Raw genomic sequence first — 144,179 nt, 5'->3', positions numbered from 1 at the left:
TTTTTTTTTTAAATCTCTCAGCGTGAAGATTATAAAATTTTTCATAATTCGGAAATCCGAATACAATAGATATACATGTTTTCAAGTTACATGAAGTTACTTCCTTTTTCCAGTCTATATTTATTTATGTCTATGAATATAAAATTCCATCAACATCCCCTCTCCCCCAAAATAAAATTAAAACAAGATTACAAAGAGAGTTTGTGTTACACAAACTCAGAGGCGGCCCCCGTCGAAGTCGGATCCCTGTCGGATCTGCATATTCGCAAATAATATTCAAGAGGTGATTTAATTTTGATGTAAAATGTTTTACACGTTTCGGATGTTCCTTCAGAGTTGAAGATAATTACTTCCTAGTCCAAACCTCCAGCAGGACGACGGGGGATGGGAGCGGGCAGGGTTTGAACCCTGGGCCATCCATAAATCTGAACGACAGTCCAGCGCGCAAACCGCACGACCAGGCAGCCATCCGATGGTCAAAAGTAATAATGTTTCAAAGATTCATTTGCCGTAAATTTAAATTTAAATTTAATAAAAAAATAGTAGATTAGTTTTAGTATATTAAAACATTACAATATTGATCAAAACGTTTGGAAATGAAAATCTACACTTTTTTTTTACACTTTAAGTTTAGAAATTGAAATTCTACATCTTAATCTAGTCTATTTTAGTCTAAACTAGATCTAGAAATTCTAGATCTAGACTCTAAAATAATTTTAATTAGAATATAAATCCAGATCTAGATATACTGTAATAAAAATCTAGATCTAGTTTAAAAAATCTAGATTAGATCTAAATCAAGATATCATTCCTTTTTTAAACGCGAGTCACATAACGAGGCTTAATAAACATTACTATACCGAGTTCTTTTTTCATTTCATTTGAAGAATTAATTCCATATAACGTCAGAGGAAAAAAAAAACACTACGTCACACGGCCTAGCAAGAATAAAAATCGCCTTCATCTATAAGAGCCATTTATCGAGTGTTCATAGACTTTGGTGCACCGAGTGCGTTCTTTAAGCATTTCATTTAAAGAATTCATTCCATATGACGTCAAAGGAAAAAAAACACTACGTCACACGGCCTAGCTAGAATAAAAATCGCCTTCATCATTACGAGCCTTTTATCGAGTGTTCATAGACATTGGTGCACCGAGTGCGTTCTTTTAGCATTTCATTTAAAGAATTCATTCCATATGACGTCAAAGGAAAAAAAAAACACTACGTCACAAGGCCTAGCTAGACTAAAAATCACCTTTATCAACACGAGCCATTTCTCGAGTGTTCATAGACATTGGTGCACCGAGTGCGTTCTTTTAGCATTTCATTTAAAGAATTCATTCCATGTGACGTCAAAGGAAAAAAAAACACTACGTCACACGGCTTAGTTAGACTAAAATATGTTTTCATTAATACAAGCAATTTTTTCGAGGGTTAATAGACATTGGTGCACCGAGTGCGTTCTTTTAACATTACATTTAAAGAGTCCTTTCATATGACGTCAAAGAAAAAAAATTCCATTACCTCACAATAGGCTAGTACCGGTACCATAAAAAAAATGTCTTTATTTACACAAGATATTTAACGAGGGTTCATAGACATTGGTGCACTGAGTTCTAATAAATATTATTTAAAAAGGATCAAAGCCACATTGTTTTTGCGTTTTGTCTGTCAGTCGGTCTGTCCGTTATCTTTATATAAAAAAAAACAACTAAAAGTTATTAAAAATTGATTAACCTTTATTTTACGTTTCAAAACATCGCAATAATTTTTAGGTATGAACACAATTGAAAAGTTTATATAATAGATTGTTCCGGATGTTTGTATAAATAGTAAAAGAAAAAGAGAATTTCAGATAAATGTAATACCGTTAATTAAATTTTTTGGATGGTCTCGTATAAAAATTAGATGTACTACAGCCACGTGGAGAGATTTTCATACCTTACTTTGGTGTTTGGATTCTGTTTTCCTTAAAAATCGGAACATAATATTAACGATAATTAGATTTTTTAATGTTTTAGGTAGAAAGTTAAATGTACTGTAAGAGAGTAGTGAGTTAAAATATTTTTCATAAAAATCCGTAAAAACATTATTTCGTAAATGAGAAGATTATTTGTTTATTAATTAGAAGAGGGAGTTCAAACGATTATTTGGCGTTAGTAGATTTTTAAATAAATTCGGAATTTTCTGGCGACGATTTGTAAGAAACAAAATCCGGAACTTTCTTTATCGATTACAAAACTTCTATGTTATGTTTTACAAGAAAATTAAATGTCTAAAAAGTAATTTTCAGTAATCAATGCTAGTAAATTACTTTTTTTAAAAGCCTTATGCGATTTCAAACAATCATTAGGCATAATTCATGTTTTATAAAACAATATCCGGAACATTTTTACAATTAATGAAATATAAGTCAGTATAGAGATTATGATTTAGCATTAATATGCTATTTACATAAAAAACGGAACAACATATTATTGATAATGTGTATTTGCAACGTTTAAGCATGGAAATTGAATGTAATATAAGTTAGAAGAGCAAACAAACATTTGTTGGCGTTGATTAGTTTTGCACAAAAAAATCCGGAACAATCAATTTTAGATACTTAAAACTATTGAGCTGTTATGGCAGGAACATTAAAGGGTAAATCAGATTTTCAATAGCTTTTAGAGTTCTAGTTTTTTAAATCTAATCGTGACGGACAGACCGACCAACAGACAAAACGCACAAAAATAAGCTTCTTTTATTCGGATGGGGGCACTAAACAAAAAATAAATAAAAACCGGTTTTTTTTTAAAAGTTTAAGGAATTGGTTTAGCACCTGATCATGTTGCGACGTTACGCTACTGCACGAAAATCGCTGCATAAAAAGTCCATTTAAAAAAATGTGCGTGATATTTACATACAAAGTGCATTATTAGCCTTTATAAACAAACAGAAATGTTTTCTTTTAATTTTAGCAGCTAGTTGACCAGAAAAAACGTCTTTAACTATTATTTGTATTTGTTGTAAACATTTCCTGTACATTTTAAAAATATATTTGACTTAGTGATACTGAAAATACACAAAAATTGTCCATCTTTGTTAGCATATTGTAACATTGCCTCCCTTACATTTACGTAATTGTTTTAGAATTGGTGTATTTTTATGAAAAAATTGCTTGCATAATTAATTTTATAAATTAAACGGTTTGCTTTTAGAAAACCAAAAGTAGCCGTTGCACCTAAACTTTTCAAGCCGGATTTAATGATGAAATAATATTTTTCATATCTCTTCTAGTTTTCGAGATCTGAGTGTGACAGACGGACAGACGGACATTTTGCACAAACCTAATAGCGGCTTTTTCCCCTTACGGGGGCCGCTAAAAAAGAAAGTTGAAAAAAAAATATACCGAAAAAAAAAATACAATCAAATTGACTAAACTATTTACAACCGCAAATATGTTTCAAATTAAATAACTACAATCAGATCAACAAAACTATTTCCAACAGTTAGCATATACAGTTCTTAAAACATAGTCTCCATATCTTGACGGTTTCTGGAGAGTGGCCCTAGGTCGCAGAGAGCGCTGGTGAGTGTTTTCGGCGTTGGGCGGACTGTTAGTACACTCATTCTCTGCGTCTGGGAAAATGTCAGTGCAATTACTTTATCTGGAGAAAAGTCTATGTTGTTAGTGGTGTCAGGTCGTAGGTGTCTTCTATTTCTTTGATACTTGAAACCATTGTCCCCTTCTATAATGTAGACACGTTCGTTCACCTTCCGACATACTCTGCCTTGTCTCCAGGTAGTATCGTTTGGCGATTGATAGAAGACTTTCTGTCCGACGTTTATAAGCTTCATGTCACGAGCTGTTTTGTTGTAGTGTTTTCTGACACTTTGCTGTCGCTTCTCCCGTTTGGACGTGGCTTCTCGCTGTGACTTTCTTGCAGGATGCTCTCTTCTTGGCAATATCGTTCTTGTTGCCCTTCCAAAGAGAATCTGAGCCGGACTTAAGTTGGTATCTTGCCTGGGTGTATTTCTAAACTCTAATAGGGCTTCATAGGCATCTGATTTACTTTCTTTGGATTTTTTCATCAGATTCTTTAATATTTTCACTGCTGCCTCTGCCTTGCCGTTTGACTGATGGTGTCCTGGTGAAGATTTTAAATGGTGGACACCCCATGCTTTCATAAATGCGGTGAATTCAGCAGATGAAAACTGAGGTCCAAAATCACTGATGCACACTTTGGGGACCCCATATCTGGCAAACAAATTTTTTAGTTTTCTTATAACAACTTGACTTGTTGTTGTGTGCAAATGTTCTACTTCAATAAAATTTGAATAGTCAACTATGGCAAGGTATTGTTGGTCAAATATTTGGAACAAATCAATTCCAAATTTGTCCCAGGGATTTGAACCCTCATTATGCTGTATTAAGCTTTCTTTCTGGTTTGCAGGTTTACTTTGCTGACAAGGTTGGCATGCATTAGCTATTTCTTTTATTCTTGCCGCTATTCCCGGCCAGAAAACTGCGTCCCTTGCTCTTCTCATCGTGGCATCATACCCTAAATGTGCTGCATGTAGTTTGGTTTCAACTTCTTTTCTCAATGCTCTTGGGATAATTATTCTCTCCCCTTTCATTAGAAGGCCATCCTCATAGGTCAGTACATCTGCAAGTGACCAATACTGTTTAAGTTCTGGTACAATATGATGCTTGTCTGGCCAACCGTTCAGTATGTACTGTTTCAACATCTGCATCTCATTGTCTACTTTGACTGCATCTTTAACTTTATCTAACATTATATCTGGGAGGGCCAGTCCTACAGTGTTAATAGAAGTGTCAGGAAAATCTTCCTGTTCTGGCAAAGGGTTTCTGCTTAGCGTGTCAGCGATCTGTAATCTGTTTCCTTTGGTATACTGGTACTGAACATCGTATCGGTACAAGCGCATCATTAAACTTTGAAGCCTTTTAGGTGCACAACTGAGGGGTTTATTGAGTATATTTTCCAATGGTTTATGATCATTCTGTATTATTATTGTTCTGCCGTACGTGTACTGGTCAAATTTTTCTAGAGCTACTACTACAGCCAAGAGTTCCTTTTCGATTTGAGCCCACTTTTTCTGAGGCTCTGTGAGTGATCTTGATGTGTATGCTGTGGGTTTGTCATCTTGTAGTAGTACAGCTCCTAGGCCATTTTGACTGCTGTCCGCCTGAATAGTTACTTTCTTCTCCGGGTCGAAATAACTTAGGGTTCCATGATTGGATATCTTCTGTTTGACACTATTAAATGCTTTCTCACAGTCATTCGACCACACGAATAGCTTGTGTTTCTTAGTCAGTTCTGTTATTGGTTGTAGGTCTGCTGAAAGACCTGGGATGAATCTTGATAGATATTGTATCATTCCACAAAATCTACGAACCGATGTAATGTCTTAAGGGGTTTTGAGATTTGTTATGGCTCTCACCTTGTGTGGGTCTGGTTTTATTCCTGACTGGGAAATAATGTGTCCCAGAAACACAATTTCTGACTTTCGGAATGCTGATTTCTTTTCATTTAGTCTGATGTTTTTTTCCTTGAGCCTATTGAGTAATTTTGATAGGTTTTTCTCATGATTTTTGCGAGCCTCTTCTACTGTGTCCCCCTTTCCAATTACCATTATATCATCCACCACGTTAAAACATCCTGTTAGTCCCTCCAACGCATCATTCAAATGTCTTTGAAAGACTTCCGAGCTTACTTTGAGACCAAAAGGAAGTCTATTCCATTTGTATCTACCGAATGGGGTCGCCATTGCAGTGAGACCTGATGAGTCCGGGTCTAGTTTGATATGCCAAAAAGCTTCCTGAATGTCGACTTTGCTAAATATCTTGGCGTTACCCATTTCAGCCAAAATGTCTTCTAGTGTTGTTAGGTTGTAGTGCTCCCTCAGTAGTGCCTTGTTCAAGGGTTGAGGATCAATGCAGATTCTGATTTCTCTACCAATGCCATTTGACTAACCCACTCTGTGGGCTCAGTTTTTCTTTCCAGAATTCCTCGTTGAACTAATGAGTTTAGTTCGGCTCTGACTTTCTCTTTTAATGCTATAGGAATTCTTCTACATGGTAAGACTTTGGGCTTCACTGTTTTGTTTACTTTCAATGTAGCCACGCCCAAGTCACCGAGTGCATCAAGGTTTTTATGTTTGCTTCCTGTGGCTTCCACTTTGGCAATAAATCGGTCTTCATTAATGTGAATGAGTTCCATCTTCCTCAGTGTTGATAATCCTAGCAGGCATGTTAGATCATTTGGTACTACCACATACTCAACATTGAATTTCTCATTGGTCTTTAGATTGGTGGTTACCAACGTAGCTTTTCCTTTAGGCTCCATTACCGTCTAATTCCACATAGTTAACCTTTGGGACGTCGCAATTCCCCGTCGTCTTGTGTGTGGTCTTGGCTAGGATGTAATACCTTTCAATTCTAAATGAACATTCAAAACATGTAAATGGTACAAGTTTTGATCCTTACCTGAGACTATGATTTCGACATGCTAACCAAAAATTTAATCAATTTTTTTGTCTCTATTGTTTCATGTTTTCTTCTGGCAATATACCCCCCCCACACACACACACACATACACACACACAATACATTGTTAATGATAAACAATAACAAACTATAAGCACAGGTCCATCGGCCAAAAATATCTTGTTCTTGACATAAAAAATACGTTTGCTCGCAAACACACGTACAAAACATGTCTTTAAAGAAATAATCAAATGAAAGTTTCTACAGCATTACGAGCAAAAATACCCCGCGTCAAAACGGCTGCACCAAAACGATCTCTGCGCCAAAATTGCTGAGCCAAAACGTCCTGCTTCATTAGAAGTAATAATGAGCAATTTAAGTGATGTGAGACACCCTGGTCTTCGTTTCATTGATCAGACACTGCAGTACTACATAGACTGGGTCCAGGCGGCTGAAATCGTTCACACTGTTGTAATAATTACCTTCCTCGTGTACCCAAGGCTCCGCCCTCCCAGACTGACCACCACCGCACCAGCTGACTTGTCTAACTAGCCAGCCGGTCAATTACAGCTTCGTGCGTGCACAAAATGAATATCCACTCCAGCACGTTCTTACAATATCCTATTGCCTCCTCTCCAACCCTTTTATTTTATACCTCACGATCCTCCCTCCCTCCCAGTCCGCAATATCCGGCAGTTAATTGGAATCAGGCTGGCTAAGAGGAGAGTAACACCTTTGGAAAACAACCATTGACTTTTGTGGGCGCAGATCGTCCCCCCCCCCCCCCCATATTATTTCTCTACAACTGTCCTGATAACTTAGTCTTCGTTTGTTTTCTGTCTTTCTCTTATTCTGCCCATTTCTAATACACCCCCGCTGCATTTATTTATCAGATTACGTGCTTTTGACAAGAATGAATGTACCACTACTAGTGCGTACTACTTATAGTCTTGTTAAAATTCCTTTGACGATGTAATATTTGTATAGTTAAGATAGAATATTAGTTCATGCCAAAAAAAAAAAATCTGATAAAGTTAAAAATATATTTCTGGGTGAGTACTCTGAGAGAAATACCTTTAACACCAACTAAATTTTTTCCATGTCTTTATTGGCTTCAAGAAAGCTTTCGACAGAGTCAGGCATAGGGCACTTTGGGCTACAGTGTAAACGTACCATGTAAATCAAAACATAATAAAAGTAATCTATAACCTCTACAAGCAGACCACTAGTGCGGTGTAGTTTAACAACAACATTGGAGATTGGTCTTAAACCACAGTTAGGGTGAGACAAGGCTGTCTACTTGCGAAGGATTTATAAGTATAGGCGGAAGAACAATTCCTAACTAGCGCTCTGTGGATGACATAGATAAGTCTGGGAGGGACAGAAGAAGAATTAGGTGACTTGGTGGTAGGCATCGACAAGACGTCCACAGCATACAGTATGCAAATCAATGCCGAAAAAACACAAATATTGACCGATTGTCAACAGGACTATAAAAGGGACATCAGTATTCGTGGAGAAAAGCTGACAAGTATCAATAGTTTCGAATATCTCGGAGCTTTCAGAACCAGACCTGAACTACTGTCCAGAATTGCACAGTCCACAGCAGCACTTGCAAAGCTCAAAACAATCTGTAACGACAAATCCATTGCCCTCGACACTAAAATCAGATTGATGCGCTCCCTGCTAAGGCAAAATTCTTATTTACTTGTGAATCTTGGACGCTGACTGCAAATCTCAAGAAGAGAATCCTAGCAATGGGGCTAAGCTGCTACAGAGAGAATATAGGTATCACTTACAGAAACCTCATCACGAATGAAGAGATTATAAAATGGATTAATTTAGCAATTGGACCCCACTTTATATATTTAGTAATAGTATATTACTATTATTAGTATTAAGCCTATAGTTTTTGTAATATATTATTTTGTTTGGTATCTCGAACAAGGGAATGAAATGGTAATTAACTGAAGTGGTGGTATAAGCTGAATTAGTTCACTTAATACAGGGGTTCTCAGCCTCTAGGTCGCGAACCTTCTGGGGGACGAATGACGATTTGCGATAGGTCGAAAAGACCATCGAAAAATTGTTTTTTTTTTGGGGGGGGGGGGCTAATGTCATCGAAAGTTGTTTTTTTTTTTAATTTTGTGTGTGTCTAACGTGCTGTAACAAACAATATTTGTTTATAGTCAAAATACATTTATGTTTAGTGTATCCTAGGTTTGAAAAATTATTTCAGATTATATTATAAAACAAATTATGAAACGATCGTCAAGTATCAATAAAATAGAAAGTGGGAATAACAAAGCTAGATCTAAGAACACTGACATATCGTCACGGGATAGGAAGGACACTTTTAGTGAATGTGTCGTCATTGAACGTAAACGTGATTTTTAGTGGTAGTCAATTCTTTCTTTTTTTTTCTAATTTATAATTGTGATTCGAAAATATTTGTTGCGGACCACATCTTCGTTGTTGCAGTATACTTCTTCAACAACCGAAATTACTGTCCATTAAATGCGTCGTTACGCCATAGCGGGATGAAACATTTCTATGGAGATGATCTAATCACGTAGTGAAAAAAATTTAACCCTAGCTAAATCCCATTTACTTAAGCCAATGAACAAAAAAGATTTTATGGCTGGGGGTCGCCGTCTAGTTTAAAATTGTATTTGGGGGTCGCGGAGCTTGAAAGGTTGAGAACCGCTGTCTTAATAGGTCATGGTCTGAGTCTTAGTGAAGATAATATGGCCTTTTAAAGCACAACATTTATTATATAAAGAAGGGCACAATCCACGTCGTCAAGGCTCACTACTGACCACTGGCAGATCCAGAACTTTGGAGTGGGGGGGGGGCGATTTTTTTTCCAAACCCTGACCCTAACGCCCAGTAAACCCTAAACCTATGCATGAACGTGCGTACAGCATATATATATATATATATATATATATATATATATATATATATATATATATATATATATATATATATATATATATATATATATATAAATATATATATAAAAATTCGATACATGAGAATAAAATAAAACTGCTTCTCAATCTTCGGCGAAAAAAAACAGAAAAAAACCCAGTCATGTTGAGGCCTGTCTCTTGCAACTTGGGGGCCTGGGAGAGCGCTGTAAGCTTCCTCAGTGGGGTTCGGGTCGAAGCCCCAACACCCAAAATCGTTTTCTTGCATTTTTCACTGCAGAAACGCATTCTCCTGACATCTACAGCTAATTATTTATCAGTGGGGTTCGGGGCGAAGCATCGACGCCAAAAGCGTTTTCTTGCACTTTTCACGGCTGAAACGCATTCTCCTGACAACTACAGCTAATTATTCATTCTATTATAAAGGACCTTTTGAATAATGTGGAAAAATATTCTAATACATTGCAAATACAACCGATTTGTTCTTTGAAAAGATAAGATACCCCACATATTTAGATTAAGGCTTTGAGGATCGCCGCCGAAAAAGAAATTCGATTAATAATATTCAATAAAATTTAAGCATAAATTGTGAGTTATAGTCCTAAATTTATTTAATTAGAAAAATATGAGATAGAGTAAAGGTCGGAAAAAGTCGACTAGGAAAAGATTATCTGGCTTTTGAACTCATCTCAACCGTGACTGTTATATTGCAAAATTTCGTTTGAATTATAACTTTTCCAAAGCAAAGTCTTTCTTAAAATAGTTATGATAAATTCATGTGAAATTACACAAACTCTCTTTGGAAAGGGGAAGGGCGGTAAAATGAAAACGATTAATACTCGCTCCTTTTTATAATTCCTGCTAATGATTGCATTTTGCATTAAAGAATAGGGGTTGGGCGACTCGATGTTAAGAATTTACTTTATAGCATATATAAATTATATTAGTGACAAATTTTTTAAATTTTGTAATTTCTTATATAATACAAAAAGAAAAAGTATTGGTTTGTCAGATAGGGGGGAAGGTGATTGTATGTATCGCACTTCCACTTGTTTATATTATATACATATTCGACTAATTTTGTTCAAATACTATGATTTCTCCATAAAAGTAGGACTATCCAGGCTCTCTGCAAACTGCACCATACACCACCAACTTAAAGAACTTGACAAGTCAGGGCTCCAAAATAACGTAACACTTTAATAGTTGAATAAATAACAGCCAATACTGTACAATTGGCAGCACGTAGAACAGTACAAATAGCTCTGCAATAACAAATATCTCTCCGATAACACCGTATCAAGTCTTGCACTGGCCTCTCCGTCTCGTTCCGGGCTTGCACTGGGTTCAACAGTTCGGGACTGACTTCACACACTTGGGCTCGTTGTGTCGGAATCGATTACAGACCAAGATCAAGATGCCGTTCGTCTCAACTGTACTTGACAGTACTCCGCACTGAACCGTCGTAATGCTCCGTACAGAACCACACCGTTGAACTGTGCTGTAGTCGACCGTGTTCTGAACTCCTGTCGTGAACCCGCTTTCTGAACCGTCTTGACTGCGACACCCCCGCTCTTTATATAGGGTCCCTACTGGCCTTCTAGAACCGGACAGAACGCCGCTCAACGTTTCAAGGTGGTCAGATGACTACAACTCTCGTGACGCTACTGAGCTCTGTTCACGACGGCGATTCTTCCCGAACCCTCTTGTTGACACTCGTCTCGGCCGATCGTCGTAACTCGTCACGGTTGACCGCTCGTCTAGCGCTGGCCTGGGGCGATTTGCGTCGGCTGACTACACTCACACCATTACCCCCATCTGTGCCACCACCAGGTTTATAACATATTTAATTGATTCTGTTAGTAAGCTGTGATTTCTGTTAATAAATTGGACGGATCCCCCCACTTGAAAGTTTATGGTGGGGGGGGGGCGGATTGATGCCATCGCCCCCTCCCGACCTTACCAAATCGGCCAAAATACTAGAAAGGGGGGATTGCGAAATAATCTATAAATAGGTTGAAATATAAATAATTAGATATTTAGTATAATAGTATATAATTAGTTTATTTTATTAACATAAGTAATAAATTCGTATACAAATTGTGTGAATTCTATACTAAAATTCGTCCGCCCCCCCTTCGGGGGGGGGGGGGGGGTCTGCCGAGTGGGGGGGGGGGGCGATCGCCCCTACCGCCTCCCCCCCCCCCCCCCTGGATCCGCCAGTGCTACTGACAGTCTCTTCGTCTCTCGTCCGTTATTCGCTCTAACCTACTCCGTTCTCACATTTTAATGTACTGTTACGTCACTAAGGAAATACCCAATGAAACCCATCTTCTGCGTGTCTTACTATAGTGTCATTACAATATCAAAGCCATTGACAATGTAAATTCTTTAAATGTACACACCAAAACCTACATCAAATATCGATTCATAATGCTAAAAGCGAGAAACAAAAAAACATTTCAAGAAACCAAGGGACAGTGGAAAAACTGACATTGAATGATCAACTGATGCCAGCTTAGGTCTCGGATCTTATACAAAGCTTAACGTCATTGTATCGAACTCGCCAAAAACAAACAAAAAAGTGTTTTCATGACGAAACGTCACTGGCCAAAGACTAAACTTAAGACAGCCCATCAGATGTTAAGAAGAGGTCAGTGCTTCAATCCTCTGAATAGAGCACTCGAAGGCCATCTGTATCCTTCCGAAAAGCTTCTTTTTAGATACCCATTCAAGAAAAGATCTAGTCAATCATAGAGATCAAAGCTAATCCTCCTAGACCACCAGTCAGTAATAATCAATAAATCGTGTACATTTAGTATTAGGCTTTGGTATCTTCTTTGTCTTATTGCAAACATGACATTGCTTTATTATTACACACTATCTTATCTTATCAAATACAGACGTTCCGTCCAAATGATATTAGAGAAGAATGAGCACGTCTTTGTATTTATTCTAGCTTATGGAATAAGAATGTATTGATATCTTTTTGTCTTTCTGTCTAGTTTATAAGTTTGTGTTTTTGTGTTTGTTAATAATGACATATGACCAAAAGCCTTTAATTGTTTCCCCACTGTATATCAGGTATCGATGAGAGTTGTTTAAACTTAGGAGCGTCCAATAAAATCTGTTCAAACGTTCTGTCTGCATCGGTCCAGAAGCCAAGAGCCTTACCATTCAGTTAAAACATTCCTATATAAGATTGAACGTTCATCAGCCTACACTTTGTTTTTACATTCTTTCAGCCTTCTAATTCAATAAGGAGAATAAAAGAGAAAGCGATACTAAGAAATGTGGTGCGAACAGGGCCGGCCTTAGGCCACTGCAACCTATGCGGTCGCAGTGGGCCCCGCATTTTCATAGGCCCCGAGCTAATTCTAGGTGTAAATAAAAACATTAAAACGTTATATAACAGGGTTTCGGAGGTTTAATGATATTCCAGGAACTCCTGGAAAACTCCTGTAATTGCAAAATATACGAAAAAGTCCTGGAAATCTCCTGAAATTATTGAAATCTCCTGAGAATTATTGACATTTTAGGATGCCAATCCTATGCGCGATAAAAAAAAAATGGCATTGCCAGCTTTCAATTAATAAAAATGTTTTGCAAAGACGAATGTATTTTCTAATACAAAATCTTTATTTTGACATTATGCTATCCCTACCCAGACTGGGCCCGCGCAATCTGTTTCGCATAGGGCCCCGCAATTGTTAGGTCCGGCCCTGGGTGGCAATATAATGGAGCTTAAAGAAAACTTCAGACAATGAAAAGAGGAACATCGGGAGGGACTTTGAAATGAAGGCACCAACTAAACAATGTCAAGGACGCTGTCTAGAAAGATTCCTGTTACCAACTAAGTAGAACAAGTGAAAGAGGTTAAAGGTCGACTCAGCAGTGCTTCTATGGTTCTCGAGACATACTGCTTATCAATGCTTCGATGCTTTGTACATCTGATTGGTATGGTGTGTGTATGTGTGTGTGTATGTTTATATGGTGACGGTGGGAAGAGTTTGGCGATTGGTACTGAATGATGCAACATAGGTGGCATTGTCGTCACTTGGCCTTAGTTAGGGGAGACGACTCCAGAACGTAAGATAGAAAGGTTGTGTTATTGTAGTGAACTAGATTTTGTTAAGAAATATTATTACTAAAGTCCACGACTCCACTATTTCATTTGATCACAAGGTGATTTTTCTATATTATAAATAAAGTCTATTTAGCTTGTTCAGAAAAGGAAATTTTTCAAGTTATTTGAAGTTGTATTAGTTAAGATACATATTGCCTACATCGGTTTAGTTGTCTATCAGCAGTTTGGGGCTAGAAGTCAAACACCGATACATCAAAAAGTGTTATTTATAAAAAAAATTCATATAGAAGAAAAAAAAAACTTCATTTTTAAACTATTGTTTTCGAAACAAATCAACAAAAGAAATCACTAAAATAAATTATCTTAGTTCATCAATGTTATAACAGTTTAACATATTGTTTTTAATGAGTTACATTGGAAACCACTAAAATGGCAAATCACTACTTTTTAATTTTTTTCAAGTGCACTATGGCCAGCTTTAAATGATCCATTACTGGTCTTAGAGCGCAAAGGTACACTTGATAATTGCAGAGACAGGACAATGTCCTCATCACATCCATTGATCCCGGGCTAAATAAACATTTCCCGAATCTGGTTTTAATCTGACTTCCGGTCGTAAATCTTTGCCGACGTTTAATTTCCAAAAGTGTTGAGAACTCAATTTGATGATGGATTAAATTGAAGCCACTAAGCTTAAAGGCTAAACAAACTGATGATTTATATATATATGTATATACTTTTTTTTTTGGAGTGGAGTTCGTAGCATTGCAAGTATCAACTCTAAAAAATTGTTCAACATGTTCACAGCAATGTCGTCCTTTCAAAACAGAATGGGCAAATGAAATTTATCTCCCTTGTGTATGGTAACCAGTATTTGTAGGTGTCACTAATCCATTTATCAACTGGCCAGTGGAGAAAAGGGGGGGGGTAGAGGTCAGTCTACTTTAGTCTACAACTAAAAAGTCAGTTATTTACAGTTTATCAAAAACTACGACTTAATCAGAGAACCTTTGGGTTACGGCTGGTTTAGGGATGGGTTAGGGTTAGGTTAGGGCTGGGACCTGGGTTAGGGCTGGGACCTGGGTTAGGGCTGGGTTAGGGCTGGGACCTGGGTTAGGGCTGGGACCTGGTTAGGGCTGGGTTAGGGCTGGGACCTGGGTTAGGACTGGGACCTGGGTTAGGGCTGGTTTAGGGCTGGGACCTGGGTTAGGGCTGGGACCTGGGTTAGGGCGGGGACCTGGGTTAGGGCTGGGACCTGGTTTAGGGCTGAACTATTAACCGTTTAATAATTTATATACGTTTCTTTGTTATTTTAATTAGTCAAGAGCAGGTAATTGTGTAAAGAAATTGTTGAAAGATTGTTCCCCATACTTAGTAAAGCAACACACTTTTAGAAAAATTAATTGTATTTTATTATTACTAAGCTTTTATCAACCCACTCTTTCTGTCTGGGTGAAATCTTGTACACGTTATTTTTTCCTCTGCCCATCAATTTGAAAGATTGTACAATTTATCATTGACGACGAGAATAGAATTAATGAAAAAAAATATTTATCAAATTACCAATTAGTCATAATTAAATAATTTTGTTTATATAGAAAAGCTAAAGGGTAGATATGCCTTGTCTAGAGAATGAGAATGGACAAAGAAAAATAACTTCTACTTTTATATAAGTACTTTGATAGCTCAGTGGCTAGCAAGTCTTACGGGCGTTATGGAGAGTACAAGCGACCGTTCATTGTGTGGACCTCAACATCCGCGTACAGTTTGTTAACGGAAACGGGTAAACTGACAATATATCTTTATCTCCCTCTCTCTCTCTCTCTCTCTCTCTCTCTTTAAGATACCTAGCCTATAGAACTCACCATGGCTCATCTGACCTAAGTGAAACACTAAATCTGTATAGAAGAGACCATACTAACAAAATACCAGCCAAAGTACATAGGTCCTCATTAATGTTTCTCTGATTTAACAACAACGCATAATTTGTCTCAAGTTCTACTCGGTGTCTCATAGCTGGTCTTGTTTCTCTGATTTAACAATACATAATTTGTCTCAAAGTTCTTCTCGGTGTCACGTATTTTCTCATATCTCTCTGATTTAACAAGACATAATGTGTCTTAAAGTTTTGTCGCCTCTACTCGATGCCACACAGTTTCTCATGTCTCTCTGATTTAACAACAACACATAATGTGTCTCAAAGTTCTTTGATTTTGTTTTCTTGTGCAAATATTCCTTCCCCTGTGTCCACCAGGAAAACATCTTTATTCCAACTTAATTTAGTTTCAGCCGTGTCGGGTGAATCCTTCACTGGTCTAGCCTTGGGGCTGGACAAATGCCACATAAGGAAGGCACATTACCGGAATATGCATTGCAAATCTCATGGGTCCTCGGGTACACTCCGCGGCTCCCTAATAGCGTTGCCCGGTTGCAAAGGTCATTCCACGAATGTCTCCCACGGCCCTTGTGTGGCGGGAGCAGCAGAAATTTTGCATAAAATTTTTTTTTTGTTTGTGGGTGAGGAGGAAAGGGAGCTAAGTGTGGCGGTGGAGGGGAGACTTAAAGGGAGGGAGATGTCAACATTTTGTGTTTTTGTGAAAAAAAAAACCAAAACACTTTCACATTTTGTCTTGGCTCGTGTTATTGGTTTTATATCTTTTTTTTTTTTTTTATATTCACTTCAAATATTTGGGTAAGCAAACAAGGTAAAGCTTCTTATTATATTGAGAGAGATTCACACTTAACAAGACCCACCCCCAAAGAAAAAAAGGAAACTTTTTCCCAAGCGCATATTAATGTAGTAATCTAGTCTCTAGACTGGTCTTATTAATTAGGAATTATTATTATTGATCTTTGTCTTCGAAAATTAATAAGCTTATTGATTATATTATCACCCGAGGATAAAAAAGCCGTCTTTAGTATACAATAGTTACAACCCTGTATGAATCTTCACATATTGATGTTTCCAATAATTAAGTAGGGAAAAAAGGGTTTTCAAACCTCTGTAAACTCTGGGATTTAATACTTTTGAATAATCTTTAACGGTTGTCTTTTTAAAAATAATTGTATCTTTTAAGTAAATTTTTAAAAAGCTAAAAAAGATATAATTTGATGATCACTAAATGCCTATTGATTTTAAAAAATCAGATTAAATATCGATTTTTAAAAAAATGTGGTTGCCACCCTTTGATACATGGACGAGTTATCAATAGATTATTGTCACGTGCTTCGAAAATCCTTGGTGACATGACACGAGATTAGATGAAAATTGAAGAAATTTTCAAATTAATTAAATTATCAGCAGTGGGATTAAAGCAACAAGAAAAAAAATAATGAATCGAATACCAACACGAAAAACAATGTGTGTGTGTGTGTGTGTGTGTGTCTATGTTTCTTAATATAATGGACTCATTATAAATTAGTTTTTTTTATATAAACTTTTTTGATCATTTTAATTGGTGAGTTTGAGGATGACATTATAAATTACAAATTTATGCATACAAAAGTCTTGTCTCTTATGTCATCTAGGCGCCATGGATGCGATTAATTTAAGCGCCCTTTTTGAATTATTACTACCCAACTTTCTACTATAAAATATCTTTCGTAGCCTCCTTACGTTTTGGCGTCTTGAGCCGTTGCTCGTATCGCAGGGGCCACTGCAGGGCCATTCAGGTGTCTATATATTTATTGTTTTTTTTAATAAAGCTTATTTAAGGGGAAGAGCCACACAAATCACTACCATATATCTCAATACTGCAAGGTTAGCCTACCTTTTTTATATAAAACAAAATTAATTAATACCATTATTTGGTAAAAATTCTTTATTGATTCATGTGTTGTCATTGACTATGAATAACTGTGAAAAGTTTGAACTCTATCTGAGAATGGGAAGTGGGAGAAATAAATGTGTTCAAAACAAAATTGTAACAGACAGACAGACAGACAAACAGACAGAGTGAGTTAAATTAAGCCTTATAAGTAGGTTAAATGGATCACAGAAAAATAGTTGATGACATAACCAGCCCCCTGTCTTGTTACTAGACCTTGTTACTAGACTTTGTTACTAGACCTTGTCACTAGACCTTGTTACTAGACTTTGTTACTAGACCTTGTCACTAGACTTTGTTACTAGACCTTGTTACTAGACTTTGTTACTAGACCTTTTTACTAGACCTTGTCACTAGAACTTGTTACTAAACCTTGTTACTAGACCTTGTCACTAGACCTTGTTACTAGAACTTGTCTTTAGACTTTGTTACTAGATCTTGTTACTAGACCTTGTCACTAGACCTTGTTACTAGACTTTGTTACTAGACCTTGTCACTAGACCTTGTTACTAGAACTTGTTACTAAACCTTGTTACTAGACCTTGTTACTAGATCTTGTTACTAGATCTTATTACTAGACTTTCTGTGTATTGTAATAATGAAATGTTAATTTCCTATATAAATTCCAGCGCTTTTTTTTTATTCAAACCCTTGGAAAGGGGGGGGGGTGTATCTATTGTTCACCTTGTCAGACGACAATAATTGTGCTCTGTGTTATTGATGAGCCAATCAAAAGTCGTGTCACAACGCGACACGAAACTTGTTGGTCATTCAGACATTGAGCGTGATTGGTTGGACAATGTATGACCTCATTAGAATCCCCGAGTGTGAAGATAAAATAAAACTGAGAGGGAGACAGATGTAAGGAGACAGAGAGAGAGAGAGAGAGAGAGAGAGAGAGGGAGAGAGGGAGAGAGAGAGAGAGAGAGAGAGATTAGAAGCAGACAAACTGTAAAGAGAATATGAAGCTATTGAGATAACGAAAGAAAAATGCAAAGACACAGAGAGGGGAGTAATAAAAGGAGAGAGTCAGAGAGAAGGGGAGAGACAGGAGGAGATAAAGAAATAAAATGGGATGAAAGATAGCGGAGAGGCGGATATCGAGAGAAAGACAAAAGGAAGGATTGAATAAAGAGTGGGAAAGAAGGAGGTAAGAGAAAAGATAAAATGGAAAGATGAAGAGAGATCGTGTCATAGAGACATGGGGAAAAAGTGTCATAGAGACATGGGGAGAGAACAGGAGAGAAAGTTGTGGAGACACAGGCAGGGAAAAGGTGAGAGTGTCATAGAGACATGGGGAGAAAGTGTCATAAAGACACAGCGAGAGCGAGAAAAAGAGTGTATTAGACAGCTAGAAAGAGATGTGAAGAACATTTCAGAGAAAGAGGGACGAGAAGACGTGGATATGTCCTTTGATAGATAGAAGACAACAGCCTTTAACTACATACAGCCAATGATCAGCTGCACACAATAAGAAAGCTGTAATCTAGGCAGTCAATAAACTGTCAAGTCAAATTCATTGAATAATTTGGTTCCAGATTTTATCTTTAGATTATTAAACATAAACACATCTATTTGGGGAAAAACAACAACCATCAACTCCACAGACTTGTGTGTCCACCGTTCAAAATTTACATCACATGTCATAGCACCCGAAATATTTTCAGAGCAGATTGACTGTTCAGTTCTAAGCATCCACCAGCCTCTCTCTCGCTCTGCTTTCATTATATCGGGTTTCAATACGACGTAATGAGCATGTAGCCCCCAGCAGTAACAAGCTCATTAGCCGGCGCCCCGTCGCCCCGTGCAGTTGTAGGCCTGAAACTACCAAGTCAAGATGTCTTTGTCTGGCTATCGATTGTGTCCATTCGCATTTGCATTGGTTTACTTAATGTTGGTCGAGACTGGACGTGCCCACAAACACTGAACATGTAAGGGCGCTTGTACATGGAATTCAACATGACTTTCTTGTCAATAGTAAATGACTCCTAAGCATACACTATTACACTCGTCAAGATCTGATTCTTGCTTTTAATAGATAAATATTTTGTTCCATTCTTCAATTAAACAAAAAAGCTCAACAACAACAGCAAAAAAAAAAAAAAGTTATTCAATGGATAGCAGCACATATTGAACTAGAAGGAAATAGAAGGCTGACACACTCGCCAAGTGAGGGGAAGAACTAACACACAATAAAACATTGCACTCTATCCAGAAGAAATAAAGAAACGAATCTTCTATTTATATATATATTTCTTTTCATGGTTCAAGAGTTCGGACACTAAGTAATGGAAAGATCACTCTTTTTATTTATGCAAGTCGCAAGGACTAGAGTTACCCAGCGTAATTTTAGAGGGGAAAAAAAAAAAGAGGGGGGAAAACAAGTAGTATTCACCCGTCACTAAATAGCAGGGCCGGACTTAACCATTGTGGGGCCCAATGCGAAACGGATTTCGCGGGGATAAGGATACGGATAATAAGTGAAAATTAAGAGTTTGTATTAGAAAATATATTCGTCTTTGCATTTTATTTAATTTTTAACTACGCCAAGAATTACTTTACGAGCCATGCGTGTAGCGAAGTCATACAGTATATCATAAGAATTCTGTTTCCTACATAGATCACGCTCAATAGCAAGAATGTTTCAATCTATCTTAGTATTTTCACAATTATATTGCTAAGTTAAGTAAGCTTTGTCTGTCATACTTACTAGAAAAAAATCTATTGATTATGCATGTACGTGAAACATAATTTACAAAAACAATTAATAAGTAGTTTTTTTTTTCATATTATCGCGTGAATTGCAGGGATGAAGTACCACTAAGAAACACTTAACTAAAGAAATATTTTTTTTTATGGAAATATTTTTTTCTTGAGACTTTGAAAAGATTGACCCTTTAAAAAAACTACATCAATTAGATAATCATTATAACACATCATTTAGGCCAGGTTCACATTGAACTCCACACTCACTTTCACTATTCCTTGGTCTGCTGGACCGTTGGGACATCACAAATGATCTGTCAGCCTTCTTTTGCCATTCTTCTCTGTCATTTGGCTTTGATAAAATTTGAGATATTGTTTCTGAAAACATTGAAACCTGCCTTTTTACCTGCCTGGGTGGACCACTTTGGTGGCCGATTTTGAGTTTGTGTTTCCACACAAACTGTCTTTGCAACCTTGACCTTGTTTAAGACATACATTTTTTACACAATTTTTCTCTTCAATAAAAAATGACCTCTCTTCTTTAACAAAAAAAAAAGCCCATCCGGTCATTCCCCTCCTCCATTTTCTCCCCCTTCCCCCACCCTTTGAACTATACAATCAATGTTGTTTACTCAACGTATTGATTTTTGTCGTTTTTTTTTAATTTATTTTTTCAAACTCTGATCGAAACAGCTGTAAGCAAACCTGTGCCGAGACCGAGTTGGCGAAACCTGGACTGGATTAAACATTTGTAATATGTTTACAACTTTCTTTTTATGCTTATAAGTAAATATAGTGTGAATAATTTATCAGTGTTTGATTATTGTAATCCCGTCATATTGACTCAATCAGCACAAAGAATACATTCACAATACGATGAAATACTAATAGCGAAATACATACATAGAAACAACAAAAACACCAAACATTAGAAGCTGTGACATATTTAGTTTCACTACAGTGATATTATTCCATAAAACATAGGAGTTATAGGAACAAACGAGAAATTCCGATAGTGAGACAAAGAGAGAGAGAGAGAGAGAGAGAGAGCAAGAATAAGAGTATAAGAGACAGATCTGAGAGAGAAGAGTAATTAAGAGAGAGAGAGAGAGAAAGAGAGAGAGAAAGAGAGAGTTAGAATGATCGAGAGAGAGAGACTACTATTCTTAACTGTGTGTACGTATTTTCCAGGCTAGTGTAACATTCTTAACCACGACCTTTGACATAGTTCTGTCAATTTGGGCCAAAATTGTGACAGTTTTCCAGTCAGACCTTAGTGTCAGGTGTCAGTCTCAGATGTTCCGATGTATAACACGTTTATATCCAGATGTTCATTTGAGGTACGAGGCTGTTTTTTTTTTACAAAGCTTATATCAATCTGTCTGTCTGGTAAAAAGGGTGTACAAGTTATTTCTCCCACACCCTGTCTCGGATCAAGCTGAAACTTCGCACATTTATTCATCGACATAGACAAGATATGAACCAATTTAAAACAAGTCACCGATCAGACAATTTATCACTGGTACTTCATTAGTATGCTAAATAGCTACAAGGGAAACTAATACTTCAGTATTCACAGGTATGGCTAAATTTGTTGGGTTTAGTCCCCTTAAATATTTCACCATCACGCATTCTCCGATCAATTTGATACAATTATTTATTTTTAAAGGATTTTTTATAATTTGTTTGTTGTGTTTGTGTTTCTAAAATCGGTAACTACTCTTTCTATCCTTTTCATAAAGATGGAGAGGTCTATACAACTTTTGGTTAGTTCACTACAGACCAGATGGAGACCGAATCCGTTGTTTGAGTTCTCTGGTAGCCACAGATCTGAAGTAGATTGAGTTCTCTGGTAGCCACAGATCTGAAGTAGATTGAGTTCTCTGGTAGTCACAGATCTGAAGTAGATTGAGTTCTCTGGTAGCCACAGATCTGAAGTAGATTGAGTTCTCTGGTAGCCACAGATCTGAAGTAGATTCTGACCTGAAGTTTTACGTCTGTTTCTATATAATAACTTCTCTTCTTCGTCTCGTACTGATGCAATGTGAGATGACATTCACTCGTCAGCATTCTTATGACCTGTTTGTTTTTATATAACATTCAAACATGTGGGTACATGTGTTATGTTGAGTAAGATATTCTCTGCATGATATATGTTATGCATGATATGTTATTCTATACTGTATGGCTGCCTGGTGGTGCTGTATGGCTGCCTGGTGGTGCTGTATGGCTGCCTGGTGGTGCTGTATGGCTGCCTGGTGGTGCTGTATGGCTGCCTGGTGGTGCTGTATGGCTGTCTGGTGGTGCTGTATGGCTGCCTGGTGGTGCTGTATGGCTGTCTGGTGGTGCTGTATGGCTGCCTGGTGGTGCTGTATGGCTGCCTGGTGGTGCTGTATGGCTGCCTGGTGGTGCTGTATGGCTGCCTGGTGGTGCTGTATGCGAGCTGGACTGTCGTTCAGTCGTCTCTATGGTCCCGGGTTCCTATCCTACCATCTCCCATCGTTTACGGGACGTTTGTACTAGGAAGTTAGAAAGTAGATTATTTTCTATTCTGAGAGAATGTTCTTAGGCAAAATTTTTTAATCTTTTATTAAAAAAAATAGAGCTTTAATAACTGTTATTCGTTCAATCAATCTTGAGATCGATCACCATTCAATGCAATTAAAAAACTCTTGCCAGCTCTAGAGAGACCTGGGTTGTTTTTCAGATTTAGGAAAGCAGGGGAGTTAACTTAGTTTACTGAACGTGACCGCAAGAGTTTTGTTTGAATGGTCAAAAACCTAGTGACATACATACCCCTCCCTTGGCCCTCTCTCATAGACGAGGCTTTCTCCTCGTATTGCACCCTCTGTTTTCATTAGTTCACTTTTAAAGTACTTTGACTTGATTTGTTTTTTTTTTGGCTCAGTGGGTCTAAAACTATTTCAAGCTTGGAGTCGTATTTCACAGTCATACTGTGAGTGCCAAGTGTCATTAGATATTTCAAATAATGTTTGTTTATTTCAAGTCATTCTGAAAACACATAGATATTCTATACTAGATAGTTGAAAACATGAATCTCCCTGTGATCACATTGTCCATCCAGAACCACTGCACAGTGCTGCGACTTTAAGGGCGGGGGAGTCAGACATTGCGTGAGAAGTCAGACCTTACGTGCTGGTCAACTCACTTATCGGCATCAACAGTCCAGTTAGTCGTACTTTTAACGCTACCCCTCCCCCACCCCATCCGCCTTCCATTTTTAGCAATAAGAAGCGAACTTAAGGCAAAGTAATGAAGTGTCTGGGGTAGAGAACAGTTTGAGAATAGTGTTTCTAATCAAACTAGGAACCTGATTGCTGTTAATAGTTCAGAGTGCAAAGAAAAAACTCAAACATTGTATTAAAAAAAGGCTTTTTAAGACTTCTTATTAGTCTCGAATAGTTTCATAGTTGTTACTAGTCTGTAAAAAATAGTAAAAGGAATATTACGATGTTCCTTTATAATTTGAGATATTTAAATTCTGAGATATAATACTTAACATTATAACATTTTTAGATGCTAAGAAATATTTAAATTTAATAAATGACGCATCAGATTCTTCAAATCTCATAAGAAAACCGGTCTTTGAGAGATTTGTTAATTAGTTGGATATACCAGATGAATACATCATTAATCTGCAGGGAATTCAGAAGAGCACTGTCACAGCATTGTTTGAGAGCCACTGTGACATGAGGTATTTAAGATTCACCGAGAACACTTGGTTTTCATTTTTCACGAGAAAATTGTAATCTCGCCTTCACCTTTAGCCTTCTCCTATCCTGTAGTCTTTGACCCGTTGGAGCGTCACTCATAATCTGTCGTCCGTCTTTCACCATTCCTCTTTGTCTTGTGACTTGGATAGGTTATCTTTTAATTACTGGCCCTTCCATTCTTTCCAGTTGTCTTCCCATCGCTTTCTCTGCCTCTTTTTCTTTTCCTGGCACTGTTCCCTGAAGGAAGGTCGTTGCGAACCATAAAATTTCAGTTTGCGTTTTTTTTTTACATTGGTTAGCATTTCTGGCCAATAGTTCAGGTCTGGTTCCTTCATCTGGAAAGTTAGGATTCACTACAACATGTACATTACCGGGCCGCATAACCGCCGAAAAATAGCCTAGATGAATGGAGCTAAGCCATTGATGCGTCATTAGGCTATAACTCAGAAGTTTTGCAAGTACCAATAACACCGCCTCACGGGCCGGATACGTCCCACATGTAGTATGGGCGTTACCGGACTATAAGAAATTCGCTCATGGCTTAGTGAACTCCGAGCCTCTAGTTGTGATGAGTTTTTTTCCCCAAAAAGTTACGATTCGCGGACATTTTCAATACATGGATAGATGTTAAACCTCGCTCTCCATTGTGCTAAGACAAACTAGATATTTCACTGCATTCAAGAAGGACATTAAGACCTACCTATGTAAAACTTATTTAGATAAGTTCGCGTTTGAAACTCTCGCAAACACACTAGAAATTAGAAACAGATTATCAATGTCTCAAGCTTCCTGGATGGCGTGAACTTAATTTTATAGGTTGCTCAAAGATCGCCAAAGAGGCGTGATTGCTGCCCTAAGGTTTCTAACTAAGTTGTGGATGGAGTGCTTAGGACCATGGCTAGTGGTTTAGTTCAATATTTGTGTTTAAGAGCTGTTTATTTAATGATAAAAAACAAAATAGCAGAATACAAGGTGCTCAGTTCTGTTTTTTTCCTCTTTACTGATGTCCCAAGAAATGTACCAAGAAAGTCTTTTGTCTATATCATTGTCTCTGGCATTTTCTTTACGAGTATCTTGTTTTTTCGTTTTGCAAGAATACATCGGAAAAAAACACTTTTTTGTTTTCTTTATTTAATCATTAAACATTTGTCTTCACTTGCGCCTTTTTAATTGACATCCATTTTATCCCATAGTCTTTCTACCTCTCTCCCTCTTTCTCTCTTTCCCCTCTCTCTTTCTCTCTCCCTCTTTCTCCTCACGTTTTTCCCGAAAGCCACCGACTTCGTCTCTCTAAATACCACTTCCAGCCCCAGGCAGCAATTACTGCGAAAGTCCAAACCGGTCCTTGTAGCGGAAACTAAGCGGAAATAATCTTTTAATCAACAAAAGCGTCCTTCATCCTCCCAGTCCCAGTTGCCAGTATGTAGAGAACTTCCCAAGGATTGTTTACTGGAGGCATCAAAAAGCCAGAGTGAAAGTTTGCTGCTAGGCACGAGTTGGTCTTTAGATAGTAGAGGCAAGATAGAGACTTTAGATAGTAGAGGCAAGATAGAGACTTTAGATAGTAGAGGCAAGATAGAGACTTTAGATAGTAGAGGCAAGATAGAGACTTTAGATAGTAGAGGTAAGATAGAGACTTTAGATAGTAAAGGCAAGATAGAGACTTTAGATAGTAGAGGCAAGATAGAGACTTTAGATAGTAGAGGCAAGATAGAGACTTTAGATAGTAGAGACAAGATAGAGACTTTAGATAGTAGAGGCAAGATAGAGACTTTAGATAGTAGAGGCAAGATAGAGACTTTAGATAGTAGAGGCAAGATAGAGACTTTAGATAGTAGAGGCAAGATAGAGACTTTAGATAGTAGAGGCAAGATAGAGACTTTAGATAGTAGAGGCAAGATAGAGACTTTAGATAGTAGAGGTAAGATAGAGACTTTAGATAGTAGAGGCAAGATAGAGACTTTAGATAGTAGAGGCAAGATAGAGACTTTAGATAGTAGAGGCAAGATAGAGACTTTAGATAGTAGAGGCAAGATAGAGACTTTAGATAGTAGAGGCAAGATAGAGACTTTAGATAGTAGAGGCAAGATAGAGACTTTAGATAGTAGAGGCAAGATAGAGACTTTAGATAGTAGAGGCAAGATAGAGACTTTAGATAGTAGAGGCAAGATAGAGACTTTAGATAGTAGAAGTAAGATAGAGACTTTAGATAGTAGAGGCAAGATAGAGACTTTAGATAGTAGAGGTAAGATAGAGACTTTAGATAGTAGAGGTAAGATAGAGACTTTAGATAGTAGAGGCAAGATAGAGACTTTAGATAGTAGAGGCAAGATAGAGACTTTAGATAGTAGAGGCAAGATAGAGACTTTAGATAGTAGAGGCAAGATAGAGACTTTAGATAGTAGAGGTAAGATAGAGACTTTAGATAGTAGAGGTAAGATAGAGACTTTAGATAGTAGAGGCAAGATAGAGACTTTAGATAGTAGAGGCAAGATAGAGACTTTAGATAGTAGAGGTAAGATAGAGACTTTAGATAGTAGAGGTAAGATAGAGACTTTAGATAGTAGAGGCAAGATAGAGACTTTAGATAGTAGAGGCAAGATAGAGACTTTAGATAGTAGAGGCAAGATAGAGACTTTAGATAGTAGAGGCAAGATAGAGTCTTTAGATAGTAGAGGCAAGATAGAGACTTTAGATAGTAGAGGCAAGATAGAGACTTTAGATAGTAGAGGCAAGATAGAGACTTTAGATAGTAGAGGCAAGATAGAGACTGTTTATGAAACGTTCGTTTTCAATGGTACTGGTGGTTCAAACTCTATGGCCACATCATAAGGTCGTCAGGGCTCGCAAAGACCTTCCTTCAGGGGATAGTACCCGAAGAAGGAGAAGAAGTAGACAGGGGAATTGATGGACAGGCCTGTCAAAGATATTCTATCCAAGGCAAAAGACAGAGAGGAATGGAGAAAGATAATTGACAGATCTTGTGTGGTGTCCCAACGATAAACAGAAAACTAAAGCGTCGACAAGCGAAAAAAAATCCAAAAGGACTTTGACTTGTTTACGATCTAAACATTTCAGTCAACCAAGCAATAAGAGCTGGACCTGCTTTGAAGATAGAGGTGACGAAAAGATAACACTAGTTTCATTCCGACTTGGTCACATGCCATCAGAAGTTTAGTTTCGAATTTCAAATAGGTCCAGACCTTCCGGCTTTGTCCAACTCAATGATAATAATTTCATTTGCGACATTAATTTCCGATAAAATTGTTTGTAAGAAAAACAAGAGTAGTATTGAACATTCTAACGTAAGCTTGACAAACAATTCATTTCCAGTAAGTCATTGACTAATTGGTTCATTCTTTTTATTGATTCCTGTATTGTCTTTGCCAATGAATAATTGTTCAAAGTTTCAACTTGATCTGAGAATGGGTGTGGGAGAAATAACGTGTACAAACATTTGACCAGAATGTGTTGATATAATTTTTGCACCAGCTTCCTTCTTGCATTTCTCTTGCCCACGTGACACAAGTTTATTAACGAGAGCGATATAGTTAATGACTACGAAGACGACCTAAAACCTAATGACCGACTACTGTTATACTTTGATGTCATCACATTGCTGAGAACAAACTTTCTGTACATTTATAGAGTTGTACTAGTCGATGGCATCAATCAAATTGTTTTCATTTTGAGGATTTGCAGTTGGCAAGAACTCGAGATGACATTAACAGTGAATCATCTAAGGTGACAGAAACAGCAAGCAAGGGCGTATAAGATGCGCTTAAGAACAAAGCATATTACATTTACAAGATGAAGAACTAAGTCCAGACGGTTGAATACTTGAATCAAGATGAATACCTAAGGGCCAAAGTTGAGTCTCTGTCCGTAATAAGATGTATTCACCCTGAAGTCCTAACCACTAACCCCAACTGAATAATATTAACATCAACAAGCTAAATTCCACTATATGTGACGTCACTAAATGCCGCGTTCAAGTTTCGTCAACTATAGTGCGTCTCTATAGTAACTAAGTGTCTAGAAATACTAAAACTATACAAAATATTTTTTTTTAATTCTTTATTAAAATCAATTATATATCATTGGCATAGAATTATATCATGAAACCTATATTTATTTTGGCATTCACTAGTATTATTCAATAATCAAATCTAGATTGACCTGTAATTTAAATTAAACATTGTTTAAAATACTGTTTTCGATTTAGTCTAAAAACAGCATGTAGAACTCTGCAAACAAAGAGCAAGAAACCTAAACGAGACAAATAGGGCTGAATTTGGGCAAACAATGTCAGAAACAGGCGCAGTAATTGCAAAACAGGCTCAAGAATGGAACTTACAAGGGAGAGAAATGCTGGGAGACCAAAGCCAACATGGAAGAGATCCGCAGACCAAGAAGCAAAGATCGCAGGATGGACATGGACCCAACTTTACAGCCCAGATCAGAAGACGCTGGTGTATCTGTGCCACACTTGAAGTTCAAACGTAAGTCAAGTTTGTATCACGTTGGTCGTCCAATCGGTCCTTTCATTTAATGTTCATCATGTCCAGAGAATTAGAAATAAATGTTCAGTGTTTCAATACACATATTTTTCAACCTGACACTGTAAACAATGAAGTTATATATATATATTTCTAAGTAGATTATTAAAGTGTAGAGAATATGACGTTTTGAACTTCTGATCATTAGCCTGAAATGTAGACGATCTGATTTGGCAAGTTTCGTTGCTCTAATAATAGAAGTTTGTTTTCTTTTGTTTCCACACTGAGTCTGTCCATCTAATTAGATGGCATTCATGAGAAGATAATTAACTCCAAATCAAGCCGCGAGACAAAAAGATCTACTGCTGAATATTTTTTTTTAATTCGAGGGAAAATATTGGGGCAAGAAAATGTCGCTAATTATAGAAAAAAATATTTTTATGTTAATCTGAGGTTTTTTTTTAAATAGTCTTTTTTTCTTTCCAATTAGAGAATATGAGATAATTAACATCTTATTCAGCGCCTAGCTAACAAAGCTGAAAAAAAAAGCCATTGTCAAGAAAATGAAAGATGGAACATGGGTTAACTTTGTAAGATTCAGCTTGTCCAATGTTGAAGCCCTGTGCAATATTGAAGTCCTGTGCAATGTTGAAGCTCTGTATAATATTGAAGCCCCTACGAAATGTGGTAATAGAGTTCCCATTGTAAAAGTAAAATCGCCTTTTGTCTCGGTGGCTCATTTCGCTCCAACAAAACACGAACCCTGCTGCCAGTTGTCTCTCAGCGAGCACTAGTTGATCTTAATTTTAAATGCCTAAATCTCCATCAAAGTTTCAAACTCGACTACTCTCTGTGGGAGTGAGATTTGAAAGAGTGAATCCAAGAAAGCTTCCACAAACTGACATTTTTTCCGGAAAAGCTTTATACAAACAATTAAAAAGAAATTTGAATTTAAATAATAAGAAAACAAAATATTTCTAAAACATTAATTCTTTCTTCATAAATCTCTATATTTCCTGTAATTCCTCAATAATGCAAAGAGTCTTTCCAGCGAGCTTGCACACTAAGGTTCTTATATTACAGTCCATGAGCTCATTTCTACGTAAGACGATGCGCAAAATGTTCAAGATGGTCTACATATTTATTAAACTCTTTACTGATTGGGCTAATATTTGCCGTAATCACCACTGGTTACGTTTATTTTAATAGAATTATATTTGGAAAATGTAAATCGGTCAAACCAAAGATTTCCAAGTGTGGCTAATTAGCTAGTGATTTTTTTTCCAAAGATCTACATAATCTGTCAAATTAGGGACATGTTGATACTTGGTCGATGGGTTGTTGCTCCAGACAATTGGAGCAGCTAATCCGCTGTGGCGTATTGAAAATTGTTATTGTAGACATCACAAAAACATGAACAAACTTCTTGTTTAAAAACAAGTTATTTAAAACAAACTAAATATGACTTTTATTTAAAGCTACACACAGACTCTACGTGAGATTCAATACGGGTAAAAACACAAGTGAAGTAACAATTGAACTAAGTTGTAACTAAAATAAAATACGTCTTGTTGACTCTCGCTTGTCTCCCTGTGACAGGTGGGGAAATGTGACGTGTGTTTGGCACGTTTTATGTCTAGGGGAAGATTATTTTTAAAGCTATCACACCCCCACTTATCAGCATATGAATCGGGAGCAGGCACGCAACGAGACAAAGCAATGAAAGATAGATACAAAAGTTAAAATAAAGGATATTTATTTACATAAATATATATATAATAATAAAAAGGGGGAGGGTTTGCATCTATCTCTAGTATATTCTATGTTTAATCATCACTCTTGCACAAAATAAGAGAGTATGTCACTTTGTCCTCTGACTTAGCTGGTTGTCCAGTTGATGTCGCAGCTGGCTGTGTCCTGACTTGAGGTTCTGCAGCTGGAGGTGGCGCTCTAGCGGATAGAGGGACGCCGGCGATATAGTTCTTGTGGAGTCTCAGTCCCAAGTTCTAGTATCTGTAGTGGGCACAGTATGGCGGGTGGCCGGATACCGTGGGCACAAGGTTACTGCGGGCAGAGCTGATCTGCCGTGGGCAGCGTGGTTGACAGGATATGTCCAGTGAGTTGCAGAGGGTTGGCGTAGCTATGACGTCTCACACAGATCTGGTCGATAGGGACGTCGCACCTAATAGCTTGACAGGTGGGCTGTCGAATAGGCGGGCAATGCCGATAGCGCCAAGTAGTAGAGTTGAGTAGATCTCAGTGGGCAAGTGCAGCGCTGAATAGCACTAAGCACAACTGCAGGTAAATAGATCGTTGATCCAATAACTATGCAATAGGTGATTCTTGATGGCAACTAGGCAAGTGCAGCGCTGATTAGCACTAAGCACATAGATAGGCCAGTAGGCAAATAGGCAGGTAAGTAATCCGATAAATAGGCAGACACCTGAGGGAGGCTGCGGATAAATAAAGACCAGTTAGGACATGTCTCTCATACATCTTATCGATGCCCTCGACTGAGGTGCATTCGTCAGATTGGTAAAATTGCTTTAGAGCATAAAGGGGAGATGATGACAAATGGGATTTGGAAAATAGAGGGCAGATAGTAGCAATATAAAAATGTACATAAAAGAGAACGTAATAATATAAAAATGTACATAGAAGGGGAAATAATAACCTCAAATAAACAACACAGGTGGATAGAGAAAGAAGGGGGGGGAAGTGAAATGGGCGGTGGTCAGCGACCCAGATGGTTTGTTTACATATGGCCGTGGGTCGAGAACAATGGAGCGTGCTTGAATGTACAGTGTGTCCGTTCAAGCGGGGTAACTCTCATAAGAGTAAAATGAGTAACGCGGAGATAATTCATATATCTTCTCTAAACGCAGTATCAGTGCGCTAGTAAAATTATCACGGTTGTCAGCCGAGATAAAGGAATAACATAAAATGTACAAATATATACATGGTTGCATCAACGATCAATTGAGCAACATAGCATTAATAGATTAATGCAATAATAACATACATACATAGCACATGTTTATGTTTTCTACTTACGCCAGTGAGAAATACACAATGCACTAATTAAATATAAATGAACTAAACAAAATACACATGATAAAAATCCAATTGAATTATACACAGAGTAATTAAGATGGAACTTGTGATTAAGTTCGGCTTACCACCAGGTATTCCTCTAGGAGGGAGAATAAATGAAGCAGTCCAGACTCGATCGACAGCGATAGAGGAGTGAAAGGGTCTGGCTTGATTTGGATCTACTTTATATACAGGCCTGGAGAATGTGGGCGGGCACAGGAAATGTCCTAGGCTAAGAATTATCTTACACGTGGGTGAATTAGACTTAAGATGGGAGCGTCGAGAGGCACTTTGACTCGAGTAATCTCCTAGATCAAAGAGAGACGTGAGAGAAGGGGGGGGGGAGAAGGATTAGCTTGCCTTCAAACCAAGGTGGTGTCAACCGCGACCGTCCTTCAGACATCCGGCGGGCAAGACAAAAGAGATTGTGTGTTTACCTTTCCCCGATCAAGGGCAGATAAATGAAAGGACGCGCTTTAGCTATCTCCAATGTGGTCAACTAAGTCTAGCCTGGAGCGGAAAAGGTGGTGCGGGTGGAGAATTTAGGGGTAGGATGGGGAAATAATTAAAATAAAATAAATAAATAATGAAAAATAATAATTAATGCTGTGATAATTTAGAGCGACTCTGACAGCGAGTTTTTGACTTGTCACACTCCCCTGCCTTCAACTTTTACACCATTTTGAATGGACTTGAACTACAACTCAACAGACCACCTCGTGATTCCATCAGAATCTACTCCATACACATAATCAAAACATCCGCCATACTTTCTGTACAGTTTAATCACGTGCATACACTCCATAACAAAATAGCTGAAGGTAATAGAATCAAAGGGACATGTCATTAAAGTACTACAACCTCCCTGTCAGTAGGTAGACCTCCTTTCCTCTGGGTAGACCTCTCTGTCTCTAAGTAGACCTCTCTGTCTCTAAGTAGACCTCTTTGCCTTTAGGTAGAACTCTTTGCCTCTAAGTAGACCTCTCTGCCTTTAGGTAGACCTCTTTGCCTCTAAGTAGACCTCTCTGCCTTTAGGTAGACCTCTTTGTCTCTAAGTAGACCTCTCTGCCTTTAGGTAGACCTCTCTGCCTCTAAGTAGACCTCTCTGTCTCTAGGTCGACCCGTCTGCCTTGTCACAAATCGGAGTTTATCCATCCCTCCTCTAAAATAAAAGGTTTACACATTATAACTAACACTAAAAAATACACAAAAATTAAGACAAATAATTACTACTCTACAAGAGTGTGGTACTATCTTTCCAGAAAATATGACATGCATGATTTGTCGCAGACGTCATTTGACGCCCGTCGTTATAAGACACCATCCTTATCATTAATAATACATTTAGTTTTAACGACTCTTTACGCTTCTCAGAATTATGAATGAAAATAAAAGTTTCATATTAAGGGCTACCATATTGTTTTAAAACATTTATATCAAAGTATTGCAAGTAGTAAAACAGCATTATCTTAGCGCTGTGTCATGCATTTGAAAGCAGCCACAAAATCAGCCAGAAAAACTAATGGCTTAGCAGAGTTTCTAATTAACAACGTCTCGATGTAACCACGGGCTTGACAAATTGGCCATTACTTTTACCACCGGTCAACGCCAACACAACTGATGTATTCAACGCTCAAGCACTGACTGTAACTACTGTAACTAGTGTATGTAACATTGTTCTTTCGAGAATCAATGCATTTCTGTTAATGAAAGAATGTTTTGTTAGCTGAGTTTCCTTTTCATGTATTCGTGTACGCTAATTAGAGGCTTGAATATTATAACAAAGGAATATTCACGACAAGAGTAACACCATCAGAAAGTTACTGAAAGTAAAGATACTTGAAGACGGAAGACTAATCAGTGTAACCTCCACCATACTGCAATAAAATTAAACCATTTCTGACAACTACTTACTACACAACTATACAAGAAAAATAAATTACTAAATCCTTTCATTAACACAATAACTACTTTACACAACTTATAGAGCGATTATTTTTGCTTTTAATAGCTAATGAATGTTAAATTAATTAAAGCAAGCAAAATATAAAAACAAAGCTTATCTAAAGGGGAAGAACTCCGACCCTCAAACTATATTTACCAATAATCTACAAGTTATTTCCGTGATTGGATATCAAACAAAATAATTAATTACCAATAATTAATTGACTAATTGGGTATTTTTGTTTATTGATTCATGTTTTGTTAGGCTCAATAAATAATTGTATTAAAGTATCAACGTGATCGGAGAATATGTGATAGAGAAATAGCTTCGACAATTATTTAAGGGGACTAAACCCAACACATTTAGCAGTATCTGTTATTAATAATAAAGGATTAGTTTCTCTTGTCTGCGAATACTGAAGGGTTAGTTTCCCTTGTTGCTATTAAACAAAATAATTAATTAACAGTAATTAATTGTCTATTTGGTAACTTTTTTTATTGATTAATTTCCACTTGGTCCGAGAATGGGTGTGGGAGAAATAACGTGTATACACTTTTTACCCGGCAGACAGACAAAGTGAGGTAATGTAAGTTTTAAAAACAAACAAGCCCAATAGTCCAGACTCGTTACGACGGGTTTGCTTATCAACGAGCGATGCTGTTGGAACTGGAACTCTGTCGTTACGTGAGGACTACCTGAGTCAGGACAACATGTAGTACATACACACAAACTACAACAAAATGTTAGTGCACACACACACACACACTTTAACGCGCTTTACATTCAGGCACGCACACAACCACACACACAAACTTTAACGCGCTTTACATTCAGGCACGCACACAACCACACACACACTTTAACGCGCTTTACATGCAGGCACGCACACAACCACAGACCTATTATCAGTCTATAAAAGATTGTCTTGAACGAAATCGTAATGACAAAGAGGTGACGTCGCAAACAGCTTAATTATCTTCTTCATGATCTATCGTCATCATCGTCATCATCATTTCTCTACGTCCCATGGGTGCTAGGTGTTTCACGCTTCATTATAACAAGCAGTCACCAGCTTAACTATATTGACTATTTTTTAAGAACTAAAAACACGCTCCTGGTTAGGATTATGTGATTTTACAATCAGAAAAGAGATTTAAGACAAAGATAGACACAAAAACTCATTTATTTCCCTGGCAATCAAATCAGCGAATACAATTCAACTGATATAAACATTTCACATGTAACTACTGAGAACATCGGATGTGAATGTATATTTTGTTTTCTATAGTTATAATGTTGTTTGTTGTTGTTTTTTTTTGTGTCATGCACAAAATGTTAGACAAATTTCCTTATGGATCATAAAGATTATTATTATAATTATTATTATTATTATTATAACAAAAACAAAACATGATATTATTATTATTATGTTTCCCAAATCGGTCTATATAGACCCCCAGGGGTCTATGAGGACTTCCAAAAGGTCTACGAAGTGAAAAAAGAAAATTGGGGGTCTATGACCTATTAATGGGGGTCTATGACCTATAAATGGGGGTCTATGACCTATAAATGGGGGTCTATGACTTATAAATGGGGGTCTACGATAGTAGATCTCATTTCAGAACGTCGAGACTTTAAATTTCATTTCCCATTAATGAGTTGTACTTTAGTTCATCCTTTAAACTGTAACCCTGTTAGTCGAATGAATTTTTCTTTATTTTAAAATTTCAACATCTTAAAATAACTGAAGAAAAGTAAAGTTTTGGTTATTAGAAATTTGGCTTCATTTTGTCCTTGTCCAAAAGGTATTAAGTTAAGTCGCTATGAAACCATCTAAGGTGTAACATCATTTGAGACAATGCCAACATGATAAAATAATTTGAGATTAGAAATACTTTCCAATACTTTGAGTTCAGCAATGAGCCACAGTAGAAACAAAGGTTGATTAAACATCACAAATGGGAAGACGTATGTTTTAAACATTCCTATATCTGAAATCAAGATAAAAATTCCTCTAACCCACAATGCAGTTCAATAATGTAATGGTGAAACAAACTAGGACAATGTTCTGATGTAATTACTTGCAAACGACATACTTCTAAAAAAAGGTGGACTAGTTAACCTTGCCCGATAATATTGTGTTATTATTATCATATTTTCGTTTTGTTAATAAAAACAAATACATAAAGAACTACTGTTTACCTGACACTTTGATCCATTGCTCCTTCACACTGAAGTACGATAGTTGTCGAAAGGCTTATGTTTGACACTATTTTTTTCTAAGTTCTAGGTTGTTAAAGATCCAATTTTAAAACAAAAAAATTAAGCGGCAATCGGATGTAGTTTATTTAACAGACTTGATTCATAAATTTCATGAGGTTAACTTGCAGCTACAATGTGATAACCTAAATTTGATCAAAACGGAGGCATAATCTCAACGTTTCTTGAGAGGATTAAATTAATGAAGCATACATTGGACAGGATGAAATTTTCCAAATTTAAAACACTAAACATCATCTAATCGAGAAGTTTTAATATTAACCATAACTGAATTGAAGCCAAATATTGAAATTTTATTATCAAAGCTGCCCACCAATAGGCTTTTTATGTTTAGTCAATTCTTGTAATACATATAAAATTTTATTTTGCTTCATTTTAATTTTTTATTTCATCAATTAATATATATGGGCTTGAAATCACTGAGAAAAACACATTTGAGTTAATTGATTCTCATAAAAAATGCAGGGGTCTACCGAAAACTAGAAAACATGGCAAGGGGTCTACGAGACAAAAACGTTTGAGAACCACTGGTATAGACTACAATACAACACAATCTGTAGATATTATCATCTACTATATATGCGCAAAAATACCACTCAATGATCAAGAAATCTCTTAAACTGTCGTACAGATTCTTTTTATCTCCTAGGCGCGCACTAAGAACAGGTTTTGATAGATTCGTAATCTAACGACCGCAAATGGCGAAAAACCGCAAGCTCTATCAAATTTTTGTAAGCCGCAGTCTATGTAGAAAGCATGATGCGCAGAGTGAATAAATGAAATCAAATATTGATTCAAGAAAGAGAGAAAAAGAGACTGGGATTATACATCTCATTGTAACGGATTCACTCATTCACGGGCTCAAAAGTGTGTTAGGGGGGAATCGTCAAAATGTCGCCTTTTTATTGAAATTATTTAAAAATAAATAAAGGGGAGGGGGAGTTCCGGACATCAAAACGCCATGAAGCCTGGGAACAAATCAACGGGCGTAGCCGGTGTGTGATTATATAGATCTGTCCAAAGTTAAGTCTGCAGAAACCTGTAAGAAACAGGAAGCAGTGAATAACGATGTCAACACTATAGCAATCTGTTCACCACTTGGAGCCATAATGGAATAAAGTTTGGGACATGGTCATTCTGGGGTCATTTTGGGGTCTCGGGTTTGGGTCTAGGGGAAGGTTTTTTTGGATTTTGAATTTCGGAATTTTCTGGACGCTTACACATCATGGGAAAGTATGTGTTTGGTTATTGTGCTTGCCACATGACACACTGCTCGTCAACCGTCGGCTAAAGAAACATGTGACCTTTACATCATCTGCCCAAATAGATCGCAAGGTCTGAAAGGAGGCAATTGATAAGGAAATAAAACTCAAAAGCATAACTCAATACAATGTAAGTACAAACAAACACACCGACACACACACACACATACAATATACAATTGCACAATACATACTAGAAAGTATTCGCTCAATTCTACTCCTCTACAAATCTCCAGCAATTGTCCAATCTAAATCTTTATTGATGTCGTGACCTTTAGATTGCAACAATTTTCAAAGAGATTTTTTCCCATTCCAAGCATATTACCATCGTTATGACGCAATTATGCTAATCTACAAGCACTCATTAAGCATTCAGAAAGAGCAGACGATGGAGCGGACACGTGACTCCACATTCCCGCCTCATGCAGTCTGCTGATACAGAGGACAGTCTGGTGCGGAGCGTAGTTTTACAACTGATCTTACAAAATGCGTTGAAAAAAAAAAGTTATTAATGCGACTGTTTGTTAACAAATTGAACTCCCTCAGGGCTTACAATGGAGTTTCAGATATGACAGCAAGATGGAAAGATACCAACGGGCAATGTATTCGATTCCTATGATTAAAGATGAGTGCAGTGTTTCACATGTCCCGCAGGGTACATAAATGCATGTTTATTGTATTTTCTATACAGTCGTTCACCCCTGCAGAAGTTTATCTTTGTTTTTGAGTGTTTCCCATAGCTAGGCGCACCAAGAGACCTGCATATGTTCCCACAAAATCACGTGGTCCGCCGGGGGGGGGGGTATTCACGTTTTCTTTTCCTTCTGTGACTTCTACAAGGGCATTTCTTTTGGCCTAAAATGTGTCCCACGACAATGGTGAGAGCTCTCCAGCTTCCTGCTGCTTTCCTCTATGCCAGTGAGGGCAAAATGGCATCTGAGTTGATCTATAAAGCGCTTATGGGGGCACACTTGTCACACCTCTGTCCTTCTTGCCAAATAGATAGCCTTTGGCATGAGATCGAGCCCATGCGAGATAAGAGTTTGACGCAGTGAAGCTGTCGAGTGTTAAGAAGTGCTTCTATGCAGTCCACATCAACCTCCAGCAGGGCATGGTTACTTTTATGGTATTCTTGCCAATGTCCTTAATGGAATGAAGACACATTTGTTGGAAGCATTTGATGAGCCCTAGATGCCTTCTATGAAGTTCTTCCACTCTTCTAGTTCATAAGAGTTTGACGCAGTGAAGCTGTCGAGTGTTAAGAAGTGCTTCTATGCAGTCCACATCAACCTCCAGCAGGGCATGGTTACTTTTATGGTATTCTTGCCAATGTCCTTAATGGAATGAAGACACATTTGTTGGAAGCATTTGATGAGCCCTAGATGCCTTCTATGAAGTTCTTCCACTCTTCTAGTTCGTAAGTTATAATTATGTTCATTGTTCTTTTATTCAAAGTTTTTATCTGTCCATGTTCCAAAAGTTTTAGTTTACACAAATTTAAGAGATGCTTTTAAAAGAAGATGACCGATTGGCAACTTCCATTCGTTCATTGATTAACAGGCAGGTTAATTTAAGGTCAACATTTTTGAAGGTTCAGGTATATTGGCACAGTGGTTGGACCAGTTAAATAGGTGAGCTCTTAGTACGAGTCATTTAGCCTAATCATAGGCCCAGTCATATAGGTAGGTAAACACTTAGACTAAATCGTATATATATATACATACAGGGCTTTTTTGGGACGGCACTCACCGGTACGGCGTACCGTCACCTTTTTGAAAAAAATATTACTTTTCTTGTATTTTAATGTATATTATTAATTTTTAGTAGTTAAAAGTTAGGCAATCAACTGAGTACCGGCACCTAATCTTTTATCTTATCTAATACAGACGTTACTTCAAAAAAGAAGATGATTACTTCCAACGCGTCATGCATTTAGTCATGCATATTAACCAATGACTTAAATTCTGCCAAGTCACTGGTTTTCCTGGCTAGCTCAGGCAACCCATTCCATGCTCTAATAGCACTAGGGAAGAAGGAGTATTTGTACAAAATTGTCCTAGCATATGGGACGAGGAATGTGCCTTAATCTTTGTGTCTTTCAGAGTATTTTATTAAATTTGGTTTTTGTATTTGAAGATTATGGTTCAGTGTTTTATGTATAATTGCTACTTTACTTTTGAGTCTTCTGTCCTGAAGGCTTTCTAAATTTAGTGATTTTAATAAAGCTGTTACTCTAGTCAAATGTGAATATTCGTTTGTTATGAATCTCACTGCTCTATTTTGTGTCTGTTCCAGTTTCTTAATGTTTTCTTGAGTTGAGGGGTCCCAAACGGAGGATGCATATTCTATTATTGATCTAACCAAGGTTAAATAACATTTTAATGTTCTTATTTGCTTTATAGAAATTTCTTTTAATAAACCCTAATGCTTTGTTTGATTTGTTTATAGTTTCATCAATATGTGGATTCCATGACAGCTTTTTCATTTATTATAACACCTAGGTATTTTGCGTTTTTAGTCTGTGTTACTGGTTTGCCATGAATAAGATAAGTGGAATTAATTTGTTTTAGTTTTTTTGTTACTCTTAGCAACTGACATTTTTCTGGGTGGAAAGACATGCTCCAATTTGATTCCCATTTTGTAATTCATCTAATTCTCTTTGTAAAATATCTGTGTCTTGTGTTGTTTTTATTGTTCTATATATTTGGCAATCATCTGCAAATAATCTGACTTTTGTTCCTGAAGTAATGCAATTTGGTAAATCATTTATGTAAATTAAAAATAATAGTGGACCCAAGACTGTTCCTTGAAGTACACCTGAGTTTACTGTTATCGGTGTTGATTTAGAGCCATTTATTATTACAGTTTGTTTTTTCACTACCAGAAAATCTTTAATCCACTGATGCAGTGGACCATTAATGCCGAAATATTTTAATTTTAAGCAAACTATGGCGGTAAACTTTGTCAAAAGCCTTGGAAAAATCTAGTAAGATAGCATCTATTTGTTCACTGTTATCTTAACCTTTTGAAAAATCATCAATTAGTCCTATTAGTTGTGTTTCACGTGATCTATATTTCCTAAAGCCATGTTGGTATGGGGTGAGGACATTATGTTTATCTAAGTGGTTTATGATGTTGCTACATATTATGTGTTCTAGGATTTTACATGTGATGCTGGTAAGTGATACTGGTCTGTAGTTTCCTGGGTCAGATTTTTCTCCTTTTTTAAGCTTCTTTCCAGTCCTTTGGTACTCTGCCCTGGTTAAGCGATGCCTGAAAGAGTATTTTGAACACTGGGGCTAGCTCATTGCTTAGTTCTTTGAGTAATCTAGCTGGAATACCATCAGGTCCAGACGCTTTATTTGGTTTGGTGTTGGCTAATAGTTTTTGAATTCCATTTTCTTGTACTACTATTTCTATGTTGTCTACTTGGTTCAAATAAAGTAATATGTCTTTGTCTCCTGGGGCTGAGAATGCTGATGCAAAGTATTTGTTTAGGATGTTTGCTTTAGTTTCATTATCATTATGTATTATGTTCATCTTTTAATGGCGCTATGCCTGTTGTTTCCATTTTCTTAGACTTAATGTATTACCATAGGTTTTTGTTGTTATCTTTAGATATTACATTGCTTATATATTCACTCTGCAGCTGTCTGCTTACTTTTTGGGTTAAGTGTTTAATTTTTATATACTTTTTGTAAACTCTTTCTGCCTTAGTTTCTTTAAATTTTCTATATAGGCTTTCCTTCTGTTTACAAAGCTTCTTTAGTCTATTATTAAACCAGCATTTATTTATTTTGTTTGATGTGTATCTAGTTGGTATATGATTTTCTAAAATACTTTTAAGATGGTTTTTAATGAAATTCCAGAGGTCATCGACTGGTTAGTTAATGTCTTTTTCTAATAAGAATGTTTGTTGAAAGTTTAATGCAGCTTGGTGTAGTTGTGTTAGGTTACATTTATTCCAGAGTAAGATTTTTCTTTTGGGTTTTGTGTTGGCTACTGCTTTTATCTGACTGTGTATTTTTATGATCTCATGGTCTGATAGACCTGGGATAATATCATAATCAACTACTAATCTAGATCTGTTGGTTAAGAAGAGATTTAATGTGTTGTTAAATCTAGTTGGTTTTTTAATGATTTGATCTAAACTTGAGTTGTGTAAAGTTTCTATGAAAAGCTCATTTATGTCCTTAAGGTTTTGGTGTTTATCTATGGTCAGTGTTTTCCAGTTTATATCAGGTAGGTTGAAATCACCCATAATCCAAAAAACTGCATTTTTATTTGTCTCTTTAATCACTGAATACCGGCACCTATTTTTTATAAAAAAAAAGCACTGTATATAAATATTTCCATATATATATATAAAGAGAGAGAGAGAGAGAGGGGCCTGTTATAGGAGAAGAAACATATAAACATTCTAAGCAATAGATTTGATGAAAGAAGAAACATATAAACATTCTAAGCAATAGATTTGATGAAAGAAGAAACATATAAACATTCTAAGCAATAGATTTGATGAAAGAAGAAACATAAACATTCTAAGCAATAGATTTGATGAAAGATGAAACATATAAACATTCTAAGCAATAGATTTAATGAAAGATGAAACATATAAACATTCTAAGCAATAGATTTGATGAAAGAAGAAACATAAACATTCTAAGCAATAGATTTGATGAGAGAAGAAACATATAAACATTCTAAGCAATAGATTTGATGAAAGATGAAACATATAAACATTCTAAGCAATAGATTTGATGAAAGATGAAACATATAAACATTCTAAGCAATAGATTTGATGAAAGATGAAACATATAAACATTCTAAGCAATAGATTTGATGAAAGATGAAACATATAAACATTCTAAGCAATAGATTTGATGAAAGATGAAACATATAAACATTCTAAGCAATAGATTTGATGAAAGAAGAAACATATAAACATTCTAAGCAATAGATTTGATGAAAGATGAAACATATAAACATTCTAAGCAATAGATTTGATGAAAGATGAAACATATAAACATTCTAAGCAATAGATTTTATGAAAGATGAAACATATAAACATTCTAAGCAATAGATTTGATGAAAGAAGAAACATATAAACATTCTAAGCAATAGATTTGATGAAAGAAGAAACATATAAACATTCTAAGCAATGGATTTGATGAAAGAAGAAACATATAAACATTCTAAGCAATAGATTTGATGAAAGAAGAAACATATAAACATTCTAAGCAATAGATTTGATGAAAGATGAAACATATAAACATAACATTCTAAGCAATAGATTTGATGAAAGAAGAAACATATAAACATTCTAAGCAATAGATTTGATGAAAGATGAAACATATAAACATTCTAAGCAATAGATTTGATGAAAGATAAACGCTGTTCTAGCTAGAATAAAAAAAAAAGTAATATAAATGTAATATAAATGTATCTGTGTGACGTTGTTCGTGTGTATGTGTGTGCACATGTGTGACTGTGTGTTTATTGCTTGCTGAGATTGACGGCCTGCAGAAAATAAATTAATTGGCTTAATAACGGGGGGACAAAATTAAACCATTTTTTTATTATTTATCCAAAAGATTTCCTCTTCCTCTATAAAACCAATAATTTTATTGTCATTGAAAGTATTGATTTTAATTTGCTGGCGTATTCAAATTATCTGGACTTTGACGTGGAGCTTGCTGGGTTTTGTTATAAGATAAATTTTGAAGCGACATTTTCCCACATTGAAACTCTATGATGTAATGTTCGTCTAGAGGTAAAGAAACACAAATATTGTTCGACTTCAAGGTCAAACGGAATATTTGTTCAGGTCAGTGACATATATAACGTATAGGCCTTTGAAATTGTCATGTGTAATTGGATAAAGTGACTTTAAGACCATATAACGAAAGTTGTCAGTAACATGCAAAAAACCAGAAAAGCATACAAAAATACTTTTTTTTCTACAATAATAATAAACATTAGCAAAAAAAAAAAAAAAACATATAAAGATTTGCATATTATAAGGACAATACCACCATTATAGAGCTCATAGTGCGATTGTTGTTCTGTTAATAACTAATGAATGTTTGATTAAAAAACAAAAGAACATTCTCCTGAACATTATTTTGTTCAACTCTCTTTGGAAATACTCGATGACGTATAATACGTTACATTTTTTTTTCATTCCCGAGCCAAATTTTATACATTTTTTTTTTACTTTAAAAATTATAATGGTCCACAAGAGTTTTCCCCGTGTGTCCAACAAGCTAGTAATTCTTTTCTAAGCGATATACATTAACTTTTAAATCTATAAAAAAAATCGTTAGTTGTTTTTAAGGTCCCGTTCGTACGCTCTGGTTTTTTTAAGCTTCCACGAAGTTACAAATTTTATATACGTAACAAAATAGATTTGAATAATAAGTTTTAACAGTGAAATATCCATAACTCTTTGATTATCTTCTTAACGAATCTAAGAATTAAGAACTTTCACAAGCTTTAGCAATACCATAATGACCCATCCGTGACTTTCAATTTTCCCACAACTTTCACAGAAGTCATTATCTACTCTGGAAAGATCTTTATTGTCTCTATTCTTTGTCTTCGCCTTTTCTCTAATCAAAGTTTCCTCTCAGCATTAAAGATCGTATTCGAATTTTGTGTTTTGAAGTCCTCATCTGCCTCCATTACTTTTTTTAAAAACTAATACGAAAAAAAAAAGTCCCAGCCATCTGCATGGAAAGCAGCTTTTCAGAGTTTCTAGCTTGACGTCTGTCAATGCAGAACTGAAATATCAAGTTTCAGATTGAGGTTAGAAGCTGAAACCTGAGAATATATGATGTGATGTTCCTGAGAAATCTACCTCTCTTCTAGGCTGCTCACAATGAAGAGTTTGAACCTTATGGTCACGAAGAGTTCACATGACAAGCCCCAAAGTCATTCAAGAAAGCAAACTTCTACCACGGGTCATCTTCCTTGTCAACGAATGATAAAAAAGACATGGTAAACAGTCACATCCAAATTTGGAAGCGAAACGACAAACAGTTTTATGTTTACTGTTATTAAATTTTAAAACCTAAACATCAAAATATTACGTTATAAAATAGCATTATCCTAGTGTTAGGTTATTTATTTGAAAGCAGCTTTTTCGTTTAAGTATAGTGCAATATCTACAGTGTTACAGTCTCATCATCTTATAGGTCATTATAGGACTAATAACTCCAGTGTCAGTTCACTTAGTTGATTCATCATCACGTTCATCTCCACTGTTGTAATGTACTTAAACAGCTTTATCTCCACTGATGTGATGTTCTTAAACAGCTTTATCTCCACTCTTGTAATATCTTAAAACAGTTTTATCTCTACTGTTGTAGCGTCTTAAAACAGGTTTATCTCCGTGGCTCGGTGTCTTTTCAGACAAAATAAAAGAGCTTTGTCTCAAAGATTTCCATAAAACATTTTTGTCACGTTCTGAAATTGTAAAAAAAAAAAAAATTGGGGGAGAAACAAACCGAGAAGCAAAACAAGCCGAGTGCTCCATCCTGGTGATCGATAATCGGTGACAGAGAGGTGACCGATCTTAGAGGAGGAGGCAATGTTACGATCTGGAGTTAAGATGTTCCTCACTTAACAGTAGGAAAGCATGTGTGTGTGTGTAACTGTAAACTTGTAGGAGGGTGAGTTACTAACTATTGTAGATGTCAAATAAATGTATATACAAACGTCCTAGATTGGTATTTTGTTTTTTTAAAATGCGCTGGAGAAATAGAAACAGTGCGGGTTGGAGAAATAGAAACAGTGCGGGTTGGAGAAATAGAAACAGTGCGGGTTGGAGAAATAGAAACAGTGCGGGTTGGAGAAATAGAAACAGTGCGGGTTGGAGAAATAGAAACAGTGCGGGTTGGAGAAATAGAAACAGTGCGGGTTGGAGAAATAGAAACAGTGCGGGTTGGAGAAATAGAAACAGTGCGGGTTGGAGAAATAGAAACAGTGCGAGTTGGAGAAAAAGAGAAAAAAAAGTTGCAATGATGAGGGATGGCCGTTAAAGCGCTTGGATTCCGAACCAGGGGTCCCGGGTTCGAATCCTGAAGAAGAATGGGATTTTTTAATTTGGGATCTTTGGGCGCCTCTGAGTCCACCCAGCTCTAATGGGCATCTGATATTCGTCGGAAAAAGTAAAGGCGGTTGGTCTTTCGGCTTGTCACATGACACCCTCGTTAACCGTCAGCCACAGAAACAGATGAGCTTTACATCATCTGCCCTCTAGATCACAAGGTCTTAAGAAAGAGCAACTTTACTTTAACTTTTGTAGAGGTGGAAAGAAGAGCTAGAAGAGAAAATAAGGAGAGAAATGGAGAGTGAAGAGGAAGTAGATGAGAGAATGATGATAGAGTGACAGAAAAAGAACAAGAAAAGACAGATAAACTAAGAGAGAGAAAGAGATGAGGATAGAGTTGATAGAAGAGCAGGAAAGAAGTGAGAGAAACCAACAAAGATCTAAGAGAGAGAGAGAGAAGAGAGAGATGAAACATAAGAGAGAGAAATGACAGGAGTTAAAAAAAAAGAATACAATTCAAAGAGAGAGAGAGAGAGAAGAGAAAGGAGAGAATGAAAAGATCTAGAAGAAAGCGCGAAGAGAACGAGAGAAAAAATAGAAATGAAAGAGAAATCGTATAAGAGAATTTGAAAAAGAGGGAGCTGGAAGAGGAGAAGAAGGAGAGAGTATGGCGGAGAGGGACACGGTGAAGAAGGACGACGAGAGGGAAGCTTACAAGACACGAAAATGATTCCTCCATAGAGTGAGAGGTCGAGCATATCTTGCAGACGACTTTTTTTTCCTCACTCATACTTCGCTTGAGCTCTGTAATAAAAGTGAAAACAAACAAACAAAAACAAAGTGTAATTAAGTGGATATTAAAACACAGACTGGTATCGATTCTAACAACTTGTTTGGCTGGAAAGTTAAATAGAGACTCAGTTAGCTCTCGTTCATTGAATTGCATGTTTTGCAAACACAATTGCCGAGCGGAATCGATTGCGAACTCGGCACGTGCTTTGATTGATAAGTATCGAGTACTGCTCATCTCTCTCTCTCTCTCTCACATCGAGTTTCTGTTTGCCCCTCTCTCTCACTCCCTCAGTCATTCCTGCCATTTAACTCCGTGATTTATATCGCTGAGGCCATTGCGACAAAACAGCCCGGAGTATCAAAGTGATGGATTACTTCTTTCTAACTCTCCATCTGTTTGTGATCTTCATTCACTCCTAGCGCCACTTCGAAAGGTAAGTTGCTTGTCTTCTTGATAATAGACAGACAGACTAAAAGATAGCGAAACCGATTTGTCACTTTCAATTATTTAACTCGGTTAAATGTAGGTCATTCTAGAGCAGACCAAAATTCCTAGGAGAAGATTAAGTTGGAAGTTTTTAGAGTAATGTTTTAAAGTGATTTCAAATTATTTCATGTTTACGGTAATTTAAGTCACAGTAAAAACCACTTTGCCGACAAAAATATCAGTACAAAACAAAATGAACTAGGTGGGGGTTGAATAGGTATACGTTCGTCTGCTTAAGGTCGTGGGTTTAAGTCCTGATGGAGATATGGAGATTTTGATTTGTGATTTGGGGGTCTGACCTCACTGGTAGTCATTTTAATGATTGTTAAAGATTGACCTGGGACAAAGTTTGATGTTAGTTTCAAGATTAGTGTAATTGATTTACAAGATTAATCTCTGACTTGATTAGGGGATAAACCTTATGAGACAGAACATTGGACCAGAAATAATAGTACAAACAAAATGAACTACATAAATAGCTGGACACTTTAGTAGCTTGTTAAAGCCTTAGCTCGTTTGCCCGGGCCCTTGACATTCAACAGGCACCTTCGTGCTTGCAATAAACAGTCAACGAGATATTAACAGTATAAATGTTTAATGAGATAACTGTTAAAGGGACTACGATGAATTTTGTTTCTCTTTAGCGAAACTCGACCCTGGCAGCGCCAGAGAATGACTACTCGTTCATTTCTAACATAATAATAATAATACCATGTTGCAAAGTTAATACACCAACACATGGCTTTGACACATAATTTGATGAATAAGCATACTCCTCCTTATTACAATTATTAGCCACAAAAGGTTCTCGAGCTTACTGACCATCTGCTGTACTGGGATATGCCTATTTTGACCGACCAAACGGTAGATTTTAATCGCCCTGATCTGCTGTTGATTGAATTTAAAAAAAAAAAAGCTGCTACGATTATTGACATCGCCGTACCAGTGTCTCATAATTAAAAAAAAAAAACTGAAATGGAAAAACAAAGAAAATATGGGAAACATAGGCTTGGCTTAGTCATGGCTTATGAAAGTTATCCAAAATAGCCATATACCCCATTGTTACATCAATCGAAGGGATAATGACAACTGACCTCACAAATACCTTCAAGGCCCTTAAACATTCCTAGAAGATTGTCGTTGCCTGTCAAAGGGCGGTACTGCTGCAGACCTGCCACGTCACCAGAAAATTCCTCAGTGGACACTGATAAAGGGACTACTATCAATCAATTTTGTTTCTCTTTAGCGAAACTCGACCCTGACACTGTCAGAGAATGAATACTCGTTGGTTTCTAACATAATAATAATAATAATAATAATAATGAATTTTATTTCTCTCTTACGAAACTTGACCCTGGCAGTGCCAGCGAATGAATATTAGTTTGTTTTTCACATAATAATGATATAATCATCTTTACTATCCTTGAGTACATGTATCTTACAATTGGGCATAACACATAACAAAACATCCAATAGCAACTGGTAGTCACGGTAGAACACAACATAAACGTTGGTACCACAGTTTCATGTGAACCTTACACCAAACATGATTCCATGAATTCATTGCCGAACGAACAAAAGAGTTCTTCACTTCTGATCTGTTTCTTGATTGTAATGATGAAGTCCAGACCCATTGGGGTGTTCAGTTTAAACTCTTGATATTAAAACATTTCATTAAAACTATGTTCCTCGAATAGGTGTCCAAGTGAGGGTTTGTAGCGTAAACTGCATTTATTAATGGAGCTATATAAATGATATCATTTTTATTATTTATAAGACAGATAATTGTATTGTCCACACAAATGGACATTCAGTATGACTACACTAGTCCACCTCAGCGATACTATTATAACAATAACAATAGAGATGCAAACACGAACACCATTCACGTAAAGACACACACACAAACAAACGCACAATTGTTGTGTTAATTGTATGCAAGAGACTTCTAATTGATTGGCTGAACTGCTAGACCTAACACTAAATGTTCTACTTTGCATGAATTCAATGATTAGAGGGAGCGCATGGTGTTTAATTGGTAAAGCACTTGGCTTACTAACCGATGGGTCCTGGGTTCGAATCTTGGTGAAGACTGGTATTTTTAATTTTGGACTTTTAAGGGCGCCCCGGAGTCCACCCAACTCTAACGGTACCTGACAAGAGTTGGGGAAAGTAAACGAGGTTGGTCGTTGTGTTGGCCACATTGCACCCTCGTTAACCGTCGGCCCAGGTGACCATACATCATCTACCCTATAGATTACAAGGTCTGAAAGGGTACTTTACTTTTTTTTCAATGATTAGAATGATTAAGATTTCTCTTTATTGTTCTACTGTTTACTTGTATATGTACTATTTAAACGCAACCTCTGTCAACAATGAAATCATACCAAGACACAAATAGTGACTAATAAAATAGCTTTTAAAACAACTCTGTTGCATTTTATGTTTCGGCAGACAATCTTCTCCCTTTGCAAATGTGACTAAAGAGACCAATCCTTGATACACAGCTGCAGTCACAGGTTGGGCATATATAATCACCAGGCGCCGTTGTGCTTTCATCCTTCTACTCCTTGTGTGTATGGTGAATTGTATCTGCAATCCAGGGCCCTTCCTATATGCTTGCTCTCCGTGTGGATCTATCCAGTGCCAATTTTTCCCAACTGTAAGTGTCGATTTCTGTCTCGTTGGCTAACATCAATTAAGCTTAAAAGTAGTCGGCCTGCGGATCGCTTGCCTTCTATTAAATCACATACAGAAGGTCTTGTGGGAGTCGACCTTGTTTCATTCTGTCGTGACGTCGGACCTACGACGTGACATGAGGTATAGGTCTAAACTGTCCACAGGTTGTGTCGTCGCAGATCAGTGTTGAGGCCTTCTCTAACGATTGGTCCCGGTCCACTCGTAACTTTAGCCAGGTGGAGCAACTGGAGCATTATCCAGGTGGAGCAACTGGAGCATTAGCCAGGTGGAGCAACTGGAGCATTAGCGAGGTGGAGCAACTGGAGCATTAGCGAGGTGGAGCAACTGGAGCATTATCCAGGTGGAGCAACTGGAGCATTAGCGAGGTGGAGCAACTGGAGCATTAGCGAGGTGGAGCAACTGGAGCATTAGCGAGGTGGAGCAACTGGAGCATTAGCGAGGTGGAGCAACTGGAGTATTAGCGAGGTGGAGCAACTGGAGCATTAGCGAGGTGGAGCAACTGGAGCATTAGCGAGGTGGAGCAACTGGAGCATTATCCAAGTGGAGCAACTGGAGCATTATCCAGGTGGAGCAACTGGAGCATTATCCAGGTGGAGCAACTGGAGCATTATTGAAGGTTTATCTTGTATGTACGAGGTTAACAATAAGCCGTAAAAACCAAACATTACATTTAGTCAAACTATTTGATTTTAAATAAGATCATTAAGAAATACTTGTAGGCATACTTTTAGGGTACTTCACTACTACGCTAATTTACAACATTAGTGGTTGCATTGTTTACGACATCAAACATACTATATCATAAAGGTAATTACATAGTGACTGCAATACAGTTTTTAAATTAAACCACCTTAATGAACAATATTGTATGTTCACATCTGTAAGTCTGCTTACTCTGTGTTCCAGTTTTTTGTTAACACTTTCTCTCCGTAATTATTGTCCTCATTTCGATAGTATTATTCACTTTGCTCATTTATATTTCACTCTCCTGTTAGGATTAAACTTCAATAACTTTTTTATTTGTTATCAGAAAATTGTATATTTGTTATTGAATTATAGGACAATGCATGCCCATTTTACACAAATTAAAGTTTATAAATCCAAAATCAATTTAGTTTAATGGAGGTTAAATCAACGTTGGCATTGTCAATTAGGAGAGAAAGAGTTAATATCCATCACTAAACAATTCAACCACAGAGCAAAAGTGAAGAAAAACCTTATAAAAAAGCTTTAAAAAAAATACAACTTATATTAAGTATAAAGTGTAATTGTATAAATTTGTCTGGTAATTATACGTCCGTTTCATCTAAACATAAAAAATCTGTACGATTAGAAATATTTTTTTTACCAATTGTTTCGGTTTAGCTTTTAGCTTTCTTAATGCAATATGATCCTATCTCTTGTCTGGACCAGTTGTGAAGGGGGAGGGAAGAAGGGGGTATCTTGGTGAATGTTTACATGATCGTTTTTGAAGGCATAAAAAATGTTCACTCAGGGCTCAAGAGTCCTCAAGGGGAATAATTTAACTTATACCACCACATCTGTCAAGTACGATTTCTTCCTCTTGTTCAAGATACTAAACAAAATAATTTATTACCAATAGTTAATTTACTAATTATTTAATTTTTAAAAATTCATTTTTGTGTTGTCAGCCAAAAGAAATAATTGTGCAAAATTTCAGTCTTATCTAAGATTGGGTGTGGGTGAAATAACGTGCATAAACTTTTTACCAGAGAAGACAGACATACAGACAGAGTGAGTTGATAATAAAAGAATGCGAAACTTTCAATTACAATCAATCACAAAATAGTTCAGCCACCATTTACAAAAAAAAAGTCACTTTCAACCTATCATTTTGAAAATGACATTTTTGTCTACCTATTTTTTTAAAAATCTGTTCCATTTCCTGGACATTTTGTTTCTCGCTAAGGTTTGTTTTTGTTTTAATTTTACAGACAAGAGGAGAGTCAACCTATTAAATATATACATCTTCAGTATAATACTACAAACTTTTTTTTTCAATTCGAACGACAGTTGAACAATGTTCAAAGATATCATGAAAGCCTTCAGTCCCATGGACATGACTTTCTTTATAAGGGCATCATATTTCAATAGAACGCAAGATCAAAGCAAAATTCTGAAAGACTTGTTTCCCCTGATAATAAAGAAAATATTTGGTATATTTAAACATCTGGCACGCGGGCACACATATACGAGGATCATCTTACGAAGTTGTCTGTATTAAAACTATTGTTTGTTAGTGACGCACACATTTGTATAATAAACAAGAAAACATTTCTTCGCCCACCTTCTGCTCTATACATGAGTCATGAGTGTCAATGTATTATGCACCAGGAGGCTCAATGACTCCGAATTGAGCCAACTTTTTGTTTTCTGGTTGTAATCCTATAGTCCTTAATCAACCAAGATCAGCTGCAAAGCAGCAGTTGTTTAATTTCAGAGTTGTCTCTCCTGAATGAATTACCATCCCTAATTAACGCGTCTCATCTACCCAGGTATAGAGTTAAAGCGCCCGATACTCTCTTTTTACAATCATTTCTCTGGATTTTTAAAAAATGTTTTAAGGAATTACCCTAACCACTGGAATACCCCACCCTATCCTCCATGACTGCAAACCAGTTGGTCCACGACTGTTTATATGATACTCACAAATAACCCTTAATGCTAAGGGTTTCTCCCCTACCCGCCACCAGCGTATGCGCATGGAAGAAGATGGTTTCTCCCCCAAGTTTGCCTTTGATGCTGTGTAACTTAGCAATATAGTTTTTATTCAAAAAGCATTAACAAAAATTCCTGTGATTAGCAGACCGTGTTTTAACTTGGAAAATACAAAATAGTTTTCCATAGCAACCAGTTTTTTGTTCAGCATTATGTTTTTTAAGTTTAATTTGACAGTGGCAACGTTTTGCTACAGAAATAACAAATAAACGCATATCTCAATGTCTTTGTCTTTATACGTTTTCATTCTAATGTCCGCCTAAATTAGTTTGTCTTTATCAGTCCGTATGTCTTTGTACATTATGTATCTGTCTGTATGTCTTTGTGCATTATGTATCTGTCTGTATGTCTTTGTACATTATGTATCTGTCTGTATGTCTTTGTACATTATGTATCTGTCTGTATGTCTTTGTACATTATGTATCTGTCTGTATGTCTTTGTACATTATGTATCTGTCTGTATGTCTTTGTACATTATGTATCTGTCTGTATGTCTTTGTACATTATGTATCTGTCTGTATGTCTTTGTACATTATGTATCTGTCTGTATGTCTTTGTACATTATGTATCTGTCTGTGTCTGCCAATATTTCACTTTTATTTATTCATAATTTACATTTTTATCACCCCTTAAAACTAAGATACTTTTTAAACTCTTTCTCTCCTAATTAAAGTTTCCATCGTTGATTTGACCACATAAATTAAATTAATTTTTGGATTAATAAACTTGAATTTGTGTTTTGTTCCTATAATTCTATACCAAAAGTAACGTTTTCTGATTACCAACAAAAATATTAAAGTTTAATCATAACTGGGTAGAATGTACAAATGTGAAAAAAGAAAAAAAATTCAGAACATGGGAAATAATTACGGAGATAAAGAGTTTTGACAATCAAACCAGAGTTTTCACTATATGGCCAATAAAGTGAGCTAGTCTTTTTTTCCACAAAGATAAACATAACTGTTAAAAATCTAGAAGATCGTTAGACTTGTTTTCTAAATTCTTGTCCAGGCTCCACCAATGAATTAGCAAGTTAATATAAGGACACATAATAATTATATAAACTAATGTATAAATTAAAAATTAAATTAATAATAATCATTCTTTTCCTTTTTTTAAAACACACAAAAACTGACCATTATAAACAGTATATATTTATATTCACTATTTTACATCTTAGAATTATACTTCAAAAAAATTTGGGTTTCCGTCTGAGACGGACCGAAAAATGCGTCGTTCAAATGTCAAGCATAGATAAAAGTCAATGGGAAATCCAATTTTCAAAAGCTCTTTAAAGTTTTTAGAATCTAAACGTGAAAGACGAAGATTTTGACAGCATAAAAACCAATGAACAAATGAGACTGATCTCCCTAAATTTATTCACAACCAAACCAAGCGTATAAGATGCCACGCAGAAAGAGTAGACTCTCAATGGTTATATAAGCTTTTTTTTGGCTTAATTTAACAAAACAAGAGTATCATTGCGTCGCGCTGTGAAAACTGGCGCACAGGTTGCTGAGGAAAAGAGAACAAAGCTGGCAGAAGAAAAACGCCAGAGAAGAAAAGCAAGACTAATGACACTAGCTCCAGCTGGAATAACCTGCACAGTGTGCAGCCGAACATTCCGCCGGGCTCACATAGGTATCGCCAGCCACATGAGGAGACACAACATCCCAATACAAAGCCCTCAGCCCGTTGGATGACAAAAGTGATCATCATCGAACCACGATGGACGAACTATATAAGCTTTTCCTTGTCTTAATGTTAACAAAACAAGACTCTACTGCATTTTCTACTGTGTCAACACAATTAATGATAATAATTCAATAATAATACTAATAAATAGAACACACACACAAAATACGTATCTCTAAGAAGATTGCATTGCCAGCGATAATCATTTTTTACAATATAAGGAATGTATTTTTTTTAAAATCATTTCTTGTGTTATCAGATAACAGATGAGATAGGCCATCATGCTGACTTCTTGTTGACCCAGTAAAACTGTGGGGAATTTCTAACATGTGTAGTTACATAACTAAACACTGTACATTTTGAACGGTCACTTCATATTAAAAGACACAGAGTGAAGGACCTTCCAAGACGTACAAGAGTCGTCGAAGGGACAACATTGTATTTAATAAAAAAAAAACAGAGAAATGAAAATCCAATAGTAATAATAATAATAATAATATTCCATACAGTGTACTAAAAGGGAGGGGGGTATGCTTCAGGTCTCATAGTGCCCCCCCCCTGGAAACGTCCGTCAGGGGATAAGAAGAGGCTAACTGGGATAGAATACTGCCTCCAGTGGGCTTCCAAAATACGTCATCTGGGGAACTCCGGACACAGGGATCAGTGCAGATCCATCTCGCATCCTGGCCTTAGGGTAGAATCCTTCCCGTTGGTCAATGGTCATCATAATAAGGTGCAGCCTCGACCCTTTATGGGCACTCGCTCTATAAGAAATTGGTTAGTTCTTACCTTAAAGATCTACTGACCTATAGGAAATAGATTAAGATACTACCATATACAGATCTATAGGAAATAGATTAGTTCATATAAGATACAGATCTATGAAAAATAGATTAGTTTCTACCAGATACAGACTTATAGGAAATAAATTAGTTCCTACCAGATACATACTTATAGGAAATAGATTAGTTCCTACCAGATACAGACTTATAGAAAATAGATTAGTTCCTACCATATACAGATCTATGAGAAATAGATTAGTTCCTACCATATACAGATCTATGAGAAATAGATTAGCTCCTAACATATACATATCAGTAGGAAATAGATTAGTTCCTACCATATACAGATCTATGAGAAATAGATTAGTTCCTACCATATACAGATCTATGAGAAATAGATTAGTTCCTACCATATACAGATCTATGAGAAATAGATTAGCTCCTAACATATACATATCAATAGGAAATAGATTAGTTCCAACCATATACAGACCTATAGGAAATAGATTAGTTCCTACCATATATAGATCTATATGAAATAGATTAGTTCCTACCATATACAGACTTATAGGAAATAGATTAGTTCCTACCATATATAGATCTATATGAAATAGATTAGTTCCTACCATTTACAGATCTATAGGAAATAGATTAGTTCCTACCAGGTATCTTCTTATCTTATAACATACAGATGATTACGTTTATACATTTGCTTACGGATTTGTTCTGTCTATTTGTGCTTCATGTTTAAAGAATGCTTTAGTAAAACATTTTGTTACACTGTATACTATTTGCATTCATTAGTGTTGTTTGTTAACACTTTAACGTAAAGAAGTGAGATCATCGTTACAGTAGGGTAGCCCAGGGGAGTCTCGTCAGACAACAGTCTCACGTTGCCTATTCAGCTGGAAGCATTGAACCCGTGGACGAGTGTGGTTGTCCAGAGTGCTGCAGCAATGCCAATTAGAGGATGAGTACACAGATGTCAGGAGAAATGTCTAAAATAGGATACTCTAAGTACATAGGAATACGCTTGACATTTGGCTACCAGGATTTCTGTTTCGGTACGTGTACTAGAAGATATTGTCTCAATGTCCCTTAATAGCAACGCTTTAGATTCACGATTTATTCTTCTTTTGTCGTTTAATAACATGTTATTGTTTCTAGTTTGTCTTTAAAAGAACTTTACTATGTTGACTACCAAGGACAATTAGAAATAGAAATGCTACAACACTCAAAACCAACTACAAAGAGGCGGGAAGGAAGAGTGGCAATTGTGACACGTACTGAAGTAGTTTTTCACATTTTTCTTTATACTAGACCATTAGAATTGATGTTAAAATCTTTTTTTTTCCGGAAACTCCCTTCCCTTATGTTCAGACTAAGGTTTTCTATGTCCCGGAAAATTTAGAGTTGAACTTATATAATTCTGGACCACCCTAACTTACATATCACGTGAATTCATTTTCAAACAAACTTGAATTATCCACCTCTCGCTCTCTCTCTCTCTCTCTCTCTCTCTCTCTATCTTAATCTATAAATCTATTGGCCTCATGTTTCACTTCTGGTCAAAGCGAAGACACGCACGCACACACATACATATTTTTTAAGTTATTGATCTTTCTGAACTGTCGGGAAATGGAGAAAAAAAAAAGGTGCTGAACAAGTCTTTAATCTTATTGCCACCTCCACGAGTTCTTCGGAACATTCTAGATCGCAAACAAAGATGCCAGGCAGAAAGGGTCGATCAGCGGGTCACAATCACGTCACGTGATCTTGCGCCTAAGGTTGTCACGTCTAATGGGCTTCTGAGGTTGGAGTTTGGTACCAACATAGATTACAGACCACGTCAGGCTTCGAGAAGTTGCTGGTTCCAACATAGATTACAGACCACGTCAGGCTTCGAGAAGTTGCTGGTACCAACATAGATTACAGACCACGTCAGGCTTCGAGAAGTTGCTGGTTCCAAGCATCGAATGACATAATTCTCTCTCTCTTTCTAGCTTTTATCTATCTATATATCTATCTATCCACTAGCGGATCCAGAACTTTTGATTTGGGGGGTAGCAATTTTTTTCAAAATCTGGCCCGATGTAAACCCTAGCCCTTCTAACCCTTTGTATAAACACACACAAACAATATATATACAATATACATATATATATATATTTTGCGTTTGTAGACATTGTAAAAATACAATCTTTTTTTTCATTTTTTATTATGTGAAACCGACATGAACTGAATATGTGTGCACGACTGTGTATATACAAAATGAAATGTAGGTATAACTTTATATAAAAAAAAGAAAGAGCGTTACGACGCCATAGTGATAAGAAATAAAGGGGTCGATCAAAAAGCAACAGGGCTCATGAAATACTACAGAATTGTTTGAATTTCAAAGAATTCAATGAAGATGAAAAGCAGAAGAGTAGCCAGAAAGTGTAAGTAAGACTTTTTATTAAGCTGGAGAGTTGGGGGGAGGGGGAGGGAAGAGAGAAATGATACGACTCGGTCCCAATTCACTGGCCATAGGGGGGTGGGGGCGTTTAGTTGTGGGTCTTTTATTATTGTTAGTGTCATAAAATCAAATAAAAACAAGAAAAATGTAAAACATACATTAAAAAATAAAACAAGCATATCTTAAGCGTAGTTGCATCAATTAGTTTGGATGAGTGGTGTAATTAAAAGTCTGGCCGAATATCATATTTTTACTATCCGGTCATATCCGGCTTTGGCCGAATATTAATATAAGGCAAAATTAATCGATTACCTCTAATTGATTAACTTTTTTTCATTTATTCATCTGTTTTCATTGACTATGAATAACTTCTAAAGTTTCAACTTGACCCGAGAAATGGGAAGTAGGAGAAACAAAGAATACACCCAGACAGACAACAGACAGACAGAGTGAGTTCATATAAGCGTTATAAAAAGGAAAATATAACAAACATCAGACCAGAAGTAAATGTTGTTTTGTTTTCGTGCTCAACTGAAACATTGTTGACCATGCTATGAAATAAAGTTGTCTATTTGGATGTACAATAAAAACACACCAACTCGTTATCGAATGGAAGTCTTCCTCTTTAGCTATGTGGCTACATTGACATGACATTTATACTCAAAATGTGTGGGATTCAAAATGTGTTTGTGAGTGATCATTGGATGTGTGTGTGTGTGTGTGCGCGAGTGCTCATGAGTGTATATATATTTATATTTGTGTGTGCAAGAACGTAATAGAGTTTGAGTGTTTTAAAATAATTTACAACCAGATTTACATACACTTTTTTTTCTCTGTCTATGATATAAACTGCATGAAATAATCACATAATGTTACAGTTTAATGCAGTTTTTGTTGTTTGTTTTGGTGGAAAACTTTGTAGGTAAAAAAATTATTTTGCAAATTAAGTTTTAAATTTTTCTTTTTTTTTTTCTTTTGAGAGTGGACTTCATACATTTGATGACGTGAACAAAGTGTTTTAAGTTCTCAAGAGACTGACCCAGACCTGATGGACCGCGGGAATTAAACCTCAGGAGCCCTATGTGCTCTCGACTTCCCCTAGCCCCCTTCCGTTGATTTGGCTGAACTTATAAACACTCGCGGTCCTTGTGTTTGTCGCACCCAGCGGCTCGGAATCCCCAGAAAAACGTATTATATTATATGAAACTTAACAGCGACCCAGTGAGCAGCTTGGAACGAACTCAATGAGACCGAAAGATAATGCAATTATACTGAATTAAATACAAGAAAACATGAATAAGATATTTGTGTTGATACTAAATTTATCTCTCTCCATTCCTCAAGTATACAAATTTGTTCATGGATTTATTTTGATGTAAAACATACAATTCAATTACACGACATAAATAGAATAAATGAGATATTCTCAGATAATTGGCATAATTTGTTACAATTTTTATGTAACCTATATTGTAGATATCCAAAAAATCTCCACATTTTGCTAAGAAAGTATGGCTTCAAGTATTTATATCTTTGAAATATTTATGCAGATTAATATTGCATCCATATGCTCTCTCGATATTTGAAAGTGTTGTGTTTTTTTTAGAAAGAATTTTTTTTTTATTAACCTTGAAAAAAAGTTTGTTATTGATGCTTAACCAAAGCACTTCTTCAAAATCCAAAGTATATAAATATGTTCCAAAACACTTCTAAAGTATTGGCATAGACTAAAGAACAACTACTAAGTTGGTATTTAAATATCTAGCTCTATAATGGCCTGTCCACTGGTAAGTATAGGCATAGACTAAAGAACAACTACTAAGTTGGTATTGAAATATCTAGCTCTATAATGGCCCGTCCACTAGTGATTGCAGTTGTTGCCTACCAGTGCTTTAGCTCTTTACTTGTCTTATGAAGTTAGAAGTTGTAGCCTGCCAGTGTCTCCACTCTATAATGGCCTGTCCACTGGTGCTAGCCATTCTTGCCTCTGGTCTGTTTGCCTCTTACCGAGTGACGGAACTCGTTCTATCAACCTATTGTTCCAATAATTCTATGGATGGAGCGCAGCTAGTCAACAGTAGCAAGTGGAGTGCATGGCAGGGTTACAGCTAGATAGATCTTAATGTATTCTTGGAGCAAAGCAGTTCTTCAATGTGGTCTCCTGGTAAATCGTTAATTTATACTGTCAACATATTTCTCCATCACTGGATCGAGATTCACACAGTACAATAACACACATAGTTCCTGAACGCAAAGCAGAATAACAAATTCTAAGAAAATAGAATGCTAAGCTCAATACCATTTGTTGTGTTTGACTATAAAGCTTTTCCCAGTTATCAATGTTTTGGCAAGTCCTTGTATACATCTCTTGTTAACATCCTTCATTATATAAACGACATCTCGTAATGTGCTGCTACCTCAAAGTTGGTCTGGATGTCGTCTCTCTTACAATGTGTTTTGTTTTATTTTCCTTACCTGTTCACTAAGACATGAAGTTATTATCTCCCTTACCTGTTCACTAAGACATGAAGTTATTATCATTGTTATTATAGTGTTATAAGTGTGTTATTATGTTATTGAGTTAAACGCATGATTTTATAGCATATGTAATGAATTTCTTCGGCCCATCGCTATGAAAGCGAGATGATAGATTGTGTGCTGATAACATATAGACTGGGTCGTGACTTAGCTCAGATGGGTGTTAGTGTGTTTGAAGTGTAGAGTTTTATTCGGTCTGTGCACAGGTTGATATTTATTTAATGTATGGGAGTACCTGATAGAAAAGTTTTATATCCGTGACGTCAGCTGAATACCTCGGTATTCAACACACGTTTATAACTACGGTTCATAATACAAGTTCATAAAATCAGCGGATAACATTTGCATTTGTTGATTATAACTATATATTGTTATAAACCTGGTGGTGGCACAGATGGGGGTAGTGGTGTGTGTGTGTAGTCAGCCGACGCAAATCGCCCCAGGCCAGCGCTAGACGAGCGGTCAACCGTGACGAGTTACGACGGTCGGCCGAGACGAATGCCAACATGATGGTTCGGGAAGGATCGACGCCGTGAACAGAGCTCAGGAGCGTCACGAGGGATGTAGTCATCTGACCACCCAGAATGGTCGAGCGACGTTCTGTCCGGTTCTAGAAGGCCAGCAGGGACCCTATATAAAGAGCGAAGGTATCAGAGACCAGTCAGTCACAACTTCCCGATCTACAGTTCGTTACAACGGCTCAGTACAAGTCCGAGACGAGACAGAGAGACCAGTGCAAGAGTTGATACGGCGGAGAGATATTTGTACAGTCTTGTGTTACGTGCTGCCAATTGTAAAGTGTTGGCTGTTATTTATTGACATTAAACTATTACGTTATTTTGAAGCCCAGAGTTGTCAAGTTCTTGAAGTTGGTGGTGTCGTTAGGTGCAATTTGCAGCGAGCCTGGATAGGGAGATTCGTTACAATATATTGTAGTAACTGAAGGGAGGAAACTCAACGTGACATAGATGTTTATTTACATGGAGACATGACAAACACATATGACATCTGTCTTGAGCACAGCATCTTTTTATCGGTTCTAGACCTGGGCGGAAATCGTTCTCTCTTCGAATGTCAACATCCTTCTCAGTCTAGTGTCTAATAGTGCGCACCTTCTGAACAATCTTGTATGGCGGTGTGCAAGGCAGGTTATACAATATATATATACGCAATAATGTCATAGACTGAACTAGACACACTTAAGCAACAAGAGTCTCAATTGATTTTATTTAGTCTTCTTTACTCCAGCCACTTTTGGATCTGCCTTCCTTTTACACACAGTCCTGACTCCTGACTTACACACTTTCTTTGCTGTTCACTCGACCATGTACAATGAAGGACAACTGGTCATTTCATGCACAGGTACCAGCCACTCAAAACACATACACTATCACAATCCCTTAGTCTGTTGGACCGTTGAGGCACCATGCAAGATTCGTTGAACGTCTATCTCCATAGGTAAAGGTAAAGATAAAAAGATAGATAGATAGATAGATAGATAGATAGATAGATAGATAGATAGATAGATAGATAGATAGATTTATAGATAGATAGATAGATAAACTGGTGCAGAACACAAACCTAAGATCAAACAATAATGTCTCCTAGAACCTTGAGTACCAACAAGTTTTCACATTCTCCAAGTACACATCACTCTCACACATTTTGTCTCCCCCCCCCCCCCCCATCCTCTCATAACGAAAAGAAATTCGAGGCGATACACAACAAAGCTTTTTCTTTAGAGAAATATTTTCTTTTCCAGGAAGCAAGATTGAAATGATGTTTTGACTGGTCTAGAACTCCCCCCCTTTTTTTTTTATTCGGAACCAGTTTATAGCTTTAGTGTCCAATGACTTCAATGTTGAACAGCAGCGTTGTAAATCTACATCTAGAACTTTCACTTTCACATGGAGGATGTAGCAGTACACTTCGAAACATTCTCAGAGGAAGTAGATTTACATTTTAAGGTTCTGTGAGATCGTTTGGTGAATACTTTATGTTGGACTTTAGCAAATAGTCTGGCCAAATAAATTCATCTAAAGATGGTCCTAAATATGGAGTAGAGGTTAACAAATGAGTAGAGGTTAACAAATGAGTAGAGGTTAACAAATGAGTAGAGGTTAACAAATGAGTAGAGGTTAACAAATGAGTAGAGGTTAACAAATGAGTAGAGGTTAACAAATGAGTAGAGGTTAACAAATGAGTAGAGGTTAACAAATGAGTAGAGGTTAACAAATGAGTAGAGGTTAACAAATGAGTAGAGGTTAACAAATGAGTAGAGGTTAACAAATGAGTAGAGGTTAACAAATGAGTAGAGGTGAACAAATGAGTAGAGGTTAACAAATGAGTAGAGGTTAACAAATGAGTAGAGGTGAACAAATGAGTAGAGGTTAACAAATGAGTAGAGGTGAACAAATGAGTAGAGGTGAACAAATGTTTCAAACATTAGATTTACCTGTTTTTTTGTTGTTGTTTTTTTGTACATTTTACAGACATCGTTGCCCAAAACTCCCTCAGGATGGCGACGAGGAGGATTCGAACTCGGGACAATCAAAACGACAGCGCATACCACGACCAGGCAGCTATCATGTATTACAGATAAAGAAAGATGTACAATGAAGAGAATTATGTCAATCAAATACATTTTTGCTTTCTCTCAGAAGAAGAATAACGTACAGTCTTGAAACCAGAAAAACATAACAAAAATACTTAAAAAAAACACAGCTTTTATTTAAGTGTACTTGTATCAATTAGTTTGGATCAGTACCATTGCCAGAGACATAATAAATCAGTTCGATTAGAAATATTTTTACCAATTGTTTTTGTTTGGCGCTTAGCTTTCTCAATGCGCTATGATCCTATCACTTGTCTGGACCAGTTGGGAAAGGGGAGGGGAAGAAGGGGGTAGCTTTGTGAATGTTTACATGATCGTTTTGTTTTTTAATGCATAGAAAAATTTTCACTCAGGGCTCAAGAGTCCTCAAGGGGAATAATTCAACTTATACCCCCACATCTGTCAAGCTCAAGATACCAAACAAAATATTTAATTACCAACAGTTAATTAATTAACTAATCGTTATTTTTTTTTTATTGATTTTTGTGTTGTCAGATAAAAGAAACTACTACTGAAATTTCAGCTCTATCTGAGATTGCTTGTTGGAGAAATAAAGTGTAAAAACTTTTCTTATATAATACAGACGTTACTTCAGAAAAGAAGATGATTACATCCTACGCGTCATGCATCTAAACAATTATATCAATTAGTAACCCTAGTATTTTAAATTCACTGATATTCCTGGCTGGCTTTTTACCATACTGACAAACAGACATACAGACAGACATAGAAATTGAGTTGATATAATCTTTGTAAAATAAATAATTAGAATAATTAGGAATAAGTTACAAAGACACTTGATAGGATACAAACCTTTTTCCTTCCAATTTGTTAATGATAGTCTCAGCCCTCATCCACCACGAGCTTCTTGTCAAACTAATAGTCTAGTTCTTTTCTTCTTAAATGTTCAAATGTTTTAAGTCGCACCCTCCTAGTGACTACTAACAGGAGTTTGCGCATAAAATGTTCCAAGTCTTATGACCCCAACCGAACGAACTGTAAGCTTATAAAACAAGTCCACGAGGCAACCATACTATAAAACAAGTCTACCTGGCAAGTCTTGGCACTTGTTATTCTTTACCTATCCGACCTATGTCAGTCTAGTCCGCCCTGTTTCTCGACTCACTGGACACGGCCATCACGTGCTTCAACTGCAAACATTCCTGTCAGCCCCATCACCATTCATCTCCCAAACCCGATCTGCAATAAGTATCACCTCCAAAGTTCAAACTGGGAATAGACATCTGACGTGGGGTGACCTTCACAGGTTTCTGTGCGCTTGACTGATTTTCCCCCGACGAAGTACAGGCACGGCCTACATCTATTGAATCCCTGTAATAAGCTGAGCTGTAAGAAGAATCTAGAAGGTCACATGGACATTTTTAGCGTTTTGCTGTGTTTATAGCTTCATATGTTTCGGTAAGTTGACTAACATCAAAAATGTGAACTTAATGAATCAGACCATAATAAAAAGGCCTCCAATCTGAAAATTAAGGGGAATTGTGTATTTCACGGGGCTACGAAAACCTGAAAGTTACGTAAATAGTGTGTCACATCTATCGGATATATATGTTTTCCAATTAAAAGCTCAAGAAGTTACTCCACAGGAAAAGAATTACTGCCGTTACATTAATTTACTCTTCTTTGCGGTAGTTCGAATCATCTACAAAACAATGTGTAAACTTCCCAGTTAGACTTCTCGTGGGATCTTCTAATGCAAACAATCGCTATTTGATTTTATTCCAAGCTGGTTTTGGTAATTTGTATTTATGTACAACAAATAGGTAACCCGTGACAAAAGTGTAAAAATACATTAGCCAAATACTTATTGACTTTTGTTTTTTTAATTTAAAGTAATTAATACAGCTCTATTTTATGGACAAAAGTGTTTGACATTTATCTACTATTAGAACCACATAATATAATTTCTCACTTTGTTTTGTTTCACATGCTTTGGATACTCATTCAGAATTGAAGATTAATTCATACTAGCCCAAACCTCCCGTAGAACGGTATGTTGGCAGGCAGAGTTCGAACCCAAGACCAGCGAGTCGACAGCCTAGAGCGCATACCACACGACCAGGCAACCATCCTATCTGTCCATATGTTCATTAGAGCTACACATTATGCTCTCTCTCTCTCTCTCTCTCTCTCTCTCTCTCGTGTCCATATGTTCATTAGAGCTACACATTATGCTCTCTCTCTCTCTCTCTCTCTCTCTCTCTCTCGTGTCCATATGTTCATTAGAGCTACACATTATGCTCTCTCTCTCTCTCTCTCTCTCTCTCTCTCTCTCGTGTCCATATGTTCATTAGAGCTACACATTATGCTCTCTCTCTCTCTCTCTCTCTCTCGTGTCCATATGTTCATTAGAGCTACACATTATGCTCTCTCTCTCTCTCTCTCTCTCTCTCTCTCTCTCGTGTCCATATGTTCATTAGAGCTACACATTATGCTCTCTCTCTCTCTCTCTCTCTCTCTCTCTCTCTCGTGTCCATATGTTCATTAGAGCTACACATTATGCTCTCTCTCTCTCTCTCTCTCTCTCGTGTCCATATGTTCATTAGAGCTACACATTATGCTCTCTCTCTCTCTCTCTCTCTCTCTCTCTCTCGTGTCCATATGTTCATTAGAGCTACACATTATGCTCTCTCTCTCTCTCTCTCTCTCTCTCTCGTGTCCATATGTTCATTAGAGCTACACATTATGCTCTCTCTCTCTCTCTCTCTCTCTCGTGTCCATATGTTCATTAGAGCTACACATTATGCTCTCTCTCTCTCTCTCTCTCTCTCGTGTCCATATGTTCATTAGAGCTACACATTATGCTCTCTCTCTCTCTCTCTCTCTCTCTCTCTCTCGTGTTCATATGTCCATTAGAGCTACACATTATGCTCTCTCTCTCTCTCTCTCTCTCTCGTGTTCATATGTTCATTAGAGCTACACATTATGCTCTCTCTCTCTCTCTCTCTCTCTCGTGTCCATATGTTCATTAGAGCTACACATTATGCTCTCTCTCTCTCTCTCTCTCTCTCGTGTTCATATGTTCATTAGAGCTACACATTATGCTCTCTCTCTCTCTCTCTCTCTCTCGTGTCCATATGTTCATTAGAGCTACACATTATGCTCTCTCTCTCTCTCTCTCTCTCTCTCGTGTTCATATGTCCATTAGATCCATACACTATTCTGTCTCCTGTCCATCACGCTGACAAGAAACTTTAGTTATTTCAAAATAAATTAAAGAGACTTTTAAAAAACAAAGTCGACTCGCTTTTACTTAAAAACATTTAATGGAAAATAAAAAAACACGAAAATTTGCCATCAATTGAACGCTATAAACATCCTATTCAATACTTACTTCAAAAGATTAGTAAAAAAATAAAAAATTTGAACATTTAAAATGCAACAGAAAATAGCATTGACGTCATTGGTCTATAAATAATAGTAAGGTCAGGGCTGGAGACAGTCGGGAAGCTGGAATACACAGTAGAAAACAAAACAAAAAAAATGTATATTCATTATTAGACATTTGAATGTCATGTTCTGAGAGTTATGGTTTATTAATGTGGAACATATTTGTTCAAACATGACTTCGTTAAGGCGGACGTTCACTTTCCCACATTGGAATGTATAAAATGTCCTCTTTTGTATTGTCGTAAAACAAAAATAAAGAAAAAGAAATATCGTTAATAACAGTGACAGTGACAGTGGGGTTTTTGAGAGCCATCATTTTCTTTGACAGTATTCAATATTCGGCTACAGCTCAAGAGTTATTCTATGGAACGAATGTCAGATGATGATTCTGAGAAAGTATGACATCAATTAACTTAATTAATACTTGGTTTGACTCACTTATTGTTTGGGCGTCAATTCAAATTAACAAAGAAAGGAAAATTCCTTTTCATAAACATAAATATATGCAAGTTTATTTAATGGGGTTTGTTGGACTAGTCCGTTTCGTTTCTTTGATATTGGGCTAAAGTCGCTTTTTTATTTATTTATTTTATGAGTATTTTACCCAAGATCTGTGTTGTTTTTTTAGGACTAGCTTATTTCATGTACCCGGCATTTTCCGATACACAATTTAATACACAAAGTAATTGTTGAAAAAATTTTTAATGATTTTAAACTTTAAATGATTACTTAAATATTATTTTGTTATGAATGTCACTGTTTATTTTGTGTCTGTTCTAGTTTCTTAAATTTTTCTTGAGTAAAGGGGTCGTTTTTCTCCTAATGGGTATACCTGATTTCTCCAAGCAGCCTTTGTAAAATATTGGTCCTAAATAATGCTATGTTTATAAACGAAAAATCGCATGGCTGCATTATGATGAATGTACGTGTTAGTTCAATATATTTTATATTACTAGGTAACTATAAATAACCGCATAAATAGATGTAAGTTTAATTTTTTTTTCTGTTAGATATAGTCATATAACAAATTTTTGTTTATATCCTAATTCTAAAAAGGAATAATAATAGAATTATACAGTAAAAATAATCACTAAGTTTTTCTTTTAATAGTTTTGAAGTCTAACTGAGTTTGTGTTTTTGCAGGTGTACACAAGCTACACTATGAGTCAGTCCATCTCTTCTGACTATTTAGAAATGAGAGTAAAAATGTAGGCTTCGATATTTTTAGCCTGAATTTAAGAAGTTACAATCTTCAAACAACTAATATATTGCCTCTTCCATAAAACTTTGTAGGCTACTTAAAAATTAGGCCTATTATTATAAAAAAATAATCAGTCATTATAGACATCATTCGCAATTTTATTCTTAGGTCTAGGCATTGAAAAGTAAATCTATTAATAAACTAAAATCGATTTAAGTCTAAGTACTAACTTTTTAAATAAGTCATTATAAGTAGAAGTATTATAATGAATATTGTATAGATCTAGATTGACTATATTATAGATAGATCTATAGATCTCTAGTTTAGTAGATTAAGTATAGAGTATAGTAAACGTATTACAGTATTATTAGATCTATGTCTTATGTCTATCTTTATATCTAATTAAAAATTCTAATAATCTAATAATTAAAAAACTTTAGTCTTTATTAATATCTAGACTTTTTTCTTATAAAAACTGACTATAGGCATACCATAGGCTAGACTCGGCAATCTAGTCTCAAGATAGAATCTATACTATTACTAGATCTATTCGATTTTTATATATAGATCTAGACTAGAATTATAGATCTAAATATACTAATGGATAGATGATATGAGGTGTTAGCTAATAGCGTTGCTCAAGAAACAAACCTGGGTTTTTCTAAACTCTAATACTTGGTATGTAATAGTGAAACAGCACCTACCTAAATAAATCGTAACTAGCAATCAAAAACCTATATTTATTGTAGTATATATAGGTCTGTGGTTGTATTTTATATAGCCTTCGTAACTTCTTCTATAGAGAAATGACTTTTTGTAATTTCTTTTACTGAAAATTGGGCTATTCGCGTCTGACACATATATAATTTTGATGTTCAGCAACAAACCCCATTACCAAATACTCTATAAGTCAATTTTTTTAGCGGCTATTAATTTTGTGTGGTCTGTGTGTCCGTCCGTCAGTCCCGCTTAGATATCGTAAACTAGAACAGATATTCAAAATGCGATATCATTATATTCCAGATCTTTCAAAGTTCTTATGCAGCAGCTACTTCATTCCTTTTTGAAAGAGAGACGTTTAATTTAGAACATTAAATATGCAAGCAGTTTTTTTTTTCATAAAAATACACCATTTTAACAACTATTCTCTATTGATATAAAACAAAGATAGAACACAGGTGACTCTATTAATGAGAAAAGGGAGACACTATATATTTTCATAAGATACACTCGTACGGTTCTGTTTTTTCTAAAAAAAAAATGTTATAAAAAATATTTGCATTACTATGTTAAGTATATTCTGTTATATTTTGAATAGATTGTTACTTTTGTTTTAATTAAAAGAGAAGGAATACATTACAGAGTTACCCTGGTTGGATAAAATGTAAAACAACGATTAATAAGCAGTGTTTCATATTATACGAGTGGTGTGCAATGTAACCCATATAACGAGCATTTAACCACTGGTCAAGTTTCTTGGTATAAAGGTTTAAGCCTTGAAGGAGAGATTTGTCTCTTCACAAAACAATTAAATTATTCAATACTTTTAGCTAGGCCAAGTTCACATTATAGTATGATTATCAGTTCATTGAATACATATGAATATTAACATTGTAATAATAGTAACATTATTAAACGTTGTACTCTGTAATATCACGTCTGCTGTCAGCCTTATACTAGAATGTATCAACATACCTACACGTGTTTTTTTTCTGGCAGTTCTTCGCTTCCGATATCCATGCTGAAAATATTGAAACTTGTCTTTTTACTTTCCTGCGTAAACCGTTTGGGGGGGGGGGGGGGGGCGATTCTGAGTTTGTGTTTCCACGCAAACTATCTTTGTATTTTGTGTTTCCACGCAAACTATCTTTGTAATATTGTTTGTAATGGTTATATCAAGATCTATATTATAGTGCGATAGGGTAGATCTAAATTATAGTGTGATGTGACGTTTCTGTAGGATTTCGACGTTAGCCAAAGTTTGATGTGGTACATTTGCTTTAAAATAAATGATATATGGCACAAAACTTATCTGAACTAAACTGTAAACGGTAAACAATTAAGATTGAACATTTCTTGTTTACAATGAACCTAAAGTATCGGCAATGCTATTGTAAATTTATCTTTATTTGGAATATAGCTACGTTTTGGAAAACAGTTTTAAAAAAATAACTCTTATCTCTATAAATAAAAAAAAAATAACTCTTATCTCTATAAATAAAAAAAAAACAACTTTTCAGACTTTTGCAACATATGTGGAGACGATCTATAGATCATCTATTTTTGTAGTGCACTAAACATTTCTAAATTTAAAAATTCCAGTCTTTAGAGGAACATTCGAACCCCCCCCCCCCCCTCGGATTGGAAAACGAGCGCTTTATCAATCCACCACCATGACCTCCTACTTTTAAAATTGTGTCTTGAAATCCATTGACTTAGGTCCCCTGATGCGATGTTAGCACATAAGTTGAACGGATGGAAAGTATTAATCAGGTTTGATTTTGACAGGAGAAGTGACGGCAAAAAAAAATATTTTTATATATTTTTTTTTAAATTACAGAAAGCAATTAATTATGTTTCATTTAGAATCTCACCCCTTATTATCATCGTGGTGGCTTCTTGGTAATTAGCAGCGGACAGGATTTGAACCCGGGACCATCGAGACGACAGCGAGAGCTCATACCACACGACCAGGCAGCCATCCATACTCATTTCTAACTTTCTAAGTAGCTCTTGGACGTTTTTCATTGGTTAGCTAAATCTGTTTTGTACCTGTTTCGTTTCTTTGACCTCAAAGCACTTTGTGTCAATCAATTCCTTTCTCTTCCTCGAAATGAATTCCATCTGGAGCGCAACTGTTAGGGACACATGACCGACGAGCCTCAATATCCCAATGCAGAAGTGACAGCCGTCACCACAGGTTGTTAGATTAGTTTCTTGAAGTGCGTGCGCAGTGTTTCTTTCATTTGATGCGTTGCTTACCTAAAAGACAGAAAAATAAACAAAGTAATAGACTAATAGACGCAGAAGTAAACAGGAAACAAATGCTTTCCCCTTGATTGTTTACCTTCACGGTTCAAGATGTTTTCTTTATGTTTGCAGCCAGTCTGTTGCCTTGGAAATGTAAACATTTTCTTCTGTTTCTTTATTTTGTCTTGAATTGTTTGGACCACGCTGTTGTTACTTTCTTGTAATGTTATTTTGTGATTTTGTTTAAGTTGTTGTTATGCTGTGGTATTTTTGTTATTGGGGGTTATTATCATCTTCTTTTATTTCAATCCAACCAGCCCTTCTGCTGTTAAATGATGGGCATAGAACTAGATTATAGATTTTTACTGTTAAAAAATGATACAAACATAGATTTATTATTGAGTTATCATTGCGCGACATGAAGCTCTTCAACATCGACACTAGCAGCTGGGAAAAAATGGCACTGGATAGATCCACATGGAGAGAGAGCATAATGGAAGTGTCTCGGATAGCAGATGTCATACACAACAGAAGCAGAAAGAAGGGTGAAAATGCAACGGTGCCTGGTGATTACATATGCCCATCTGCGACCGCAGCTGTGTATCAAGGATTGGTCTCTTTAGTCACACAAGAATTTGAAAGGGAAAATATTCCCTCTCGAGAAGTAAAATGCAACAGAGAGAGAATCATTACTTGTATGGAGACTAACTGGATCAATATAATGACATTATTACTTATATAAAATGTACACTAGTTGCTTGGAATAGCTTTTGGTAAATGTATCGATACGTACTAAATTATTATTGGGGGAGGGGGGCCACCAACATATTCTTGAACCCGTGCCCAAGGGTATCTTGCTACGCCACTGTCCCTATCATCTCATATTGATCATTGTTGAAATGTTTTATCGGCAACTAAGCGAGGTTCAAGAAGTCTGTTCCTACATTTTAATGGCGTAATAAATAATCCTTGTATTTCTCTCGCTTCTGGTCCGTGCCTGACATGTCCAACAGCAGGACATACACAATTGTAAGACGACATACTTAATAATAAGAGCAGACGATTGTGCACGTCATCATGTCACTACTAATATCGTCAGGAAGATGTTTTATGCCATAACAATTAGCTAGTTTATGGTTCTCCTGAATATATGTTCTTCACAGAGTAAGGATTCAAGGCAAGAACTACAAACATTAACGTGAACACCGACACTCAAACTATCTTAAAAGCAACTCTTCGTTGTGGCGTTATGACTTCAGCGGTTGTGTAAGAATATATGTCAAGTATTGGGAATTGTTGAATTAATGTGTCGAAGGAGTTCATTAAAAGAAAGAAAAAAAAAGAAGTCTAGAAGTTTCTTCAGTGTGTTCTAGTCATTTCACATTTCCCGGCATGCGATTATGTTTTTGCCATTAAATATACACAAAGGAAAACTAAGCTTTGTATTGTACAGAGAATCATAACTATCAAGTCATCAACAAATTTGGCAACTAGAAAAACATACAATCGCCACACTTACCTCCTGGTTTTCATGCTGAAAATATTGAAAACTGACTTTTTTTTTTAGCTGAACCACTTTGGGGGCCTACTCTGAGTTCTTGTATCCACACAAACTATCTCAGTAATTTTGTTTACTGATATTTCGATTTTTTACCATTTTATGTTACACCTCCATTTTCTAATGTGAACATTGTAATTATAGTTTATGAAGCTAAACTCAACGACATAAATGTCTGGTTCGTCCTCATCCTCCAGAGGGCATTGCAGTATTGTGCCTCCTCATGTGGCTGGGGAGACCTACATGTAGTTGGAATGATCGTCTTCACACTGGGCAGGTTATTCCAGCTCAAGCTTGGGTTAGTTGCCTGGATTTTTTGCCAGACGTTTTTCTTCTGCCAGCGCTGTTCTCTTGTCCTTCTGTAATGTTTACATACGAGTGTTTGGCTTCTAGCGTGTCTGTTGAAATCTGTATCGAAACTAGGAGTCAAGAAGTATTATGAAAGTCCTAAGCAAAAATTCGTTTATTGCCTTTTATTTTTTTTTTTTTTTGCATAACCATTTTATCATAAGTTTCAAGATGGGGTTCGAATTTTCTTCAGTTTTAATAGGGTAGAGAAATCAATGTCAAAGGTACTTTCCAGCTTTCCTGTATGCCCCTCATACATCATTGCAATGTATTCCTTGGACCCGGACACTTCTGCTATATCTTGTTCTTCTTATCTTATAAACAATTACAGACTTTCCTTCGTAATAAAAGATCTACCCTGCCATATCCTAGTCGTGCATATTAATTAGAGACGTATCTATTCTGTCATGTTTATTAGAGACATATATATTCTGTCATGTTTATTAGAGACATATCTACTCTGTCATGTTTATTAGAGACATATCTACTCTGTCATGTTTATTAGAGACATATCTACTCTGTCATGTTTATTAGAGACATATTTACTCTGTCATGTTAATTAGAGACATATCTACTCTGTCATGTTTATTAGAGACATATCTACTCTGTCATGTTTATTAGAGACATATTTACTCTGTCATGTTTATTAGAGACTTCTACTCTGTCATGTTTATTAGAGACATATCTACTCTGTCATGTTTATTAGAGACATATCTACTCTGTCATGTTTATTAGAGACATATTTACTCTGTCATGTTTATTAGAGATTTCTACTCTGTCATGTTTATTAGAGACATATCTACTCTGTCATGTTTATTAGAGACATGTCTACTCTGTCATGTTTATTACAGACATATCTACTCTGTCATGTTTATTAGAGACATATCTACTCTGTCATGTTTATTAGAGACATATCTACTCTGTCACGTTTATTAGAGACATATCTACTCTGTCATGTTTATTAGAGACATGTCTACTCTGTCATGTTTATTACAGACATATCTACACTGTCATGTTTATTAGAGACATATCTACTCTGTCATGTTTATTAGAGACATATCTACTCTGTCACGTTTATTAGAGACATATCTACTCTGTCATGTTTATTAGAGACATGTCTACTCTGTCATGTTTATTACAGACATATCTACTCTGTCATGTTTATTAGAGACATATCTACTCTGTCATGTTTATTAGAGACATATCTATTCTGTCATGTTTATTAGAGACATATCTACTCTGTCATATTTATTAGAGACTTCTACTCTGTCATGTTTATTAGAGACATATCTACACTGTTATGTTTATTACAGACATATCTACCCTGTCATGTTTATTAGAGACATATCTACTCTGTCATGTTATTTTGTTTCTAATTCAACCCGCCCCATTGGGTAAGAAGTACTTGTATGTTTTGTCCTTAAGCATCAAAATTAAAGAATGTGCCTTTATCTTTGTGTCTGACTAAGCCTTTGATTATTTATTTTTTCAACTTGTTGTATTCCAGATGTCACAGTTTAGCCTATGTAATATTTATATTGATATATTTACATGGCAACGTATATGTAATAGTATATGCAACCTCATTTCTAACTTCAGATAAACTCCATTGACAATTTTTTAAACTCAGTCTTAATGTTAGACAACTCGGGATTGTATTGCACCGAGTTCTGTTCCCCTGGAAGCCTATAATAAAATTACGAATCAGCCAGATGTGAAGGAGCGCGTGCTATTAAAGAAGATTTTCAATTAGAGACAGGCAAAATGGAGATGGGTGTAGAGCGCTATGGGAGCTAGGAAGCAGGTGATTTTTGTTTAAAGATCTTTTTTTTTTTAAACCATCATTATTTCAAATTAAATACTCCTTTTTATTAAGTGATGCTGCTGCATGATAGCGGCACAAATATCAATTGCAGGAGTTCATTTAAATAATAAATAGATTTTACACAAAATTTAAAGTTATTTAGCGAAATGAAAGTCTGAAAAAATAAATATAAAAAAAAGCCATAAATGTAGGGAATTTAAGATATACTAAACAATGTCAGGAGGCGAGGTGGCTGTGTGGTGAATTTCAGTATCTTGAGGTCACCACGCTCTTAAGGGTACCTGACATAGTTGGGGCAAATTAAATGCGGTTTGTCGTTGTGCTGGCCAAATGCTACCCTCGTTAACCGTAGGCCACAGTAACGGATGACCTTTACATCATCTACCCTATAGATTGCAAGGATCTCAAAAGGGAACTTTACTAAACAAAGGACAGCAAATTAAACTTCGATGCAGCTAATAAAATTGTTAAAAAGTTGAGCAACAAACGAAAGATTAGAAAATATTTAGCTACTTCACAAGATAGCATAGCGTGGCTACTTCACAAGATAGCATAGCGTGGCTACTTCACAATATAGCATAGCGTGGCTACTTGTTCGTGTTGTATGCGCTTCGGACTGTCATCACCATGGATCCGTTTCCGCTGCGTCTTGCTGGAGGTTTGGGTTCAGGTTTTAACATTTTTTTTATTGCTATAGAAACTTCCAACTTTTTAAAACATAAAAAATGAATACAATACAATATCGAACTGGAGTACATTCATTTTGCTTGGTCTCAAAGGCGATCAACTGTTGCATACTGACTATGCATGCCGCATGGTCCTAAAACGAGGCAGACTGACTGTCCCACGTTGTCTGTTACACTTTGTCTTCTTGTAGCTTTAAGTTTCAACATAAGAGTAAAGATTGTAACGGGAGATCATTGGTTTCTGGTACAAGAAAATTATAGAACTATCGATTTTTAACAGAGTCTAGGGAAATCTAGCTTTAATATATTAGAGTCCATTTAGTCTATAAGTTTCATGCTATATGTTGAGTTTACTTTTTGAATGTATTGTTGGATTTGAATTATACATTTATTATTGTTTGATACATATAATCTTTCAATCTTATAATTTCTACTTCGACTACTTGAAGGATTAAACTATCCTATATATAACTATAAGAGCAACTATGTTAAATCTTTAATTAAATGAATATCTCCGACAAACAAGGGGAGATTAGCTTGGTATATTTCACGTCTGAAAGTACCAAGACGTATTCACTACCCAAGTCCATATTAACTTACCACATTGTCAAGAGATTGGACATTTACAAATTTATGATTTTTTTTTTTGACGAATAAAATAAAGAGTGAACAATGAAAAAGTTATTTAGTATAGGACACTCAAATACCGTTTCAATTATCTTATTTAAAAATTATTTTTAGAGTTCCTTGCTTTTTTTGTTACATTGATTTCTGTCCAAGAAAACATTGGTTTGTGTAGACAATGCCTAATGTGAACAATATCTACCTGTAGTTATTGTGTAAACTAAACATCCTTCTCGTAATGCAAGTGTATTCAGCACTTGGATGGTCAACTTGGAGATGGCTGCTAGGTCGTGTGTAGTACGCGCTCTGGACTCTCTTCTCGACGATCCAGGCAGGTTTGGACCAGGACATAATAGTCTCCAGTTCTGAACCAGCATCCGAAACATCTAGAACAAAAGTTTGAATCATCACTCCTTTGGTCATGCTCGACCATCCTTACAAATATTATCCAACAAGTGCCCTGAACTGTTGCCTGAACTGTTGCCTGAACTGTTGGCTGTGGCTGTACTGTTGCCTGAACTGTTGCCTGAACTGTTGCCTGTACTGTTGGCTGTACTGTTGGCTGTACTGTTGCCTGAACTGTTGCCTGTGCTGTTACCTGAACTGTTGCCTGAACTGTTGGCTGTACTGTTGGCTGTACTGTTGGCTGTACTGTTGCCTGAACTGTTGGCTGTAATGTTGCCTGAACTGTTGCCTGAACTGTTGCCTGAACTGTTGGCTGTACTGTTGCCTGTACTGTTGGCTGTACTGTTGGCTGTACTGTTGCCTGAACTGTTGCCTGAACTGTTGCCTGAACTGTTGCCTGAACTGTTGGCTGTACTGTTGGCTGAACTGTTGGCTGTGGCTGTACTGTTGCCTGAACTGTTGCCTGAACTGTTGCCTGTACTGTTGGCTGTACTGTTGGCTGTACTTTTGCCTGAACTGTTGCCTGTGCTGTTGCCTGAACTGTTGCCTGAACTGTTGGCTGAACTGTTGGCTGTACTGTTGGCTGTACTGTTGCCTGAACTGTTGGCTGTAATGTTGCCTGAACTGTTGCCTGAACTGTTGCCTGAACTGTTGGCTGTACTGTTGCCTGTACTGTTGGCTGTACTGTTGGCTGTACTGTTGCCTGAACTGTTGCCTGTGCTGTTGCCTGAACTGTTGCCTGAACTGTTGGCTGAACTGTTGGCTGTACTGTTGGCTGTACTGTTGCCTGAACTGTTGGCTGTAATGTTGCCTGAACTGTTGCCTGAACTGTTGCCTGAACTGTTGGCTGTACTGTTGGCTGAACTGTTGGCTGTGGCTGTACTGTTGCCTGAACTGTTGCCTGAACTGTTGCCTGTACTGTTGTCTGTACTGTTGGCTGTACTGTTGCCTGAACTGTTGCCTGTGCTGTTGCCTGAACTGTTGCCTGAACTGTTGGCTGTACTGTTGGCTGTACCGTTGGCTGTAATGTTGCCTGAACTGTTGGCTGTACTGTTGCCAGAACTGTTGCCTGAACTGTTGGCTGAACTGTTGGCTGTACTGTTGGCTGTACTGTTGGCTGAACTGTTGCCTGTACTGTTGGCTGAACTGTTGCCTGAACTGTTGGCTGTACTGTTGGCTGAACTGTTGCCTGTACTGTTGGCTGAACTGTTGCCTGAACTGTTGGCTGTACTGTTGGCTGAACTGTTGCCTGAACTGTTGGCTGTACTGTTGGCTGTACTGTTGCCTGAACTGTTTTCTGTACTGTTGCCTGAACTGTTGCCTGAACTGTTGGCTGTACTGTTGGCTGAACTGTTGCCTGAACTGTTGGCTGTACTGTTGGCTGTACTGTTGCCTGAACTGTTGCCTGAGCTGTTGCCTGTACTAACAACTTCTAACCTCTAGATTCTACCCTCTCTTCCATGTTATGACATCCCCCCCCCCTACTTCTTCAGAGCACCTTCACTTAGCACCAAGATTTCCATAACGCTCAAGTCTTGTAACGATGATCATTATAGCCCCCCCCCCTCTCCCCCCGCCTTATCGATCGCTCCGGCCTTCCCCCTCCCTGTTAGTGCCATTAGCTTCAAAGAAAACGTTCATCACTGTTAAAAGTCACTCAGGGGAAATAATTTACCTAATGCATCAGAACCTTCTCTCTTTTTTTTTCTCTTCATAGTTCCACTAACGTCAGTCTGTATTAAGTAATAACTTGTCACCTATGATTGTCGCGCGCCGTTCTATAATTAACATTAGCGTCTCCTCCAATGAGCCATCAGCATACAACTTGACTTAGCAACAAAAACAAACTGAAGTGGGAAAGAAAGGTTTGTGGAAGTAGACATGATTCTGTATTGTTGAGACATGAAAACGTGCAGAAAATTTCAGTGCATACTAATATAATACATACAGTGCATACTAATATAATACATACAGTGCATAGTAATATAATACATACAGTGCATACTAATATAATACATACAGTGCATACTAATATAATACATACAGTGCATACTAATATAATATATACAGTGCATACTAATATAATACATACAGTGCATACTAATATAATACATACAGTGCATACTAATATAATATATACAGTGCATACTAATATAATACATACAGTGCATACTAATATACTCCTATATCTCAGGAGATGTAAAATTGACCTGCTTCTATGACCGACGTTTAACTAGGGTGTTATGTGGCCAGCACAACGACCAACTGCCTTACCTTCCAAAACTACTGTCTGGTGTCCATCAAAACTGATTGGACTCAAGGGAGGGGGGAATCTAAAGATCTGGACATTCTAAATCCCAATCTTCATCGAGATTCGAACCCGAGAACCCTCAATTAAATATACCTAATATACCTAAAATGATTTTTACTATTCCTCTTATCAGCTTGCACATTCATGGGGAAGTGGATGCTGTCCTCGAAAATAGCTCTAGTGAATTTTTTTCAAGAAATGTGACGGTTGATGTATATCTTACAGAAAATAATTGCTCACCATTTGTCCAACTCTAGTTGGATCATTAATCAATTAAATGATGAGGAGGGCATTGGGTGGGGTTCAAACTGTTTCCAATTGTTTAAATGTATCCTTCAATAATAACATTTTCACTATAACAAAACAGTCATCATGAAGGAGGAATTTTCTTTTTAACAAGCTCTTTTTTTTTTTCACTTGTATATTCGCAATATCGGCCCATTTTGTTTTTTTTTACTCTTAAAGCCGACATATTTAAAAAGTCAGAAGTGTCAGTGAAAATCAGTCTATTTACTTAAGACGGAACGCTGGGTGGGAAAGGGAGAGAATTGATACTCGAATTTACGGGCCAGTATACATATAGACTTCGCTGGCTAAAGGAATTATGGGGCAGCGTTGAGTTAAGTAAGAAAAGAAAGGGACGGTTCATGACTAAACAAATAACGTACTTAGTAGGTGGGTAATGCTAGTTGATATATAAAATAATAATATCTTATCTTATAAAATACAGACGTTACTTCAAAAATAAAATGATTACGTCCTACGCGTGTTCCTGGGTCAGCTTAGCCATACATGTTTGTTGGAGACTTAAATTCTGCTAAGTCATTGTCTTCCTGACTGATTCAGGCAACCCATTCCATGCCTCGAGTTGAAAGATTATGAATAATTTTTACGTAACTAATAAGTCCCAGGTTCGAAGCAGATATTTTGCCTGACCTTATTAAAATGTAGGATGCGCGATGGCTGAGCGCTAAAAGGCTTGGCTTCCAAACTGAGGTCCCAGGTTCGAATCCTGATAAATACTGGGATTTCAAATTTTGTGATCTTTGGGCGCCTCTGAGTCCACCCAGCTCTAATGTGTACCTGACAATATTTGGGGAAAAAAATAAAGGCTGTTGGATGCTGTGCTGGCCAAATGACACCCTCGTTAACCGTTGGCCACAGAAACAGATGACCTTTACATCATCTGCCCTATAGATCGCAAGGTATGAAAGGGGAAACTATTAAATTGTATTTGTCACAGGTCAATTATAGAATTGTTTGTACATTTCACTTTTTGAAAGTAATATAAGCCCTCGACATGAGTCTCGGGATTTAATCCTCAAATTTAGACACTTGACTTTCAAGTCAGGATTTACCCAAGGGACGTAATTAGTATGTTTGAAATCTATTGGTTGATTTGAATTTAAACAAAGACATTTTTGAAAAGAGTTAGCGCCAGAGAATTGGCGGTAGTAAAAGTTAGTCGATAATATTTAGGTCCTTGTAGACAGTCGTGTTTCTAAGAGCTCTATTTGAAAAGCCTTTATAATATGTCTCTTGCTCATTGATTTGTAATTTGTACATAAACTGTACTTACGTTATGTTTAAATAAAGTTCCAGAGTTTTGTTTTAACAAAGGAATCTCTTATTGTGCATCCTAGATCTTCATTTATTCAACTATTTTATTTCAAGTAAAATCCCCGGCATAACAACACATCGTAACATCGTACAAGTGTTGTTACAGTATTCAAGAAAAGTAAAAAGTAAACAAAAAACTCTTTACAATGATGGCCATCTTGCAATAGATTGAGAACCTCGAGATTTTTGTCAAGACATTTCCACAATACAGTGAGAAGCGTAGTCGCGAGGCTAAGTACGCTTGAACGTGGCTTAGCTTGGCTACCTATAAAAGGGGTTCGAGGTTCGACACCCAACCCGAGCAGAGTTTTGTTTAAAAACCTTCTCCCATAAACACCCTCCCCCTCTCCACTGGTCCACAAATGAGATCGGAGCATGCTCTATAAAAGCAACAATTTATTTATATTTCTGTAAGACTTGTTATTTAACAGCCTAGATGCAGTATATAGTTGAGGCCATTTGAGAATGTTCGGTACCTGGCATGAGGTCGCGTGCACCACCTCGAGTTTCTCATTACTGGCGGTCATTAGCTACAAACTTTTGTTTATCTTCCCCCCCCCCCCTGTTGTCTTCCTTTTATTTGAGTTTATTGTATTGGTGTTATTGCTGGCTGGGGAAAGCGGCGAAATACTTCGTGGACTAATTTTCTGGTCTGTACTGAATCTTGGCTTGACGTTATTTATACAATACTGTCATTTCATGGTTATATTGAACTATGACATTTTAATACATGAGGTGCTTATGAAAATAGAAGATTGTATAGATATCTATTGTTTGTTTCAAACTTACTTTCAAGCGGTAACCTACAAAGGGGACTAATTCAGCTTATGCCACCACTTCAGTCAAGTAAAATTTATTTCTCTCCCTTGTTCGAGATACCAAACCAAATAATTAATTACGAATAATTAATTGGCTATTTTTTTTATATTGATTCTCATGTTGTCAGGTAAAAGAAATAATTGTTCAAAATTTCAACTTGATCCAAGATTGGATTTCGGAGAACTAACGTGTACAAACTTTTTACAAGACAAAAAAAGACAGACAGAGACAGATTGAGTAAAACAACTAGGTCAGGTCCCTGACAGTATTCATATCGAAATAATACCATTCCAAATATATATGCTTTTAATTATCATCATTTTCATTATGGTTTATTTAAAATTTAGTCTATGTGAGTGAACGACAAAGGTTGGACACTAGAGTATTTATATGACATCACAAACAAAACGCTTTTCTTTTTGACAATACCTCTGATCAAGTCCCTACATCAGGGAGGGTGGAGGCGTGCTTGATTTCCAATACGTCTCTAACGATTTTCCTAGAAATTTAGCAGTTGATGTATATCGCTGAGAAAAGAATTACTTCCTCGTTGGCCAAAAACTCTAGTTTGATGGTTATAATTTTTCAAAGTAAAAAATAAAGAGATGCAACTTTGGCTAGAGACTTACAAATCTATCTAGATCTAGAGCCAACACGGCGTAGTCAGCCGCATTACCGCTGTGGCTGAGCGGTGAATCGCTTGGTTTCTGAACCGGGTGTCCTAGGTTTGAATCCTGGTGAAGACCGAGATTTTTAATTTCTGAGTCCACCCAGCTCTATTGTGTACCTGACATAAGTGGGGAAAAGTAAAGGCGCTGGTCGTTGTGCTGGCCACATGACATCTTCAAGTAGGTGCAGACAATGCGAACGTGCAACTTCAAAGCAATCAAGCAGCTGACGGTGTCATGGGTTCGATACCCGAATTGTATCAAATATTTTTTTAAATTTTTTATATTTGAAATTTAATGATGGAAGTACTAATATTATTTTTTTTTTTTGCATTAGATTGTCTGTATCCGTTGATTGTCTGTATCTGTTGATTGTCTGTATCTGTTGATTGTCTGTATCTGTTGATTGTCTGTATCTGTTGGTTGTCTGTATCTGTTGGTTGTCTGTATCTGTTGATTGTCTGTATCTGTTGGTTGTCTGTATCTGTTGGTTGTCTGTATCTGTTGGTTGTCTGTATCTGTTGATTGTCTGTATCTGTTGATTGTCTGTATCTGTTGATTGTCTGTATCTGTTGGTTGTCTGTATCTGTTGATTGTCTGTATCTGTTGATTGTCTGTATCTGTTGATTATCTGTATTTCAAAGCTCTTCTTACATTTTCGACTCAAGTGAATACAAAAATGTTTTCTGAAAAAAAAAATGATGTAAAACAAAATCTGAATAATTTGGTTGTTATGGTTTATTAGTTTTGTTTTTATGTTTTGAATCGCCATTGCCTGCCTTGATTATTATGCCACTATATATCATTAAAAATATGTTATTATCTGACTAGAATAGACAAACAGTTTCTTTGTCAGGTGTGCCGCAACGTATAAACTTTGATAAAACCAAACAAACATATCGACTAGACATACATCTTGCTAGACAGACCAGCCACTATGTGGGCCCTTTGATAAAACTAAACAAACTTTTAGACTAGACATACATCTTGCTAGACAGACCAGCTACAATGTGGGCCCTTCGATAAAACCAAACAAACATATAGACTAGACATACATCTTGCTAGACAGACCAGCCACAATGTGGGCCCTTTGATAAAACTAAACAAACATATCGACTAGACATACATCTTGATGGACAGACCAAGTACATTGTATGTTCTTAACTTTTTGAAGTCTTGCCCCCAACATCCGGTCTGTTCGTTTGTGAACAAAAGAAGTTACAAGATTGCCTCATAAAACTATCATTAACCTCCCTAACCCCTCCCTTGTGCTGTACTCTTAGGACTTTGGAAGTGGACAATGATTGGCGCCAGACTTGAGTGTCATGTGCTTCCCCCCCCCCTTTTGAATCCCTCTCCTTCTTATTCCCCCCTACTTCATCATTGCATTTCCTTCCACCCTTCCAGTTCCCACCACCCACACATGTATGCACACACACAAGCTCTCTCTCTCACACACACACATCCTGGACATTCATCGTTCTCTTAGGATTTCGGCTTTCATTTCCATTAGAACATTTTTTTTGTCTTTCTTTCTATCTGACCAGTTGAAGACGTTAGAATAGAGGTCACCAATTGATCCACACAGCCATGGGCGGTGGTCCGACGCTACAGCGTCCAAATTTTTTTTTTTTTTTAAAGTTGTATGTTTTGTTTTTAAAATATAACATATCAGCTTGCAAATTCATACCAGGGTAAAAAAACAACAACAAAAAGAAATGAAAGAGATTAAAAGATTAATAATGCATATTTTAAAAAATCTAAACAACGTTTAAACACGCAAAAAAAATGTGTGTATATTAGATAGTATTTTAGCCTTTTTATAAAATTAAAATGAATTAATGGCAACTAATTGATAAGCTGTTGTTTTTTTCCCCAGTCGCCTAATGCTCTACTGATTGCTTATCTCCCGTTAGTTTGGTATATTTACGATATAAATACAAAATTAATTAATAACGACTATGTGATTAACTTATCGGTTGATATGCTTTTTTTTTATCGATTCATGTGTTGTCATCAAGCATGAGCTTGTACTCAAACTTTGATGAGGGTTGGATGAGTGGAAGTGGTTGACTACTCTGTTACTAACATCGAAGTATTCAAGAAAGATGAAGATGAAGTTGGTGTCTATGTTATGTTGTTGAAAGAACTAATTCTGGGGCCGATGGAGAGAAGCTTATCTCTTTCCAGATCTAAATGTCATCGTTAATGAATATAGTGAATAATTTTAAAAAATACCTGTATAGTAGTAAGTAATTGACCTTTGCAATGGTAAAGTATTACACGATTTTAGTTTTCAAAACAATTTTTTTATTCAGATGTAGAAAAATATCCAAAGCAATCTTTGACTCAGGAGCTGCATAGTGAATGAAATGACTATTAGCACAAAAGATTATCTTAAAGGGAGAGCAAATAGAGGAAAGGAACAAGCAATAGAAAAAAAATTACTTTTTAAAAAATAAAGCTTATCTAAGGGAAAGAACCGCTAGGTACTGCCAGTTTTATGAAAATTACAGGCTTTATCTCCCTTTTTTGCTATATGAAACAAAATTTATAATTATTACTAAATGATTAATTATTGGTTAATTTTTGGATTAATTCGAGTATTGTTATCATCTATGAATAATTATACAACATATCAACTTGATCCGAGAATGGGAAGTGAGAGAAAAAACGTGTCAAAACGTAATATATATATAAATATCACCACATCTCTCATTAAGTAGCAGTTATTCCAAGTATTTCGAAATCAAAGAAAATAATTCATCCCCAACAATTAGTTCAATAATTGGTTTTTTTTTTTTTATTGATTCATGTCTTGGCAGTTTCAATACAAATTTCTACAAAGTTTCAACTTGATCTGTTCTGGGAGCAAAAACATTAACAAACTTTGTACTAGACTTTTTACCAGTCAGACTGAGTTTATATCAGCTTTGTAAAAATGTGGCTTAAGCTAGTTGCTAAACTATCTTCTCAAAAGTACAGAAAGTTATGTGAGTCTGTCAGTAAGGGACTTAGGCTAGTGCTCTGGATGTCTTTTCACAGGTAGAAGTATGTCATCAAAGAAATTATCAAAGCATTAATGATGATACATATGAGTACAAATGTCTTCTGTAAAAAGTGTCTTTAGTCAAAGGATGTCTGAACTAAAGTAAAGGTTGCCTTGACTGGACGAAATCATGTCTTGATTGGACTGAGGAGTGTCTTGAGTTATCTTATACAGTTATACACATTTACAATGCAGAGCGCTCTCAAGGGGGTCAAATCGAGATATCCAGATACTGTCAAGATCTTCCCCAAGGAATTGGTATTGACATCGATGACTGGGAAAAACTAGCAAATGATCGCTGCACATGGCGTCAAGACGTCAGTGTTGATATATCAGGCTAAGAGTTGAGGAGGAGATCGTAAACAAAAATGAAAAAGAAAAATGAAAGACACTAATATACATGCACAGTAGCATTCTTAACATGACTATTACTTCTTAGTGCTCAGAAAGAAAGAAAGAGGCTGTCCTGGCAAATGGCAAGTATAGGAATATCTCTAATTGTGAATGCACTATTACAATACAGTTTATTTTTTGCAATTACTCTTTTAATTCCGAATGTTCAACATTTCTACCATTGTGAATGTACCATTATAATACTGTTATTTTTAGCTAGAAATACAAACGGAATATCTCATTCTTTTTCTCTGCTTACATTTTTTTAGGTTAAAGTCACATCGACTTGTTCAATGATGGATGGTCATCCAGTTACATAAGAAAATACTGTTTCTCTTCTTTCTTATCCCTTCTGTCTGGCCTTTCTCTGGAACAATAACCTGACCTAGGTGGAGGGTCAAATCTTAGGGAGGGGTGGGGGGTGAGGATATAAAAGGGGAGGAAAGAGAGTTATGAGATGACATCAACCCAGGGGAAGTGGGAGGAGGGGAGGGAGGGCATGATTTATGAGGCTCTGAGATTCCTGTGGTCCAATCATTGAGAGGTCAGCATTTACACAAAACAGATTTCGCTCCGAGGAATGCAACATTGTTTTATTTCTTTCTATTTAAAACAAAATATTTTCATTCTGGTTTTGATATTCCCATTTATTTACATTCATTCTGGTTTTGATATTCCCATTTGTTTACATTCATTCTGGTTTTGATATTTCCATTTGTTTACATTCATTCTGGTTTTGATATTCCCATTTGTTTACATTCATTCTGGTTTTGATATTTCCATTTGTTTACATTCATTCTGGTTTTGATATTTCCATTTATTTACATTCATTCTGGTTTTGATATTTCCATTTGTTTACATTCATTCTGGTTTTGATATTTCCATTTGTATACATTCATTCTGGTTTTGATATTCCCATTTATTTACATTCATTCTGGTTTTGATATTTCCATTTATTTACATTCATTCTAGTTTTGATATTCCCATTTATTTACATTCATTCTGGTTTTGATATTTCCATTTATTTACATTCATTCTGGTTTTGATATTTCCATTTATTTAAATTCATTCTGGTTTTGATATTTCCATTTGTTTACATTCATTCTGGTTTTGATATTTCCATTTATTTACATTCATTCTGGTTTTGATATTTCCATTTATTTACATTCATTCTAGTTTTGATATTCCCATTTATTTACATTCATTCTGGTTTTGATATTTCCATTTATTTACATTCATTCTGGTTTTGATATTTCCATTTATTTAAATTCATTCTGGTTTTGATATTTCCATTTGTTTACATTCATTCTGGTTTTGATATTTCCATTTATTTACATTCATTCTGGTTTTGATATTTCCATTTGTTTACATTCATTCTGGTTTTGATATTTCCATTTATTTACATTCATTCTGGTTTTGATATTTCCATTTGTTTACATTCATTCTGGTTTTGATATTTCCATTTATTTACATTCATTCTGGTTTTGATATTTCCATTTGTTTACATTCATTCTGGTTTTGATATTTCCATTTATTTACATTCATTCTGGTTTTGATATTTCCATTTGTTTACATTCATTCTGGTTTTGATATTTCCATTTATTTACATTCATTCTGGTTTTGATATTTCTATTTGTTTACATTCATTCTGGTTTTGATATTTCCATTTGTTTACATTCATTCTGGTTTTGATATTTCTATTTGTTTACATTCATTCTGGTTTTGATATTCCCATTTACATAAATTGAAAAGGAAATTTTAAAATACTTTAAATACAAATCCTATCTGAAGTGTATCAATTATTTTGAATAATTTATTAAATTAAATTCGTAATAGATCTAGACTAACAATAATAAATCTGTGCGATTAGAAATAGTTTATCTGTTGGTTTTTGTTTAGCGCAATTTCATGCTTTTATGTTTCTCACTACGCTGTGATCCTATCACTTTCTCACTACGCTGTGATCCTATCACTTTCTTACTACGCTGTGATCCTATCACTTTCTCACTACGCTATGATCCTATCACTTTCTCACTACACTGTGATCCTATCACTTTCTCACTACGCTGTGATCCTATCACTTTCTCACTACGCTGTGATCCTATCACTTTCTTACTACGCTGTGATCCTATCACTTTCTCACTACGCTATGATCCTATCACTTTCTCACTACACTGTGATCCTATCACTTTCTCACTACGCTGTGATCCTATCACTTTCTCACTACGCTGTGATCCTATCACTTTCTCACTACACTGTGATCCTATCACTTTCTCACTACGCTGTGATCCTATCACTTTCTCACTACGCTGTGATCCTATCACTTTCTCACTACACTGTGATCCTATCACTTTCTCACTACGCTGTGATCCTATCACTTTCTCACTACGCTGAGATCCTATCACTTTCTCACTACGCTGTGATCCTATCACTGAACGAAGGGGGAGAAGGAATTGGGTATCTAGGTGATCGCTTTTTAAATGTATTTATAACATAAAATGAAGGACCTGAATTTGAAATCGTGGGCTATAGCCTTATCAGGCTTCTCAAGCCAACACGGTAACCACTTTGCTAGCGAAGAGCGTATGAACATGGAAGATTGTATAGTTATCTATTGTTTCTATTTAATTTGTGTGTTAGCTAATCCTCAGCTATGACCTATAAAGGGACTAATTCATCTTATACCACCAATTCAGTCAGGTAAAAAATTTTCCCTAGTTCGAGATACCATACAAAATAATGGATTACCAACAGTTAATTAACTAATTGGTTCAAATTTTTTTTAGATTTTTGTGTTCTAAAAATAATCGTGCCGAATTTCAGCTTGATCCTAGATTGGGTGTGGGAGAAATAACTTGTACTGTCTAGTACTAATCTCTTTTAACACAGACTCAGTTGATAAAAGCTTTGTAAAAAAATACAATTTGGGCTTCTCTACTTGTGATCTTTGTTAATGAAGTAATTTCTTTTTAGGAAACCTCAGAATTTGCGCTATTCAATTTTAGCTTTGTCATCACAGGAATCGTTGGGCCTTATGCCTCTTTTCTTTGCCTCTTTTTTTGTGCCCTCCAGCCTCTTTTGTGGGCTTTTTTTATTTATTTAATTAATATTTGTAAGTTATCACATTTCACAAATTTTAAATCATAAAGAATTAGAGAGAAAATTTGAAACATGATAAACAAATGCTTATATATCAAATTGTAAACAAAGTGGTGCCTATCAAAAGGGTGTGTGAAAGAGAAATAAATGTAATATTACAATAGACAAAAAAACAGGCCAAAAAGAGTATGCATAATACTACTTAAGGACAAGTTACAATCTTAAATGATTTCTTTTTAAATGGTGATATTTTTAAATTAAATAAGAGAATAAAAAGATGGGTTTCAAATAAAAAATAAAACTCTTACGAAGTCTAAATACAAAAGCATTGAACTCCCAAAAGTTATGCTGAGATACAGTGGAGTGATCTTTGTAGAACAATAAGAACATGTGATGGGATTCAGTAAATAAGGGGACGGACATCCAGCTCCGATGATATGCTCCCTACCATATCACAATGGAACATATAGAAGCACCTATCAAGTACTCCCTCTCTCTCTGTCTCTCTGTCTCTCTCTCTCTCCCTCTCTCTGCATCTCTATTTTTTTTTACATTATTACAATAATGCCCGAAATGTTCGGAATACAATGAACAAAACTGTTTCAATATGGAGACTAAAGGGAAGTAATGTATGGTTTTTTGTTTCCCGTCCTCAGTTTCAAAAGAGTTATACACAACTATATTTATTTACTGACGCTATAAACGTGAACACGTGACAGTATGTGACACGTGACTGTATGTGACACTATTTTAAGATTGATTAAAAAAGTAATTTTACTTTCTAAATCAAATGTACTCAAGGCTTTTAAAAACTGTGTTTTCTCAAAAAATATACATATATATATATATATATATATATATATATATATGTATATATATATTTATATAGAGGCACTTCTCCTATTTCATATACTAGAACAAATTCATATACAAGTGCTCCTTCTTCCCTAGTGCCATTAGAGAATGGAATGGGTTGCCTAAATCAGCCAGGAAGACCAACGACTTAAGTCATTGATTAAAATGCATGACTAGATTGACACATGAAATGCGTATAACGTAATTATCTCCTTTTTGGGAGTAAGGTTTGTAATATACAAGATAATATATATATATATATATATATATATATATATATATATATATATATATATTTGATTTAAAGTTCTTTCAAAATTGTAAAATGTGTTCTATCAATTACATTTTCACTTTAGGGTATTTTTTTTCTTTGTCTCTTTTCTTTCATAACAACAAGATGAAGATTTTATTATTTTAATATGATCCAATCCATCAACTAGAGATGATTTACTATTTGAAGAGTCTTGAGTAAGTAGAACGGATGTCAGGTATTAGAGCTTTCATTGCCAAAGGTAATCAGTTTTGTTTTTTATTTGAATTGCCTGATAATTTGTTTTTCTTTCTTCATAGAATCTAATTATTTTTTGTTTAGTCATAAGTCAAAATATTTAAAGAAGTTTATCTGTTAAGTATTTTTTTTTAGTCATAAGTCAAACTATTTAAAGAACTTTATCTGTTCAGTATTTTTGTTTAGTCATAAGTCAAACTATTTAAAGAAGTTTATCTGTTCAGTATTTTTTGTTTGTTTTAGTTTTCTTGTAACAATGTTTTGAAATGGGAGATTTCCCTGATCCAATTTCTGGCGGATAACTATAAATATTTAGCATTTTGGTGCATTTGGTGTGGCGCATCCGGTGTAAACGTCTAATAGTGAAAATAAGTAGGGCAGCCAAGGCCAATCAGGCCTCTGTGGGATACCGTGGGTGAGCTTTTTTTTTTTAAATATCACTCGAGGTTGGGATGGAACAAGCAGCCTGCACCCCAGTCCAAAAAGTCCACCACGCCGTTCGCAGTTGCGGTTCCCTCATGGTGGTTACAGTATAGGAATGTGAGGAAAATCCCCCAGCAGCCAACTCAACCTTCGGCCGCTATTACAGGCTATGCGTTATGTAAATGCCATGACCGATGGCATGTTGGACCCCTCAGACATGGCTGGGGGTGAAGAACCCTCGATCCATGCCTGTCAGTCGGATGAAATCTTTTCTGACGGTCAATCGGGTTAATGTAGCCTAATGCGCCGATTCCCTTCTGGACTTCATCGAAGGAGCACAGTATATCGAAAGTGTTGATAAGTTATCTGCTTTTAATTAAAAGTAAATGTTAAGTTTTGTGAGCACTTTTTAACACAGCAGAATGAAGTTGTAAAACTCACGTTTATAGATTGAACTAATGCCTATATGGAGAAGCATTAGACCCTCGCTCTATTACAGTGTCGCAACTAAAAATGTACTTTTGAACAGACGGACTAGCAGCAATAAAGCAGCATTGATAGGAATATTAACGTTTGAGATATTTGGTTGACAACAGTGATCATGCAATCGGTATTTCTTGATGCTGTTCATTTTCTTTTCTTTCAAAATCTCTTCATGTCTTTCTCTTTGCATTCTCTTACCTTCATCTTTTGGTTCACCCCTCCCCACCACACACACACACACAAACACACACAGAGGCAAATACACATTTCTTCATATTGCTTTCTCTTGTTTTTTTTTTACAAAGTTATATCAACTCACTCTGTCTGTCTGATAAATCATGTGTATATGTTATTTCTGCCACGCCCATTCTCAGATCAAATTGAAACTTTTCACAATTATTCATTGGCTTAGACAAGACATGAATAAATTCAAAACATTTTACCAACCCGTATATTAATTAATATTAGTTTAGTTGATAGCAACAAGGGAAATTAATCCATCCGTATTCACAGATATGGCTAAATTAGTAGGGTTTAGTCCCCTTAAATAATTGTTAAAGCTATTTCTCCCTCACACATTCTAGGATCAAGTTGATACTTTAAACCAATATTTATTGTACTTAACAAACATGAATGAAAAAAAAAACACCATTTATTTAATTAATTATTGGTAAAATAATTATTCTGTCATTTGCGTTTGACAGAACTTTATTCTGATATTTTTCTGAAAATATTGAAACCTGCCTGGGTGGACCACTTCCGGGGCCAATTTTGAGTTTGTGTTGCCACACAGTCTTTGTAACCTTGTTTTGTATTTTGCTTGTTTTTACATTTATTTTATTGCGAGTCTTCAGAATCTAAATGTAAACAAGAACATATTACTCTGTTGACAGTTTATCGCGAAGATCCCCCAATAGCGGCAACAAAACGTTTTGAAATTGTTGTATGGGCTATAAAGAATGCTTTCTCCTCAAGCTTGACAGTTGCTGTATATAGTTGGGAAAAGGATTACTAGCTTGGTGGGTTCACTGGCAAAGCTCAAAACTTTTCAAAGTATATAAAAGCAAAAAAAGTTTCATTTGGCTAGAGAACAAGAAATATGTATCTTGAATGGACTAGACGTCTTCGGGTATTTCCGCATTCCTTGAAGAGTTTGATAAAATACTGTTCAGGATAATTTGGCACAACGCCTTTTATTTCTAGAAGTAAAAGCCTAACATTGGAATATAATAAGGTCTAGAAGATTTATACATACGCTTAATAAGGATTTCTTTCTTGGGGGGGGGGGGCGGCGGAGGAAGAATGGAGTGGGGTACAAAAATGTACATTGTTTTTTTTTTCGCTATCATTATTTAGTTATTGAGAGTATAAGAAAACGCAAAGGAAGTATTGTCTTGTCTACAAACTATTTGAAGTTTTTCTGGTTCGATCCATAAAAAACAACTTGAACTACTTCGTTGACATAATAATGCAATGAGATTTTTGTTTCTTATTATCTGTTTGAGTGACAACAGTGTACCAGGAAATTGTATATCCACTACATGTAATCACAATGCTATCTCTAGAAGTGCTCCTTGAATCCAATGTTATGGTCTGGACAGATTGAAGTAAACACAGTTGATATGAACACATTGAAACAGTTTCTTTCTTGTTTTGGATGTTGGTTTGATTCTATGAGAGAGGTCGCGATGACATTCAGTGATGGAGTGCTAACCTTGAGATAATTCAAGAGATAATTGTGACACATCGAGAGAGCTTGGAAAGTAATTAACGCACTCCCTAATTGTATGTGGAAAATGTTGAAGTTAATGTGAGGATACTAGACCTGGAGAGAATTGAATCTTTCAATGTTTCCTTCTGTTTTAATGAAAGGAATCTCTGTGGGAGACAACAACAGAAACAAGAACAAAAAAGTGGATCAAGTGATTTCATAATTGGATTTAATTCGTTTTAAATAGGAGAGATAGAAAGAGACTGAAAAAGAGAGAGAGAAATAGAGAGAGAGATTGATAGAGACAAATAGAGAAGAAATAGAGAGAGAGATTGAGAGAGACAAATAGAGAAGAAATAGAGAGAATGAGAGATACAATGAGAGATAGAGAAACTGTGAGAGTACGTTATGAAATGTGTGTGTTTCTATGGTGATGGTGGGAAGAGCTTAGCGATTCGATGTGAATGATGCAACATAAGTGGCATTGTCGTCACTTGGTTTTAGTTAGGAGACACGACTCCACGTGTAGTGAGTTAGATATCGTTAAAGAATATCATGACTCAAGTCTACTACATTTATTTTATCTCATTTCTAACCGATTCTGTTTATCTAATCAATAAAGTGTTATTTAGTTTGTTCACAAAAGGAAGTTATTCAAGTTATTGGAAGTTTTATTAGTTCAGAGACATTAAGCCCACAACGGTTTAGTTGTCCACCAGCAGTTTCGTAACAGCAACAGGTAACAACAGAGAGAGAGACTGGGAGAGAGAGAGAGAGAGAGAGAGAGAGAGAGAAAGACTTAGAAAGACAAAGAGAGTCAGGGGGAGAAGGAAAGAGAGATTGAGCGAGAGAGAAATAGAGAGAGAGAGATTAAGAGAGAGACAGAAATAGAGACAGATTGAGAGAGACAAAGATAGAGAGACTGAGAGAGAGAAAGAGAAATAGAGAGAGTTAGGGAGAGGTAGAGAGGTAGACAATGTGAACTGGAAGAGAGACAAAAAGTAAGAAAATGATGAACTACAAAAAACAAAGTAAAAAAGTTAATCACACAATAGCCACTATCCATAGTATATAATTCTCTATAGGATTTATCAGATTAATTCTCTGGGATATATCTCACTGTCCCATTTGATTATTAAAGTAGAATATATATTGCCATGTTTGTGTTTCTGTCTATATATATAATTCTCTTCATGGCTCAAGAGTTTGGACACCAAGAATGATCACTTTTTTATTTCTGCAAGTCGGACGGACTAGAGTTACTCCACGTAATTTTAGAGGCGAAAAAAAATAATAAAGGGGGGAGGGGAGAGAACCACTAGTATTCACCCGTCACTAAATAGCATGTCCGGACTTTACCATTGTGACCAAGAAGTAAAGAGAACAAGTAATCTACTCTGTATTCACCGTCACTAAATAGCAGGGCCGGATTTAACCATTGCGGGGTTTCGCGGGGCCAAGTTTGGGTAGGGATAAGGAAAATAAGTGAAATTTAAGAGTTTGTATTAGAAAATAAATTGGTCTTTGCATTTATTCATTCTTTACTTCGTACAGAATTACTTTACGAGCCTTGCGTGTAGCGAAGTCATACAGTATATCATAAAAATTATATTTCCTACATAAATCACGCTCAATAGCAAGAATTACCAAATGTTTCAATCTATCTACGAGATATGTTGACCTCAAGTAATTCTTCATTAGTTTGAGGCGCGAGAAGCTTTTTTTCACTATATTCCACAATGACGGGTATTGCATAATGCCGTTTTTTTTTATCGCGCTTAGGATTGGCGTTTTCCATATTGAATGACACCCCAAAATGACTATTCTTGTCTATATATTTCAGGACATTTGTATGAGTTTTCAAAAGATTTTAATAATTTCCGGATATTTCCATGACTTTTTCGTATATTTTGCAATTTCAGGAGATTTCCAAGAACTCCTGGTAAATCTCTATCCACTGTTTTATTCGTTCGCATTGCTCAGTTTCTGCTTTTTTCCCATCATTGTTACTGTTTCAACTTACTTCCCAAATGATCCATGATTCCTATCCATATGTTGCATTTTTCTTTTCCTTGTGTAATGTTTTTGTTTTCGGCACTTATCAAGAGATATTTCATTGGTTCTCAAATCACAAAATCACAAGAACACTTTCAAAAAAAAAAAAAAGAACAAAAAAACAAGGTCCAGATCAGATTTAATGATTATCTTCAAAGAACACTGTTCTACAAGCTTGTCACATAAATTTGAAACTTACAACTGAAGGTTAATAATGTACAGTTTTCACTTCAACCGATTCGTGTTGTTAGAGGCTCAGAAGTCAGTAGATTGAAGATCATCTTTCGGACTGCAAGAATACTGCGTGCTCTGGGCACGTGTAGTGATAAATACAAATCTTTTTATTATTGCACCAGGTAGTGTCTGCTGTTGAGAGAAATGTCTTCAAATGTTGACACAGTATAGACTTTATTACATTTCACCTTGTGACGCCTCAACATCATTATGGCGTGGAAGGTGAGGCTGAGTAGAATAAACAGATTTGGCTACCGACAGAGAGGGGGAGGGGGGCACTTGAGTTTGACTACTTGTAGAGAGCAAGCGAAATGCCGGGAAAACTTTGGCCACTATTTGATCTGCGAAACAAGAGTACCCAGTAAGCATCGCAGCTCCCCCAGTGAAATGACTGTTGGCTTCTCCCTCCGACATGTTTCTTTGAATTCTTGTTACAAAGCTTATTACAAATCACACCGTCTGTCTGTCTGTCTGGTAACAATATTGTATACGTTGTTTCTCCCACTTGCCATACTTGGATCAAGTTGAAACTTTGCGCGATTGTTCATTGTCAATGACAACACATGAATCAATAATTGCCTAATCTTAGTTCGCCATTTGTATTAAAAAAATACGTCATTAAAATTTTTGTTTGAAATTGGGTGAAAATGTTGGCCTATATCGCACTGCAGGCCACTGCTCAGTATAGGGAAAATAATGTTTAATATAAACGGTTTTTACAAAGTTTATTTCAAGTCACTCTGTCTGTGAATCTGTGTGTCTGTCTGTGTGTATGTCTGGTCAAAAGTTTGTACACGTTAATTCTCCGACACCTGATCTCGGATCAAACTGAAATTTTGACCACTTATTTCTTTTACTTGACAACACAAGAATCAATAAAAAAAAAACCAATTAGTTAATTAACTATTGGTAATAAAATACTTTGGTATCTAAAACAAGGGAATGAAATAGTATAAGCTGAATTAGTCCCCTTTAAATTACGCTGCTTAGTGAACACATACATGAACTAGAAACAAGAGAGATAACTCTACAACCTTCCAAGTTCATAGACTCTACACTAGTAGAGTGGTGACCGCGTTGGCTTGAAATGCCTGAGAAGGCTTTAACTCACAAGTTCGAATGCAGGTTCTCCTTTTTTTAGATTATGTTTATAAATATTTTTTTATTGTTAGTCTAGATCTATTACAAATTTAATGACATGACTAATCCAAACTAATTGATACAAGTACGCTTAATATAAGCTTTGTTTTTTTTTTAAGTTTTTAAAATTTTTTTTTTAATTTTAATTATCATTTAAATAATTTTTAGCGTCAAAACATTGCAAACCTTAGCTCGTGTTTGCAGTCTTCTGTATGCATGCTTTTCAGTCGAAAAGTAGGTCACATTGCAATTATCAAAAAGTCACTATGGTGACAGTATAATGGATGTTTAATAAAGCCGGCAGCAATATAAACCAATGGTCAATAACTAAATTTAAGTTCTCATGCTTACTACGTACCGTGGTGTCTCTACCATCAACCTCCCGTAGCTAATGTACTGCCAAGTGCTCAACGTTTCGATGCACATTTAAAACTAACGATAGAAAATGTCATAAAACCAAATCATTTTCTATAAAGTAATTTATATATTTTGTTATTATATCATGTAATTATCATTAAGGTATTCAAATAAAATAATAAAATTAATAATAATCCGCGCATGATCATTCCCTGCAGACTTCAGCCGATCGGTCCTTGCCATTTCGCAAATTGGGTAGCCCAATCACTAATTGGCCGATATCTTGCTTTGGTCGTAACATATATATATATACATCGCCCTGACTCTTCCTATTTTTCTTTAGATCTCTATCACTCTTTAGTATTAAATGTTTTAAAAAATGTATTTGTTAAAATCTGTTTTACTAATTAGTTCATCATTAACAAGTCGAAGCTACTGAAAGATCTGTTCTGTACCATTTCATTAAACCTGACATGAGATCGCTTCATAAATCTTTTGACCTGGTGAACCATGAATCCTTGTCCTTTCATCGTTTGATCTTTTCTCCGTGACTGACGTGAGGCCAGATTATCAACAGACCATGAAAACTCCGCATCACGCGCGTCTGTCAGGCTAATCATGGCTTGAACAAAAAAATAGGTCAAGGTAAAATAGATCTATTCGTGACAGGGCATTGACCAAACGAGCCAATCAATGATGTACGTTTATACTCCAGAGCTTAACGATGGGATATTTTTTTACTGGAAACATAATTCGCCTTAAGTAACCATTTTAAAAAAATTATACTATTTATCCTATTATTAAATAGAAATGTTTAAATGCTTGTTAGTAACTAATTACTTTTTTTCTGGAATAGAAAAGGGACTCTTTGATAGAACTTGACATAGCATTTGGAGTTTCTTAAGCTTCGCCAAGGAAAGCATCAGAGGCGGCCTTAAGGGGTAAGCGAAAGGGGCAACCGAGGAACTATTACTAATTTTTAGAAAGACCTTCCAGGGACCTATATGATACCATTGACCATTAAAGCACTTATAATTACGATATGGAGTCCAATATACAGTTTTTTCCAGTACCTACTTAAGGTACCTAACTGATGACCACTGCCCTGATATCCTCCATAGAACACCTCTTGCAGCCTCTTCCCAACTGATGACCACTGCCCTGACATTCTTCATGAACTGCGGTGCCATGTTACACGAGGACATCCCTGCTAACCTCGTTTCATCTTTTCGTCTGGTCACTTTTTGGTTCATTTAGTCTCATTTCATTCCTTTCATTTAGTCTCATTTCATTCCTTTCATTTAGTCTCATTTCATTCCTTTCATTTAGTCTCATTTCATTCCTTTCATTTAGTCTCATTTCATTCCTTTCATTTCGTTTCGTTGCAAAAACACAGTGCCTTATTTAAACTTTAAAAGGCCCTAAGCTATCTGAGAACCTTTGAGGGCCTTATACATATTATATTTCCGAGCTAAATATTTCATGTGAGGCCGTGTAGACTTAAAACTTCTTCGCTCAGTCCTGGAGTTGTGCAACTATATCTGCACGTGAATGTCTCTGAAGACAGACTGTAACATTATGCTCCAATAGTGTTGTCATTCATCATTCGTTATGCCCCCCCCCCCCTCTCACACATAGAGGAAATACTTTCAGCAACGAAAACATCAATCATAGAGTTGGCCAGTGAGAAAAACAATGCGTGCTGGAAATTGACCAGGTCATCCATTTTCATTTCAGCCCGTGTTTGCGTGCAGGAGCAGCTAATTACAAGGCTATAAGCCACAAGTTGCCTGAGGGTCTTTTGGAAAGAAAATATATTAGCCACGCAAGCTATACACTTTGTCCTCCTCCTCTCTCTCTCTTCTTTGCTCTCTCTCTCTTGTTCTGTCTGTCTGTATGTCTGTCTGTCTGTCTCTCTCTCTGTATCTCTGTCTTTCTATATCCTCTGTATTGGTTCTTTTCTAACGTAGTTCCTAAACAATGCAAAGTTTCAGTTGACGACCTTGGTGCTAATCAAAGTTGTAGTCTCTAGATTTCTATAGAATTTGATCAATATTTTAAGGAATTCGATCGATATTGTATAATTTAATCAATTTTATACAAAATTCGGTCTACATTATACAAAACCTGATCTATATTCCAGAGAATTTGAAATATACAGAGAATTTAAACTACATGCGAGATAATTGTATCTATTTTCTCAGGAATTCTATTTATATTCTAGGTAATTTGATAAAATTCTAATTTTCTAAAAAATGTAAAATACAATCAATTAAACTAATTCCATATTCTTTAAAATTTTTTTGTATATTCTTATTTGGGATAGTTTTAAATTATAACGAAGATTTTAATCAATATTCCAGTAACTTGTATCTATTCTAGATTATTAAACTACATTATTATAGAGACTTCCTATAAATTGTTCAGTTATGACATTAAATAATATGACTATCTGTCTCTCTCCTACTCCCTTTGTGTCTGTCTTTCTGTGTATGTTTGTGTGAATTTTCCAATACAGAAATGTTGATACCATGCTGACCAAAGACTATTATTGTATTCTTTTCTGTACTGTATTTCTTTCTTTTAGAGACTGATATAGCATAGAGCAGAAGAAACGATAGGTGTCGACTTCATTAAAAGAAAAAAATACGAATTTATGTGTTCAAGGGAGTTATATTACACACAAACTCGTAGTCGGCCCTGTTGCATATACTCAAATTTGCACCTTAATTGCATTGACAAACTGACCTATAATAAAGGCGGATGGCGCGAAAACGATCTTTTATAAAAAAAAAAAATATGTTGATTTGCGTTATATATTCATACATATGTGTTAATAAAAAACAAAAGCTTATATTAAGCGTACGTGTATCAATTAGTTTGGATCAGTCATGCAATTAAATTTGTAATAGATCTAGACTAACAATTAAAAAGCATTTATAAAAATATATTTAAAAAATGACGACCTTAATTCGTACTTGTAGGCTAAAGCCAACACGGTAACCACTCTGCTAGCGTAGAATCGATGAACATGGAAGATTGTAGAGTTATCTATTGTTTCTATTTCATGTTTGTGTTCCCTAAGCCTGAGACGGCAGCCTAATATAAGCGGGATTAATTCAGCTTATACCACTACTTCAGTCAAGAACTATTTCTTTCCCTTATTTGAGATACCAAACAAAGTAATCTATTACCAATAGTTAATTTACTGATTGGTTAATTAAATTTCTCAATTTTTTTCTTGTGTATTCAGGTAAAAGAAAAAACGGTGCAAATTTTCAGCTTGATCCTTGATTGGGTGTGAGAGAAATAACGTGTACAAACTTTTTACCAGATAGCAAGACACACAGACAGACTGACATAATGAGTTGCCTTAAGCTTTGTAAAAAGGCATTACTATGAATGTTTTAAAAAAATCTGTTCCATGCTCAAACGGCACTAGATGTGAGGGACTACTGTTACTGAATTTGTCATTGCAAGTGCAATAAGAAATACAAATAAATGTTGACAGATGTAAGTTCATGTAAGCCATTCTAGAGGAGGCTTCAAGGGCTAACCAATAGAAGGGGGACACTAACGATCAAAAGAGATTGTTTAATATTATTCAAGTTCATGGAATGTTTGAATCCAACAATAGCAACGTTGTTTTTTTTTATTTATATTGAGCGATTACAACTTAATTAGATACTAAATAATCGTCAATACCAACTATATGTATAGTTCTGCCCTACTATATACATGTACTACAAGAACATGGCAGAAGTGTAGACAAGTTTATGGTGAGAAATGTGGTAAGCCTTACGGGACGGAAGGAAATATGATAAAAATTATTGAGATCGGAACCACGGAGCTGTCCCTCCTTAGCAGTTCTGAATGGTTTAAAAAGTCGTACTTGATTTTAAGCGCCTTGGCTCAGCGGACGTCCTGTTAAGTTGAGAAGTGGATATGAATTTTAATGATAAGCTTGATCTCATTAATTCATCTCATGCTATCTTCTCAGGTCCCGTCTGGAGCATGGGCCACCAACCAACTTCCTCCAGACGACTTAGTTCTTGGCGAGTCTCTTCAACCAATAGAAATAGAAGGGGTATCTCGGTGATCGCTTTTTAAATACATTTATAAAAAAAAAAAAAAAAGTGAACGACATGAATTTGAACTCGAGAGCTAAGGCCTCCACAGCCTCCTCAAGCCAAAACACTAACCACTCTGCCTGGGAATTGTTTATGAAAATAGGCTTTATAGCTAACCATTATTAGCTTCAAACTTTAAAGCGGCGACCTATAAAGTATTAAGGGGGCTAATTCAACTTACACCATCCCACCCGTTAAGTAAAATTCCTTTCCCTTGTTCAGATACCATTTAATTAATTGATTATTTTTTATATTGATTCGTCCTGAAAATACTGAAGCTTGCCTTTTTACCTGCCTGAGTGGACCACTTCGGGTTAAACTTCGGAGGCCGGTTTAGCTTCTATGCAAACCACACACACTAACATTGAAACCTTGCTATAAATACAATCCATCTGAATTGTTATCAAAGTGAACTACATATTGAGAAACAAGGATTGATTCTTTAAAATTTTTTTAAATTTTTGCATCTTTGACTTTTGACTAAGACAAAAATATTATCCTTTTTTCGTACCATCCATTTCACACATTGATTCTCTTTCGTTTCAGATGATCCACAAGTCAACGTAGTGCCCCACTTTCAAAAATTTTCCTATGGAAGACGTCACGCTGCCGCTACAGTGACCCCAACATGATCCACATTCACACTGGGGGCGGGTTCAGTAGCGGTCTCGGCAGGAAGTACCCCAACTCGCTGAACCACGCAGACTGGAAGGCGCCCCTGAGATGCGGGTTCCTCTTCTGCACGTTCAGCTGTGTGCTGTTTGTGATCGGTGTCATCCTGACCTGGCTAGGTATACGTAGAAGTGAGCTGCACATTAGCATTTTTTTAGTTTCTGTACTTTGCATGGTTTTTTGTACACCAAGGGTAGACAACCGTGGTGTGTAATCCAAGGGAGATAAGCGTGAATTTAAATGCTTAAAAATTAATACTGTAACTAAATAATTAAAAAACGCTGGTAATATTTTTTTTTCAGTATGATTAAAAAATAACATGTATATCATCCTAATAATATAATTCACATTGTGTTCTAATTTCTTTAATAAAACCATAGTTATTTATATTAATGTTTATTCTGGTTTTAACAAGAGAAAACAAAATTGATTCTTTCAACAGGCCGGTCAATCCATCAATATCTATTTAACTACACAGTACATATATTATTACAAGTCTGTGGAAAGGAAAGAAAGAAGAGAAAGAGCTACTTTATCTCATGAACAGATTACATTCACACACACACACACACAAACGATATATTAATAACATCTCCGAGCTATGACATCAAATCAGAATATCTAAACATTAAATTATTACTATGATGTCATCACTTTATGCGTGCCCCGAGGTAGAATCTCTTTATTCGTCGACAAACAACACAGCCACAATTAGGTGCACAGTTAATCTCTACGACAGCGCTTCTCCAGCTGCGGATTGGCGAAAGTAAAGTTTTACAATTAGTCTAACTAAATTTCCCTTTGTTAATTATTACTCTGCAATTTACTGCCTCAACAATATCCTGTACATTTGATTGGATGGCTTAGCTTGTTTTTTTAAAGAGCAACTTCGGAATTTTTAATGTGTAATTTAAATGTGGTGCTCAGTTTTGTGAATATAAAAGTTTAATATTTCTACTGATTTTTTAAAATTCAGTTCCAACATTAACCTCGAAACAGTTGTCTATCCTCTGGTTACATTTGTTTGTCTGATTCAAGTGTTAACTGCTTTGTTTTGTACTTATAGTAAATGAATCTAACCTCATTCAAAGACTTTACTCTAGTCCGTACATACAATCATTGCTTCTTTTGGTTAAACATTGTACAGAAAAATTGACAAATAGTAGGAAAAATCAAAGCTAAGCTACTAGATTCACTTTGAGAAGTACAAACGTGGCGATATTTGATTGAATATGACCTTCAACTTAGAGATTGTCAGCAAATATAAATAGCACATTAGCATATTTCAGTTGCTACAAAATATTTTGATACATGGCTCAGTATGGAGAAGTATTGCACAACCTTTTCAGCCTTGGGGCCATTTCGTTTTTCTACACATTTGTCGCGGGACGCATCAAAGCAAAAATATTGTCAAGACCGATGGCTATTTTATACTATACTCAAACGTTTCGATGTGCATTACTGCAAAAATCTCAAAAGGCCGATAGAATCGATTCTCTATAATTTCATTATATACTGGGGGGGGGGGGGGGCAAATGTTTTGATGTGCATCACTGGCTTAACTAGTTAAAAATACATGTACCTTACTGGTTAAGTGGTAAAAGCATGGCTTCAGAACCGAAGGTCTTGAGTTTGAAACCCTTTGAATTTCGGGATTTTTAGTTCTCTCTTGAGTCCACCCAACTTTAATGGGTATCTGACACACGTTGGTCACATGACACTCTTGCTAACCGTCGGCCATAGAAAAGACGAGTTCGACACCATCTGCCCCTATAAATCGCGAGGTCCGAGAAAAGGTTTTTATCCTCCCCACTCTCTGCAGCCTTTCTTTGGCTGGTCTTTCTTAGTCTTGCTTTTTAAACTAATTAGAAAGAAGATTATTGCGACTGACTTTCAGCATTTTAAACTTTGTTAAGATGGGTAGGGGCTTACAGTCCTCCTGACTTTATTACAAAACCTCTATTCAAATCACACCTTCGTGGAACCTGGAACCTCTTCTGGGTTGGAAAAATCTGGACACGGTTCTCGAAAACGGTTAGAACTGAAATCTGACAGTTGCTGTATTTCGTTGGGAAAAGCATTACTAACTCGTTGGTCACACTGGGATAACTCTTGTTTGACCATTATAATTTTTCGAACTAAAAAAAATAAAGAAATTTAAATTTGGCTAGAGAGCTAGAAGATATTTATTTTAAATTGACTTTATGTCTTCTGTATTTACGCACATAGGCATTATACCTTAAAGAGTTGGATAAATTAATGTCCAGGACCATGTGTACATCCTCTTACAAGTCTAGATCTAAAGACTTTTTATTGGAATTCTATAATATTCTTGGGGAGGGGGGCGGGAGAAGAGGGTGTGTGGAGAGGTAAAAATTGTTCCTTTTTTTAAAATCTAACATTCATTAGTAATTAAGATAAAAATACTAACTCAATAAGATGTATAAAGGAGGTATTGTCCTCTCTTTTAAAAACAATTCGTGTTTTATTTTAATATCTCTCTACCCCGGAAATAATTGTATTAAATCGATATGTGTATCTAGAAAACTGTGCCATAAGCTAGTTTAAAGAAACATTAAGAAAATATTTTGGAAGTTTTGGTTTAGGTCATGCAACTATACACTAAGTTTGGTGAATATCTTGGAGGTTTTGGTTTAGGTCATGCAACTATGCATTAAGTTTGGTGAGTTGAATTTCTTGAGAAATGAAAGAAAGGAAAGAATTTGAGGAGATCGGAACAGCGTGACGATAGACCAATCAAAACAGATGTTACGGTCCAATAGACAAGTCATAGGTCATAAGTCAAACATTGATCGTTTGTTGTGAGGAACGGGAACTTACAATGTTAGAAGTAGGAACCACTTTTCCTTTTCTACTTTCCTTTTCTACTTTCCTTTTCTACTTTCCTTTTCTACTTTCCTTTTCTACTTTCCTTTTCTACTTTCCTTTTCTACTTTCCTTTTCTACTTTCCTTTTCTACTTTCCTTTTCTACATTCCTTTTCTACTTTCTTTTTCTACTTTCCTTTTCTACTTTCCTTTTCTACTTTATTTTTCTACTTTCCTTTTCTACATTCCTTTTCTACTTTCCTTTTCTACATTCCTTTTCTACTTTCTTTTTCTACTTTCCTTTTCTACTTTCTTTTTCTACTTTCCTTTTCTACATTCCTTTTCTACTTTCCTTTTCTACATTCCTTTTCTACTTTCTTTTTCTACTTTCTTTTTCTACTTTCCTTTTCTACTTTCCTTTTCTACTTTCTTTTTCTACTTTCCTTTTCTACTTTCCTTTTCTACATTCCTTTTCTACTTTCTTTTTCTACTTTCTTTTTCTACTTTCCTTTTCTACTTTCCTTTTCTACTTTCCTTTTCTACTTTCCTTTTCTACTTTCCTTTTCTACTTTCCTTTTCTACTTTCCTTTTCTACTTTCCTTTTCTACATTCCTTTTCTACTTTCCTTTTCTACATTCCTTTTCTACTTTCTTTTTCTACTTTCCTTTTCTACTTTCCTTTTCTACTTTCTTTTTCTACTTTCCTTTTCTACATTCCTTTTCTACTTTCATTTTCTACATTCCTTTTCGACTTTCTTTTTCTACTTTCCTTTTCTACTTTCTTTTTCTACTTTCCTTTTCTACATTCCTTTTCTACTTTCCTTTTCTACTTTCTTTTTCTACTTTCTTTTTCTACTTTCCTTTTCTACTTTCCTTTTCTACTTTCTTTTTCTACTTTCCTTTTCTACTTTCCTTTTCTACTTTCCTTTTCTACATTCCTTTTCTACTTTCTTTTTCTACATTCCTTTTCTACTTCCTTTTTCTACTTTCCTTTTCTACTTTCCTTTTCTACTTTCTTTTTCTACTTTCCTTTTCTACATTCCTTTTCTACTTTCCTTTTCTACATTCCTTTTCTACTTTCTTTTTCTACTTTCCTTTTCTACTTTCTTTTTCTACTTTTCTTTTCTACATTCCTTTTCTACTTTCCTTTTCTACATTCCTTTTCTACTTTCTTTTTCTGTTTTCTTTTTCTACTTTCCTTTTCTACTTTCCTTTTCTACTTTCTTTTTCTACTTTCCTTTTCTACTTTCCTTTTCTACTTTCCTTTTCTACATTCCTTTTCTACTTTCTTTTTCTACTTTCCTTTTCTACTTTCCTTTTCTACTTTCCTTTTCTACTTTCCTTTTCTACTTTCCTTTTCTACTTTCCTTTTCTACTTTCCTTTTCTACATTCCTTTTCTACTTTCCTTTTCTACATTCCTTTTCTACTTTCTTTTTCTACTTTCCTTTTCTACTTTCTTTTTCTACTTTCCTTTTCTACATTCCTTTTCTACTTTCCTTTTCTACATTCCTTTTCTACTTTCTTTTTCTACTTTCCTTTTCTACTTTCTTTTTCTACTTTTCTTTTCTACATTCCTTTTCTACTTTCCTTTTCTACATTCCTTTTCTACTTTCTTTTTCTACTTTCTTTTTCTACTTTCCTTTTCTACTTTCCTTTTCTACTTTCTTTTTCTACTTTCCTTTTCTACTTTCCTTTTCTACTTTCCTTTTCTACTTTCCTTTTCTACTTTCTTTTTCTACTTTCCTTTTCTACTTTCCTTTTCTACTTTCTTTTTCTACTTTCCTTTTCTACTTTCCTTTTCTACTTTCCTTTTCTACTTTCCTTTTCTACTTTCTTTTTCTACTTTCCTTTTCTACTTTCCTTTTCTACTTTCTTTTTCTACTTTCCTTTTCTACTTTCCTTTTCTACTTTCTTTTTCTACTTTCCTTTTCTACTTTCCTTTTCTACTTTCCTTTTCTACTTTCCTTTTCTACTTTCCTTTTCTACTTTCCTTTTCTACTTTCTTTTTCTACTTTCCTTTTCTACTTTCCTTTTCTACTTTCCTTTTCTACTTTCCTTTCCTTTCCTTTTCTACTTTCTTTTTCTACTTTCCTTTTCTACTTTCCTTTTCTACTTTCCTTTTCTACATTCCTTTTCTACTTTCTTTTTCTACTTTCCTTTTCTACTTTCCTTTTCTACTTTCCTTTTCTACATTCCTTTTCTACTTTCTTTTTCTACTTTCCTTTTCTACTTTCCTTTTCTACTTTCCTTTTCTACTTTCCTTTTCTACTTTCTTTTTCTACTTTCCTTTTCTACTTTCCTTTTCTACTTTCCTTTTCTACTTTCCTTTCCTTTCCTTTTCTATTTTCCTTTTCTACTTTCCTTTACTTTCTACTTTCCTTTTCTACTTTCCTTTTCTACTTTCCTTTACTTTCTACTTTCCTTTTCTACTTTCCTTTACTTTCTACTTTCCTTTTCTACTTTCCTTTTCTACTTTCCTTTCCTTTCCTTTCCTTTTCTACTTTCCTTTTCTTTCTAGTTTCCTTTTCTACTTTCCTTTTCTACTTTCCTTTACTTTCTACTTTCCTTTTCTACTTTCCTTTTCTACTTTCCTTTCCTTTCCTTTCCTTTTCTACTTTCCTTTTCTTTCTAGTTTCCTTTTCTACTTTCCTTTTCTACTTTCCTTTACTTTCCTTTTCTACTTTCCTTTTCTACTTTCCTGTTAGTTCTTATTACATAATCATCCTGGAAATAAAGAGACTTATCTCATACTTTACAAATTTTGTAATCTTGTAATCTTTCGTTTGTTTTTCCTAGTGTGGACACAGGCTTTTATTTACAAAAACATAACACCGAAAGGATATTTAGTATGAGCTAAGTTATGGTGACCCAGTGATCTGTACAGGTGTCAGCTAAGCTGATTTAGAGCTTTTAAATATAAGAGAGATATTGTCTTACTTTTTTCTTTGTATTGGGAGATTGATGTGTAATTTAGAACAACCTCAACAGTATCTTTGTAATGTTTCATCTGCTTCTTCGTTCTGATTATTAAGTTGGAAGGTTCCAATAGCCAATCCTAGATCTGAGATGAACTGCGCAGATGAGGTACGTAAAAGAAACAAAGTGCCCATTTCAGACCTTGCGAACTTTAGGGCAGATGATGTAAAGGGCATGTGTATCTGTGGCCCAAGGTTAACGAGGTTTTCATGTGGCCAACACAACGACTAACCGACATTACTTTTCCCCACCTAATGTCGGAGCTGGGTGGACATAGAGGTGCCCTAAAGATCCCGAAAGTAAAAATCTTAGTCTTCAAAAAGATTCGAAGTCGGGGGTCCTGGGATGAGGCCGACGTCAACTAAAATGTACCAATGAACCAAGTAACAGATACCCCAGTTCTCCCTTACTGTTAGAATTTTAAATTGGTGTTCTGGAGCCAGTATTATTGTTGTGACGTCATGATTGTTCTAAATTACTTTCAAATGTATTTGATTGATATATTTATCGCGAAATCCCAATTAATAGCTTTCTTTTCTTTTCCATTGTCACGCTCGACTTGTCTAAAGTAGGACCCTAAGCTTTATGGGACAATGTGGACTTTGGGAAGACATTATTATGACCTGTGAATAAGATTCCTCCTATTACTCGATCCCAGATTAGGTATACATAAGGTGTACATCTGGTAAACATAAGGCAAACATTAGATATACAAAAGGCAAACATTAGGTATACAAAAGGCAAACATTAGGTATACAAAAGGCAAACATTAGGTATACAAAAGGCAAACATTAGGTATACAAAAGGCAAACATTAGGTATACAAAAGGCAAACATTAGGTATACAAAAGGCAAACATTAGGTATACAAAAGGCAAACACTAGGTATACAAAAGGCAAACATTAAGTATGCAAAAGGTAAACATTAGGTATACAATAGGTAAACAGCATGTAGACCGTTGAATGGAAATATGTTACAATTCGGTGTTATTCAGATAACCGTTTTAAAATATTTATTATTTTAAAAATTAGATGAAAATATTAAGAATACAAAAACTTTATTTTCCCTTAAAAAAAACCTGATCCTGACAATGTTACATAATGGTTCGTGTTTTCAATACTACTACTACTACAGTACTACTAATCATAATAATCTTACTACTACTACTAATAATAATAATCTTACTACTACTACTACTACTACTACTAATGGATACAGAAGTTATTTATTTGAACACGCCCTGGTCTCCCCTGACGACTCGGTAAGTTGTTTGTGGAATGAGTTGCATTCCTTTGGATTGATGATTGCAATCACTTTTTGTATTTGGACTTTCATTTTTTGTTCTTGTACATCACCTACTGCACGACACATAGAGACACTCTTTTTGTTTTGAAAACATTTGTGAATGTAGCAGACGTGATATCTGCCAAACGTTTGAACGCACATCACGTCATTGCAACTCCTGCATGTCAGTCTCACGTCTGTGAATGGTCGCAATGTCTTATGAAATCTTTCTAGATGTCTCCACACAGGACTTATGACAAGTGTCTGTGCATGCTTAAGTTAGACCAGAACTTATACACTGCACTTATGTGTTTAGTTCTTTGATTTTATTTCTTTAAACAATAGGATTTGTTTTTTTTTTGTTCATTCCTTTTTGTACTGGTTCAATCACAAGTAACTCACTTTGCATGTAGATATAGTGCAGTACTGAGTATGTGTGAGTGTTGGTGCAATATTCTGTGAGTTAATACAATTGTATGGTATATATGTGTTAATACAATTGTATGGTATATATGTGTTAATACAATTGTATGGTATAAATGTTTTAATACATGTGTATGATCAATATGTGTATGTTCAATGTGTGTTAATACAGTTGTATGGTATAGATGTGTTCATGGTACATACATTTCAAACTGGTCATCTTTATAATATAGAAATATTATTTTACGGAATATAATATTTCTTTCAGCTTCAATCATAGAAATATTTTTGGACACTAGTTTGCATATTGATGAGAGAGAGAGATAAAGAGAGAGCGAGAGAGAGAGAGAGAGAGAGAGAAAGATAGCGATGAAAAAGAAAAAAATCTTGTTTTAGAGATTTGATAAGCATTTATATAATTGTAGCCAGAAATTCTATTTTTATACTAATCTTTCTCTTAACTTTTATCTCAACCTTCTGCTTCCTATATTCTTAACTTTCTCTTAACTTTTATCCTTAGCTTTGTCTTAGTTTATATCCTTAACTTTCTCTTACTTTTTATCCTTAGCTTTGTCTTATCTTATATTCTTAAGTTTCTCCCATCCAGATTCTCTCTGGCCAATCCTCCTCAGCTGTCTACGCCCTGACATACTCGTTGTCCAGACAATTACGCCTGTGTTGTTTGTGTGTAGACCTCAAGAGGTAACTCTACACTTTGTTAACTGTTTCCTTCTTACCAGTAGGTGTGCACGACGTCTTCGGGGAGACTGTACCCATCACAGGGCCCATCTTGCTCTTCGTTGGGGGCCTCATGCTACTGCTAGCCGCACGCCAGTTCTACTTGGCCCACACCAGGAAAAAACTTAGCTGCAAGTCGCCAGTGGTAAGTATTGTTATTATCCAGAGTCAGTCATGCATGAACCTTTAAAAACATAAACAAGAAAATATAAAAAATACATATGTGTTAATGGTAAAACTAAGTGGATGTAAATACCATTCAATCTGGACTGAAAAAAAAGTTTTTATCACATTCGATGTGGGGGAAATAACGTGTGCAAACATTTCACCAGACAGACAGACAGACAGAGTGAGTTGATAGAAGCTTTGTAACAAATAAAGTGGAAGGGGCACAGTGTGACTTCTCAGATACACCGCACGCTCCAAACAAAATGTGTTTGTTTTTTAACTGAAACAAATAAACTAGCAATAATTCTTTAAACACTGGACCATAACTTACAAACACAACGTAATAAAATACTCAGAAAGACACAAAGAAGAAGTTACATTCCATTCGCTTGCCACTTGCGAACGTATTCGAAAAATGCTCTTTTTTACCTAGTTCCATTAAAGCATGGAACAGGTTCCCCTGAATCAGTGAGGAACACCAATGACTCTGCACAGTTTACGTCTCTAATCTAGTCGTCTCTAATTAACAATGGGCGACTAGATTAACACATGAAGAGGAAAACATAAAGATGTAATTATCTTCTCGCTTGGAAGAACGTCGGTAATTTATAAGATAAGATAACACACTTGTAATTTTGTGATGAATTAAAAAAAAAAATGAAATCTTGCTGTGAAATTTATAGTTAATTGACTAGGATGACGTTGATTAGATTAAAGTTGACTCAAAGTTATGGAATTGGCATTGTTACGATCACTTCAGACTGGGAAATTACATGTTTGTAGATTTCCATCAGACAATTAGCTTACTTTGGCTCTACTGATTGAAAACAAAAACAAACAAACAAGAGAGCAGTCAATTTACTCGGCCATGTCAGCCGCATATACACTTTGAAATGTACTCTTATGTTATTTGGTACTTTGTGGAATATATTCGGAACTTTCAGTAGGCCGTGAAGATGAACAACTGTTGAAAGGAAGCAATGGCTTGACAATTACGTTTTTGAGAAGCGAAATTTATATGTATAATTAAAGCAGAGCTTTTTGCTTATTGTACGTAAAATTAGTCACAGATTTGTGTTTGCTTATACAGTTACAGATGTTTATTAGTGTATAAAGTCTGTTTATTTTCCTATTACAGTCACAGATGTCTGTCCCTCTTTAATAGGAACAGATAGTAAAGAAAAGAAAAAAAAAAGTAAACAGAAGGGAGTTAACTAGTTTAATTTTATCACAAGACTTCCTGAGTCTTAATAGTCTAGTTTTTTCTTCTCAATACTAGGCAACTCGTCTAAGTCGGGGGCAGATAACCCACAAGTTGCCGAAAAGCTGTTCAAACACTCTGTTCAGATTTCTGTCTTGTAACTGTTCATACAATCTGTTCAGATTCGTGTCTCACAACTATTCATACATTCCTGTTTGTTCAGATTCCATTCATTAAGATTTCAGCTTTCTCTCTGAAGATATGCTCACTCCAGTCCTTCTCCACCAAACCACTCTCACCCCTTACCAACTCGTTCTTTAACATTTCTGAGTCTTAGCTTTCTAAAGCGTGTCCACCAGAAAATGACCATTCTACTTCAAAAAAAAAAAGTTCCTCGAGAATTCTTGGGCTAAGTTTGGCCAGACGTTGAATTCTATATTTGCTCAAAAAAAGGAGAGAAAAAAAAAGACACATTTGCCACTTATGAGAAATCAATAGACGAACACTTTGATTGAAACAATCCATTTCTTTCTTAGAAGGATGGGAGAATGTTTCACGGTTTAGGAAACCAAGTCTTTTAACTCTGTCGAGGACTAGAAGAATTTTTTTTTCTAATCGTCGTCTACTCTGTGTAACACCAGAACATAATGCTTAGAATGTTTCCAATTCCCGCCTTTTTTACGTGGCTTTCTTTTGTGGCATGTAATTTTGTAAAAGACCTGGCCACTTGGTGATTTCTTTGAAACGGGATATTTGCTCCCATCTTGAAGAGACTTTTTGAAAACTAACTTCCACTGACAAGAGCTTTTCTTAACAAGCCAATGTTACGTCAGTGGAAAGAGTTCAGCTTTCTTGTCCTTATGTCCGTCAATATGTGTATGTGAGTGTGTGTGTGTGTGTTTGTGTATGTGGTAAACTGTGAGCATTGAGAGATTTGCAAAAATAAAAAAAAGGGATCATATTTGTTAACTTGGAAGAAAATATCTAAAAAAAAAATTAAGAGTTGTTTTTTACAAGTATTTTTAGCTATAGAAAAAAAAGATAAGATTCCAAATCAGAAAAAAAATAAAGGGTGTGGCGTCGAGGCTGGAATGTAGGGTAAATGGTAAGTACACTGTTCATATCAGGGAGGAGGAAATAGAGAAACTAAAATATGAAATGGCGGCACTAAGAGCAAGACCAGATTTGGAATTAATAAGGCCCATAGTAATTTAAGAAATGGGGCTTTTGTTATCAACATAAACTCATTTTTACATATATCAACTCTGTCTCTCTTTCTTTCTGTCTGCTTAACTAAGTGGGTAGAACTCTATCTTTAAAACTATATCTATCAATAATGTACAAGCTATTTCCCGTATTCGATATCAAACAAAATAATTAATTACCAATAATTAATTGAATAATTGAGTATTTTGGTTTTTGAATCATGTTTTGTTAGTTACAATAAATAATCTGTTAAAGCATCAACGTGATCGGAGAAATAAGGTTAACTTATTTAAAGGGAATAAACCCAACAAATTAAGCCACATCCGTGAATACTGAAGTATTAGTTACCTTGTTGTTATTAAACAAAATAATTAATTACAAGTAATTAATTGTCTGATTGGTTACATTTTTTATTGATTCATGTCTTGTCTATGTTAATAAATAATTGAGTGAAGTTTCAGTTTGATCCGAGAATGGGTGTGGGAGAAATAAAGCGTACACACTTTTTACCAGACAGACAGACATACATACAGACAGGGTGAGTTGATATAAGCTTTGTAAAAATGAAGAAAAAAAAAAGGCCGTGTTGCTACTATGTGACGCTGTCCTTTGAGTGTTAAAATGGCGATCTAATTACTATGTTAATCAAAAAGAAAGATATAAAAACTATTGAGGTAAGGTATTATTTTTTCGTTTAATATTAATGATATAATATGCAAAAGCACCCTTCCTGCTGGTTTGTTATTTTAATGTACCATAAAACACTGAACTAAATGGCTACATGAATTGATGGTTACATATTTTCGTGTTTTTTTTTATGACAATGTATAAATAGTTGTGATGTGTTTTAAAATTGAAGATTATTGAGTGACTCCATTGAGCAGCATCTTATGGCTATAAAATATTAAAGTCTATCTCATTGAACTAATTGTAACTTTTCAATCGTCTTTGCTGAAACTTATTTTACTGTCAACAACTGAAGTAAATGCCCTTCCTTCCATGACATCATTATCTCTAGAAATTTCAATTTTTTCTTTCACACTTTATAATTCTACAGAATTTACTTCAAATGGAATGTGAGATTTTGGTAATATTTTAAGTCTGAAAACTGTTATCACTGGATACAAGCTGACAAGCTCGACCTCCTGATGTAAAGATGCTAGCCACCCATTCAATAGTTTTGATGCAAACAGTCTTTGTAACTCAAGTCTCCCTGCAACTTGTACAGAGCTGAGAGTACGGGTCCACGTTTAACTGGTCCTATTAAGTTTGTCAAGTAACGAAAGTTTGGGACATTGGAAACAATTTCAACTAGAATTAGTTGTAGCAGAAAACAAAATGGCTATTTAGATGTGTAGATTAATTTGTGCATTAACATGTTCAGGTCTCAAGATACTGGCACTTGTTTTTTTTTAAATTATCTGCTAATGCAAAAGTGTATTTTTTTCCTCATTCCTCCACTAGTGACGCCACTGATAATATGAACCTTACAGACATCTATGTAGTCAGTCATATTTTAGTTCGACAAAATGTGACTGACGTGTACAAACCTAGTTACCTTACAGACATGTATGAAGTCAGCCATATTTCACTTCTGCAAAATGTGACTGACGCGAACAAACTCCCTAATGCCATTATCGAATGTAAATTTTGATGTCCTGTTGATCTCTCCATGGAAATACCGACTCTTGAACTTTTCAACAAGGGAGTTAAGTACTACACAAGGGTGTTACAAGTCTGACTGCACGTGCTTTCTGTAGGTTTGTTGTTCTCTCCCCTTCACTCCGCGTTCATTTGAAAGTGTGATTAAAAAGAGCAAGGAAAAGCTGTCTCCAAACAATTGTGTCTGGGACTCTGGTCTGAATGGATGAAATGAAACCTTCACCCTGGTATTGATGGGTTTGAGACTTGTGAGACCACGGGCACTTGTCCCAAGGGATGCGACTCGTTAGAGCAGTTGTGTAGACTTGTGAAAGACAGATGCCCTGGGCTAGAAATGTTTGGGAAACCGTAGTTTTAAGATGACTTGTATCTCAAGCAGTGGCCTAGCAACCACGAACAATAGGCGCCCAAATTGGCTCTTGTCAAGTGAAAATGGGTTGACTATAAGAGTTTAAATGTTTCAAATTGTTACGTAGATTTCTTAAATCATTGTATATTCGTTTTTACAAAGTTTATATGTGCCCGCTCTGTCTGTCTGTCTGTCTGGTAAGAAGTTTAAACACGTTATTTCTCACACACCCATTCTCGGAAACTTGGCCTAATTTTTCATTTGCGTAGACAACCACGCCCATTCTCAAGTTCAACTTTTTAACAATTATATATTATAGCTAGCAAAATATGAATCAATAAAAAATGTACTTATTAGTTAATTATTTATTGGTCATTAATTATTTTGTTTGATGCCTAAAAAGAAAAATAACTTCTACATTCATGAGGGAACAGTTGTAAGTGCGGAGTTCTTCCCATTTGATAATTTCTTTTTATCACGATGTTCTATATTTTTAAAAAAGATTCTTATTTATTTATTAATTTTTAAATTCTATTTCTGGTGTCCGTTCAAAATAACAAATCAATGTAACTATGTAAATATTATTGCTGTAGTATGAACTCGATATAAGGGACGTAACTATAAATTCATGTACATCGTTTCATTCAAATAATGATAAAAATACCAACTTGTAAACAATGTTAAAGTGCACTAAATGATAAAAAATTTTTTAAAATGTTTTTGTTAAATTTTTACTTATTTCCTTAATATTACGGTACATACCCACTAGTTGATTTACATCAAATAGTAGTATAAGTAGACAGTAAATTAGAATTTTTTGGTTAAATGAAACTTCATAATATTACTTTTGTCATAAATTAATTTACATAAGGAAAACACATATAAATGTAACAATAACAATGTAACGTTATTAGCAAATCAATATACTGGTCTTATCATCCCATAAATTATCAATCAATAATGTTGTATAAAATCACCCTCTAGTAGATAATGATTTTTCCAATTATTCAAAGTAATTTAGAAATGTGTCAATGAAAACTGATCTTGAGATTCCTAGAATTGTGACAAACAATGAACATTCAGAATATCTGAACAGTCAGCATGGGACTCGGAATCCTAGCAAGTTATATGGTTGACCAATGACATTGACCTTTCAAAGGACCGATCGTTTTAGGACCTCGTTCTCGTTGACCCCATGAGGAGCATGCGCACTTTGTGTGTTTTCTGTCATATGTGTTTTCTTGGATATGTACTTTTACTATCCATACACTATTGCTCAACTTGGGTTAAGTCACACTCAATTTACCGGGGCCTAACACTATTGCTCAATTTGGGTTAAGTCACACTCAATTTACCGGGACCTAACACTATTGCTCAACTTGGGTTAAGTCACACTCAATTTACCGGGGCCTAACACTATTGCTCAACTTGGGTTAAGTCACACTCAATATACCGGGCCCTAACACTATTGCTCAGTTTGGGTTAAGTCACACTCCGGGGCCTAACGTCGTATTCCTGAAGGAGAATTAAACTTTTTGGAAATATACTTTTGTTTCTTTCTCTCATTCTCTCTCTTTTTGTCTTTCTCGCTTTCACACAATCTCTTTTCTCTCTCTCTCTCTCTCTCTCTCTCTTCATTGTAGGGATGTCTTTATCATTCTTTTTTTCCTAGCTTTCTCTCTATTTGCTCTTTCTGTCTCATTTTTTTCTCTCTCTCTCTCTCCCTCTCTCTCTCCCTCTCTCTCTCTCTCTCTCTTACACTTCTCTTTTCCTCATCGATGAACCAGTACCGCCATAACAGTTTTTTTTTATTTTGTATTTAAAAGCCTTCATATATTTCGGCCTGGCGCGTTACATGTTCGACGGGAGGTTGGGGCTGACGTCCAACAACCTGGTACGTATCGGACCTCCGAAGGAGGTACGAATGCAGTTTTCGTTGAGAATAGGAGTTTGGTGGAGGAATATTAGTCCATTTTTCGCGACCTGACATGTTCCCCCTCATCAAGGTCGCGGGACGACCAGTAGTGGACTTTTCGTTCCCAGGCCTGACGCCCGCTACACGGGACGCGAAGCCTGTTCGGGTCTGCTCGTGTCCGCTTATTTTCGTATCTGAACTTATCATAAATGCAAGGTTAAGGCCGTTGGCGATCTTAATTACTGCTTCTATGCGGCAGTGTGCATGGCCTATACTTGTGTCACCAAGAAGGGCAAGGAAGAACCTGCCTCAGCTGTCACCACCACAGTTTGGAATGTAAGTTTCCTGCAGGGCAGGAGTGGGGTGGTACACATTTTTTTATATTCCCAGTATCGGAATCACCTTTTTTCGCGGCCTATTCCTCCACTAGCGCACCAGGGAACGGGCTAGTTAGAACCTAGCTCGTGGACGCCAACCGGTCCGCCCGACACAGCCCGTGAAGTCCGCTCAAGTCAGTCCAGTCTTTGCCCAAAGAGATCCGCGAATCAGTCGGGACCCAGTAGATCCCGACCAACCCTCGAGTTGGTGTCCAGCGCTATCCGCTTTTCGGAGATCCCTTTAGGTCTCTTACTCACCATTGCCCCGGGGCCCTACGGGGGTGGGGGGGAGGCTGGACATAACCCCTTTGATGTCATTTTGCACTCGCTGACTGCTCATTCATCAGTAGCGAGCAACCAGTACCCTTGGCCACCCTAAGAGAGCAGGGTGTTCACGCGGCGACCACGATGAAGTGGTACTGGAACGCCGCGCCATCTAGCACCAGACATCGCACCTTTTAGTTAACAAACATCACCATCACTCTTTCAAGCCATCATGTTAACATTATCAAAAACAGCAAACAAAATGTAATTAAACATTATGAGACATATTCACATGCACCGTCTTCAAAAGACATAATGTATAGACATCTGTATAGAGACACACCCTCCAATAGCCAAGACAGATAGACACCTGGATGGTAAGACGATGAGACACATCTGTGTGCATCACCTTTACAATACCTGATAAATGGACAAACGGAGAGACACATCTGTGTGCATAATCTTTACAATACCTGATAAATGGACAAATGGAGAGATACATCTGTGTGCATAACCTTTACAATACCTGATAAATGGACAAATGGAGAGACACATCTGTGTGCATCACCTTTACAATACCTGATAAATAAACAAATGGAGAGACACATCTATGTGCATGTCCTTTACAATACCTGATAAATGAACAAATTGAGAGACACATCTGTGTGCATCACCTTTACAATACCTGATAAATGGACAAATTGAGAGACACATCTGTGTGCATCACCTTTACAATACCTGAACAAATGGACAAATGGAGTGACACATCTGTGTGCATCACCTTTACAATACCTGAACAAATGGACAAATGGAGAGACACATCTGTGTGCATCACCTTTATAATACCTGAACAAATGGACAAATGGAGTGACACATCTGTGTGCATCACCTTTACAATACCTGAACAATTGGACAAATGGAGTGACACATCTGTGTGCATCACCTTTACAATACCTGAACAAATGGACAAATGGAGAGACACATCTGTGTGCATCACCTTTACAATACCTGAACAAATGGACAAATGGAGTGACACATCTGTGTGCATCACCTGTGCAATACCTAAACAAATGGACAAATGGAGTGACACATCTGTGTGCATCACCTTTACAATACCTGAACAAATGGACAATTGGAGTGACATATCTGTGTGCATCACCTTTACAATACCTGAACAAATGGAAAAATGGAGTGACACATCTGTGTGCATCACCTTTACAATACCTGAACAAATGGACAAATGGAGAGACACATCTGTGTGCATCACCTTTACAATACCTGAACAAATGGACAAATGGAGTGACACATCTGTGTGCATCACCTTTACAATACCTGAACAAATGGACAAATGGAGTGACACATCTGTGTGCATCACCTTTACAATACCTGATAAATGGACAAATGATGTGACACAAATGGACAAATGGAGTGACACATCTTCTTTAATAGTCGTCAGAGAACTAGAAAGTTTTCTCTGTTTTGTTTGATTGCTTCCAGAAATAAACTCACCAATCTTACCAATTAGTCAGTCAATCAATACTGCTGCACATTTTATTCGACCATAAACGCACCGGGCCAACAACAAGTCCACTCAATCCAATAGAATATCAACATACACACTGTTGCCTAGGCAACGACCAACCATTGCTTTTGTTTCTCGTCACTCCGCGCGATGTTTTCAAAGTATTTTCATACAAAGTTATTGAAGTTTGTCTCTCCGGCTTGAGGATTCTGGGTATTATCGAACTTAAAATGGTGAGTTTATTTCTACTGGTAATTCTACTTATCGATCAAGGTCCATTTTATTTAGGGAACTTTTTTTTTATTTGTAAGCCTATCTCCATGGAGTTTGACATTAAAAAAATTAAAGTTGAAAAGCAAGAGAATTAAAAATAAGCAAGTCCTGATTGCAAATGAGATACCGTGAAGCTGGTGATTTTATCGTAAAGATAAGCCTCGAACAGTGAAGTAGTCACACAAATGGCCTTGAACTTGTATGGAGCAGACGATTCTGGGAAAGCGATAATAAAAAAAAAATTGAAACATAAATTTTCTGTATGCAGGAAGGAGTATAGGAGAGGGAAGACAAAAGAGTGTAGTGAGAAGGGAGGAGGAGGGAGAACGAAGTGGAGGAAAGAGGGAAGGAAGTGAGGAGGGCGAGATGAAAGATTTTTTGGTGGTGGAGGTGGCAGTTCGGGGGGTTTCAACAACTTTTTTTCATCTGTTTCTAAGGCCACGGTTAATAATGGTGTCATGTGGCCAGCATGTAAAAAGCCTTTTCTTTTCCCCAATTTATGTCAGGTACCCATTAGAGCTGGGTGGACTCAGAGGCGCCCAAAAATCCCAAAATTAAAATTCCAGTCTTCACCAGGATTTAAACCCGGGACCCCCGGGTTCGGAAGCCAAGCGCTTTATAGCATTTGAAGTTTTAAATATTCCTACAGAACTGATGTTTAATAACTTTCTAGCCCAAACCTCCTGCAGGTGATGGCAGCGGTTGGGGGTTCAAACTTGGGACTATCTAGACGACAGTTTAATGCTCATACCACAAGACCAGGTACTGGCAGGTAGTCATGGCTAAACTATAATAGAAAACCTCTGCTTGCGTTCCTATTGCGTGGGGCGGTATAAGTAAGGGCAATATTGCAACACTCATTGTTGTAGTAATGGCTGTTTTATTAACTGATCTTCTGAGCGTTTACAATGGCTCTTTTAGATCTATAATTAGATCTTGACTACAAGGCGATGACACAATAGTCGTATCCTGATTTAAGACGACCACGACATCCTCCGAGTTTATTTGATCTTTAATTGATCTATTTTGCCAGGTTGCCCTCGATGGGAAAAAGAGGTTTGTGGGATAAAAAAGAAAAGAAAACATAGGGGGAGAAGGGGTGAACATAGTATGGAAATGACGTCAATGACTATTTTAGGTTCAGAAACAATCCGGAAATTAATTTTCAAGCGCCATGCCGTTCAGTGTAGAGAGAAGAGTGGGAGGAGTTTGGTGAATGCACCAAGAGGATAGTTCGTGTCGGGCGGTAGGTTAGAGTCCGGTACATGACAGGTACATTGTACTCTCTGCTGTTTGGTGTACGACACTTTACTCCTTTGGGAAAATGTCCATAGATTGATTTCCAAATGTATTCACAAAATATATGACTGCTACTTACATTGAGTGACAAAGCTGTTACAAGATCTCTCGAACAAAGCTGTTACAAGATCTTTCAGTCAAAGCTGTTAAAAGATCTCTCAGACAAAGCTGTTACAAGATCTCTCAAAAAAGCTGTTACAAAATCTCTCAAAAAGCTGTTACAAGATTTCTCAGACAAAGCTGTTACAAGATCTCTCAGACAAAGCTGTTACAAGATCTCTCAGACAAAGCTGTTACAAGATCTCTCAGACAAAGCTGTTAAAAGATCTCTCAGACAAAGCTGTTACAAGAATTCCCTGTCAAAGCTATTACAAGATCTCTCAGACAAAGCTGTTACAAGATCTCTCAAACAAAGCTGACCTAAGATCTCTCAAACAAAGCTGACCTAAGATCTCTCAAACAAAGCTGTTACAAGATCTCTCAAACAAAGCTGACCTAAGATCTCTCAGACAAAGCTGTTACAAGATCTCTCAAACAAAGCTGTTATAAGATCTCTCAAACAAAGCTGACTTAAGATCTCTCAAACAAAGCTGTTACAAGATCTCTCAGACAAAGCTGACCTAAGATCTCTCAGACAAAGCTGTTACAAGATCTCTCAAACAAAGCTGACCTAAGATCTCTCAGACAAAACTGTTACAAGATCTCTCAAACATAGCTGACCTAAGATCTCTCAGACAAAACTGTTACAAGATCTCTCAGAGAAAGCTGTTACAAGATCTCTCAAACAAAGCTGTTACAAGATCTCTCAAACAAAGCTGTTACAAGATCTCTCAAACAAAGCTGTTACAAGATCTATCAGACAAAGCTGTTACAAGATCTCTCAGACAAAGCTGTTACAAGATCTCTCAAACAAAGCTGTTACAAAATCTCTCAAACAAAGGTGACCTAAGATCTCTCAGACAAAGCTGTTACAAGATCACTCAAACAAAGCTGTTACAAGATCTCTCAAACATAGCTGACCTAAGATCTCTCAGACAAAACTGTTACAAGATCTCTCAGAGAAAGCTGTTACAAGATCTCTCAAACAAAGCTGTTACAAGATCTCTCAAACAAAGCTGTTACAAGATCTATCAGACAAAGCTGTTACAAGATCTCTCAGACAAAGCTGTTACAAGATCTCTTAGACAAAGCTGTTACAAAATCTCTCAGACAAAGCTGACCTAAGATCTCTCAAACAAAGCTGTTACAAGATCTCTCAGACAAAGCTGACCTAAGATCTCTCAGACAAAGCTGTTACAAGATCTCTCAAAAAAAGCTGACCTAAGATCTCTCAGACAAAACTGTTACAAGATCTCTCAGAGAAAGCTGTTACAAAATCTCTCAAACAAAGCTGTTACAAGATCTCTCAAACAAAGCTGTTACAAGATCTCTCAAACAAAGCTGTTACAAGATCTCTCAAACAAAGCTGACCTAAGATCTCTCAGACAAAGCTGTTACAAGATCTCTCAGACAAAGCTGTTACAAGATCTCTCAAACAAAGCTGTTACAAGATCTCTCAGACAAAGCTGTTACAAGATCTCTCAGACAAAATTGTTACAAGATCTCTCAGACAAAGCTGTTACAAGATCTCTCAAACAAAGCTGTTACAAGATCTCTCAAACAAAGCTGTTACAAGATCTCTCAAACAAAGCTGTTACAAGATCTCTCAAACAAAGCTGTTACAAGATCTCTCAGACAAAATTGTTACAAGATCTCTCAGACAAAGCTGTTACAAGATCTCTCAAACAAAGCTGTTACAAGATCTCTCAAACAAAGCTGTTACAAGATCTCTCAGACAAAGCTGTTACAAGATCTCTCAGACAAAATTGTTACAGACAAGATCGTTAGTTACGGATTAATTGTACACAATCTCATCACTATTGTGTATACGTATGGAGGGTCATCAGCGATCTTTTGAATCATTTCTTCAAACGTTTAAAAATGTGTAATGAATACAGAAAAACAATATATTGAATGAATGAATGTGTCTTCATATTCTAATGCAAACGTCTTCGAACTAAGATAGAGGAGGAGCAACTACCCTAACCTTTTGTATATTATTGACTCTAGATTAGAGCTTTCACATTTTGGTACATGTTTTTTTTTTATATCAAAGTTTTGTTTTCTATGCTGTTAAAAAGTAGAATTTTTTAAATTATCAGGTCAATTAAATTAGTACATTTCTGTCTCAAACTTATTTTTACAATACCACTATTCAAGTAACTCTTTCATCGAGGGTGGACGCTGATCTCGAATACTGCTCTAACGATTTTTCTAGAAATGTAACAGTTGATATATATCGCTGAGAAAAGAATTAGAACCTCGTTGGACTCACGGGGATAACTCTAGTTTGAGCCTTTTAATTTTTCAAAGTAGAAAATAAATAAATGTAAATTTGGCTAAAGAATTACAAATCTATGTAGGTCTAGAGCCAACATGGCGACGTCAGCCGTATTGCCGTAACAATAAATTAAAAGTTGCTTCAATTTTATTGAAGTTTATAAGCGTTGCTTACATTTTAACGTAAATTTAATATAGATGACATGTGCGTTTTAGATCTAGAAGAAGATCTAGACTAGATCTTATGAGTTCAAAATCAAAACATTAGGTCAAGTATTAGACCTAGATGTCCATATAAGAAACAAGATATATGATAAACATATTAATAAATAATTGCATAAGTATGTCTTCCCCACTTGTCGATTCCGAAAATGCGGACGTTTAACTTCAAGGCAATCAAGCAGCTGACGGTATCACGAGTTCGGTATTCGAATTGAATCAGTATTTTTTAAAGTATTTTTTAACATAATTTATTATATTGGAAGTTTAATGGTGGAAGTATTATTTTTTAAACTCTATTTTAAAAATGTTTTTCTTGTTATTTCATCCTTATATTTCTGATTTATATCTTTATAATTTGGCCGGAAATGACCCGCCAACCTTGACATTTCCCATCCCAGAATGCTTGGCGTCCTTACCAAAAAATAAAACACAAAAAAAAAAAAAAAAAAACTACAACTCCATATAAAATACAGAAGCAGACGTGAGCGAGAATGCCAAAATTCAATAACACTTGGAAATGATCAGCTCGGTTTCTCCGGACCCCTGGATATCCATTAATCCACGATTTCAGCTAGACGTAGGGACTTAAAAGGATGTGCATTCTGCATCTTGGATTTCAACCGGATGATGTCCGTTCACGCCCCTCCCTTCTCTTTCTCGCCCTTCTTCACAAATATTATTTATCGGCTCTATGTCCTTCATTCTAGAGCCTGCAGCCTTAGTTACATTGTTGTGTTTACTAATCATAAATATTGTACATTTGTATCTATGATGGATAACTTTAAAGAACGAGCTATTTTGTTGGTACATCTGGTGTACAGAATAGAGGCAGTTTGGATACGCTAACTATTTTTAGTACTTTATCAAGGAAAATATGAAAGATTCTTTAAAAAACATAAAAAAAAGCTTATCTAAAGGGAAGAATGAGCTTACAACTATATCTGTAAATAATGTAGATGTTATTTCCATTATTCGATATTAAACAGAATTGACAAGATGGTTAATTTTGTAATTGGTTCGTGTTTTGTTAGGTACGATAAATCTATGTTTCTACTTGATCCAGGAATGAATGTGGAAGTAATAAATTGTACAATTATCTAAGGGAACAAAACCCTACACATTTAGTCGTATCTGTGAATACTGAAAAAATTAATTTCTCTTGTTGATATCAAACAAAATAATTAATTACCAGAATTAATTGACATATTAGTTGAGTTTTCTTATTGATTCATGTCTTTGTTATTAAAAAAGTAAAGTTCCCTTTAGGATCATGCGGTGTCAAGGGAAGATGATGTAAATGTCACCTGTTTCTGTGGCCCTGGTTAACGAGGGTGTCATGAGGCCAGCACAAAAACCAAACAATTTTACTTTTCCCGAAATAATGTCAGATACCCATTAGAGCTGAGAGAAATAATAGGCGCCGAAAAAATCCTGAAATTAAAAATCCCATTCTTCATCAGTATTCGAACCCAGAACCCCCAGTTTGGAAGCCAAGAACTTTACCACTCAGCCACCGCACCTCCAAGTCTTGTTTATGCCATTGAGTAATTGTGCAAAGATTCATCTTGATCCGAGAATGGGTGTGTGAGAAATAACGTGTACACAACTTTTCACCAGACAGACAGACATACAGAGTGACTTGATATAAACTTTGTAAACAAAATATATGTGCACACTTTTTAGCCTATGATCTAGATCTAGATCGCCGAAGATAAGTAGCAAAAAATTGCAAGAGTCCGAATTTTTTTCTTCTGTTTTTCCCGCCTAAATGTATTTCCCGCCTTCTGCTTTGTTTTTCTTCCCTCTGCCACAGCGCCCCCTGTTTGTCTTCTTCTTCATCCAATAATCGCAGTTAGCCTGAAGTATGATGTTAGATGTAATCTGTAATCTGTAATGTTTGATGACGGTAATGTGTGATGTGAGATTCATTGTGTTTGTTGTGTGATTCGTGATAAATAGTGTGTCTAATGTGTCAAAAGTGATGTGAGGTTAATGATACATCGTAACCCGACAAAATAGCGCGGACAATATGGCGCTGAAAAAAATAGCATCAATATTTTTTTTTAGTTTTTTTTTATCATTAGTTTTCATTCGTTTTGCAGTAAAATATGACTATGCAAACATAGTAGAATAAGCAAAAATAAACAACTTCAAATTATTTCATATTTGTTTATATTTAAAGCATACTTCCATTATTGTCTGATTTACAAAGAAAGGACTTCCCGAAAAGTCAAATTGTATGCAATGTCACGTACAAAGCTCCATTAGTAGTTGTTGTTTTTTCATATATTGGCAATAGAGCTGCAAGGCTTTTATTAAGTTGAAGGTACTTTGTCTTGCTTGCAGCTTCACTTCGTTCTTCAGTATTGTATCCAGGAATCCTGTTCTCTCAGGAAGTGAGTGATTAGCTTGTAGACATGGTGCCTACTTTAGCACATTCCGGTGAAATATAAATAAGTCTCCGTTTAAAAACAAATGCAGATTTCTTGTCATGGAAAATAATATACCATAACGTGAAGAAGACGAGGTTTATATTCTTGACTAATCCTGAAGTAGATAAGTTTGCCAACATTGCGGCGTGAGGCGCCCTGATTTGATCAGACAGAGCTGCACAGATAATCAAGATTTCTGTGGCATTTTACGTCTCGAGAGACGATCTTTTCACTTTGCAACTTCTTGTGTGACTAAAGAGGCCAATCCTTGATACACAGCTGCGATCGCAGGTTGGGCATATATAATCACCAGGCGCCGTTGCATTTTCACCCTTCTTTCTGCTTCTGTTGTGTATGAATCAATCAATATTTACGATTATATTATAAGACATATGAGTAACACACATATCATTATATAGGTTACCTTTAAGCGGGGTCGCCACATTTCAAAAACATTTTTTTTTTGCAAAAGAATCATTTTAAACATTAATAAATACGGAGAATGAGATTACCTTTTCAATTGTTATATATTTTTCTGTACAAATATGACACACTTGTAGAGCTATTAATATTAAGCTTGAAGAAGGTGGATGCCTCAGCAAACAATCCTGCCCAGAGTCTTCACTTACTAATAGACTAATTGTACATATCATAAATGAGTTTGAAACGTTCACGACATTTGGTCTGCGCTAATTTGTCGGGTAAGCTTGATAAACTATATGTGATTATGACTTGTGATAAATTATGTTTCATGTATGCTGATGTATGCTGTATGATAAATTATGTTTAATGTGGGATGTCAGGGGCAGGTATGGCGAGAGTGACTATTCTACTTGTTTGTTGATAATTTGGAATGAAAGAGTTATGTCCCTTTGTTTATGTTCTCCCAGGTTATGAATGTGAACAGTCTGCAAGTGGGGGACACGACAATTCGTTCACTGACATTTCGTTCACCGACAAATCGTTCACAACTTTTCGTTCACGCGACTATTCGTTCACCAGACATTTCGTTCACCAGACATTTCGTTCACCCGACAATTTGTTCACGCGACTATATAGAAACACTTCGTGATAGCAAACAAAAAACTGTCCTCGTCTTCTATATGAAAACAAGTGTCCAACACAAACACCAGTCCAGGAAAACAAGTGTCCAACACAAACACCAGTCCAGGAAAACAAGTGTCCAACACAAACACCAGTCCAGGAAAACAAGTGTCCAACACAAACACCAGTCCAGGAAAACAAGTGTCCAACACAAACACCAGTCCAGGAAAACAAGTGTCCAACACAAACACCAGTCCAGGAAAACAAGTGTCCAACACAAACACCAGTCCAGGAAAACAAGTGTCCAACACAAACACCAGTCCAGGAAAACAAGTGTCCAACACAAACACCAGTCCAGGAAAACAAGTGTCCAACACAAACACCAGTCCAGGAAAACAAGTGTCCAACACAGACACCAGTCCAGGAAAACAAGTGTCCAACACAAACACCAGTCCAGGAAAACAAGTGTCCAACACAAACACCAGTCCAGGAAAACAAGTGTCCAACACAAACACCAGTCCAGGAAAACAAGTGTCCAACACAAACACCAGTCCAGGAAAACAAGTGTCCAACACAAACACCAGTCCAGGAAAACAAGTGTCCAACACAAACACCAGTCCAGGAAAACAAGTGTCCAACACAAACACCAGTCCAGGAAAACAAGTGTCCAACCTTCCTGGGCTGGAAACAAAACCCCACTGGCTATCATGCTCTCTCACACAAGGAAGACTAAACCATTCAGTTCACAACACTTTCTATATAAATCATAAACTTGTAATTTCATGAGAGATAAAGTTTTTCTGGATTCTTTTAGAATATTTATTTCTTATCAATAAGTGTTTACTATAGATCTAAAGTAATCGTTCGTAAGTAACCCCTAATGAGCCAAGAACCTGACAGGGCATATGATGAAATATAACTGAAGTTTGATGTATGAGGGAGCAAAGAGTGAAAGATATTCAATGGCCCACACTCTCTTTGTTTTCATTATTTCTACTTTAATACGACGAAAGGATCCGGAAGAAGATAAGAAGAAAATTGAAGATCAAACATTCCGAAACAATTTACTTTCAACGCAATTAGTTGTATGTGCATGATTGTAATATTTTTCTCTCTCTATTTCTTAAGTGCCATTAGCGTTTGTCTCTAATGGTTACAAGGACTTCCTAGTAGGACCATCATGAAAGCTCACAAACTCAGCTCCAGGTCATTAAATCTAGATGTAGTGTAAAATCGTTTGATCTCAAGGTTTGAGAGTTTAGATAGACTCTAAAATGAATTACCTTTCCTTATCTCTTAAGTTGGAAATGGAATTTTTTTTAATGCTATCACCATTGCTGTGACGTCACCAACCCTTGGCGTCACCATAACTGTCCATGTGGTAAATGTAAAACGGATCTCCCCCCCCCCCCCCATCTGCCTTCACCCACAAAACAGCCCCATGTCCTCGCCTCCATCCCATATCTAACACTATGATGCCCAACCGTCTCAGTAATAAACCACACAAACAAACAAATAAAAAATAGTGTCTGCTGACGCATCTCGTAGACACGCTCCTGGGAACCGAGAGGCTGTCCGATGGGGGAGGCCAATACGAAGAGGGGTGGAAACTGGAAAGGCGTCCTGACCGACGGACTGTCTCCGAGATCTTAGTAATCGCTCAGACAGGAAGTGTGTTTAATCTGAGCGCTTGGAGCTCCCCCTCTGTGTATTGTTCCATACTGGAAGGTCGCTATTTCCGCTAGACATCATGGGATATTGGCTTGGGGAGGGGGATCCTGTTTAATCCTCAAGACCTCGGGCTGTTGCATTTCATGGCTAACAACTTGAGTAGCTGGGGAAGTAGGGAGAAAGTGTCTCCTCCAAATGTGACAATTTTGTTGAATTCAAAGAGCTTAGTGAATTACATTTCTAGATCGACCAAGTTGACAGCCCTCTGGCTACGGCTCAGAGAAAGATCAAAGTATAAGAACTAAGACTATGAGAACATTATATTACATTTATTATGGGTGTAGGTAAACGGTTCCCAAAGGGTTATTAATGTGCTCTTTTTATCCTAGATCTGTAGTTCATATTGGCTGCTTCCTAGATCTTTGATATTGGGAATTTTTTTTTTTTTTTACTGAAATAAGGAGTGTGTGTGTGTTGACTATAATAATGTTTAATGAATAAGATGCTATTTTTTAGAAGGATTGACTAAATGTACAACGTTAAAAGAGATTGTAAGAGGGGGGTGGCGCTAGGGTGACTGAGACAGAGCCACGTGTGCAGATTAGACTGACTAGAATAACTTTATGTAAATAAGCGGAGTGAGACATCTTGTGATTTGTAGTTTGAATAATTCTAGCCCGACATTTTGGTAGTGAAAGCCAAAAGATATTTGTGATAAAAAATGTTTATCTTACAACTAAAAGAGGATGTCAAGCATGTAGTTACAGTTTTGTAAGAGTGTTATATTATGACTATTATCGAGACTACACAGACCTAGAAGTGACCTATATATTTTGTTAGAACGAAAACATTCAGAGTTGTTGTCTCCCGAGGCGTTCATTTCAATTCCTCTGATGCGCTCCCTGGTCATGGCCATATTCTTGTGAGCTTGCAAACTTTGACACTGACTGCAGAAATAAAGAGAGGGGGGAGTCTAGAAATGGAATTGAAATGCTACAGAAAGATCCTAGGTATCAAATATACAAAGACCGCATATGATTTTGCGTGCAAATTATTATCTAAATATTTTATACGTTTGAGATACACTTTGGCATATATTAAGAGGTATGGGCGTTCTAGCAAATTTGTTTTGTAATTCTGGACAAGGTAGCTGCAGAGCATTTGATCTTTTTTGAAATATGATGACTCTAAAGCTTTAATACCTAGATTTCTATAAACCTCTTCAGAATAAACTTATTACATTTTTCTTCTCCCTACCCATAAAGATCTAAAGAAAAAAAAAGAAATGATAATATTTTTTTTCCTTCAAAGTATTGCGCGCAAATAGGCTACTGACTTTCGGTTGTTGTAAGAAATTAGGTACATTATATGAATATGTCTTGACAACACCGAGCGTTTAAACACAAAAGGGGAATACATCAAGTTTAAACTTTTATTCTTCGCAACACTTATACATAGAAACGATTGACTACAGCCATACTTATATATAAAACAAACTTGTTCAAAGACATGGAGTAGAATTTTGTCTTTTTTAAAATTCTTATATTGTTTTCTTCACTTTCACCTGTTCCTAGTCTGTGAGACTTGTTGGGTCAACACATATGATGTGATAACTTTCATTCAGATTTTAAGATAAGCTAATATCAAACATCACACAGGACTACGGGGGATGGGTATAAACCCAGGTCGACCGAGACAACCTCACGACAATCCAGCGCGCCTACAGCACGACCAGTCACGAACATAGAGCCCATGATTTATTGCCCATGGAAGACAATTGGGCGCCTTGTCACGGGCACAAGTGAAAACTTGCTCCACGCTGTGTAACAAAACTACAATTGAACTGAGAATGTGTTTGTTTGATATTTTCTAAAGACTAAACAATTGAAAATTAAAATTAAGATCAACAAGATTCTACAAACGTCAGTCATGAGTCATTACAAGATCTAAATACATTACTCTATTTCGTGTCTTTAAATTTAATGGAGCACTCAAAGTTCAGAGTGATAAAACAAAACAAAAAAACAAAAACATTTGAATGCAGTAGGCCCTGGAAATTTTTTGATTTCCTAACAAAGCCAAATTATCACAAAACCAAAATCCGTCACATTTCCCGTTGACCTACATTTCAAGGAAATGGGCGGACGAGTATTAAGATGAAGCGAACTCTCCAAAGTCTTTAAGCCTTGCGCTCATAGGGTTGTTGTTTTGTAATATGTACAAGTAGATAGATTGAGATCCCAGGTTTCTGACAGCACTTGAAGCATCTTCACATGGTAGTCAAGGTCAATATGACATGTGCGAATTCTGCTACTTTTTATTACCTAAATGATTATGAGAGCTCTTGTAGGTCACAATGAAAAGTAATGACAACTAATAACGCTGTAGAATAAATGTTACGGTTCGGCTCTTTAATTGCGTTTTAAGTGTCCCACGGGCCTTAGTGCAATTCATTCGACTGGCGGCCCCAGCGACCATTGGTCCCACTGGTATTTGGTCCTATACTCACATAGCCAGACATCCGTGGTATGGTCACATTGTCGAAGATATTATGTAAGAAATCAATTTAATGTCCAATTTTTTTAAAATTGTATTTTCTATCTACTTACATTTTATTCATTGAAATTTCCAAATTTTTAGGATAAAGAACAAGGTCAAGGTCAAACGGTAGTCACGGCAACAACAGATCATGATGATGATCAGGATTTCTCCGAAAGCGCCAATCTCAATAAGTAGGTCATAGTTTAGTCATGTTGGATCGCTGCGACCAAGAGATGTAGTTAAATCAAAGGGAGCCTTTTCAATTAAAATCTAGCCATCGATTTGAATAGCCTATTGCCCTAATTACATATTGTTTTAGAGATAACATGACTACAAAATAAATAGATAGATAGATAGATAGATAGATAGATAGATAGATAGATAGATAGATAGATAGATAGATAGATAGATAGCTGGATAGAAAGATAGATAGATAGATAGATGTCACGTCCCTGGTGACATCTCATTGTTCACAAAATTGTATCTAGCTCAAATTAGATCACGCGTTATCACACTTAGATGCCAGAGAGACGCCGATTAAAACTTAGTTCAAGGCTACAGCAGGGGGGTATAATTAACATAGGTTAAATTAAAAACAACAGATGTAAAAGGGTCAAGGGTATTGAGGTGTCATGGTTCTAGATTATTCTATGGGTTAGGCCGCAGTGGTGCCCAACCTTATACGGCCTGCGGGCCCACTGGCGGATCCAGGGGGGGGGGCGTTAGGGGCGATCGCCCCCCCCCACTCGGCCGACCCCCCCCCCCCCGTCGGGGGGGGGGGCGGACGAACTTTAGTACAGGATTCACATAATTTGTATACGAATTTATTACTTATGTTAAAAATATATACTAATTATTTATATTTCAACCTATTTTTAGATTATTTCGCCCCCCCCTCTAGTATGTTGGCCGATTTGGTGGGGTCGGGAGGGGGCGATGGTATCAATCTCGCCCCCCCCCCACTACACTTTCGAGTGGGGGGGGGCGGTCCAATTTATTGGTAGAAATCACAGCCTGCTAACAAAATCAATTAAATATCTATATACTTGTAACTTGTTATTGATATTTTAACCGATCTTTATATTATGTCGTTCCCTGTTTACCGATTGGTGGTGGGGGGGGGGGGACGAATACCTCTTCTGCTCTTCCCACCTAAACCCTTTGAGTGGGGGGGGGGCGGTCCGTTTTTATGGAGAAATCATAGTTTGTGAACATAATTAGTTGAATTAATATATACATTTTATATTATGTCGCTCCCTTTCTGGTATTTTGGCCGATTCGGTAGGGTGAGGGGGGGGGGGCGATTGCATGTACTGCCCTCCCCACTCTAGCCCTCTGAGTGCTGGGGGGGGGCGGTCCTATTTTTGTGGAGAATCATAGTTTGTGAATAAAATTAGTTGAATATCTATATAATATAAACTACGTATTGATATGTGACCCATTGTAAATATGTCGTACCATACTCTAATCTTAAATTGTATCATTAGTAAATTTAAATGAAAAAGGGTTGCACCAGGTGGGAGGGGCGATACATGCAATCGCATTTCCCCCATCGGACAAATCAATACTTTTTCTTTTTGTATTATAGTTAAGAAATTACAAAATTAAAAAAATCTGTCACTAATATAATTTATATATACTATAAATTAAATTCTTATATCGAGTCGCCCCATACCTATTCTTTAATGCCAAATGCAATCTTTAGCAGAAATGAGTAAAGGAGCGAGGATTAATCATTTTCACTCTACCGCCCCTCACATTTCCAGAGAGAGTTTTTGTAATTTCACATGAAGTTATCATAAGTATTTTAAGAAAGACTTTGCATTGGAAAAGTTAGAATTCAAACGAAATTTTTCAGTATAAGAGTCATGATTGAGATGAGTTCTAAACTCAAATAATATTTTCATAGACGCCTTTTCCCAACCTTTACTCAATCTGATATTTTTCTAGCTAAATAAATTTGGGACTATTACTCACAATTTATACTAGAGTTTTCTTGAATACTATTTATCGAATAAGTTTTTTTTCGGCGGCGATCCTCAAAGCAAAAATCTAAATACGTGGGGTATCCTGTCTTTTCAAGGAACAAATCGGTTTTATTTGCAATGTATTATGGGCCTATAAATTCAAATTAGAATATTTTTCAAGTACAACATTATTCGAAAGGTCGTTTTTTAATAGTATGAATAATGAGCTTCAGGTCAGGAGAATGCGTTTCTGCAGTGAAGAATGCAAAAAAAAACCTTTTGGCGTCGGGGCTTCGTCCCGAACTCCATTTATGAGTAATGAGTTGTAGATGTCAGGAGAATGCGTTTCTACAGAGAAGAATGCAAGAAAACGCTTTTGGCGTCGGGGCTTCGCCCCGAACTTCATTTATGGGTAATGAGTTGTAGATGTCAGGAGAATGCGTTTCTGCAATGAAGAATGCAAGAAAACGCTTTTGGCGTCGGGGCTTCGCCCCGAACTACATTGTGAAGAATGAGCTGTACTTGTCAGGAGAATGCGTATCTGCAGTCAAAAAAGCAAGAAAACGCTTATGGCGTCGGGGCTTCGCCCCGAACTCCATTGATGAATAATGAGCTGTACTTGTCAGGAGAATGCGTTTCTGCAGTGAAAAAAAGCAAGAAAACGCTTATGGCGTCGGGGCTTCGCCCCGAACTTCACCATAGAACTTTATAGCGCTGCCCCAGTTGTTTTGTTTTTCGCCGAAGGTCGAGAAATGCTGCTTTTTTTATTCTCATATTTATATATATATATGTGTGTGTGTGTGCGCGTGCGTGTGTGTGCGTGTGTGTGTGTGCGTGCGCGCGCGCGCTGTATGCACGTTTATGCGTAGAGTTAGGGTTTACTGGGCGTTAGGGTTAGGGTTTGGAAAAAAATCGCCCCCCCCCCCCCACTCCAAAGTTCTGGATCCGCTAGTGTGCGGGCCATTTTAATTTCCGACACTCGTGTGGCGGGCCACATTAACGACAGATAAAAAAAAAGAAATAGAGACTAAAACATTTTAAACATTTATCACAATCCCATGTATGCTTGTAGATCTACTTACACCCATAGGTCAATATGTAACAATGGCGTCTTGTAACTGAAAGTTTTTCCACTAAATTAAGTTCTTGTAAACATTGTGATCATACCCAGCAATTGTTTTCGGAAATGTGCAAAGTTTATGAGGACAATAAGGCGTAGAAATTTATTGTCTGTATTGCTCGAAATTTCTCAAGCAGGGAAGTCTGGCTTTGTAAGTCAATCAGTTCCACTTGGTGTCATTCCCCAGCGGCAATAGAAATGATTTCGAAATCTGCTGCTCTGTCATTTAGTTTTGAATTTGGATTTTCACTAACATCTTTCAATCAGTTTGCAATTTTCATGGCAGAAAAGCTGAAAGCTACAACTTTTGTTTTTTTCCGGACGATTGTATTCCATCTCTGCCAGCAATCAACTTTTTATGCTTCATTTCTCTTCTTAAAGTGTGAGCTACTTTGTAGCCTCTATTACAGCTGACTCATTTCTTGACTTCTTGGTCAATATTTTCGCCAATCGCAAAACTCTACTCAACTTTTGACGTAACTTTCCGATCTTTTCTTAGCGGCTCAAGACAACAATGCCTCAATATTTTTGTAATGGTTTGTTTCAGAATGCATTTTATGTTATGTTACTTAAAAACATTACTGTACAGATCAAACATATTGATTTATTATGTTCCACAAAAAAAAAAAAAAGATCTGTGCACTTTTCCTGAAAGTTTCAACATCCAATTTTCGTTTCTTCGACCATCCCATTACAATAACGAACAAATGTTACATGGAATGTCACCAATCATGTTGGTGTCAGAAGAACACGAATAAAAATGATGCAGAAAAGATGCGCTGTGTTATACACATGAGATGTCAAGGACACGGCTAGCTCAAGACAGCCGCGGAACTATCCAAGACTCTAAAACAACTGTTAATTCTTGTCGCCGAAAAAAACAACAACTTGTGTTCTTGTAGAACAAAATAATTACGTGACTACTACAAGACCAAAAATTAGAATGAAATCCATCAAAGGAAAAGTGAATCCTAACATAGAAAATACATTTTTCAACCTTTTTAAATTTTTTTCTATTTCCTATCTTTTGTGCCGATGTTTTAGCGGGCCGGTTTGAACCACGTCGCGGGCCGTATCTGGCCCGCGGGCCGTCGTTTGGGCATCACTGGGTTAGGGTATAAATAGAGGAGGAGTATCTTGAGACAAGAGAGAGAGAGAGAGAGAGAGAGATCTAGAAGTCGCTAGTTTAAAAGTAAATAGTTACCATTTATATTTCAAGTTTTGAGTTTAAAATAATTAAAACTCAAGAAAAGTATATCAACACTTTGTTACTTCATTGATTATTCAAGTGTTTGAACTATAATTACGGCACTTCCGAACTCGCATATGTAAATAGATAGATAGATAGATAGATAGATAGATGGATAGATAGATAGTTAGAAAGATGGTAGGTAGGTAGGTAGGTAGATAGATAGATAGATAGATAGATAGATAGATAGATAGATAGATAGATAGATAGATAGATAGATAGATGGATAGATAGATAGTTAGAAAGATGGTAGGTAGGTAGGTAGGTAGGTAGGTAGATAGATAGATAGATAGATAGATAGATAGATAGATAGATAGATAGATAGATAGAGATAGATAGATAGATAGATAGATAGATAGATAGATAGATAGATAGATAGATAGATAGATAGTTAGAAAGATGGTAGGTAGGTAGGTAGGTAGGTAGATAGATAGATAGATAGATAGATAGATAGATAGATAGATAGATAGATAGATGGATAGATAGATAGTTAGAAAGATGGTAGGTAGGTAGGTAGGTAGATAGATAGATAGATAGATAGATAGATAGATAGATAGATAGATAGATAGAGATAGATAGATAGATAGATAGATAGATAGATAGATAGATAGATAGATAGATAGTTAGAAAGATGGTAGGTAGGTAGGTAGGTAGGTAGGTAGATAGATAGATAGATAGATAGATAGATAGATAGATAGATAGATAGATAGATAGATAGATAGATAGATAGATAGATAGATAGATAGATATGACAGACAGACAGACTTACTAATGTTCCCTCTCTGTTCCTGTAGAAAAACGTATGGCGACAATGAGGACGACCACGATGAAGGTCATGATGACATGGGGGAGCACGCGCCGCTGAACAAACCCAGTTACTACGACCACGCCACCACTTCTCCCCCTTGCAACGAGGCACTCATCAGCGGAGGAGGCTACGTGTGGTCACCAGGCACTGTCCAGTCGCCATACCTCTCTATGGCCATGATGGTCTACAAGGACCCTGCCCTGACTTATGGCCCTTTCATTTCAGCCACATCCGGCCCCGCGCATACAGACTCTTACAACCCCGGGCTCCTCGCGGCCGACGTATCGGACACCACGGCGGAGCAAGGTGCTGTGGCTGCGTGCGGCAGGACGTTACCCCGTCAGGCCAGCCTGGGCACAGCCGTCCTGGAGACGGTATCTACGACCCTACGCCCGCCCCAAGCAACAACCGCTTCCAGCAGCTCCCCGGCTGACACTGCAGCATCGTCATGCCCACCGGACGTGCACCGGATATTCCCATCGGACTATTTGAATCAGTACCAGCGCAACGCGCCGAGCCCTAATCCAGCCACCGCAGGCATCAGTAGTCTGCCCAGCTCTACAGCGTTCATGATGATTAGAACTTTAGAACTACAAGAGACGATATAAAAGTAGCACAGTCTGTTTTTAATGTTTCTGACCATTTCTTGAGGCTCAACATTAACTTCATAGAATGATCTAACTCCAATCTGAGTTCTTGATATTACCTTAAAATGCTCACCGTTGGGAAGAACAGGCTGAAAATGTTGTATAGATTAAATACAGTTGTACTTAGTGTCCCAGTGTTAATGGACCTTACGGAATATCAGAGAGAAAGACTTCAACCAAAACTTTTCTGTATTGGATATTTTCATCAAAGGATGTTACGTATAAAAGTAGCAAGCTTTTTGGCGTATCCGGTATAAAGTTTTCTTTTTTTTCTAAAGTTTGTATGTTGTTGTTGCCTGTCATTGAAATAAAATCTCTCCAAATCAAAAAGACAGAGAGGAGTAAAGGGGAGGTGAAGAATGAAATAAAAAAATGTATACATAATAGAGCAAATTACCGTAAAAAACGTAAATAACCTGCAATGTCAAAGTCTACAACGGAGATAAACAATGTTACTTTTCTTTTGTGTAATCATTGTGTCATTTCTCAACATGAGCTATCATGTAATGAATGACTTTGTTATCACTTTTTCTGCACTTGGACATAGGTTGTATTTTTTTTCTATTGTTTAAATACAAATAATTAAATCATGCTCTAAATTAACCTTTTTTTTTCCCAAGTATAAAAGTTTAAAAATATAGGTATATTTATATGGTCTAGCGACTTTGAGGGTATTGTGTCCTCGCCTAACTTCTTGACACAGGCATGATATTGATAGTCTGAATTCTAACAACTAGTGTGGCTTCAAAGTTCAAACTTGTATACTTTGAGTTTGTTACACCATCAGGACATCTGGCTTCACACACACACACACACACACACACACATATAGGTTGTACGAAACGGAAGTAGGAGATTAAACGAGCCGCTTGTTTTGAAATATTGTGGAACTCTTCAAAAAAACTCAACCAGAAATCATTTAATGATTAATCTTTTACTGTGTCTTTGTTTAAAATGCGAGTCAGAATCTAGTCTATGTCAGTTTAAAGTTCGTAGGGATGCTATAGTATTTAGTTTGTCTTTTCTCTGCATTTTATTAGGGATTAATGTCCGTGAAGGTCTACTAGTTAATTAAACCAGTCCTTCGTGGATCGTCTAGCCAGACCTCGCGGAACAGTAGGGTTCCATGGAACACAGTTTGGGAAACACTGAACCAACGAATAACGCATCTAACAAACAGCACTTTCGACAAATAGCACATCTCACGAAAAGAACATCTAACAAATATGACATAAAAAAAAAAAATTTCGGATAATGTTTTTTTTCCCCTGTTGTATATACATGTATTACAACACTCGCAGATGGAAGACTGTTTGGTTGTGGACCTGATGGTCTTGTTTCAAAACCCAGGGTTAGCCACCGAGTTGTTTTAAAATGTTTTACATATTTCGCATGTTCCTTCAGAGTTGAAGATAGTTTACTTCCTAGTCCAAACCTCCCGCAGGACGACGGGGGATGGGAGCGGGCAGGGTTTGAGCCCGGGACCATCGATAAATCCAAACGACAGTCCAGCGCGCAAACCGCACGACCGTGTTCATGATTTGACGTCAGGACTGAAGTGCTAGAGTTCATCCCCCCCCCTTTCATTGTAAGCAAAATGAAGGAGCGTCCCTAATTCGTAAGATACGATAATTTAATTTTATAAACATCTAAAAATTGTCACGTGATTTGTCTGTGCTTTTTCACTTTCTATCTCTTTTCTCTCTCTATTTTATGTTTTTCTAAAAGCTCTTCTCTTTACAGTGTGCAATGAAACATATGTACGAAGTTTACTTGTATGTGTGTTGATGTATGTGTAACTATTTGTATGCATGTCGCAATGGCGACACATATGTGATGAAATGTTAGAAGTTTGATGTGTGTGTGTATTTTTGTTATTTTGTTTACGCATAAAGAAATGATTGTCCAGTTAATGTTTTAATTGATACAATAATTATACTGTGTATATTGTTTATATTGAAGAAGAAACCATAATATGAAACCGAATCATTGAATTGTTTGTTCTTCTTTTGTAAAGTCTCGTATTTGTATAGCATCTATAACGTCTATTAAAATTAAACTTAAAACAAAGGGAAGCAACTTGTGTAATGGACTGTTAGCAATCACATTGTGCAAGTAAAAATTTAAAAAAACATTATCAATGATGGACATTGCTTTTGTAAAGTAACTATACCATTTTATTTTTTAAGGAGGTTGAATTCATATCATTTACATACATGCACACTGTACCCATTGGCTATACATGCATAGGCCTACATACAAACATAGCTACTACACACACATTAATTACTACACACGACATACACAGAGAATACATACAGACATAGCTACTACACACTAGTGGCGTAGCTACCAATGTGCGGGTGGTGCGGGCCGCACAGGGCACCAAGTGGAAAGGGGCACCAAAATTCCCCCATTGTGTATTTATTTCGTATTTCCCTGAGCGTTTCAGTAAAAATGACTAATTGTATGGACACGAACAAACATAAACTACTGTATTTTAAACATCAACTAACGATTTATAAACTAGTCATGTCGCTATTTTGTTTCATCTCCTTGACTATTTCTTCCATACAATGTAAGCTATAGAACAGTTTGAATCTAATTTACTAGATTTATTTCGGACACACGGTACATGTTGTTACTACACTGATCAATGCTCTGTAATATAAAGAAGAAGAAGATAGGCCAACCTTTTTTTACTTCATTGTTTAGTCCACTGGTTTAATCTAGATATTGAGTTTACAAATATATTTCTAAACTCTAGCTCTAAACAATTGTCTTAGTTTATTCATTTCTTTATGATTCTTTATAGTTTAATTTTGAAATAATTCTATTGTAATGTCAATATTTTTAAATAAGCTACCTTTGTTTTCTACCAGGTTTTTTTTTTAACTAACTAGTTAATTGTAATACTGTAATGTAAAAAAAATGATGAACAGTGCTCAAGACTGACTAGTCTGGCTGACGCCTCAAAACCCTTTAAAGCTCAGACGGAGAAATCGGCGTCTCTGGTTTTGTCCGGTCTGGGTAGACTATAAGGGCCCCATACCCAGAACTATCGGGGTCCCTCATTACCTACCAATCGGTATAGCAGAAAATGGCATCTGATGTGTAAGACTTTAGTGTAGCTGATGCCAAGTTTTGGAGTATGGCAGGTGTTAATCGCCTCTTGGTGGCTCTCTCTTGCCCTATAAGGGACATGTTTATTTGTGGGGCAGGCAATCTCCTTCACGGAGGGCAAGTACTAATTCTTCTAATAGGAATTCTATCATTGGAGAGCCCAGCTGATTTTGACAAATTGGCCGCAATGTGGAGAAACGATCGCATTTTTATGCGGTTCTTCTCTCTCTCCACTGTTGCACTAAGATTGTGGTGGGTAGCCTAAAGTCACCCCTTTTGTAGCGCTCGTATGCCGTAAGTACCGCCCTCTCAATCCTAAGATATAAAGGGGCCACGTTTGTTAAGATTTCAGCAGCGTTTGTTGGGCTTGTCCTAAAGGTGCCACAAATGAACTCGGTCGAGTGATTCGAGGGCAGTTTTAATAGCATATACTTGAACTGTATAGCTGTACTCAATTTGTGATCTGACTGCCCCTAAGTACAATGTGCGTAGCATGTCAGCTTTGGCACCCCACTTTGTGCTGGCCAGCTTTCTTAGTAACACTAACTTCTCCGAGGCTTTTCTTTCAACTTCCTGGACGTGCTGGAACATTGACTACTTTCTATCCAGGGTCAACCCTAGATATTTTGGCGTGTTTTCACGTTGGAGGCGCAGCCCACCGAGTTGAAGCTCGAAAGGAGCCCTAAGAATGTCGATCCCTAGGCTGAACAGGGACCAGGTCGTTTTGGCAACGTTTATCTGAATCTGTTATTTGTCGCAATACGAGGAGATGGTTTGGAAGTCTGCTTGTAATGCCGCTTGTATTTGGTCGGCTTTATTCCCGGTTGACCAGAGGACAATGTCATCCGCATAAAGCAGTTTCTTTGACCGCAGTGAGGTGCGTTTCTTAAATTTCTTAAGTCTAAAGAAGCATCTAGACAATTTCAAGTCACATTATTGCCAGAGTCCACCGACTACAGGCGAGCTGTTATTGGGTAAGAATTAACTGAACAATTAAAAGCAACAAAGCAAGATGAGATGGTTATCATTGAATCCAAAAAAAAATTATGAGGCCGACATCCTGAATGATGAAAAAGAAGAAAATACTTCAATATCGCAGGTTCTAGAGACTAAAGGACAGCACAAAAGCATGTTTTTAGCACACTCCGCAAAAATTCATACTGAAGAAGCTGAACCATCAGACAGTGTAAACAATACAGAAAGCAGGATAATAAACTCTAGACTGAACGACATTGGAAATTGGCCTGATGTCATCACAGATAATATTCTTATACACCTTGTCACTCAAGGATTTTAAACAGTTCAGCGTATGGACAGTCAATTCCGAGAGGCGTATAGACACCAAGAATCAGCAAAAGGAAATGCTAGAAAGCATTCATAGGCTTGGTTTTTCCGGCAAATGTCAAACGGCGAGAAAGTTCTTAGAAAATGGATGTGTTATTCGCCAAAAAAAGAATCCTTATTTTGCTTCCTCTGCATACTCTTCTCAACAAGATCAAGTACCAAATCTTTATTTAAATCCAAAGATGGATTCAATGAGTGGTGGAGGTTATCCTCGAAAATAGAAAAACATGAGACCAGCAGAGCTCACATTCAGTCATCGCTTGCTTGGAGGGAACTTGAAGTTTGCCTGAGAGTAGAGAACAATATTGACAACAAGGCCCAAGATTTGATTATACAAGAGACGAAAACCTGGAGAGTTAGTAAATTTACTATCAAAGTACGATCCATTCTTGAGGGAGCATGTGTTTCGAACTAAGCTTTGTTCCAGACCGAATACATACATTTTTCCACAAATACAAAATGAATTTATTACAATATTGGGGGATCACGCTAAAAAACAAATCACACAGCAAGTAAAACAAGCCAAACATTTCTCTATTATTTTTGACAGTACACTTGACATCTCAAAGCTGGATCAAACTTCCCAAATTTTACGGTACGCTGTCATGGATAATGACGGGGTGCAGGTTTGTGAGTCTTTTGTTGTTGACTTCATCGACACAATGGACAAGCATGCTGCTGGAATAGCTGAGATGATTCTAGAGAAACTGCGTTCGGATGGCTTAGACATAATGGATTGCAGGGGTCAAGGCTATGATAATGCTGCGGTCATGAAAGGTCAAAACTTCGTTGTCCAAAAACGTATTCTAGAAGTTACTATTCATTGCCTGCTCAAACCATTCTCTTAATTTATCAGAAATTCGAGCTGCTGAAGCTGAAGTCAATTCGGTAACATTTTTTTGTTACACTGGACCGTTCACACTCCTTTTTCACAACTTCAACACACCGCTGTGATATCCTCATCAAAATAACCGGAACTAGCCTTAACTTTTAGTCGAGACCCTCTGGAGCGCCAGTGGAGAAGCCGTCAAGAAGGCGCGTAAAATTCACTTGTAGTATGTTTATGTAAAAATGATTTTTTTGAATTAACAATATTTGATTAATGAATACATATTATTTTGAACAAAAAAGTAAGGTTTTGCAATGTTATTAATTAGTTAGTTGTTTTTTTTTTGTTTTTTTTTTGGGGGGGGGGGCATCAAGATGAGGTCCCGCACCAGGCATCATATACTCTAGCTACGCCACTGCTACACACACATTAATGACTACACACGACATACACACTGAGCACATACATACGTAGAGTAGTTGTACTACAAAATGTACATAGAAGAAGTTATTAATAAAACCCATTAAAAATTAAATCTAAAGTTTGGAGGCGATAGATGGGTAAGAAAAGAAATATGTTACCAAAGGGAAATGTGATATAAGGGACATAATCCAGTTAAATGTATTTGTAGGATCTCACGATATTTAACTCCCTTTTTAGGTGCTCAATTCTCATGATTTAACGTTAAAGTATAAGCTAAGTGTATCGAGGAAAAAAAAAAGGGGGGGGGACTAACAAGATGATATTTAACAGGGTAACGTCCCCATTAACCGTTTGGTAAAAGGAAATAATATTTTAAAAAAAGCCATACCACGGACGAGCCAGACATAGAGAGAACTACAAACAAATATTGTTTCAGTGATTCTCAGACTTTAAAGTGTATCACCCTCACTAAAACAAAAATAAAATTCAAATTTACACCTCCCTAGACAGAAAGTCAAAGTGGGGGGGGGGGGGGGGTAAAAAATCCCATTTTAGTTACAGAAAAGAGGCCACAGTGTCAAGCATTACCCTACATTCTGGGCTTCAGAAATTCTATCTCGTGACGTCTAAAATGCACTATAGCAGTGGTCTTCAACGGGGGCGCTATCTTCGCAAGGATGCATCCAGCGTTACAAGACAAGCCCTCACCTGAAATCCCTTTTAGGAAGAGCGGAGGGCCCAGGAATGCATGTCACCGCGATTTGCAAGCAGATGCTGAGTAGATTTGCAAGACATGGGGACAGTTGGAGAGACTCGCCCAGAATCGAGATGCCTGGAGGAAGCTGGTTCATGCCTCACACGGTACCACAGGCAGAGATGTGCCCCCCCCCCACTAAAACTTAAAGAAAACGTAAAAAACAAACATGAGATACAGAACTGCCTCCCCCCCCCCCCAACTCCAAATGTTTGTTGTCAAACCATTTATCGCTGAAGCTGAACGACTAGCAAGAGACCCGCTGTGCTGGTGCAGCAGACCTTCAAAATGACAAAGGTCTGTCAGAGTGAGTCAGCCCATCAATCTCGTGGTCATCTTTAATTGACTTCCGAAAATTATTTCTGAATTCCTTTTTTTTTTTTATCTCATAGCAAAACTATAGAACCTCAAATATTGGGTTTAAAAATTGAAATCTTCCGTCGCTATGAGAATCCTAGTTCCTTTCCATCTAGCCAGCCCCCCTCCCCCTCCTCTCCCAGCAGTCTGTCTCATGGAGAATTAGAAGGTTGTTGTTTCCAGTTGGTTGGCACCGCCAAGAAAGAGGGGAGAAAATCACTAGGAGAACGATAATGTTGAATGAGTAGTTTGCAGTTAATGGTCATTTAGTGGCCATCTACTACTGATACTTAGAACTTACAATAATTACCAGTAGACAATATTTTGATTCACATGAACAGGTTTAATCAAAGAGGACTTCTGATCTAATCTAAGACATAATAAGATTTTATCCAAGACAAAAGAAGATCTAGTCCAAGTCATAAGAACTAATCCAAGACTAATAAGATCTGATCCATGACATAATACGATCTCCAAGACATAACAAGATTTGATTGAAGACACAACAAGATCTAATCCAAGACATAACAAGATCTGACCCAAGACATAACAAGATCTAATCCAAGACATAAAATGATCTGATCCAAGACATAAAATGATCTGATCCAAGACATAACAAGATTTGATCCAAGACATAAAATGATCTGATCCAAGACATAACAAGATCTGATCCAAGACATAACAAGATTTGATCCAAGACATAACAAGATCTAATCCAAGAAATAACAAGATCTGATCCAAGACATAAAAAGATCTAATCCAAGACATAAGATCTAATCCAAGAAATAAAAAGATCTGATCCAAGACATAACAAGATCTAATCCAAGACATAACAAGATCTAATCCAAGACATAAAAAGATCTAATCCAAGACATAAAAAGATCTAATCCAAGACATAAAAAGATCTAATCCAAGACATAAGATCTAATCCAAGACATAAAAAGATATGATCCAAGACATAAAATGATCTGATCCAAGACATAACAAGATCTGATCCAAGACATAAAAAGATCTAATCCAAGACATAACAAGATCTGATCCAAGACATAACAAGATCTGATCCAAGACATAAAATGATCTAATCCAAGACATAACAAGATCAGATCCAAGACATAAAATGATCTGATCCAAGACATAAAATGATCTGATCCAAGACATAACAAGATTTGATCCAAGACATAACAAGATCTGATCCAAGACATAAAAAGATCTAATCCAAGACATAACAAGATCTAATCCAAGAAATAACAAGATCTGATCCAAGACATAAAAAGATCTAATCCAAGACATAACAAGATCTAATCCAAGACATAAGATGTAATCCAAGAAATAAAAAGATCTGATCCAAGACATAAAATGATCTGATCCAAAACATAACAAGATCTGATCCAAGACATAAAATGATCTAATCCAAGACATAACAAGATCTGATCCAAGACATAACAAGATCTGATCCAAGACATAAAATGATCTAATCCAAGACATAACAAGATCTGATCCAAGACATAAAATGATCTGATCCAAGACATAAAATGATCTGATCCAAGACATAACAAGATTTGATCCAAGACATAAAATGATCTGATCCAAGACATAACAAGATTTGATCCAAGACATAACAAGATCTAATCCAAGAAATAACAAGATCTGATCCAAGACATAAAAAGATCTAATCCAAGACATAAGATCTAATCCAAGACATAAAAAGATATGATCCAAGACATAACAAGATCTAATCCAAGACATAACAAGATCTAATCCAAGACATAAAAAGATCTAATCCAAGACATAAGATCTAATCCAAGACATAAAAAGATCTGATCCAAGACATAAAATGATCTGATCCAAGACATAACAAGATCTAATCCAAGACATAAAATGATCTGATCCAAGACATAAAATGATCTGATCCAAGACATAACAAGATTTGATCCAAGACATAAATGATCTGATCCAAGACATAACAAGATTTGATCCAAGACATAACAAGATTTGATCCAAGACATAACAAGATCTAATCCAAGAAATAACAAGATCTGATCCAAGACATAAAAAGATCTAATCCAAGACATAAGATCTAATCCAAGAAATAAAAAGATCTGATCCAAGACATAACAAGATCTAATCCAAGACATAACAAGATCTAATCCAAGACATAAAAAGATCTAATCCAAGACATAAAAAGATCTAATCCAAGACATAAAAAGATCTAATCCAAGACATAAGATCTAATCCAAGACATAAAAAGATATGATCCAAGACATAAAATGATCTGATCCAAGACATAACAAGATCTGATCCAAGACATAAAATGATCTAATCCAAGACATAACAAGATCTGATCCAAGACATAACAAGATCTGATCCAAGACATAAAATGATCCAATCCAAGACATAACAAGATCAGATCCAAGACATAAAATGATCTGATCCAAGACATAAAATGATCTGATCCAAGACATAACAAGATTTGATCCAAGACATAACAAGATCTGATCCAAGACATAAAAAGATCTAATCCAAGACATAACAAGATCTAATCCAAGAAATAACAAGATCTGATCCAAGACATAAAAAGATCTAATCCAAGACATAACAAGATCTAATCCAAGACATAAGATGTAATCCAAGAAATAAAAAGATCTGATCCAAGACATAAAATGATCTGATCCAAAACATAAAATGATCTGATCCAAGACATAACAAGATTTGATCCAAGACATAAAATGATCTGATCCAAGACATAAAATGATCTGATCCAAGACATAACAAGATTTGATCCAAGACATAACAAGATCTAATCCAAGAAATAACAAGATCTGATCCAAGACATAAAAAGATCTAATCCAAGACATAAGATCTAATCCAAGACATAAAAAGATATGATCCAAGACATAACAAGATCTAATCCAAGACATAACAAGATCTAATCCAAGACATAAAAGATCTAATCCAAGACATAAGATCTAATCCAAGACATAAAAAGATCTGATCCAAGACATAAAAAGATCTAATCCAAGACATAAGATCTAATCCAAGACATAAAAAGATCTGATCCAAGACATAAAATGATCTGATCCAAGACATAACAAGATCTGATCCAAGACATAAAATGATCTAATCCAAGACATAACAAGATCTGATCCAAGACATAACAAGATCTGATCCAAGACATAAAATGATCTAATCCAAGACATAACAAGATCTGATCCAAGACATAAAATGATCTGATCCAAGACATAAAATGATCTGATCCAAGACATAACAAGATTTGATCCAAGACATAACAAGATCTGATCCAAGACATAAAAAGATCTAATCCAAGACATAACAAGATCTAATCCAAGAAATAACAAGATCTGATCCAAGACATAAAAAGATCTAATCCAAGACATAAGATCTAATCCAAGAAATAAAAAGATCTGATCCAAGACATAACAAGATCTAATCCAAGACATAACAAGATCTGATCCAAGACATAAAAAGATCTAATCCAAGACATAAAAAGATCTAATC

The 144,179-nt window shown here is 36.3% G+C and overlaps 2 protein-coding genes across 7 annotated transcripts; one reads left to right on the top strand and one right to left on the bottom strand.

Moving 5' to 3' along the window:
• The first annotated feature begins 45,641 nt into the window (after positions 1 to 45,641).
• On the top strand, positions 45,642 to 135,819 carry LOC106057092 (uncharacterized). 6 transcript variants are annotated; one of them, XM_056023849.1, is made up of 6 exons: positions 45,642 to 46,136; positions 87,955 to 88,069; positions 99,145 to 99,401; positions 107,520 to 107,662; positions 128,142 to 128,233; positions 133,173 to 135,819. In XM_056023849.1, exons 3-6 carry the CDS (start codon positions 99,227 to 99,229, stop codon positions 133,792 to 133,794), a joined length of 1,032 nt encoding a protein of 343 aa, XP_055879824.1. In that variant the 5' UTR covers positions 45,642 to 46,136; positions 87,955 to 88,069; positions 99,145 to 99,226; the 3' UTR covers positions 133,795 to 135,819. The 6 variants fall into 6 exon arrangements, with proteins under 6 accessions (XP_055879824.1, XP_055879827.1, XP_055879828.1 ...); XM_056023852.1 differs by lacking the exon at positions 87,955 to 88,069 and having other exon boundaries at positions 99,145 to 99,389; XM_056023853.1 differs by lacking the exon at positions 87,955 to 88,069 and having other exon boundaries at positions 45,643 to 46,136; positions 99,145 to 99,389; positions 107,523 to 107,662.
• Positions 74,758 to 95,721, bottom strand: LOC106057037 (circumsporozoite protein-like). Its single transcript, XM_056022878.1, has 3 exons — positions 95,546 to 95,721; positions 80,494 to 80,847; positions 74,758 to 76,153 (listed from the first exon to the last, which is right to left on the bottom strand). The coding sequence occupies exons 1-3, from the start codon at positions 95,719 to 95,721 to the stop codon at positions 74,758 to 74,760; spliced, it is 1,926 nt and encodes a 641-aa protein (XP_055878853.1).
• Positions 135,820 to 144,179: the final 8,360 nt, after the last annotated feature.

Source organism: Biomphalaria glabrata, chromosome 3 (assembly GCF_947242115.1).
Source record: "Biomphalaria glabrata chromosome 3, xgBioGlab47.1, whole genome shotgun sequence".
Classification (NCBI taxonomy): Eukaryota; Metazoa; Mollusca; class Gastropoda; family Planorbidae; genus Biomphalaria; species Biomphalaria glabrata.
The sequence above is the reverse complement of the archived record's forward strand: the minus strand, read 5'-3'. Positions and strand labels throughout refer to the sequence as shown.

Excerpts from the sequence above, each read along its gene's own strand:
- LOC106057037 (XM_056022878.1), bottom strand. The coding sequence starts at position 95,721 with ATGAACCAAAAAGTGACCAGACGAAAAGATGAAACGAGGTTAGCAGGG. Across the intron at positions 80,848-95,545 it reads TCATCAGTTAGGTACCTTAA|AAAACATTTTTGTATTCACT; the intron begins GTAGGTACTGGA and ends TTTTTTTTTCAG. Across the intron at positions 76,154-80,493 it reads ACGGATACAGACAATCTAAT|CTCAGGCAACAGTTCAGGCA; the intron begins GCAAAAAAAAAA and ends TACAGGCAACAG.
- LOC106057092 (XM_056023849.1), top strand. The coding sequence starts at position 99,227 with ATGATCCACATTCACACTGGGGGCGGGTTCAGTAGCGGTCTCGGCAGG. Across the intron at positions 99,402-107,519 it reads CTGGCTAGGTATACGTAGAA|TAGGTGTGCACGACGTCTTC; the intron begins GTGAGCTGCACA and ends CCTTCTTACCAG. Across the intron at positions 128,234-133,172 it reads GAAAGCGCCAATCTCAATAA|AAAAACGTATGGCGACAATG; the intron begins GTAGGTCATAGT and ends CTGTTCCTGTAG.